The sequence below is a fragment of the Semicossyphus pulcher genome, unplaced genomic scaffold (genome assembly GCF_022749685.1).
Source record: "Semicossyphus pulcher isolate SPU_LCO1_2020_fin unplaced genomic scaffold, fSemPul1.0.p SCAF_3, whole genome shotgun sequence".
NCBI lineage: Eukaryota > Metazoa > Chordata > Actinopteri > Labriformes > Labridae > Semicossyphus > Semicossyphus pulcher.
The window spans coordinates 13,849,932-13,993,312 of NW_027211704.1; the positions used below are offsets into that span (position 1 = coordinate 13,849,932).

General features: G+C 41.0%; 8 protein-coding genes across 11 annotated transcripts; 2 read left to right on the forward strand and 6 right to left on the reverse strand.

The window, feature by feature from the left end:
- Positions 1-6,032: 6,032 nt before the first annotated feature.
- On the reverse strand, positions 6,033-9,271 carry LOC138606085 (somatomedin-B and thrombospondin type-1 domain-containing protein). Its single transcript, XM_069678543.1, has 5 exons — positions 9,040-9,271; positions 8,426-8,617; positions 7,891-7,969; positions 7,605-7,787; positions 6,033-6,150 (listed from the first exon to the last, which is right to left on the reverse strand). The coding sequence occupies exons 1-5, from the start codon at positions 9,269-9,271 to the stop codon at positions 6,033-6,035; spliced, it is 804 nt and encodes a 267-aa protein (XP_069534644.1).
- A 3,113-nt stretch (positions 9,272-12,384) lies between these two features.
- rdh20 (retinol dehydrogenase 20) lies at positions 12,385-14,964 on the forward strand. The gene is made up of 5 exons (XM_069678529.1): positions 12,385-12,837; positions 14,017-14,115; positions 14,283-14,428; positions 14,622-14,753; positions 14,844-14,964. The coding sequence occupies exons 1-5, from the start codon at positions 12,385-12,387 to the stop codon at positions 14,962-14,964; spliced, it is 951 nt and encodes a 316-aa protein (XP_069534630.1).
- Positions 14,965-17,049: 2,085 nt separating this feature from the next.
- On the reverse strand, positions 17,050-24,258 carry stau1 (staufen double-stranded RNA binding protein 1). Of its 2 annotated transcripts, none has more exons than XM_069678816.1 (15): positions 24,081-24,258; positions 22,224-22,538; positions 21,834-21,955; positions 21,577-21,721; positions 21,293-21,449; positions 21,017-21,188; positions 20,814-20,909; positions 20,504-20,716; positions 20,276-20,419; positions 20,025-20,171; positions 19,836-19,911; positions 19,428-19,747; positions 19,202-19,324; positions 18,269-18,348; positions 17,050-17,815 (listed from the first exon to the last, which is right to left on the reverse strand). In XM_069678816.1, exons 2-15 carry the CDS (start codon positions 22,414-22,416, stop codon positions 17,728-17,730), a joined length of 2,076 nt encoding a protein of 691 aa, XP_069534917.1. In that variant the 5' UTR covers positions 22,417-22,538; positions 24,081-24,258; the 3' UTR covers positions 17,050-17,727. The 2 variants fall into 2 exon arrangements, with proteins under 2 accessions (XP_069534917.1, XP_069534916.1); XM_069678815.1 differs by having other exon boundaries at positions 21,565-21,721.
- A 212-nt stretch (positions 24,259-24,470) lies between these two features.
- On the reverse strand, positions 24,471-34,678 carry pbrm1l (polybromo 1, like). Of its 3 annotated transcripts, XM_069677856.1 has the most exons (29): positions 34,538-34,678; positions 34,308-34,405; positions 34,000-34,147; positions 33,715-33,864; positions 33,483-33,599; positions 33,323-33,391; positions 33,143-33,241; positions 32,976-33,061; positions 32,778-32,869; positions 32,475-32,691; positions 32,200-32,341; positions 32,005-32,090; positions 31,632-31,911; positions 31,433-31,538; positions 30,686-31,325; positions 30,342-30,559; positions 30,062-30,253; positions 29,746-29,903; positions 29,407-29,649; positions 28,078-28,223; positions 27,830-27,987; positions 27,545-27,728; positions 27,248-27,455; positions 26,952-27,150; positions 26,717-26,872; positions 25,886-26,041; positions 25,506-25,570; positions 25,053-25,257; positions 24,471-24,880 (listed from the first exon to the last, which is right to left on the reverse strand). In XM_069677856.1, exons 1-29 carry the CDS (start codon positions 34,676-34,678, stop codon positions 24,717-24,719), a joined length of 4,923 nt encoding a protein of 1,640 aa, XP_069533957.1. In that variant the 3' UTR covers positions 24,471-24,716. The 3 variants fall into 3 exon arrangements, with proteins under 3 accessions (XP_069533957.1, XP_069533958.1, XP_069533959.1); XM_069677857.1 differs by lacking the exon at positions 34,538-34,678 and having other exon boundaries at positions 26,801-26,872; positions 34,308-34,384; XM_069677858.1 differs by lacking the exons at positions 25,886-26,041; positions 34,538-34,678 and having other exon boundaries at positions 26,801-26,872; positions 34,308-34,384.
- A 2,020-nt stretch (positions 34,679-36,698) lies between these two features.
- On the forward strand, positions 36,699-57,412 carry camk1a (calcium/calmodulin-dependent protein kinase Ia). The gene is made up of 12 exons (XM_069677859.1): positions 36,699-36,781; positions 38,183-38,301; positions 47,539-47,670; positions 48,632-48,706; positions 49,930-50,068; positions 50,151-50,277; positions 50,578-50,653; positions 50,738-50,850; positions 50,925-51,003; positions 52,653-52,740; positions 52,915-53,089; positions 55,056-57,412. Exons 2-12 carry the CDS (start codon positions 38,216-38,218, stop codon positions 55,157-55,159), a joined length of 1,194 nt encoding a protein of 397 aa, XP_069533960.1. The 5' UTR covers positions 36,699-36,781; positions 38,183-38,215; the 3' UTR covers positions 55,160-57,412.
- A 1,316-nt stretch (positions 57,413-58,728) lies between these two features.
- On the reverse strand, positions 58,729-63,339 carry LOC138606091 (protein FAM107B). Its single transcript, XM_069678549.1, has 5 exons — positions 63,316-63,339; positions 62,119-62,167; positions 59,373-59,553; positions 59,127-59,283; positions 58,729-58,833 (listed from the first exon to the last, which is right to left on the reverse strand). The coding sequence occupies exons 1-5, from the start codon at positions 63,337-63,339 to the stop codon at positions 58,729-58,731; spliced, it is 516 nt and encodes a 171-aa protein (XP_069534650.1).
- Positions 63,340-64,183: 844 nt separating this feature from the next.
- On the reverse strand, positions 64,184-66,642 carry LOC138606421 (protein FAM3C). Its single transcript, XM_069678889.1, has 9 exons — positions 66,516-66,642; positions 66,324-66,422; positions 66,191-66,232; positions 65,993-66,104; positions 65,847-65,905; positions 65,550-65,600; positions 65,349-65,433; positions 65,137-65,263; positions 64,184-65,027 (listed from the first exon to the last, which is right to left on the reverse strand). Exons 1-9 carry the CDS (start codon positions 66,526-66,528, stop codon positions 64,902-64,904), a joined length of 714 nt encoding a protein of 237 aa, XP_069534990.1. The 5' UTR covers positions 66,529-66,642; the 3' UTR covers positions 64,184-64,901.
- Positions 66,643-76,863: 10,221 nt separating this feature from the next.
- Positions 76,864-110,674, reverse strand: cfap20dc (CFAP20 domain containing). The gene is made up of 18 exons (XM_069678552.1): positions 110,654-110,674; positions 110,395-110,484; positions 109,634-109,727; positions 109,465-109,537; positions 108,387-108,501; positions 108,094-108,241; positions 107,585-107,731; positions 104,658-104,830; positions 104,443-104,554; positions 103,268-103,378; positions 103,023-103,180; positions 100,910-101,099; positions 99,382-99,701; positions 90,131-90,493; positions 88,166-88,405; positions 83,221-83,282; positions 77,810-77,904; positions 76,864-76,982 (listed from the first exon to the last, which is right to left on the reverse strand). Exons 1-18 carry the CDS (start codon positions 110,672-110,674, stop codon positions 76,864-76,866), a joined length of 2,631 nt encoding a protein of 876 aa, XP_069534653.1.
- Positions 110,675-143,381: the final 32,707 nt, after the last annotated feature.

Here is a 143,381-nt window from a genome sequence, read left to right on the forward strand (position 1 = left end):
GTCTGATGTTAGTTTGTTGCATATATATCTTTATTATATAAAAAGTCAAGGCCAATATATGCCAAGCATTTCAAAATCCTTTACCCTGTTAAATCTTAATGTCCATGGAGATCTCTTAATGTTTTCTGAAGTTATGATGAAACAAATTTCAGTCAGACTTGCATGAAGTTATTTTTAAAAAATTGATAATTAAGTTTAATCTTTCAACACCTAAGAAAGAGGCTCACGCAACCTCATGAAGCATCCTTTAGGTTAACTGTATTCTGGTAGTCAGGGACCATTTTTCACTGAAATATCTCTCAGCAAGATGACAATCAATATTCCATGAATAGGCAGCAAGCATTGTTGTAAAACACTAATATTTACTATGGACAAATATTACACAAATGCATTCAAACACAAGTACTAAAATCCTTCTACCAGTAATGATACTCTTAAGCTTTTAGACGATAACGTTGAGATTTGATACCTAGACTGTGATACTGTGACATGATAACACCATAATACAAAAAAACAATTTATTTACTCATAAATCATCCTTGTGTTTATTTCATTTTGTACTCACCTCCATCTCCAAGTGAGCCATTTAAATTGACAATATATGATCGTATAAAAGAGCTTTTCCTTTCACCTAGTGTTTTGATGTTAATCAAAGGACTAAAACGTGATGCTTTATGAAGAAAAAGCAATCAGGTGGCTTGTTTTATTTCTCTTTTATTAGTACAAAATAAGATGAAGAGCACAGATTCTTAAAAGTTTCCTTCACAAGACTCTGAATTGTACAGTTAATGCATTTAGTTTAAACCTAATATAGAATTTGGTTGCTATGCTGGCTGCTAAAGTCATCTGGAAAGAGGTTCAAGTCTTTTAGTTTTGGTTATAACCCCACAGGACGCCCTTTAAACACATGTGGTTATGCCTGTAGCCCCACGCCACATACTCTGAATCTAATACTGTATTACAGGGTTGGGGTCCATTCAGGATGCCTTGATGGAGTAAACACACGTCACACTATAACAGGAAGCAGTATTATAGCATGAGATAAATTGAAACCTAGTACCAATTAAAAACAAACTATATTTTTTCTACGTTTTAAGCTCTCAGTGGAATCGACCCCAACCTTGCCTAAGCCATCAGTCTTTGTAAAGAAAAAAACACTGTTTCCAGGGAATTGAAAAAACGATATTTGAACGACCTTAGCCAGCTCTTATACAATGTTGTTTGTAGGTCCCGAGGCTGTCTGTTTTGTAAAAAAAACAACACATTTTTACCTGTTGACTTTCTATGCTGTTGTTTCTGTATAAATGTTCTGTTGTTCAGTGCATGTTGTAACTTTGGCGTTGTGACTGGTTGTGATTCACACCAGTAGAGCCAGTACTTGTCATGTAAAAAAAAAAAGTGTCTCTATGTCCCAAGATATTTCTATTTCTTATGAAAAGCAACATTTCCCTTGGATGACTCAAAATTAAATAAATCAGATCACTTTACATTTTGATTAGGAATTGCTGACTTTCATTTTACTGTTTTATTATTTAAGGTTTTTTTGTTCTGCAGTAAAATTAATTTGGTCGTATCCTGACTCACTTTCTTTAGCATACTTACAGCCGCATTAAACTGAAAATGTTCCTAGTTCTGGCTGGTTTGCCATCATGCCTGCTGTTTGTTCTTGGTACACGTGTCTGAGTCAATATGTGCAGCAGGGAGGCTTACAGCAGGAAGGAGGAGGTTATATGAAGAGGAAGCTGTGGGCTGTTGGGCAGGAGCACGCCTCCAGCCTCCCCACACGCCTCCACGCACCCCTGCATCGAGGGTTTCCCACCGCCTGCCACTGGAGAGACCGTCTCCTGCAGGAAGGAGAGGAGGGAAGGAGTTAGTGATCACAAGAGTTCTCTTTGAATGCAAAGTGGTAAACAATGTTGCCATCTAGTGGTGGTCCTTGCTGTTACAACTAACACTAAGAAGCAAGGTGTAGATAATTATATACTGAAAAAACAGGCCCCCTGAGTTTATGGTAAGGGTCAAACTATATGATGAGCTTGTCTTTGGATTAAAGGTTCCCTGTGGAGATTTTGACCTCAAGTAGCGCGCTATGCTAACAGCTTGCTGGTTAACATGGATGTAAACAATTGGCATTTTAACCTTCAGAGCACTGCAGGTGTTTTATGAGGAACAACATGCATTTTTAGCTTGTTAGACCTCGTGGATACACTGAATGCATTCTGATTAGAGACACTGCATGTTAACAGCAAAAAAAACCTGGGGCACCTTTAAGGGAGGCCTGCAAATAGACTGCTTTGAAAGAATGTAATAAGGTGTAATGGTTAGCGCTGTAGCCTCACAGCTAGAAGGTTCCTAGTTCAGACGAAGGGGGCCTTTCTGTGAGGAGTTTGCATGTTCTCCCCCTGCATGTGTGGGTTCTCTCCGGGTACTCCGGCTTCCTCCCACAGTCAAAAGACATGCTCGTTAGGTTCATTGGGGACTCTAAATTGCCCGTAGTGTGAATGTAAGCATGTCTGTCTCTATGAGTCAGCCCTAAGATTGACTGGCGATCAGTCCAGGATCTAACTCCGCCTCTCACCCAATGACAGCTGGGAAAGGCTCCTGAGCAGGATAAGCAGTATAGATAATGAATGGATGGATGGATGTTCTGGTTAGCTTAGCTTAGCACAAGATGAAAACAGACAGTTTACCTGGTTCTGTCCAAAATGTAAAAAATGCAACAGCTTAAGCACATACATTAGAGTGGTATTTTTCTTCCCATCTTACTCAGGAAGAAGTTGGAAAAACAGTTATTCCCAAACTATTTCTTCAAATTAGATTACTCCAGAAAAGGAAAAACAATTTAATAAGCCTTTGTCTACCTGATTCTTTCCCTTTCACACTTAAAAACCCTACTGCAATATTTTTAAATGACTCCTCCATAAATGAAAAAAGGGAATTTTCTGCTCTGCAGAAGGGAGTTGACAAAGGTACAATAAGCCCAGAATACGCGATGATCGCATTTGTCTGTGCATAGAGCACCAAACAAACAAGTAATTACATAATACTTGAGGCTGATGCAGAGGAGTCACATTTATTTGTGTAGTGAGTTTATGTTCAACCCTGAGTTTTTTTTACTTATGAGCAATAAGTGCTCCTCCAACAGTCCCTTCTAATTGTATTATTAACCTGAAGGTACACCATGTTTGTACTGCCTTTTTAACAGCAACTTTCTTAAATATTAATGAGATGAGAGAAGAAAAACCTCACTGCCAACTCAAACAAAAAAAAGGACAAAACTGTAAAAGCTTCCTGACACCCAAAAAGAAGGTGATCGGAACACATTTGTTCATGTTGTGGTTGAGAGTCAAATCACAAACCCTGATTTCATTTCCTGTTTTAATCACAGAGTTGAACCAATTTCATATTGCTCTTCCATAGTGAGAGGAGCAGAGGTGTGAAAGGAATAGCAATGACTGTGAGAGGCAGAGGGAGCCATGTGTGCGCCTGTATGTGTGTGCTGTAAATCCAGGGCATTAGAGCAGTGTGGCTGCCGCTTAATGGAGAAAAAAGTGAACAGTTTCCGATATGAATGTATGCATGTCGGGGGAATCCTGCTTTTGTTTTCTCCGTATTCTATCTGTTGTTCTAATTTTACCATGCAGCAGAAGCACAGACTAATACCGAGGGAACTCTAATCAGATGAGAAAACATGATTACTTTCGCACACATTTAATGTTTGAAATGCAGCTGCGTTTACAGCTGTGAAGAGAGGGATGGAAGGAGCATCTTATGAACGTTATTCAGCACACAATTAGGAAAGGATGGATGGTTCAAGCTGGTGTCAGATTCATTTAAACACAGCCCCTTAATACATTATGTATAACAGCATTCCTTTTTATTTTGTATTCAAGTGAAATTTCTTATCATTGTCCGCTGTTGCACATTTACTGCACAAAAAGAAAAAGATTACGCTCATTTTAAAACGTAAACCTAGGTATCATCTGCAAAGAGGTGTTCCCAAAAGCAAACGCCCTATAGGAAGACATATGACTGCAGCTTTTTAACATTTTCCAGAAGGTCTTTGGCTGAATTTAGAATAAATTACTTTCTTGTTATTGAAGCCTTATTTTAGTCTCCTCCTTAACCTGCTTTAAACTGCAACTCCTTTGGTTATACTCATTAATTTATTCTTTCCTCAATAAACTTTTATAAATCTTAAAGCATTAAGAGGTTAAAGTAACACAGTCTCACATCAACTGTGGTCCATTTTATGTAATTTTGTTCAGACAGTATCAGTCTCAAGAATTTGGGTCACAGACCAGCAGTCTGATGTTAGTTTGTTGCATATATATCTTTATTATATAAAAAGTCAAGGCCAATATATGCCAAGCATTTCAAAATCCTTTACCCTGTTAAATCTTAATGTCCATGGAGATCTCTTAATGTTTTCTGAAGTTATGATGAAACAAATTTCAGTCAGACTTGCATGAAGTTATTTTTAAAAAATTGATAATTAAGTTTAATCTTTCAACACCTAAGAAAGAGGCTCACGCAACCTCATGAAGCATCCTTTAGGTTAACTGTATTCTGGTAGTCAGGGACCATTTTTCACTGAAATATCTCTCAGCAAGATGACAATCAATATTCCATGAATAGGCAGCAAGCATTGTTGTAAAACACTAATATTTACTATGGACAAATATTACACAAATGCATTCAAACACAAGTACTAAAATCCTTCTACCAGTAATGATACTCTTAAGCTTTTAGACGATAACGTTGAGATTTGATACCTAGACTGTGATACTGTGACATGATAACACCATAATACAAAAAAACAATTTATTTACTCATAAATCATCCTTGTGTTTATTTCATTTTGTACTCACCTCCATCTCCAAGTGAGCCATTTAAATTGACAATATATGATCGTATAAAAGAGCTTTTCCTTTCACCTAGTGTTTTGATGTTAATCAAAGGACTAAAACGTGATGCTTTATGAAGAAAAAGCAATCAGGTGGCTTGTTTTATTTCTCTTTTATTAGTACAAAATAAGATGAAGAGCACAGATTCTTAAAAGTTTCCTTCACAAGACTCTGAATTGTACAGTTAATGCATTTAGTTTAAACCTAATATAGAATTTGGTTGCTATGCTGGCTGCTAAAGTCATCTGGAAAGAGGTTCAAGTCTTTTAGTTTTGGTTATAACCCCACAGGACGCCCTTTAAACACATGTGGTTATGCCTGTAGCCCCACGCCACATACTCTGAATCTAATACTGTATTACAGGGTTGGGGTCCATTCAGGATGCCTTGATGGAGTAAACACACGTCACACTATAACAGGAAGCAGTATTATAGCATGAGATAAATTGAAACCTAGTACCAATTAAAAACAAACTATATTTTTTCTACGTTTTAAGCTCTCAGTGGAATCGACCCCAACCTTGCCTAAGCCATCAGTCTTTGTAAAGAAAAAAACACTGTTTCCAGGGAATTGAAAAAACGATATTTGAACGACCTTAGCCAGCTCTTATACAATGTTGTTTGTAGGTCCCGAGGCTGTCTGTTTTGTAAAAAAAACAACACATTTTTACCTGTTGACTTTCTATGCTGTTGTTTCTGTATAAATGTTCTGTTGTTCAGTGCATGTTGTAACTTTGGCGTTGTGACTGGTTGTGATTCACACCAGTAGAGCCAGTACTTGTCATGTAAAAAAAAAAAGTGTCTCTATGTCCCAAGATATTTCTATTTCTTATGAAAAGCAACATTTCCCTTGGATGACTCAAAATTAAATAAATCAGATCACTTTACATTTTGATTAGGAATTGCTGACTTTCATTTTACTGTTTTATTATTTAAGGTTTTTTTGTTCTGCAGTAAAATTAATTTGGTCGTATCCTGACTCACTTTCTTTAGCATACTTACAGCCGCATTAAACTGAAAATGTTCCTAGTTCTGGCTGGTTTGCCATCATGCCTGCTGTTTGTTCTTGGTACACGTGTCTGAGTCAATATGTGCAGCAGGGAGGCTTACAGCAGGAAGGAGGAGGTTATATGAAGAGGAAGCTGTGGGCTGTTGGGCAGGAGCACGCCTCCAGCCTCCCCACACGCCTCCACGCACCCCTGCATCGAGGGTTTCCCACCGCCTGCCACTGGAGAGACCGTCTCCTGCAGGAAGGAGAGGAGGGAAGGAGTTAGTGATCACAAGAGTTCTCTTTGAATGCAAAGTGGTAAACAATGTTGCCATCTAGTGGTGGTCCTTGCTGTTACAACTAACACTAAGAAGCAAGGTGTAGATAATTATATACTGAAAAAACAGGCCCCCTGAGTTTATGGTAAGGGTCAAACTATATGATGAGCTTGTCTTTGGATTAAAGGTTCCCTGTGGAGATTTTGACCTCAAGTAGCGCGCTATGCTAACAGCTTGCTGGTTAACATGGATGTAAACAATTGGCATTTTAACCTTCAGAGCACTGCAGGTGTTTTATGAGGAACAACATGCATTTTTAGCTTGTTAGACCTCGTGGATACACTGAATGCATTCTGATTAGAGACACTGCATGTTAACAGCAAAAAAAACCTGGGGCACCTTTAAGGGAGGCCTGCAAATAGACTGCTTTGAAAGAATGTAATAAGGTGTAATGGTTAGCGCTGTAGCCTCACAGCTAGAAGGTTCCTAGTTCAGACGAAGGGGGCCTTTCTGTGAGGAGTTTGCATGTTCTCCCCCTGCATGTGTGGGTTCTCTCCGGGTACTCCGGCTTCCTCCCACAGTCAAAAGACATGCTCGTTAGGTTCATTGGGGACTCTAAATTGCCCGTAGTGTGAATGTAAGCATGTCTGTCTCTATGAGTCAGCCCTAAGATTGACTGGCGATCAGTCCAGGATCTAACTCCGCCTCTCACCCAATGACAGCTGGGAAAGGCTCCTGAGCAGGATAAGCAGTATAGATAATGAATGGATGGATGGATGTTCTGGTTAGCTTAGCTTAGCACAAGATGAAAACAGACAGTTTACCTGGTTCTGTCCAAAATGTAAAAAATGCAACAGCTTAAGCACATACATTAGAGTGGTATTTTTCTTCCCATCTTACTCAGGAAGAAGTTGGAAAAACAGTTATTCCCAAACTATTTCTTCAAATTAGATTACTCCAGAAAAGGAAAAACAATTTAATAAGCCTTTGTCTACCTGATTCTTTCCCTTTCACACTTAAAAACCCTACTGCAATATTTTTAAATGACTCCTCCATAAATGAAAAAAGGGAATTTTCTGCTCTGCAGAAGGGAGTTGACAAAGGTACAATAAGCCCAGAATACGCGATGATCGCATTTGTCTGTGCATAGAGCACCAAACAAACAAGTAATTACATAATACTTGAGGCTGATGCAGAGGAGTCACATTTATTTGTGTAGTGAGTTTATGTTCAACCCTGAGTTTTTTTTACTTATGAGCAATTAAACTTAAAGCTAATTTCATGGCTGAATAAACTATTGGCTAGGCTTATTAAAACAAATACCTGATCTATTTCTTATGGTCAGTAAGACTTCTAAAATTCAAAGAATGATAACGCCTCCAACTCAGGGTGGAAAAAGGCAAGCAGTGAGTTGTGACAAATCCATTCTCACCTGTCCTCCTCCTCTCCGTCTCCGTCTCCCGCGCAGTGCGTCTGTCCAGTGGCGAGAGCAGGCGGCTGGCACTCGACACACACGCGGTGCCCCTCCCTCAGGTTCTGCATCCACTGCGTGTGCGGGTCTGCACTCTGCTGGCACCCTTTTGTCAAGGAGGTCAGCTGGAACTGTACACAATACCTGCACACGCACACGGACACACACAAAGCTCAGACTAAAGACAGAATGTCAAAGGGAAAAAGATTGTCATGTCACATTTTTCTGCACTCTCTAAACGTGTTACCCTATAATGTCACTGCTGTCAGGGATGTCTCTTTTCTTCCTGGCATTGCCATAGCCACCGCTGATGATAAGAGCTGGGACTGCAGAGGGAACAACCGTGATAAGAACGTTATATGTGACCATATGTTGCAATACATTAAATATGAGTGTGTGCAGGGAAATGTGGAGGATTTTCACGACCATTTTAAATTGAAAAAGTCGAGATAAAAGCAGTTAATCCTATTTTTTTTAGTAATGAGACTTGGTCACAAGCTGTTTAGATAAAGATAAAAGTATATCAGATGTGGGTGTATGTAGGTTTATTATAATGTGTTTTTTGACATTGCTCTGGACCAGGAAATAGAAGACTGCCCCACCTTTAAACTTCGATGTAACCTGGTCTCATAACACCTTTAATGCAAATTGTGCTATACTGCTTGACTCAACAGGTGAGCTGTCTTCATGCTGATGACAGCAAACCTATTTTTTAAAGCATGTGAGATAATAAAGTGATGATCACATGGTCCTGTGGAAGACTCCAGGTAGGTATTTCTCACCCAGTGAGTTGTTACAGTGTCCTTGGTGAGTCCAGTACTCTGCACAGCCGGCGTGCTCCTCCAGGTGGGGACAGGGTTTGCCTGAATTCTGCAGCTCCTGCAGGATGGTCCTGCTCCGCCTGCGGACAGTGGCCTTGCAGGGCTCTGCACAGCCTGACCACGCCGTCCACTCGCTCACCACGCAGGACACGGCTGAGGGGGAAAGAGACAGAGAAGAAAAAGCACAAAATTGCATCGTAGAGATCCCTTTAAAGTCTACAGATCTCGATGCAATGTTGATTTCAGGAAATCACAACATCAACATTAAACTGGATATTATAAACACATGCAGAATCCTGCATTGCTTGTCATGTGACTAAGGCTTCACTGGATTTGTTTTGGGGATTAGTTGAAGTAGACTCAGTACAACAATAAATATGGGGCCTCCTGTTATTAGGGTGGTCTCACCTAGGCCAATTTTGGAAGAATGTTCCAGCCACACAGCTTTTAAATGATAAAAATGTGCCTTTTAATACAAAATAAAACAATAGAATTCTATTTAAACTAAAATAACAGAGAGAACAGAGATTTATTATGTGACAAAATAAAAGTTTTTTTCGTCGGCTCAAACCCACCTGGGCAGGCTGTCTCATAGTCGTGGCAGCAGTCCAGGGTGGACACGCAGGCTTGGTCGCAGTAGCAGGAGCCGTAGGAGCCGTCAGACCTCCATCCTCTGCTGACGCAGGACGCGTCCCGGCCGGTGCAGCACAGACCCGCGTCCCGACAGCCCGACTGACCCGGAGCGACCAGGGATAAAAACACCCCGAGAGAAAGCAGGGTGACGGAGCTGCACCTGCGACCTGTCATCACGGAGGACCGGGCAGCATGCAGTCCAACAAGTACAGGAAGTTTAAGAGTTTAAGCTAATGAGCAGTAATTCCAGTCTGAGAGTTAAAAAAAAGTAAAGACTGTGTAAAAAGTGATAAAATAAACTCCTAGCTGTGGTCAGTGAGGTCAACCTGCTCGGTGGGTCGGAACTTATCCATGTGTCAACGCTGCATCTCTTAAAGGAACAGTCCCCCACTATAGGTAAAGACTTTTACATAGTCACCATTCAATTATCTGTTGTTTACTGTTTTTTAATGATAATTTGGTAATTATTTTATCATATCCATCAAATTAATATATATTTTATATTTAACGACGTACTTTTTCACAAAAAAGTTTGTTTTTTTTAAAAATGTGGATGTACTCCAAGCATTAAAATCATTAAAGAGACTGAAAAGAAAATGTTTTCACAAAGTTTGTCCTCAGTAACAAGCCAGTAAGCATTAGTCTGCCCTGCTGTGTTTTTCGATATGGTGTGTAGCCACAATAACAGAATAAAAAGTTTGAGTTTTTACCCCTGCTGATCTGCATTTGTGTGGTATTTTACATTTTCTGAAATAAGTAAAATATTAAGAAAATGTGAAAAAACTTAATATGTCAAAGGCTGCTTTGAGTTGTAAAACAGTGCAGAAAAAGTCTGTTTGCATAAATTCTTGCACTCTCTCTCTCTCTCTCTCCCCCCTCTCTCTCTCCCTCTCTGTTGGTGGAGCAGCCGGCTTCCCAGGCCCATGTGTGCCTCAACATGTGAAAAGAATGGATTAATGGAACTCCTATGGCCTCCTATCTGTATGGTTATTCATGCAAAAAGAACAACAACAGTGTGGACAGTGCAGGCCTCTGCTCAAACTAAGAATCCCAGTGTCCCTCTAGTGTGTGTGTGTGTAGGGAGAAGATAGGAACAGAGAGAGGGGGAGCAGAACGACTGATCAAAATACTACGAGTAGGAGAAATGTGTATCGACAAAGCAAAAATGAGCAAGCAAAAGTTGTGGTTGATTCCCTGATGTGTGGCCCTACCTTGTGGTCCCCATGAGTATCTATAGAAGTAGAGAGAGAGGACATTTACTGCTCTGGTGAACAGTCACAGCTAACAACAGTCAGTCCATACACAACGCTCGCACCAGTTCTTATAACACATTTATAATCTTATTAAATCTTTAAGTAGGTGAAAGAATGGCAATTTGGGAGCAACAGCAGGTCTGGACCTTTGTACTAACAGCAAGATAGTTTTAGAAAACATCAGAAATAGCAGTGGGTTTCTGGCTTTCCACCAGTAAACTCTACAATCAAACACTGATCATTTTTATAGCATATCCAACAGGGAAACTTGCTGGAAAACAATCAGACACTGCCCTTCCCTGCGTGCCAATGTTCAGGTATTACAACAAGATTCAAGGCGCTCACTTTGATCACTGTTTCCAAGTGTTACACAACATCTCGCAGTAGGGAGAAATTCTTGGCAGCATTTAAACTACCCTCCTTCTCACAGCTCTGACCCATTTCTGTAAAGGTAAAGTGGGTATTTTGGGAAAAGAAATATTTACCTGAACATCACATCATGCTGTTGTGAGATTTTAAACTCCACCAGCTTAAAAAGTTGTTTAGTAAAAGTATGTGATTTTCTAATAGATCCTCTTTACAGTTTTAATTGTGCTTTTAACTAAATATCAACAGTGACATAACTGACAAGAAGTGCAGATGTTCATTGTGGAAGATCAGGCTGAGTGTATTTCTATAGATAAAAATAAAAATACTGACTGCCTGGAAGGTAGAAAAACGCTATAAAATGGTCTAAGAAGACATAAACAGCAAATTTAAATATACATGATATATAATAAAAAGGTTAAACCCCTCAAATTGGCCAATATGATTGTCTGTATATGGCTCACATGCAAGTGTATAAGAGAATAACAAGGCCTGCAGTGTTCACCTAAACAAGAACAGCTTTCTTGCAACGTAACTACCAACGCAGAGATTTACAGTTCACACAGACATAATCTCCTTATGGTCCAGTTTCATATGATTGTGGCTGCTCTATAGGGTACAACTGGGACCTAAACTTCTCCTTGAACAGCGTCCGTTTCATGAATTATTGCTTAAATACAACTACAACTGCCCTACAGTCACAACACTGTCCTAATGTACAAGATGTGTTGGGATGTACAAAGTTATTAGGACTGAGGTGAAGTCTAGTTAGGAAAACATGTTATTGTAATATCTCTACTATTGCTGTTCATTATTCTGGTGTGACTGACACTGGCCAACTACGAGCTACTAGCATTTGGATCATGTAAACAGCTGTGCACAGTTATGGGGCCTTGATGTTATACATTTTAGATATGTTACATACATTAAAAAAATAAACTATGCGGCTGTGGCTCAGTGGTAGAGTCGGTCGTCTTTCAATCAGAAGGTCGGAGGTTCGATCCCCAGTTCCCTCAGGCTACATGTCGAAGGGTCCTTGGGCAAGACACTGAACCCCAAATTGCTCCCAGTGGCATAGCCAACAGGTATGAATGTGATAACTGATTGACAGTTGGTGACATGTAGTGTAAAAGCAGCTTTGATTGGTTGCAAAGACTAGAAAAGCGCTTTATAAGTACAGTCCATTCTATTCCATAGAGTATAAGTATTCTATATAGTTATTCTATAAAGTTATATGTATGAATAGTACTTAAAGTTAGCCTATGTTTGATGTGCATCTGTGTTAATGCTATGCTACATTTTCACGTGTACAGTATCCTCAAGCTTTAACCTTTAAATATGTCCCACTAAGACCCTGTCACTTTAACCCAGCGTAATGCCGCACGTTATTCTCCTCAGTTATGGTGAAAATGCAGACATTCACTGTGTGTGACAAAAGTGGGTTTATGAGGGGCTCAGGGTATTTCCTTTAATCCGGGGGGAGAGTGTTTAAATAAACCAAGGATGGAGTCTGAGAGTCACAGAGGGAGGGGAAACCAGCTTGGCTGTCTGCATCCTCACACAGTCTAACAGGTAGTTAGGTAGTAAGAATCACACCTCTACAGGTAACAGGTGTGAGGTCAGCTCCACTGCAGATATTTATACTTAATACTTAGCAAATAGATCAACATGATCTTTCTAATGGACCTGCAGATGATGCTGCTGGATGTGATTTACTTCATCCTGCGTAACTCAATGCGCGTCGTCCTGCGCCCCCGCACCAAACCCATCGATGGCGAGCTGGTGCTGATCACCGGGTCGGGCGGAGGCCTGGGTCGTCTCTTTGCTCAGGAATTCACCAAACACGGGGCAGAGGTGGTGCTGTGGGACATCAACACCGGCGCCAACGAGCAGACAGCCAAGCTGGTGCGAGAGATGGGGGGTAAAGCGTACACCTACACGGTGGACGTGACCGACAGGCAGGACGTGTATAAAAAGGCAGACCAGGTGAGGAAGGAGCTGGGACGGGATGTCACGATACTGGTGAACAATGCAGGAGTGGTGGCAGGGGAGCGCATGTTAGACTGTCCTGATGAGCTGATGGAGAGGACCATGAAGGTCAACTGCCACGCCCTGTTCTGGGTGAGAACTCTTCGATCACATCTGAAGTATAGAAGCCTCTGTAATGAGTAGAAAACAGACAGGAAGTCCAGCTTCCCTCTACTTTTAATAGTACTACATTTCCATGCATAAAAATAATATTTTAAAATTAAAGCTCCTGCGAGGAGTTTTTCGCTGGTTATGAAACAGACTGAAATTAATTCTGATTATGACCTACAAAAGCAAACCAGACCATCAGCAACAAGATTGATCATTTCTATATAGTTATTTTGCCTGCCGGGGGGTAGCTGTCAGGCAAAGCGATTTACTGCACGCTGCCTTTGTTTACATTTTCCAGAGCAAAACTTTAAAGTGAGTGATACATATGACTGTTAAAGAAAGCAGGATGAGATTTTTTTTAAAACCACCACTTAAGCATGTACAGGACAAAATCAGCAAAGAGAGAAGAGGTAGGCTTTGTCCACAGGGGGCGCCAACATCAACACAAACAGAAAGTTCCTCGCAGCAGCTTTAAGCTCAGGAAGAAAATCATGTTCATTATTTCTGAGCAGTAACCAAATATTAATTATAATACCAAATATTGAAGATATTTTGTAAGATAAACATACATGAACAAAATATGAGAAAAACTTTCAAAGGTAGGTTAGTCTTCAAAATAAAAAGAGTCTTAAAAGTCATTAAAAACTGTCTCTGCAGAAAAGCTTCCGCAATGAGATTATGATAATATATTTAAATATGCACAGACAGCTGCTTTAGTAGTGACCTTGTTCCATTTTGTTCACTAATAAGTAAACCATTTTTATATATTTTTAAAACCCAGTCTGCCCTGCTTTGTTTGTGGTCCACTTTGTGCACAAACAATGATTCAGCACTGACTGTATTCACAGGGCGAGCATGACGCTTTTGAATTCCACAATCTCTCAGCGTCAGCCCTTATACAGAGCATGTTATTGTGCACACGCTGACACATGACGTGTAAAATGTATAGTGTTAATAGCTTTATCCGCTTCACACTATGGACTGAACGATCCCCACTGAAATCCTCTTAATGCGAGGCTGCTCGTGCAGCATAAGCTCCCTTCACATTGAGCAACATTTAAGTCACTGCGAGTCATATGAACACTGCACAATTTGTTGCCTCATAATAACCTGCTTCAACATAACGCACGTGTGTGTATGTGTGTGTGTGTGTAACCTCAGACAGTGAAGGCCTTCCTCCCTCAGATGAAGGCCCAGAATCACGGACACGTCGTCACCATCGCCAGCGTCCTGGGTCTCTTCAGCACCGCTTGTGTGGAGGTGAAGCAGGGAGGGAGAAACTTGCAACACTAAGATATGGCAGCTTTATAGTCTAGCCAATTAAATTATCTAATTGAACTGCATATCACATAAACAGCAGTCTGAGCAGGCCTGATGAATTGCAAATATTTTTGCAGATTACAAGTGTTGATGTTTGTTTGAGACAGGATTACTGTGCCAGTAAGTTTGCTGCAGTGGGCTTCCATGAGTCCATGGCCCACGAGCTGCTGGCTGAGGAGATTGAAGGAGTGAAGACGACTCTGGTGTGTCCCTACATCGTGGACACGGGCATGTTTGAAGGCTGCAAGATTCGGTATGTCGACAAAATATTCACAAACGATCATCCCTTGCTTTCCCTAGAATCTGGAGTGGAGTAAGCCAAACAAAATCTGGAAAAAGTATGGTTTAACAACTGCTCAGAATTTGATCATTTCCTGTTTACACACCTCAGAAAGCATAGACAACTCTTACATGACAGCCCACTTGTCCTCTGGTGCCACTAACAGGGAGGAAGTGGAACTGCTCCTCCCCCCTCTGGAGCCCCAGTACTGTGTTGAGCAGGCCATGAACGCCATCCTGATAGACCAACCTTTGGTGTGCATCCCCCGCCTCACCTACCTGCCTTTCCTCAGCAGAGCGTAAGTACACACCTGCACCGTGAATAATAATCATGTTTTTATAACACCAATAACAGCATTTTAAGCTCTATTTCATATGTTCTCTTTCAGATTGTTGCCATGGGAATCCAATGTGGTTACGTATCGCTTCATGGGGTCGGACAAGTGCATGTACCCCTTCATTGACTCTAAGAAGAAACAAGTGTCCAATGGCGCCATTTTGGTTTCATAATCTTATCAAAGTACAGTCAAGATAGCTTTATAAAATATCAGGTGATGCAAAAAAATTATGATAAAAAACCATCCAGGATTCAATAACACATGAAAGATAGCAGGAATAGAGATGAGGACACAAAGAGGGGTTTAGAGTCAGAGGCTGAACGTGCAGAAAGGTGTACTAGATGACGACTCAGCCAAGTGGTCATCAGCATCTTGAAAACATTTCTGTATGTTCAGCTGAAGTTTAAAGTCTCTTTAAACTGTTTTCATCACAAACCTGTGAAATGAAAAATAATTAACAGATTGAATCCTGGACAGCCTGAAGGGGAAATGGGGGAGTCTTTAGGTTTGTTAACTGTGAAGTGTACCAGAATATTGTGTTGTTTTATGTTTACATGGAATAAAATGATTTTAACACACTTCTGTTAAAACATTGTCTGATGAGAGCAAGTGATTTGTGTGCAATTGTGCAAATGCTCAACAATTGGAAGTGGAGAGGCTTTATAAAGGCCACTATGTCATGACGCTAGCACCGAGAACCGCGTCTGAGTCAGAGCAGGATTTCAAAAGTATAAAAATCATGAAATCTTTTAGAAACAAGCTGTTTCATTTTTCACTGATTCATTAAAACAGGCCCACTGCCCCTCCCCTCTCTATCTGCACTGATTATAATGCACACAGTGTCTACAGTATTGTGGACGATCTGCTTACAGTCTGGCTATTGACAGCAGTAACAAAGTAGAAAGCAATCGCTGCAAAAAATGGGGGCAATAATGATTAATGATGAAGCATTTTCTACAGTGTAATGTTAGAATGAACTGTTTGTAAATGTCTCCATTCATAGTGTCCCTGAATGAGCTTGTATGGACACTTTTACACCGCAAACTATTGTACAAACAGATCAACACTTTTGTTGATTTTAGGTTTTTACCAAACAAATCGCTTGCTATCATAGGATGAATGTGTTTCACAGCAAGATTCTGCTGGGAAATTCAGGTTGTGTTTTCACTTCTTGTTTTTCTTTCCAGGTTAAATAAAACCATACTCATAATATAATTTGATTGAATTAAAATATGAGGAAAGTTAAATGATACCCAAGCTGGGATTGGACTTAAGGGGTAAGCAATATCAAAATGATATTTTTTACTAAATTAATATTTATATCAAATGAATACAAAGCAGGGTTGCAGTGGTTAGCGCTGTCGCCTCACAGCTAGAAGGTTCCTAGTTCAAATCCCAGTTCGGACGAAGTGGGCCTGTGTGATCAAGCTTGTTAGATTCATTGGTGACTCTAAATTTGCCCGTAGGTGCGAGTGTGAAAGGTTGTCGGTCTCTATGTGCCAGCCCTATAATTGACTGGCGATCAGTCCAGGGTGTAACCCCGCCTCTCGCCCAATGACAGCTGGGATAGGCTCCTGCCCCCATGACCCTGAACAGGATTAGCGGTGTAGTTAATGGATGGATAAATGGAATACAAAATGAAATGTTAAATAACCAAATATTTGTTCAGTGCAATCAACATTGCTCAGCTGTTATACAAAAGTGTGTAATGGTTATAATTATTATGATTAAAGCTTCCTATACAAATTTTTGTATTTTTTTATTTATACTCTGCATTTTTCAGCAATAGGCATTAAACATATTTATGTTGTGTAATTGCCTCTCTATAGTTTTCATTGCGAACGTCTGCAACTCCAGAGCTGGACTCAAACTGCCTACCTAAGCACAAGGGACTTAAATCCAGTGTCACTGTTTATCAGTGTTATTGATTGAAGCTATAATTAAACAAACTGTTGATAGTGATGGAAACAGATGCACAAGCTGCTGAACGAGTGCGTACAGCAATGTTACGTGCACGTGCTGTTTTCTTACTGGAATATAAAGAATTACAATTTCATTAATAACTGCTATGTTACTGTGTTTTAATTTGTTTTTTAAATATTAAAATTATGAACACACAAATAAAATTACACTGATATGTTAGCATTGAAAATGTACAATTAATACTATTGATTATGACATAAAACCTAAATGCTTTCAGTGATACATTAATCTACAGGATGGGTAAGAAAAAGAAAAGATACCAGAAGTGTTTGTTTTGTGCAAGTAAGCACGGAAGTTTAATTACCATGGGGAGCAGAGAGGGAAGGGACGTTGACATAAGGGAGGGAGAGGGGGTACTCAGGGAAACTGACGTAACAGGGAAACGTCCCCGCGACTCACAGCAGAGACAACGTCACATTACATCACACGCTACATTTAGTCAGAGATTCTTCCCGGCCCTACATGGTAATGTCGTTAACACTGGTTGTTGATATAAAGCACTGTAGGAAAATCAACAGAGGTTCGCCAGCTGCACCCTAGACAAAGATTCAAACCTTTACGAGATGTGTCGTGAACTACCTCGGCGGGGAATAAAAGACTTAAAAACAACAGCTAGAAGGTCGAACAGAGAGAGAACGCGTTCGGAAAACAAAACAGTTCACAGTTAGTCGCTTCATTTTTTTCACCTGGTAAATCTCATTGACTAGGATGCAGCTTCTTTTTCTACAACGCAACAAAATAAATAACGTGTACAATTAAACAACATCAAGGGGAAGAACCTGTTCGTTTCCTATCAATCTTGTTTAACTGTGAACATTTTGGTACAATGAATATGAACAGTGATGGTTCAGAGCCTACAGTGCCCAACGCTTCCTGCAGCCATCTAAATCTGACTAAGAACACAGTGTCGGAGTTTTCTCTAGTGCTTTTACAGACAACCGAACCTGATCATCTAAACAGTGCCGTCCAGGGTCTGTGCCAATGTGCTTGAGTTAGCCTGTTTGAGGTGCAAGTCACCTTCCACTTCCTGTTTGCCACACCTGTGGAAGATAAGACACATGTAGGGAACAATTTATCAGCATGAAAACATTCCTGAATTATTAAAAGTGTGCTTTATATAATGTTCTCTTCAAGTGTCCTGTGTACATAGTTAACAAACTTAAATTTTGCAGGATATTGAAAGAAAGCGAAGCCTTCTGAGTGTTTAAAACTTACACTTTATCGGAGTGTACCATTACAGAGTGATTAAGAATATTTCGAACAAACAAACAAGCTGAGTTTTTGCTTAAATATTCTCCTTATTTCATGAGGAAAATGCATCTCTTGGACAGCAGGTAATAACTACCAATGAGAAGTAATCCACGAGGCAGTTGTATTTACAAAATATTTTTCCTATTAGCACTGATTAATCCTTCTGTTGACTAATCAAATTAAAGGTGCAAGTTGACTCAGCTATAAATGAGCAAAGAGATTCAGCTGTAGTCAAAGCTCACCTTGAGACTGGTCCATTTCCTGTCCTTTCATTTGACTGCTGGTCCAACTCGGAGAGCAACTTCAATATATTCAGTGCAGCCTGCGGACGTGAACAACAGTACACGTTAGTGCAGTGACCATTCACCAGAGGCAACTCCGTGGACTATAACCACGTAAAGTAAAGCAGCATTTCATTTGCAGGTATTCTTCAGGAAAAAAAAATTGTGGGTGTCTGGGAAGCAGCCAATGTATAGCTTTTTATTTTGGTCATAAATGTGTGTGTCTTTGTCATTGTAACGGTGTAAGGGCATCACACATTAGCCTGCCTGTAATCTCGGATCCCATTGGTTATAGTCTGATGACGATATAGCCTCTGAGGACAACGGTGAACATGCCGGGCCGTGTAGCCAGCGGTTAGCATAAACGATAGAGATTAGCCTGCTATCACACTTCATGGTATGTTCCTAAAATACAGTTAGGGAACGTGCCTAAATGTGTGTGAAATAAAACACGATTGTCCGGCACAAAAGCTGCACTAACAGGACCAAACTGAGGAGTAAATTGTTTGACCTTTTTGCATTTTATAGAAACAAAAAGAAGAAATCAGACACCCGGTCAAAAAAGGCGTGTGCTGTATAAACTGTAGTGTATGAAACACTACATAGGCTTCTGTTTTTACATTTCATTAAGCACATTAAGCTTAACATGGTGATGCAAGGATAAATGTGTTTGACTCTCTGATTGCTGCTTGTTTACAGCACTGTGACTGTGGGTTAGCCTTTATCAACAATGGCCTGGTGCTTCCTGAGACATCCAAATACTCCTTTTGGTTATAATGTTGTCTCTTCTCTTACGGCTGATGTGATTCCTCACATGGCAAGTTTGATGATGCTGTCCCGACCAAAGGCTGTTAAAAGTATTTATGGGGATAAATGTGGTTAAAAAAAACTCACCATGTCATGACAGGATTCTACATCTTTCCCAATCCCGTGACTGATGAGTGGCGGCTGGGAGGAGCAGTTAATCAGTGACACAAACTCGTTCTTATTGTTTTTGGGAAAATCTTTGTATTCCACCTGCAGGGGGACAAACCCAAACCACATATCTTTAGTCTAAATCAAATGAATGCACACTAACAGCCTTAAGAAGTTCACCAAAGCAGTAAAGGTCCGTGGGTACCTGCAGGCTCTGCACGGATGCGAGATAGCCGAGCTGCTCTGACGGCCTGGTGAGGGGTCCGTGGGGCAGTTGGTTCATGTTGTTTTTGTTCTTCAGGATAGTCTCAGCAGTCAGGGACGCCCCCGCGTAAAGCAGCTCGTTGGCAATCATGGCAGTGATTGTGGCCTTGCCTGGGTTGGGCATAGCTCGGTTGTAGTCCTTTGCCTGGGATCCTGGACAGACCCCGACTGCTTGAGCCACCTCGGGGACCATGGGCAGGATCCCTGCAGGCAGCTGCTGGTGGCTCAGGTAAGGCAGCCGGTAGTCCTCCTCCTTGGAAACTTCAGAGGAGGACGTATTTGTTAGAGTCGCAACAGCTATAAGACAACAAATTATTCAATATGAAGCCAAATATACAAGATCACATACCCAAGGCCACCTCCTCTGCAGAGCCCGGTTCAAAGAAGGTCACTTTGCGCCCATCACCAGGTTTCTTCACTGGGGTCTGCATATGACAGAAGAACATAAATTCATAAAGGATCAAAGGTTCATCAAAAATATCAAAACTTTATCGTCTGCCATGTTTAAAAGACTTTCTTGATAAAGGCCTAGAAGTACCTTTTCATCTGTTTTGAGTGCCGGTTTGGGGGGCTGAGGCTGAGGCACTTTATATCCCAAGAGGTCCAGCATTTTCTCTGCTGCGTTCCTCTTGGCCACCTTCTTACTGGGTCCCATTCCCTCCGCAGACTGGCCACACACAGTCACCTGTGCAAGAAGAGATGCAGCAAACATGGGTCAGAGAACTAAACGGGTGAGAAATTCACAAGCCAGAGATTACCACCAGCATGCCTTAGTTGCTGTCAAATCACCTGCATGACGAACTCCCTGCGCCGAGGCAGCCCTCTCTCCGTCACCATGCTGTACTCCGGTTCCTTCTCCTTCTTGGCCTGCTGGATCTGAGCCAGGCGGCTGATGGGATTCATTCCCTGACCGTATTCTGGACTTGTCTGGAGCTGTTGGCATGATAGGGTTACTCAGCACTTCATGAAGAGTCTTAAGGTCTGTGCTGTTTATTGATATTCCAGCTCACCGGTTACCTTGATGATGGATTTGGTTTTCTTTTTGATGCGTGGCAGCGTCTTTTCAACACTGGGTATGTGGGGTAGTCTCTTTAACTCCCCGAGCACCGCCGCCGCTGCCAGCTTCTTGGCAATCTTTTTACTCTTTCCTTCGCCTTCTCCGGTGAACTCCCCGACTGTAACACACACTACAAAACTCTTCATGTGGGGAGGGCCTTCTTCCTTTAAAACCTGGAAAACAACAGAGACAAATCATGATGCAGAAGAGAATTATCTGACTTATTGTATCGTGATATATGTGATATTATCACAGAAATGTATAAATCACCTCAAAGTTGACGGGTAAGTTGCGTTTAAGTGCAATTTCAAACACTTGACTTATTTCTGATTTGTTGAGGTTCTCCTCCTCGGGCTCTCCGTTCACCTGCCAGCACCAGAACAAATATTACAGAAAGAAAAGCAATGACTTGAAGTAAATTGCACAAAAGGTTTCAGCTTTATTTCATGCTGAGTGTGCGCTTCTTTTCTCACCTCTGGCATCTGTTGTAATATTGGCTCCTTGTGCAGCACTTTCAGGGCCTTGGCAGCAGCTTCATGCTTGGCTAACTGCCGTGTGCGTCCCTTTCCAATAAACTGCTGGCCTCCGATGGAAAGTTCCATGTGGTATATCATTGGTCCCACTGGAGGAAAAGGGTAGTAGTACCTGGACGCAGAAAAGCAAATGCAGCTGTTTTTTCCATCTCAAAAACAGACTCTAGGAAATTATTCCACAGAGGAAATAAAGTCGATTTGTAAATGTAAACTCACTGTTGCATAGAGCGCTGGTAGGGTCCTGGAGGCCGGACGTTGTAGTTGAAGTTTGGTGGTCTCATCCCTGGGTACGGGTCGATGGGTTTATACATAGGCTTTTTACCAAGCTTCATACATAGTGCATTTAACTCCATGGTATGTGTAATGCCATCTGCTGTAAGGCCAAAACACAGAACGTTAACAAACCTAACCTGAAATTATATATGACCAAACTTTTTTTATGCACAGCATTTAAAAGCATTAGAAAGAGACCAGTGGGAGGAGCCCACCTGGGTGCTTGCCTATGTTGCGGGGAGTCCTCACGGTGGGCTTGGGAAGTGTTGTCTCAGCGAGGGCAGATGCAGCAGCGGTATGCTGGGCTTTCTTAATGCTGGTCCCCTCGGCCTCCCAGTGCTGATCTCCCAGTGTGAGCCTAACGGAGAAAATCTGACGGACACAGTACAATATATTCTCTGTCACGTAAAGCGTGAAATTGCAACAAAAGATGACAACAGCTTCGATTAAATGATTGTTTTAGTAAAAACGACTCTTAAAATACCTTGGAGTGAGCGGGTCCTTGCTCACACAGCAGCTTATACTCAGGTTGGATCTTGTTGAAACGGGCTAACTCATTCACCAAACACATGGGGGTCTTCTCTTTAGGGTTTGCCATGTTAGATACTGTGACAAGACAAAAATACTCACAACTTAGCAAAAAGACATGAACATGAGGAGAAAGAAACGATGCTGTTGTCCTCAAAGTCTGACAAAGATAGAGTATACACTTGATATACAAAGTGTGATTCGAACAAATTCAAAAGAAAAAACAGAGACAGCTTTTTAAATGCAAGCACAAATGTTAGTAGCTTAACAAAAGGTAGTTCTGTACTGTAGATGAAAAACGGGGGGGTTGTTTTGTTTTTTTACAAACATGTCAATTAAAACAAACCTGTGGTGGTATTGTAAGGAGTGGCTGAGCCTGCAGGGAGAGCCGAGCTCCTGATTGGCTGGCTGGCGCTCTCTGATGGTAGGGTACCCGAGGCACAGGGGATGCTGTAGCCCGGCTGTGGTGGCCCAAGCTGAAGCGGTGCAGGGGCAGCAGGCATGGGGCTCGCCGGACACTGAAACTGAATCTGGGACATCCTCGTTGGCGTAGTTTAGTCAGTCGTGGGCTCAGGTCAAGATAAGAAATTTGTAGTGCAGCAATGGTGAATGCCAAAGTGGTAGGAACTGCTTCTCGAGGAGGTTTGAATGTTAGCTCTGCCTGCAAAGTAAGGACATAAGATAAGTAACTTAGACACGCCCATTTTCACATGAGGAACAATTACATCATATTTAATTCGTCTGAAACATATAAATGTCAGAGAAACTTAGGCCTATGACAACCATATGAACATCTATGAATAATTCAGTGACTGATTCACTTAACCTTTGTGTGTTTGGATTACAGAAGGAAGTCAATGCAGTGAGCCCTGGCTCAGGTTTGAAATCAGCACCTTCCTGCTGTGCAGTAAAACTGATGCACAGCGTCACAGGTGGATACTATACATATATTCAACATTCAAATATAGTAACAGAAACATGTTAAACCTTTAAATCGTTATACTGAAATTAGCATCATGGCTTTAAAAACATTCTGCCTGTTAGGGTAAGACTAAAACTGTTTTCTAGATTAAAAATTGTGGCTATAGTTAAAGCATACCAGGAAAAAAAAGCCTAAAAAGCAGCAGGGTGTTTATGATCGACCATAGGAATGTTCCTGATCCTGAAAAACTGCACATTACGTCAGTGGGAACATTTCTTATGAAGCAATTAGCATCACTGCGACTTTTTCACACTTATTTTCCAACAAGAAAAATTCATTTGAATAATCTTTGAGCTGACTGCGTAGCTCACAATTCTGTATATTCTGCCGGGGAAAAATGCACAACAGAGGCAGTGATTTGTTTAGAGGCCGTAACACAACATGACACTTCACATGTCAACAAAAAGGAGGCAACTTTATTTAACTAGCCACAACGTGCAAGCCTGAGGAAGACGACCAAACAATGTGAGTGAAAAATCCTGCAGCTGACGTGTACACCATCACTTTGCTTTAACTGTTACCTTACCAACAATTTGCTCTACGTTGGTTGTTAATCAAGGAAGCTTCTGATTGAAGAACTATGTAATTACTGTCTTCTCAGAGAAAGTGCACTGTTGTAGGGCCCTTGCAGTCTTCGTTCACTGCTATATAAAACAGCTAAAATGTACATGCACTGTTTAAATATGTCGGCTTCAATAAATGAATTGCCTTGTTAAAATATGTCAATGAAAACCTTTGCTAGTTATGAAAGATTAACCGGTAAGCTACGAAAGGTATCTCTAACAAACACAGAGTTTAAACCTTTGGTAAAAATCTCATAATACTTGAGATTGTCTCTAAACACACAGGACTGTTATATTTCATATTTAATTGCATTTATATGTAGAAAATAAGACTCTTACTCTGATAACTACCTTGCTACATGAGATCAGGCCGCCGGGTAGCTGCAAAAGCTTTCCCAAAGGACCATGTTAGCATGCTAGCTTCTGGCAGGGATGGACATAATGGGACAGTCCCTCTAAAAAAGTCAAAATGCAATACCAATGCTGTCTTCAGGAAGATGCACTAATATCTCATTGGCAGCAGTAACTGACACTACTTTATGCTCACAAAAAGTCCCATTTAAAATATGTCTCAGCGAGTCTGGGAGCAGCCGGTGAATTTGCTAGCTAGCCAGCCAACCCCGACCCCCGACAAGTCACCGCACAAAATAAACCTCACCTCGTCGCTCCTTTTGTTCAGTTTTTAGTTACTCCATAGTACACGTTCAATTACTTTAGTTTTCTTTTGTTAGCGGTCAGTTTCGAGAGTTTGTCTTTGTTATTTTTGTATCAAAATGCGGGCGGTGAGGAGATGGACATTGGGAAAACAGGGCAAACACTAAAGAGAATGGCCCTATCTTGATTGTCTCCTCTGGAAGTGACGTCGACGGAGAGGAAGTACTTCCAAAATAATGCAGGAGAATAGAAAGTGAGAACTGAGTAGGCATCACGCTGTTCATATTATATTATTGTAAATTAACCGGGAATATACAAGCGTCAAAGTGAAGAGTTTTGAGTATAATATAATAAAAACAAAAACAAACAAACACGGTATAAACATGGTGTTCGGAATTTTATTTTGAAGTATCAATAAGCCAAAAAACTGGTTTTGCAGCACAATTAATCTGGTCTGTAAAAAAAAAGAGAAATGCACACACAAGTTACTAACAAGCTCATTATTTTAAGCTAATAAATATAAAATTGATCATGATTCACTATAAAATATTGCTTCTATGGTCTATGATCCTTCCTAAACTCCATAGCTTGAGGATAAGAGCAGTGAGTGAGCTGGTTATAGTGGTTAGTGTCCAACAGGTTACAGGTTGTGTGCCTGACAGATGTTCAGAGAGTCTCTCAGCATCAGGTCGCGCAGGCGCCACAGTGCGTCGGCCATGGTGGTGTGGGCTCCTTTACTCTTCAACCAGTGAGCTGGCAGCCGGCTCTCCTGCTCTTTGGTCAGGTGAGCGTCACGCCTTTGAGCTGTCATGGAAAAAAAGGTTTGATCTCATTAACTAAGACGATGGAAGGTAGCAAGTTCATTGAAGAAGAGAAAATTACGAGATACACAATCTATTCAGATCATGTAGGGGATATTTTGGGTTCAATATTTCCAACAGAAAATTACTACACATGCAGGAAATAAAAAGACCACCTCTGAGCGTTTGGTCCCACTTGCTGACGGTGCTGGACTCTGAATTCAAGCCCTCGATGTACTTAAGGTAGGCCTCAGAGTGCAGCACCCTCTGGGTCTTTGGTGGTGGAGCCACAAACATGGGAGTGGTGGGCTGCAGGTGTGACGGCTGGCCCTGTCCTGGATACGGTGGAGGAGCATGTGGTCCTGGGCTGAACATCCCAGGCTGAAAATAACAATAGTTTTTTTTAAGAAAGTAAACAGTATGTGGAAAGCTGAATTATAAAAACAACATGTTAAATATAATAAATATGTATATCTAATATTACGTCACATCGTAACTCTGCATAAGTTAAAACACAGTGGTTAAATGACAACCAGAATGGCACAGAAGAAAAATTACGTAGGGAATAAATGTATACAAATATTCATGGCCATAATTTCATGTATAGTGGTATAAAGTACACCTCTCACCTGTTGCATATAGTTTCCTTGTGCAGGACTTCCTGCCATGCCGTTCATCCCAGGTGCCATCATACCTGTTAAATAACAATATTTTGTTTCTGTAATGTGAAGATCTGTAAAACAATGTTTTAACATGACTTATGAAAATGTTAGTTTTTAAATTCAGTTGAATGTTAGTTGTTTTCACATGCACTATGTCTGTGAATGTGTATGTGGATGCAGTATGTTTAAGGTGTGGCTTGTGAAAACTTAAGAGAGGTTTTTGGAGACCAGAGAGCTTTGACTGCTCGGTGAATGCATCAGGCTGCGCGGGCCTGTGGACCAGGTAAACCCCTCCAGCAGGAGAGACATGACTGAGCAGGTGTGGCTGGGACAGTAGTGGCCCTTACCCTGATGAGGCATGCCAGGGTACCCGGGCATACCTTGCTGGAGATGGTGAGGAGACAGGTGGAGCCCCCCTACAGGGGGCATTGGGGCCACGCTCAACAAGCCCTCATGGGGGCCCTGCATGGGCATGTAAGGTGGGCCGTAAGCTCTCATCATGCCTTGGGGAAGAGGGCGAGGAGAGGACAACAACAAATCCATGCATAAGTGACATGCAGCTGACTCTAAAATAACATGCACTACTACTGCATACAGTGGCCCCTTTCACACATGCACCTGAAACAAGACGTGCTCTGGCAATTATATATATATAATTTAGGAATCCAGAATGGTTGTTTCTCTCTTTTTCCAATGCTTCATATTGAGTCAAGCAAAAAGAAAGTTGGAAAAATGTCAGGGACGGTCATGCAACGTGACAGTAGACTTTGATTTTGCTGTAAGAGACCAGTTTGTGAACATCTAAATCACTGCCTCACCGATAACCAGACAGCAGACAGTTCAGTGTGTGAAAGGGGCAGACATAACCAATGGGTCTGAGAATGTTAGCAGGCAAAACAAGCATAAAGTTAAATGAAATATTTAAAAAAAGTTATTCATGGTTTTAAAATGAATCATGCAGTCAATGTCATGCAGTTTTAAATGTGAAGCTAGTGATGATAAAATCTATAAAAAAACAAAAACAAAACGGCAGCAAAAGAAGAAAATAATGCTTTCAGATGTAGCTTTAAAAAATAGCCTGGTTAGAAAATTAAGAGGATTACTGTTTTTTAACAGTCCAGCCTGATTTCCCTGCTGCCTTGCTGTCAAACACTCGTGCTGCCTCTGAGAGGGGTTACCTGACACAGGTGTCATGGTCTGGTTTATCATTCCCATAGTGCTAGGCGAAGGCACCACCCCCATCAGTGCCCCTATGGGGGTACCTGCTCTAGGGGACGCTTGCTTCTGGGGTGGTCTCTCTCGATCTTGCTGCTCCACTATTTTGGCAGCACGTTCTGAAACAAACAAATAAAATCTGTTGTTACTTCAGTTCACGTCAGAGAACTTTACACTAAAGAATTTGCTTCTTCTCACCTTCGTATTCAGCTTTCTTGGAAGCCTCCAGGTTCCTCCACTCGGTGCCCACGAGTCGACTCAGCTCCCCGAAGGAGAAGTCTGGGTGTCGAGCTTTGATGACTGCTCGCATTTCACTGCTGAACAAGATGTAGCCGCTCATGTTCATCTTCCTCTTGGCCCCTTCCTTCTTTGATAAGCCCTTCACCTTAGGAGTGGACTTTAAAAAACAAAGACACAAGTTAAAAATAAGCATCAGGAGTTTGAAGACTTGGGAAATAGGATTTGGGCTTCTTGGCTTAAGGTCAATGGAGTACCTGAGAAGGTGTGTATGGCATGACGTCATTATCACTTGCATGTGGGGTTTGCATCTGAGGCATAGAAGGCGTCGCTGGAGCCTCCTCGTCGTCGTCTATATCTTCCATATCATCTTCTGCATCCTCCAGATCTGCCAGTTTCAGCTCAAGCTCATCAATCTTCTTGTTCAAGAAGGGAGATGCTTCCTTCTGTGGCACCATCAATTTTCTGCGCAAAGACACGGGCAAAATTTCAGACTGGGCACAAAGAAAAGGACAGCTTTGAATGGGAATCTTTATTCTGCTTGATTGACAAACCTGAAATAGTAGATTTCATCCTCCACCACTTTGGACGAGTAGGAGAAGCGTTTCAGACCCTTGAACTTTTTCATCTGCTTCTCTGTGTCGATGTAGCGGCTCTCGCAGAGCAGGATATCATCTTCTGAAACCTCGGTGGGTCTGCATGACAGGAAGTCCTTAAAGGAGGACACCATACATTTGCCTGGAGAGCAGACAGGAAGCAAAAAAAAAAGTTAATAATATAACCCAGGGCACAAAACCACATGTAAAAATACAAGTTCTGGGAAGTTATCAGAGCCGTACCTATGACACATGTCATGGGCAAAGTCTCCTCCAGGTGGCTCAGAAACACCTCTCTCTTGTAGAACATCTTCGTGGGTTCGTGCTCCGTTTCCTCAGGATGAATGAAGATGGGTCCAAAGAAGAAAGTAGTTCCATTCTGCACCCACAGCTTCTCAATCCTGCAGCCCAGCCAAAGGAGCCATGTTAATAACTCTTCAGTAACTATACAGTACAGATGTTATTTCACTGGCCAGAAAAAAATAACCCACCTGGCAACCCGGGGCTTGGACAGACCATGTGACTGGATGTAAACACAGTCTCCCACTTTGACCCACATGCTGTTGAAGCGTAACTGTTCGTAGTGCTGACAGTTGGGCTCAGCTCCGCTCATCTCCATGGGGACATCCTCTCTCTCCTACATGAATACAATGACACACAGAGGATTCAGGTGTTTGTTTATATTGTGACAAACAAACTTTCATACTTGGAACTAACTACTCCTCGCTACCCGGCTCCTTGTCAGGACATGTCTGCTGCTACTCTGTGTGTTAATGAGTCCCCTACAGTCCAGGCAAAATGACAGTGTTTTTGCTTACTAGATTTTTATGGTATGATTTATTGAGATGTAGACTCAAGCCTCGTCCTCTGAATCTAATGAAAGAGCCAGTGTCCTGATTCAGGAGACCTTTTCGGATCAAGTCCAGAGAAGGTTAATATTAGTTACACCCCGTTATCTGTTACTTTCATTTCACTTTGGTTTTTCCCTTTTACTGCTTTAACAATGACCCTATATAAAAAATGTTTGGGGGCTTTTATGCCTTTATCTATTAAGGCATTTTTTATTATTATAGAGGGGACAGTGGATAGCGTTCGAAACAGGGAAAGAGAGAATGAGGGATGACACGTGGCAAAGGCCCGGGGCCGCCGCATCGAGGACTATGGCCTCTGTACATGGGCCTCTGATTTAACCCCTGAGCTAAACCGTTTAAAGTGCAAACACAAAAGACATCTCGCGGCATTGTTTAGACCAGGGGTCTCCAAACTTTTTTCATCCGAGAGCTACTTTGAAACAATGAAAGTGTCAAAGAGTGTCCACTGCCTGTGGAAAACAGGGAGTGGGAAATAACAGGGAGTGGGAAATAAATCTGGCTAAACAGGCTAATAACGCAGAACTCCTCACTTTAGCTAAATTAGTGCACAGCAACCTGTCGATGGAGGTTACTGTGATTGGTTAGGTTCAGACGTTGACAAACTTGCCAGGAGCATCACTCTTTTTATTGACAGCTGATAGGCCTATCCTATTATTTTGTATTGGACAGGGTGAGACATCTGCGTATTTGATTGTATTGAAGTGCGAAGAGGCTGTCAAGGTGCATTTATTGTCGTCTGATTTTTTGTACAGAGTCTTTGAACCTCTTGGCGAGCTACTACAATCCAGGCCGCGAGCTACTTGTTGGAGACCCCTGTTTAGACCAAATTTCTCTTGTAAAGGACATCAAGTATTCCTTTATCTATGAATATCAAAAATGCAAGTATAAAAAACAAACCATACAATAACTTCTGTACGTCCATACCCTTGAATAAACATGTCAACTCACCTTGTCCACAAAACTGCCGCTGCCTGAATATGAAATGGTCGTTTTGTCGAGGTCAGGCTTTGCAAACATGGAAGCAACGCGGACGACAGGCAGCGGCACGTCCCGAGGGACCAACTTCACGGGGCTTGCTGGAATGGCCCAAATCTTGATCTTCTTGAACGACTTGGTCCGGGCAGTGTAGCGGGACTCGCAGATGTACACGTCCTCGGCTCTGTAGCCCTCAGGATGCATTTTGAAATAATCCTGCAGAAACCCAATAAATCACGATTCGATGAACAGAACTTTGAATCAAATAAAACAGTTTCCTCTTTGTGGTTCAGTTTCTGTACATGAGCTTACCTTCACAAACATGACCACACATTTGCCCAGAACTTTAGCGATGGACACTTTGTTATAGTAGTCGCTCTTGAAGACCTCTTTTTCCAGGAACTTGCGTGTTGCAAGGTGGAAGGTTTCACTCGGTCTGTAGAACCAGCAGCCGTAGAGCCACTTCTCACCTTCACACACAAGCCAAAAAACGGCCTGTTAGAAAACACTTAACCAACTCACTATCTACAGGCTATTTAAAGTTAATATTCCATAATCCTGCCAACAGATTACATTTGCTGTTATAACATATTAACACATAATAACGCTTCTGTTTTTAAAAGGTTACCTGCTTCATTCTCCCATAGACGTTCGATACAGACGATGTGTGGCTTCAGGTTGGGCTCTGATGGCTCCACATAGACAAATTCACCCACATGGTAGGTGTGGTTTTCAAAGCTGCAGTCCTGGCTGTACACACGCTCCGTCTCAGACTCCGGCTGCCACGCCTCTCCTGGCTGGTCCTCTGCTTTCTCACCCTCTAAACAGGAAAGAGGTAAAGTGATCTCCAATTAATACCACTTTAATGTTTAAATATTTTCATACATGTGTGATTATATCACACAAACCTTTGTCCCCCTCCTCCTCTTCCTCCTTCTTCCTGTCCTCCTCAATCTCTTTGGGAATTTTCTCCCTCTTCTCCTGCTCCACGTCGCTGTGCAGGTGTTTTAACGTGTAGTTGAGTGAAGCGGAGAGCAGGATCTCTCCGTTCTTGCATAGCTCATCCCTGATCTTAATGAAAAACTGTTGCAGCTCCACAGCATCCTCGAATATCTCTGAGTCAGTCCTGCAAATGCAAAGAAAAAAAACTGTAGATCAAATCATTTAATCACGGTTAAGCTAGTTATTTTTGCAGTTTGTTGTAAGCAGGAAGCTTAAATGCTATCATCTGATTTCCAAGTATTTGATTTACCTGTGTAGCCTCCTCGCCTTCTCCAGCACCTCGAACATGTGTTCCTGGAAGACGTCCAGTCTCCTGTAGCGGCCGCGGTCCACGTTCATCCTGATGACATCAAAGTTAAGCGGCGGTTTCTCAGGAGCGGCTGGATCCACAGCAGGAATCTCCGCCAGCGAGTCACTGTAGCATCGGCCCTCTTCATCCTGGTGGCCCAGGACGGACACAAACAGGTTCCTGATCAGCTCTCTCACCAGAGGCCCCGCGGCAAGGGCTCCCGAGTCCTCGCCTCCCTCCTGCTGCTTACGGGTCTCCAGCAGCACCCGGTGCAACACGAGAGCATCCCGGTAGATCAGAGACTCCGGCTCGTTGTACATGCAGGCGTTGTTGAACATGAGAGCGAAATCCTCCACCAGGGCTTCAACGTCTTGGTAGCGTCCGCCCACCATGTGGCTTCTCAGGCGCTCCATATCGATAGGTTTCTTGATGGTGGCGTAGTAGTCAGGCAGCTCGGCACGAGACGGCAGGCGGAGGAAGATCGTGCTAAGACGTCGGCCTCGGCGGTCGGTGAAGTTTCGGACAGCATCGTAGAGCTCGTTTAACCTCTGCTGGAGAGGGGTGAGGTATTTGGACTTCTTTGGAGAAACGCCGCTTTTTCCTGGAAACAAACAATCAAATTGAGGATGAATAATTTCACACCAAAATTAAAGACAGAAAAAGAAGTACATGAAAAAACACGCAAAACAGTATTTTGATTAAACGCACTTAGTTTCAGTTTGGGAGATCCCACATCCTCTTCTTCAGGCGGAGCTCCCAACTCCTTGCGCTTGTCCTTCAGAATCTTCTCCAGAATATCAGCATCATTATAAACCTACGCCCCCCCCACAGAAATCGGTAGCATCAGAAAAAGATAGCTCATAAAAATAGCAAAGATTGACGTTGCAACACATTCTGCACTGCCTACCTGAGATCCCTCCTCATTGTAATGCCGGGCGTTACGGAACATCAGCTTCATCTCATCCATCAGGGCGTCCTCGGTGGTGTAGCGTTCGATGCGAATGTTGTGCTCGATGGTCTTCAGGTCCATCGGTTCGAGGATGACCTTGTAGTAGTCGGGGTAGTCCTTCTTGGACGGTTTGACCATGAACAGATCGCAAAGGCGGCGACTGGTGCCCGCCTCCCGAGCCTCAGTCACTGCGGCGTATAAGCTCTTCATTCTGTTCTTTTTCACATTTTTCTTGTGGCTTATAAAGAATAAAAGTAGAATATGAATGAGCTTGGATGAACTAAATGTTACTCTTGTATAACAGAAAAACAACTTGAGAAAAAGTACATACCTTTTCCTCTTGACGCTCCCTGCATCTGATGACAGAATGCTGTCTCCGTCATCATCATCTCTCCTCAGAAGTTCTCGCTTTTTCGCCTACATGAGCAGGAAGATCAACATTGATCTACATCAGTTGGCAATTACTGTGATTTTTCTGCTCGAGTGAAAACATCCTCCGGTGTAAAAGAGGCGCAGATGTCCTTACCTGCATGATCTGCTGAAGCCTAAAGGCCCGTTTGTAAATACTTGAGTTAGGCATGTTGTAGCGCTTTGCATTCTCGAACATCAGATTGAGGTCAGTATCCATCTGTTCCACACTTTCATATTCGCCATTCTTCATCTTGGCCCTTTAAAAATAAAACAAAGGGCTCTTTGAATTTGCTGGTATAAAGTGAATTTATAACACACTAGATGTATAATATTAAACCACTAGAATCTATCTGTGACAATTCTGCCTCTCGCCAAATCTTCCTTTCTTACCTGATCTGCTGCAGAGCGATGGGCTGTTTGATCTGCTGAAAATAGTCGGGGTATTCCCTGCGGGAGGGCAGTTGCTGGAAAGGTTCAGAGAACACTTGACCCTGATTGTTCCTGGCCCCCCTCACAGCTTCATACAGCTGGAAGATCGGGTTACTCATCTCCATACTGGAGCTCTGACTCTCAGCCTCCGACTCCCCCTCGTCGTAGCACACAGATCCTGCAAACATTTGCCCGTTAATGTTTTATTATTTTCAACATAAAGACAAAAGGAATTTCTGTGCAGGCTAAAGCGCTGATACCTACCGGAGAGCACGGGGTCGTCCTCACTCTCTGAGCCGTACTGAAGAGCTACGCTGACGCCAGAGAGACGATCCCCCTGGCCAGACCTGCGATTTCTGAATATGAACAGTAAAGACAATCACGATGTAGATCTTTAACAAACACGTTTTCTGTCGGAGACAAACATAAAACATTTTAAATCATGCAATTGCCCTTAAATACCTGATGCGAAGACTAGATTTAGTGGGTTCAGCATGTTCAAGATCAGTCTTCCTCTGGATGAAGACTTTCTTTATGGTGTTAGCATCCTATACAATAAGAGAACAATGGATTAATAATTTGAATGCTATTTCTTAAAAAAAACAGAAAAATGTTAAAAAGGTGTTTACCTTGAAAACCTGAGATCCTGGTTCATTGTATGTTTTGGCATTTTTGGCCATCAGGTCGACATCCTTAGCCATAGCATTGACACTTTTGTAGAATCCAATCTGTGCAAATAACACAAATTAGTCATCATCGTGCAAATCTGATTTATTAGAAGAATTATGTACGATTAAGCAATAGATTACCTGTATTCTTTGAGCGATCGTCCTCAGATCTATTGGGTCCTTTATAATGGCATAGTAGTCTGGGTAATGCTGGGAAACAAAGACAGGCCAGTAAATGTCAAACACGTGTCACAATCTGAGGCAAACAAATTTGAAGTCAAAGGACTCTTCAAGGACTCACCACTTTGGAAGGCAGTTTCTGGAACAGTTCACTGACCATACGCCCTGAGGGATCAGCGTGTGACACCACGGCCTCCAAGAGTTGCTCCAACACCTCCTTCAAGCTGCCAGTTGAGGTCTAAAACATAAATATGCATAAATCATTCCTCCTGTATTTTTTTACTTTTTAACTAAGCAAATAAAACAAAAACACCAGCAACATTTTTAGAGACGTCGACGGTAACAAAATGTACCTCATCTTCAGTTGACATTCCCGGTGTATCCATCATGTCATCATTATCGTCATCATCCTCATCTCCGTCCCCAGGTTGAACAAAGTCGGTCCTTGTTTGTAAATAAACCTCCCACAGCTTGCATGCAGCTTGGTACTCCTCACTGTCACTCTGAGTAATTAAACATGAAAAGGAATATTAAATTGATATTTAAATATGGTCCCAACACTTACAGGTAATGGTTTTTAGAAAAAAGGAATATCTGTCAAGTATCAGAAATACTGTTCTGTACTGTATTCTCCATACCTTGTAGAATGATTTGGTATTGTTGAACATGAGCTGGAAATCTGCAGTAAACTGCTCCACATCACTGTAATCTTCTGACTTCAGTTTAGACTGAATTTTTGTCATGTCAATTGGCTGGGACACCACTTCATAATAATCAGGCAGATTCCTGAAAAAGAACAAGACCATCAGTCATCAATGATATATCCTTGTGTCTTTTGAGGCACAGCCATGAAACACCCACCCACCCACCCATCAGTCAAACCTCTATATGAGTTTATGTTGGTTGGTATCCATGATTATAGCCAGGGGTAGTAATTTTGCAATACCTTCTCTTTGGTACCCGCTGGAAAACTTCAGAAAGCTGCCTCCCTTGCTCATCCTTGTGGTCCCTGACAGCATTGAACAGCTCATGGCAGACAGCAATCTAGAGGGAACAAGTGATCAAAGTCCACAAAAGCTGTTGAAGTGTTTTCTAGAGTACACACATTATTTTAAGCTCGATAATAAACATGCAAACCCCGGCGCATAGAACCATACACTAAACAAGTGCATTTACCGTATCTACAGGAGGAACATTGGAGATTCTTCTTCTTTTCCTGCCACTTCCAGGAGTAGAGGAGGCATCGTCGAGGTCGCCTCCTCCACTGATGCTGCTGGAGGGTGAAGTGGCTCTTCTCCTCTTGGAGTTCGCTGACATCGCTGGTTGAATTAACGGCAGGCTAGCCCGCTAGCTACGAGAAACAAAAGGAGTAATTTAATGTGGGGTTTTGCCCGATTTAGACGAAAGTGGATTATGTTTAAAAACACATAATTTGTTAATTTCACCATTTAAAAGTCGAAAACTGAAGCGCAAACTCAACCGGTTAGCGTTAGCATCGCTTGGATGTATGTATGTATGAAACAAAGCAAACTGACGTTAGCATGTTATCCTAGCTTACTTGCCGCTTTCCCAATAACACAACAAAGCTAAATATTCTTAAGCCCAAAGAAAACACATGCGAGCTGAAACAAATAAATAAAAAATGACTTTAAAACAAATCTTACCCAAAAACACAGCAAAGTTTGCCGTAGTTCCCTGAGCAGAATGTGTAACGGCTAGCTGGCTAGCTACTGTTGTTTGAAAACTCCTGTCCGGAAGTTGAGGTCGTGTTGTGTTTGTGTGTAGATAAGGGAAGCGAAACCTGAGGCTGTGCTGCTCCCTTCAGCATAGGAATGGTGGTGCACCTAATAGTAAGTACCAGCGATTGACAATAATGTAATTCTATACTTACAAAAAACAATTTTACAGAGTCTTAAAGAAACACTGTCGTGGTAGAAGTACTAGCAGTTTCAAGATGCACATGTAGTTATAAAAAAAAGCGTTTTTTTTTAAAATTGTACGCCCGAAAAACAATTAGCAAAAGCTGTTACCCACTTATAGAACTACAGTCTCTATGAATGCTAACTTGTGGTTGAAACAGATACCCCTGTTAAAGATAAGCACAGTCAAATTAAACATCTGCTGCCTTTGACAAAGTTAAGGCCATTAAAAAGCCGTGGAAAAGGTCAAGTCAATTTACTTATAAAGCAAATTCAAGTTTAAGCGTTTAATTTTGCCATTTATCCAGACAGAAACACACCAGAAGTACTGTGCTGTTCTTTTATAAAAAAAAATATTTTGTTTTCTTTTTAAAGGAGACTCTCTAATGCAGCACAACCACATTGTATATTTGGTTTGTGTGATTGTTTTTGCAGTGTGATATTTGTAATATTTGTGTTTGAAGATATTTAAATTATTTGGATAATAATGTCAGCCAAATAAATGTAGGCTAATTTAATGTAATATAATTACTATGGCTATATTAGTGCATGCGTTCTGCATTCATAGATCCCCTGGTTGGTGGTGTTCTTGGGAAAATTTGGGGAGTAGGATGAGATAAATGGATGTTATATGATTTGCACATGAGGCAGAAATGATCTGCTACAGCATAATGTAACACAATCCTTTATACGGTATGCTCACGTTAACTCTCATGCTTGAATGCATGAATACTTTTGTATGCGAACAATTAAAACAAACACAAAGTCAAAATAAATATGATTCACAATAAAATAAGGAGCTCAGTCAGAATCCCCTGTTCAACAACACCTTGTTATTTGATTATTGTGAGCGAGATGACATTTATTTTTATTTCTTGGCGTTCTTATGCGTTCTTATCAAAATCCAAAAAGTTGCCATAGATTCACACACCTCTGGTGCGCGCGGACTTTGGGAAGGGTCCCGTGAGTGACAGATGTGGTGATGCTGCGAGAAAGTGCAGCAGGGCGTCGCCTCAAGAGAAAGTGGAAAGTCAGAGCTTTACTTCCCTTAAAGTATTGGTTTAAAATTCCCTCCTTCAGTCTGTGCAATATTTTCCCTTCATACCTCAAGTTTTTAATTTTATTCAGACCTCTTGTATGTGCTTTTGTTTGTACTGTGTGATAAATTATTCACAGTGACACGTTAAGCCTCCAAAATAGTCTGCACACTCTTCTAAAACAGGAGCAGCGCGTTATGAAGTGTTCTGCCGGAAGCTTTCACAGAATAACGCGCAGATGTACCAGAAAGCTGTTCACATATAACAGACGGTGGCTCGGCTAACATAAGGAGAATCGCAGATCACGTTGTGAAGAGAACAGTGAGTGATTTTATGCTGCACTACGTCCACAGACGTCTGCTCTTCTTGACGTCAGGAGGAGAAGTCTGAGCGCACGAGCACAGCAACCACATCGCTCCCAGCGGGAAGGAGAACGCACACCACAGCTACACATCGCCATTTAGGTACGTTTTATCTTTCCATTTGTTCACATGAATGCATCATCAATCTTCTTTCGCCGATAAAACTTGTGCAGCGTGTTCATGTCGCATGTCTGCAGCCTCCTCATTTAACCCAAAGATGCTGCCTCCCTTTGACTGTCGTACCCTTGAGCGCTGCAGCACGGCTCGCACACCCACACTGCCTTTCCCTTTCCTTTCTGAAGCCTTTGCTTGCATGATCACCAACACGAAAATCGAACTCGTTTTGGTATTGCAGACATATTGCACGGGCAAAAACGCTTTATTTCCCACTCAGCCTCCTGCTCGTCATTCACGCCCTGCAGCCTTCATGCAGAGCAGAGCAGCAAAGGTTTCTCAGTGGAATAGCTTCAGTTTTCTTTCACTACATTTCATTGTTAAATTCTGTTTCTTTAGGAGCCTGGTAATTGTTTAAAGCTTCAGATGTTAAATATAGAACAGGTCCCCCAGCTGTTTTTTTTTTTACCTCCACTGACCATGCGTGTGTTTTTATGAGATGGTTTCATATACGTCTCTGCTGCACTGTTTGCCCTACTTTCAAGCTGTTATTAGTTGCTATTTATCATTGCCTGGCCAGTTGTCAACATTTTCTAGTTGTTGTGGGTTGTGGGAACAGCACTTGTGTCTTTTTGTAAGCATGCAAGTTTGTTTTTGTCTTGATCTATTTGTGTTATATGTGTTTCTTCTTATTCTTTATAATCGTTCATAACATTTAGCTCGGCCTTAAAGAACTCTTTTGATCCTCTCTTATGAAAGAGAAAGTACACAAGAGCTTAGATCTTGAATTCAAGCCAGGCCTTCAGCCTCAGCGTTTTCATTTACTTTAAAATAATTGTAAATGATAATCAATGATCATTCATACAAAGACGATAAACTAACTTGTCATGTCATCTTGTCCAATCACACTTAGTGGTCCTAAAATTGCAAGCAAGCGCTGTAAAGCAGAACGCTTTATTCTGAAAATCAATGCTTTATTTAATGGCTGAAGGTTTTGTGCAACAATCACATCAGTCAGCCAAACTGTAATGGACGTATCGAACTTACGCTGAAGCAGAATACCTCTCTCAGTCGTTTAATGAATTGCATTAAGCGGTGCGTGAGTGCACATGGAGTATTGTGTAATACTTCAAGTAGAGTCTTATTTATTGTTTCTCCCCCACTGTGTGCTGTAACGATATCTTATAATAGAGACAGCATATGAAAGTGGTTAAAAACTCACTATAGTCATTTAAAAAAGACTTTTAAAAAAAGGCCACTGGTCTCATCAATAAATCTATTATGGGATTCATTTAGCTCAATCCTCTCTCTCTAGATTTGATCACAAAAGTACGGTGGGTTGAAACTTAATTGTGAGTCTATTTTAATTCTGCTCTCTCCGCCCCGCAGCTGTAGTGTGGCGAATCCGATCCGCATTGTAGGATGCCTCTTGGAGAGGATGGAAACGGATGGAAAAAGAAGACATCAGACATCAAAGAACATTATGACTTCAAAGAAGTGCTGGGAACGTAAGTTGCTCTGATAGATCGCGCTGGTTTCAGGGTGAGGCTGGATAACCCGAGGGGCAAGGGTTAGGGCCACTGCACTATAGGCTAATGTCCCTCTGGGCTCATGAACCCCTCAGCTTGTCTCAGTCCGTACACTGAATAATGGGGGCATTATAATCAGGGAAGGTGCTATGCTGTTGAATTGTAAATAGGTTGAATGTAACATAATTGGTTGCCCTATTTTACCACCTTGTTGTCTTGGCTGCAGTTGATGCCTGGAGGTGAAATTAGACACAAAACATAATCTGCATAACTAGATGTTCAAAGACACTTTGTCAAATCTTGTTGTTCTAATTTTATGCTTTATTTTCATTCTGAGTCTGCTGTGCGGACACTGTGAGTGTTGGGGACTTGCTGGTACATGCACATACTAGAGAAAGCTGTTGAGTTCGAAAGGTTAAAAAACTCTAATTCTTTCCCCTTCTGTCCATGCTGTCATGGCTGCAGTATTTCAGTCTGGACTCCCAAGAAACATGACTCACATTTTGGACGTGCCTGTCACTTTTTTTTTTTGTTTGACTCAGACTTGTCTTATTCTTGGACATTGTTGGATGCTGACTCAACTGTTTCCCATTTGCCCAGAAAAAATCCAAAACTGAATCTTTCCCTAGTTAATCTGACCTTTTGTCAAAATCAACTTTAAACCAACTAAAGCTTCACTTGTGAATGTTAAAACCATGCATATATGTCAATCCTGCCATCTCATATGCTGTGTGGTAATGTGCATAATGTGAAATGACTGATATCACAGAGGTGATGATATTCAGGCAGCCTGGCCTTCGCCTTAGCTCTGCTTTCTCCTCATGCGAGAAGAGTTCTGAATGGATGCAAAACTGCTGTTAGCGCACAAACATTTCTCTCTTTGTATGAAAGCAGTGAGAGCTCATGTTTCGTCCAAACACTGTCCCTGAAACTAAATGCAGTGGCTGTTTCGTACCGCACCATAAATAAGACATAAACAAAACAGGATGTCATTTTTAAGTATAAATCTGTCTATTTCTGAATGTGTCAGAATCGGCTGCACCTTCCTCCGCTCGTGTGATGATTGACTGGAGGGATGTGAGACACAGTGGAGCAAGAACACACGTATGCTTTGGGGCAAAAGGGAACTCACATAAACCTGTTCCTGCAGATGCTGCCGCAGATTTATGTGAACATGTTTCCAATCGCAAGCAGAACTCATCTACGCCTGCGTGTGGTTGTTTGTTGTGGCAGCCTATATTTCCTATATTTACTGTTTTGCTGCTGGAATCCAAAAGAGATTATATTTTCATTTACACTTTGATTAAGTACACCTTCATTTTGCTATAAACTGCTAGATTAATCTTCATCCAGTGGGGTAAATGTTGCCTTGCAGTCATTAGTTGTGAGGGCTGGTCTCTCACCGACCTGTGACTGCACTCTCCAGGGGGACAGGGCTGAGCCCAGATGGCCGGGCGGCGCCCCTCCAACCCCCCCCAAACTCGGTACAAGTGACCTCGCGCACGTCCACCTGTGATGACACGAGTGTGCCATATGGAGTGTGGTTGTTTTCTTTCTTCCCTAAATCACACCTGCTTCCCCCGAGAGGCTGCACAGAATCAGATTTTAATGACTGCGCTACTCTGGTTCCCGTCCAACAGGAAAAAAAGAAGTGAAACAGCAGTGGGTAGATGACGAGGCTGTCTGGTCGTGTCGAGTGCTGTAGGAGGACATCAAAAAGTCTCCATCAGTCTGCGTCTCTGTGCATCCTGTATGAAACACACTGTCATGACTGCTGCTAAACGCTGCTAAATTCTGTTATTACTCCCGGGAACTTAAAACAGTGATTGTAATTTGAAGTATGATATTAAAGGTTACGTAACAAGGATTGAAAGAGTGAGTTGCCAGGATTGTTTGTTCTCATATACCAAGGAAACAAATGGGGGGTAAAAAAGCTGTAGTAATATTCTCTCCCTCCTCCTGTCACTACAGCCGGACCTGGCAGAGGGCAGAATTAATGCGTTGACGGAAAGCTCCTTATGCTCACAGAGAAGATTACAGAGGAGCTTTATCCAGGAATTCAGCGTGTGAAGTTAATTGATTTATGTTGAAATATCATATTGAGATCCGGCTAATCCTCACAGTTCTACTTCTGTGTGGAGTCCACTTCAGGACGAGCTGTCCTCAAGGTAAAAAGAATCCCCCCTCTAACAGCCACCATGTCTGTCGCCCTTTGGTCGCAAATGTTTCGACCACTTTTCTGCTCTTAAAAGTCAGTTCACTAAAGATGAATAAACAAGACTGACAGAGTATATAGGTATTAAATAAGTCTGTGTTTGTGAGGCCTTTAAGGGCTGTGATACTGTTTATGAGTGGTGTCTTTTTGAGTCAATAAGGAGCCATATCTCTGTTGTTTTTTGGCAAATAAGAGCTACACTACAAACACTTGATGGAATTCTAGTTTATTCAGGTGTTTTTAAACTGTCATCTTGAGGAGGCCGTCTTTACCCAGAGTGTTTGTTAAAGATGTGGCGAGAGAGAACAGCATCTTACTTATCTCTCAAGTTGTTGTGGGTTGTTGTTAAAATCATCCTTAATAAAAGAAGGGTTGACTTCTGTAACAACTTCATGGATGTCTTTTTCTTTATCAGATTGATTAAGCATCCATTAAATTAACTGTAGTTTAGTAGTTTAGTTTATGAGTCAGTTTGAAACATCCAGAGGCAGCTTTCCAAAACCAAATAGTTACTTGATACGTACCACACCTGAATCATGTGTATCATGTGACATGATACAAACCTGCAAAGAGCTGTAGAATTTGGTGTTGATTCTCAGCTGGAGCAGCACTATAAGCATTGCTTTAAAATATGCTTTTGAATACAATATCCAAGTCCGACTTTATTTATAAAGCACATTCAAAAACAACAGAAGTTGACCAAAGTGTGGTACAATCAAAAAACACCATATTTAAACTTTAAGACCAATTTCAAGTTGTAATCTTGAAGATCGCAGTTTCGTTCTCTTTGGCGGCACCTGTGGCGATAAACGGTAATTGCGGGAGCACACTCCTCAGATATCCAGACAGTGTCGCATGTATGACGTCCAAGGTTGTAACTCTTGATTTTCCTCGCTGACGGTCGCTTTCCTTTTTAGACTGTTTGCCTTCATCTGAGTGTCGAATTTGTTTCTTTTTTTTTTATTTTCACTTATTTTTGAAGTTGTATCTGTAGTCATCCATCTTTTCTTTGTTTGCTCAGCCATAGTAGATTACTGTTTACTCGCAACACTTGCAGAGACCGGAAAAGCAGCCGCTTAGCTCCGCCTACCCTCTCTGGCAGACCAACCACTGCTTGGTGATGGAAAACGCCTCACTAACTGGGCCCCGCTTGTGATTCTTTCCACGAATCGACACCAACAACAACATGAAAGGGACAATAAAAAAAAAAATTAAAAAGCTTTGAGACCAATAGGAAAAGAAAAGGAATGTAAAAAAAAAAGGCAACACTCATGCAGAGCCAAAGGCCAAGGAATAAAAGTGCGCTTTGAGGTTTGATTTAAAAACAGGCAGTGTGGGGGACGGCCGAACATGTGGAGGCTGAGCGTTTAAGAGCTGCGACTGAAAAGGCTCGGTCACCCCTGAGCTTCAACTATGACCTTGGGACAGCCAGTAGCAACTAGTCTGTAGATCTGAGTGTCCCTTTTAAATATTACCCTCTACGCCATATTATTTAATTAAGCTTTTATATGACAAAGGACCTTGTTTAAAATGTAAAGACTTGTTTATGGATATTGATAGAAACAAAGGATCACTGGAAAATGGAACTTGAACCATGATTGTCGCAGCTGTATGTTTAGTCGCACCACACCATTCACTTTGCAGTAGACACCAGCCCAATATATTATTGCTTGTTCATGAGTCCTTTCCAAGTTCTTTCTTGGCTCATGCTACATCCTTCCACCAAGTTTCAGGAAAATCAGGCCAGCAGTTTTTCCATAATCCTGCTGACATGCAGTCAAATCGCATTAAAACGTAACCTTCTTTGCGCAGGTCAAAAGTAAGAAATGGGGGAGGTCAGTTTTAAGAAGCACTTGTGCAGTCCCTGTGTGTGTAATGTGTAGGAGCATAAACATTGTGACTGTGCAGCTCTACGAGTGTTTATAGTAAAAGAGTAGAGGAGTTAAGAGGTTTGACCGACACATGACTTTAGTGGAGTAGATGGAAACATACAGTGGTGCATTTGTTAGTGAATGGTCCAGTTATTTTTCATAATGACACTGATGTAAGAATGAATCTGGAGATTGTTTGGAGTGGGATTATTTAGTTGCCCACATCCACTCTTCTCTCTCTGTTCCTATCTTAAACACACACACACACACACACACACAAAAGCACACACACAAAATGGATTAGGCTAAAAAGAGAAAGCTTTTTTGGGACTTGGAGGCATGTAGGGCTTGAAGGGAGTGCTTACATCAGATGGGATCGATTGACTGATAGATGCTTGTAGCTGTCTGAAACAGGTCCAAGGGGCCTGACTCTGTTTGATTGATGGGGCATCTTTTTATTAAAAAAAGAACATTACGATTAATACCGGTATTCCCCATTGCAGCAAACATCAATCATTTTAAGTGCCTTAATTGTATCACACTCTTGATCATTTAGTTATGGTTCAACCAGCAAAGGAGCCTGTTGCACCAGCTGCTCATAAGTACAAACATGGCTTATTAGAACGGCAATGTTTAATAACATAACACAGTATTTTTTTTTAGATAATACATCACTCACTGGATGATGTGGATATTTATGGTCATTACTGATTCAGACATGAGCTGACCTTGAGCATCAAATGGATCCCAGGGATGCATTTTCACCAAATATGCATTGAACTGAAGTGTCTTGCAACTACCATTAATTTCTGATAAAGTGCTGACATTTATGTTACTTAAAAACTGATATAGGCTACACATTACTTTATTAATTTGCTGTTGCAACACAGCTATGGGCTCGTTTTACCTTGTCTTCATAGATTCAAACTTGTCCCAGTTTTAATGTTTTATATTTTAAGAATTATACATTAATAAATAAAAATTGCACCGCATGAAATAGTTTGTAAAGATTAGTTGGAATGAAAAATGTACACCCAGTAAAAGCCAGGTGTGACTGTTTTGTAGCTAACCGCGCCAACTGACAAAGCTAATGTTAGCTTGCTAATATATGACCTGACTAAAGTGAAGAGTTAGCAAACAGTATGGAATATGGTTGACACATCTGACCCAACTTTGCTATAGCCAAATAAGGGAAGATTTTAAAGTACATTTCACAAACCGAACAAAGTTTATCTCAAATTGCAAAATGTTATGCTAATGATGTTTTGACAACCTTAGCTAGGCTAGGCTAGCTGGATATATCTCCCCTTTCTCTAAATTGCAGAACCCTGAAAAACAAAACACATAAGTCAAACTGACACAGGATTGACATTTTTCACAGTCAGTAACTCAAGTTTTAGGATTTACAGGATTTAATTTTAACAGCTTGGGATGCTAATGTGACTTCCTGCCTAGTTAATCACTTTTAATTGGTCTCCGGTGAAGATGTTAACAATTTCTTAGGATCACTTAATTTAGTAAATTTCAGCTTTGAATGCAGCTAGTAGCTACTAAGATATAAAGAAGAAGTAATTTAAAAAAAAAAAGCATAACTGTATAGCCTAGCTAGTGCAGGTCAATCCTGGACTTCTCGTGTATGTCTGCACCTCTGCACCTTACAGTTTAGCTTTATTTTCATGTAGCCTACTCTTCTAACAGCCCGTCATGTTAAAATTCATAATGATATACTGTCCGGTGAAGCCTGGAAGACATTGAAGATGGCAATAGGAGCACACTTGTCAAAATGAAAGCTCTGAGAGACACTGACAGCGATATGAGAATGTGTGAATCAATATTTTCCCATAAGGACAGCTGGGTTTTCAGTGTGTCCAACAACTAGTATCTGTATGCGTGTGTGCGTGTGTGTGTGTGTTGTGTGTCATGCTGTGGTGTCCATGTTGTGATGTTGTGCTGATGGCTTTGGGGCAGACACCATCGCGCTGTTACAGATGCATGAATAACAGACATAGGACTGTTATGTAATTTCTATCTATCTATCTATCTATCTATCTATCTATCTATCTATCGATCTATGCAGTTTGTTTATGCACACTAAAACAAACTGAGCATCAGCTATGAGTCTTGAGACCAGTGACTCATATAAATCTTAATTATTTCAATTTGTCAACAGCGAGTTAATGTGCATGCCAGGATTATTTATTGGCATTCAGATTGATAAAATGATTTCAGCGGTCTGTAGCCAACTGCTGGTGGTTACATCTTGCATCTTACATCTTTTTTTACTCCTTTCTGATGCTAAAACATGTCCCTCTCCAACACTTCTCCATCTCACCAGCTCAGTACAGTTACAGTAGCTTCCTCTTCTCTTCTCTCTCTCCCTAACCCCCCTGGGAGCACCACCCCTACTGCGTCTAGAAGAAATTAGCAACTGGATGGTTAATTACAATATGTCTCACAGCAACAGCAGCAAACTCTGTGTGCAAGCATTTTTTTCTTCTTCTAAAGAGCAGCATAATTAAAGCGCGGATCAGGACACAGGGAAAATAAACTTGAGTCAGAATTTGTGATGAGATATTTACTGTCATACAAGCAGGCCACACATTGCTCTAAATTACATTTTTATACTCTTTGATGCTTTTTTTTTTTAGGAGAAACTTGTTTGAATCAGTGACCAACTAGTTTGACATCAGGAGATGTCACAATGTATAAAATCACTTTTACGTTACTGATATTTTTGTCACTGTCATCTTTGGTTCTTGTAAACTGAACATAACATTGTTACCTTGTGTTAGAAAGAGTTTGTGACATGAAAAAGTTCAGGTTAGCTAGATTATGAGCATAGCATAGCTCTTATTGCCCCTCTATTGCACTGCTTACCACTATTTCAGAAATAGCCGTGGTTGAAGACGGCTAACATGACTATTCCTTGTCTCAGATTGATTAAGCTAACTAGCTTAAGCCTGCTAGCGAAAGCAAAAATGATTCGTAGATCAACAAAACTAAAGGCAGAATGAGTAGGAGTATGTGTAGGTAGGAAGTAGGTGTGTAGCTCTCAGCTAATAAATGCAGTTTGTTATGCCAAACCATAGTCAAGACAAGAGAAAGCCTTATTTCATTCAGTCAGTCATCTCCCAGAGAAACACAAAATGGTACGTCAGAGTGTGAGGAAGTATGTCAACAAATGTTAGCTAACGTAACTTGTGGCTATTTCATTAGAATGACACAGCATAACGTGATTAAAACTATGTACTGTAGCGTTGTGGGGTAGCTAGATGGATGGAGGAAGAACGAGGAAGAGGCGATGTGCGTTGCTAGCTCAACGGAGCCCAGATTTATTTCCTGTCGCAGCAACAGCTAACGCGAGGTTGAGGTGTCCCTGGAAAAACAACAAACAGGTTAGCTAACTGCTTTCGTCCTTAGCTCTCGCTCGCTCAACATGCGTCTTCTTCTCCTCAACATTAACTACCTCTTCCCTCCCCAGGAACTACTTCTTAGCCAATTACCCACCACGGTGAACATCTCCCTCAATAAACAACTGCAAAACAACAGCAAACATAAACATGAACGTATACCAAGCGTTACAATATATAACCTCGCCCGTGAGCGGGAATTCTTCCTGTGTCTCTTCAAATAGATTTTCAATCCCAATAGTTGTGGTTTAACAATGAAGACAACAACTCCCATGATCCCATGCTACCTCAAAGAGTCATCAAACTACATCTTTTGTTATTGTTTTGACTGAGAGACCCCTGGCGGCAGAAAGTACATACTGTGCCTTTAATTAAGAAAATAATGTGCAGAGTAATGAAGAATAAAACAGGAACAGTGTTTTCAGCATTATGAAATTCGCCCCAGATTCCCACTATAGACTCACATGTTATTTATGCTCCTACCCTTCTGCCCTCCTGTCTCAGACCGTCACAACTCCCATTTTAAACATCCAGTAAGACTCAATAGATTTTCCTCACCAATAATAGAAGTTTGGTGCTCCTGACCCTCTGAGGAAATCTTGTCCGTAAATGCTGCAGACTTAAACACATTAGAATGCTTTTAAGGGTCGATGAGAATCGGAGCTTTACGCAATTTGGCTTTGAGATTATTTTAAGAACTTTTTAGAGACTGAAACCAGAGACGTGAGTGAGAATCGTGTCTCCTCGTGTGCATCGGCTTCACTATGCAAACGCTTCTGCTGCGCTGGTTCGTTGAGCACAAGATGGCCACGGTACAAAGCCATCTCAAGGATTACCACAGATCCACACTGAGCACAATGACAACAGCTCCGTGCACCCATCCTTTTATTTAACGTTTCAGACTTAGAGTGAGAACTCCTCACTTGCTCCTCGGTGTGATAGATGTACAAGAAGAGGAAATATCTTGCCAGAGCATGAACATTGAACTTCCACTGTGCATTGCATGACAGCGCTGTTTCCCTCACATGTAAAGGATCCCTGCGGTTGCTAACAATGTGCGTGTGTGTGTGTGTTCAGGCCTCCTCCTGAGCTCCCTCCCACGCTCCTGTAGGGAGACTGTGTAAATACACACTATTCTCCCTCTCGCCATCACCACAATCCATAATGCAGTCTAGTCTCCCTCAGAAACTACATTTACTGTATCTATTATTCAATGGATTAAAAATAGTTCCTCTTTTTAAAGCAGCTGATATTACTATAAATGTCTGGATGTGACTGTTGCTTCACCTGCCGAGCCTTTTTCCAAACCCCAAAACCTCCCTGTAATGTCACCATTTTTAATTATTCATGTAAACACCGCTCACACACACACAATTCAAGCACACACACACACACACATCATTTTAACACACTCACACATCATTTTAACACACACAGATGGCTGAATGGAGGTCTTTTTTAAAAGCTGTTGCATTGTGGGTAGCTGAGAGACGAAATCAAACTTTGTTGAGCGTGGGAATCAAACAAAAACATGCTCTGAAAAGATAAACAAGAATAATCAATCTTGTTAGCTGAATCTTTTCTGTCGTTTAAATCCATCATGGCCTGCAGCCTGAGAAGAATAAATCCTACTCTGTCCATCTCACCCCGCACTCCCACACGTTTCTTTTGCTTCTCTTATGTGTGCATAATGTGTGTGTGTGTGCTGCCTCTGTTTTAGGGGAGCTTTCTCGGAGGTGGTTCTAGCAGAGGAGCGGGGGACCCAGAGGCTGGTGGCCATCAAGTGCATCCCCAAGAAAGCGCTGGAAGGCAAAGAGAACAACATCGAAAATGAGATCGCCGTGCTGCACAGGTGAGCTCGCTGGAGCTCCTCGCCGCGTGTGTCCAGCGGGGAGGAATCAGTCGGTCCGCGTGCAAACAGATGCAGAATGTAACGCAAGGGGTCAATTGAATGGGCGACTAAATGCATGGTGTCAGAAACAGTAGGATTGTGCACCGGAAATGTCAGGAGTAAAGAAGATAGTCCTATTTTTAGTGTCCCTGTTGCCAGGGCAACAGCACACAGAGGCGGAGATGGTGTGGAGTTCCCCGCAGCAGTGTAGTGAAGAAAGAGAAAGAGACATAGAGGGTGGAGGAGAGGAGGAGGAGAAGGAGGGGGGGAGGATGATAGAAGGAGAATGATATGGAGGAATGGGAGGAGTGGAGTTTGGCCAAATTCTTCATCAGAGAGAAAAAAAAAGAGCGAGAGAAAGTCAGATAAACGATCCTCTCTCTGTTTCTACCAAAAGTCGCATTAGCCCCTCTCAGCTGCTGTTGTGTTACACTGATGGTGCTTTCATATGCTCTCCACTTGACTGGCGAGCCAGGAGAGATGCTCGACTGTCTGTTGGCTGATTCACAACAATAAGCGATCCAGCTCCATTTCACCGAGTGTGAGAGCAGCGTTTGTTACAGTCATTCTGTCTCGCCCTATAGCTCTAACCTCTAAAGCTGCTCTCTGTTGAAGCTCCCATCTGCTCACACTGGCCGTTGTTATTCCCTCTAAGAGCTACGACTGGACCTAAAGCTCTTCTGTGTTTGATCTGGGAGGCGTTCCTGTTTAGATTTTGGGAGATCAGGGCGAACTCATAGGTGTGATCCCAATTTAGTGTAGGGCTTTCCACAGAGAGGAGAGAGCAGAGCACTCTAAATCTGAATTATGCAGCAAGAATGCCATCTGGTGTCCAACTGAAAGTAAGCGTTAGAGAAATGTGGCTCAATTAAAAATGCAACATGTCTTATCTAATTTTTTTTCTCCATTTTGTCTTCCTCAGAATCCAACACCCCAACATTGTTTCACTGGAGGACATCTTTGAAAGTACTTCTCATCTATATCTCGTCATGCAGCTGTGAGTTCTGCCTCCTACAGTTACATATTGACTAATAATACATTAAAACAAATTATTTTTTACTGTAAAATAGAGCTGAAACAATGATTTGATGAACCTCAGAAAAATGAATGAACAATTTATGAAGCAAAACACTCCCTGGATTTGTGTCTCACATGAAACAATTGACTGCTTTTCTCCACATGAATGTAAATTAAATATCTTTCTCCAGGAACTAGGAACCTTTTGCGGAAACTGCGTTTTGATAGCAGGAACCAGGGTCTAAATTTAGTTCCGGGGTTATTGATTTACCCCCTGAAAAGTCCCTGCTCAGGGGGTAGTACTTTCCAAAGGTCAAGGAACTCTCAGGGTGGGGCCTGCAGTGCTAATCGTTTCTGATTGGTCGAGTACGTGCCGCGTTTTATTTTACCCACCAAGTTTAAAAGACAACAGCTGCAAGCTCACTGTTCTCATCGTTATCAATCAACTGTTATCAGTGCAATAAAGCACGATCAAAAACAGCACAAGTTGATCCCCTCCATGCTAACAGGCTAACTGTGGTGTCACACAAATGATGGTACCGGCCTGTTCGTCGCCTTTTATGGCGTCGTCTATGTTGTATGGCCTTCATCTTCTTCACACGTCATTGGCCCGATTTGCATAATCTTCCTGGCACTTTAGGCCGCTGTGGAAATGCAGCCAACAATGGGCCACAGGAACCAGTTAGTTCCTTAAAGGGAAGTTCCTGGAGCTAAAAGTTTCTGGTACTTTTGCTTAAAAAGCACCTTATGTGTCAGCCCTGTGGCTGACTGGTGATCAGTCCAGGGTATACCCCGCCTCTCGCCCAATGACAGCTGGGATTGGCTCCAGCCCCCCGTGACCCTGAACAGGATAAGCGGTATAGATAATGGATGGATGGACAATAAAGTGTATTTATTTCCCTTATGACACACGCGCGTTTCCCCCTGTTTTACCCCATCAAGTATCTGTAACTTAATTTCACATTCTAGCTTCACATGTCGTCTTACTCAACATCTTGTATAAAAACAATTCAGCCCTACATATTTGGTAACTAATTCATGTCGAATTTAAAACAGTCCTAACAATATTCAGCAGCACAGCGTGAGTTTTTAGTGATTGGCACATCTGAAAGTAACTGCTTGTTGAGGGTTTTTAACTACAGGATTACATGATGAATGAAAACAGAACTATTTAGCTGTTATTCCCTGATTTCTGCCTGGCAGGGTGTCTGGAGGCGAGTTGTTTGACAGGATCGTGGAGAAAGGTTTCTACACAGAGAGAGATGCCAGCCAACTCATCCACCAGATCTTAGACGCAGTCAAATATCTCCACGATATGGGGATCGTCCACAGAGACTTAAAGGTATCATTGATGCAGCTCACTCTGACCCTTCGTCTTATGATTGCAAACCTTCTTTCTTGAATCGTTCTTCGTGTGTTCGCAGCCGGAGAATCTGCTGTACTACAGTATGGACGAAGACTCCAAAATAATGATCAGTGACTTTGGGCTGTCAAAGATCGAGGGAGCAGGAAGTGTCATGTCCACAGCCTGCGGTACTCCTGGATACGTGGGTAAGTCAGCCTCCCCTCCTCCCCCCCCTCCTCTCTTTCATGTGAGCTCAGCACTTCTGTCTGAGCTGATATCCCCTCTTTATTCACGGCGTTGTGAGAGGCTCTTTCATCCACTACTGAGGCAATTGTAAGTGTTTCAGAAGTGCTCTCCACCTGTTTAACGTGACCTACGAGATCATGAGGTATCACTGAGAGGTTAAGATTACTTGAATTCACCCTCACTGCTGATCCGTGTCGCATTATTTACACGTTTACTTAATGTCTGCTGCGTGTGTGTGTGTGTGTGTGTGTGTCTCACAGCTCCCGAGGTGCTCGCTCAGAAGCCGTACAGCAAAGCGGTGGACTGCTGGTCCATAGGAGTTATTTCTTATATCCTGTGAGTCTCCGCTCATCAATCTCTGAGAAGTACATAACGTGATCATTTTCTGGTGCTGAATATTTTATGACATCAATCCCTCAGGTTGTGCGGGTATCCTCCATTTTACGATGAAAACGACGCCAAGTTATTCGAGCAGATTCTGAAAGCGGAGTACGAGTTTGACTCTCCGTACTGGGACGACATCTCAGATTCAGGTACCACAAGTCACAATAAATATCTACAGCAGTGTAAACAGAGCGGACTAATACAGCTTCATGTCTGTCTGCAGCCAAAGACTTCATCTGTCACCTGATGGAGAAAGAGTCCATGAAGAGATACACGTGTGAGCAGGCCCTCCAGCATCCATGGTGAGAAAGTCAAAGTACTTCATGTCTTTATACCTTAGGAAATTATTTAGACTGATGATTGTTTTAACTGATAACAAAATACCATGTCATTTTCTTGATTGAAATTAATCAACAACTTTGACCTGAAAAATCCCATAAGGCTTTATCTAAAAATAATGAATAATTACCCAGCCCCATGTGAGGATGTGCATTTAGGTTTTATTTCTTCGCACACTGATAGTATTTGATAAAATTATTAAACTAATAATGGCCATTTTTTAAATATACTCTTATTATACGCACTGAAAAATAAAAAAAATAACAAAGAAATATCTGGAAATTTCTAACTTCAGCGCTGTAGCAACAATTCTTTCACTCTTTGAATAATCTGTAGATTATTTTCTCGATTAAAGGATCAATCTATTTGTGTCCAAAGACACCGTTTTTTGCCGCCTCTCACCGGCGCTTACGCTAGATTATGAAAGTTTTCTCGTGGCACTTCTGTTTCCTTTGGTAGTGACTGTTAAGTCTGTTTTAAAGATATAATCTGAAAGATCTCAGTTTTGTTCTATTTGGCGGGACCTAACGGCGATAAAAAGGAATCATGGGTGCATACGTCCCAATTTAACCAAACATCCACAGTTTGCTCCCTTTGTCACGGTTGTAACTCTTGATTTTCCTCGCTGATGGTCGCTTTCCTTTTTAGACTGTTTGCCTTCATCTGAGCGTCGAGTTTGTTTCTTTTTCTTTGGATTTTCACTTATTGTTGAAGTTGTATCTGTAGTCATCCATCTTTTCTTTGTTTGTTCAGCCATAGTAGATTACTGTTTACTCGCAACACTTGCAGAGACCAGAAAAGCAGCCGCTTAGCTCCGCCTACCCTCTTTGGCAGACCAACCACTGCTCGGTGATGGAAAATGCATCACTAACTGGGCACCGCTTGAGATTTTTTCCGCAAATATCGCAACAGACACCCAGTCTGTAAAAATATGATATACTGCAAATGCAAAGGCTTTCATCAGTGGGCCATAGGCTCACTCACCATTGTTTTACCTCATTGGGTGATAGATGTGACCTAACAGACATTTATTTACATGAACATTTTCGAGATTATTACTTAAACTTGCTCTGTACGCTTAATATTTGCTTTTATTCAAGGAAATATTACAAGAAAACATAAAAACAATTTAAAGGAATCATGTCCTGGTATTAGCAGCAGCTCTAGACAGGAAATTGTACCCTTAAAAAAACTAAAGCCATAGCTTCTTCTCGGCCATTGTTGTTGACAAAGATTTCAGAAGTCCCGCCCCCTTCTTGATTTTGATAGTGACATTCATGAGCACGGGGTTGTTCCAAAAGTTGAACTATTTTCAGCTGGCAGCACTGTGAGCGCAGTGTCAAAAAACAGCTGACGCAGAGGGTATGTTTGCACTGAGGACGCTGTTTTCTATAGGCGCTGCCAGGGCGAAAAACACAAATGCACAAACCTCAGAATTCCCAGAGGTCACCCATTCAAATGTTTTTTATCTAAACACTAAGTTTAAGTTCATATTTGACAAAGAAAAGCATCAGATCTTCATGTCTGAGAAGCTGGAACCAGCTAATGTTGGGTATTTTAATAATAAGCCCCCATCACTGTGAAATTTTCTTAATTCTTGTTGACTTTTCAGGATCTGTGGAGACACAGCTCTGGACAAGAACATCCACGAATCTGTCAGCGCTCAGATCAAGAAGAACTTTGCCAAAAGTAAATGGAAGGTCAGTGTCTCAGACAACAACAACCTGCTGATAGAGCAGGAAGAAGATTGGCAGGAGCTTCAGCACATTCTGTATGCTGCTGCTGTTTTTCTCTCTCAGTAGCTGTCAGACATGAAAGGTTTTTCCCTCTCTCTCTCTCTCTCTCCCCCTCTCTCCTTCTCTCTCTCCATGTAGCAAGCATTTAATGCCACAGCGGTGGTGCGCCACATGCGGAGGTTGCAGCTGGGCACTAGTCTCGAGGGACCCAGCCAGATTACTCCCACCAGTCCCTGCCATGGACTTCTGCTCCCAGAGGAAGAGGAGGAGGAGGAGGAGGAAGATGATCTGGGGAATGGGGAGGAGGAGAGCTGTAAGTCCACAGTTAACCTACAAAAAATAATGCCACACAGTATGCGGTTAAATGTTTGGTTGTCAAAGATGTGGAGGCTGGAAGGATAGGCGCTATGGACTTATTAATGCTCATGTGATATCAGAGGAAATGTTATCACTATTTATCAACCAGTAAAAGGCGTTCATGTCAGCAGCCGGGTTAATTAGGACTTTATAAGCTCTGATGAATCCGACTTGGCGCCTTTTTGTCCCTGAAAACCAAACAAACTGGGAACATTTACATCTGCCAAAAACTGCAGTTCAAAGAGTTCAAAGAAATCCAACCAAATTGAATGAATAAAGCACTACATTTTAAATTCACAGTAGTTTTAAGCAAGTTTAACCTCAACTCAGATAAAATAACGTATAACGGAAAGCAAACCTCCAAAAGCCTTTCGATATAAACACACACGTTTGACCTAAATCATCTCAATCACTCTCCGAGTCTGAGAGGAAACATAAGTTAGGACCATGTTAGCCATATCTGCAGTCTCATACTGATTAACTTAATTGGGAACCAGCTTGCTAACCGAGCTAGCTGTATAATTAGCCATCATGCAAATTAATATTTAAAGAAATCACGTTTTTTTAATTTATCACTTCATACATAGCAGGCAGCAGGCTTCAGTCTTTTTGCGGTTGTTTTCGGGGAGTCTCTCGTGCAGCAAAGTTTATCAGAGCTGTGAATGTGTGGGGAGGCTGTGGCTCAGAGGTAGAGCGGGTAGTCCTTCAGTCGGAAAATCAGCGGCTTCATCCCCTGCTCCACCTGTCAACATGTCTAAAGCCCTTTTCTCACCAGTCACAATAAACACTAACACCCGGCTGTTTTGCTTAAGGGGAAAGGCTTCAATCGGCATTCAGACCCGGGTCAAATGACTCAGCAGTAGACCCGGGTAATTATCGCCTCGGCTCCGTTTGGCATTGATGGTGACACAAAACCCGGGTCGACGCGCTAATCTCCGCTATCATCTCAGCAACAAATTCCGCCTGTCTCCGTCTGAGCAGCACTCGAACATCGTTCCAAACTTGATAAACAGACTGAATGAATAATAGATACAATAAAGACCTAACCACCGCAACATCTTCACTGGCCTCCATGCTGCTGAGTATAATGTAAGTTCTTTGTGCGTACTTTTGTTTACTCACCCTGTTTCTGGCGCGTGTGTGACGTCAGGCGGTGACGCAGCAGAAAGAGACCGAAAGGAGTATACTTCACTGACAATGGGAAAAGAGACAATCGGCAGTTATTAGTGGGTCTTCCTGGGTCTGAAAAACCTGCTTCAACATGCTAAAGTGTCCTTGGGCAAGATACTCAATCCCTAATTTCTTTTGTATACATATGTGTCAATGATGAGCTGTTTAGGGGCCTTGCATGACACCGAATAAGTGTGTGAATGTGAGTATGAAAGGGTGAATGCTGACATACGTATAAAGCGCTTCGACTGGTAGGAAGACTAGAAAGGCGTTGTATAAATGCAATCCATTTACAATTTCTCCATTTGTAGTTACTCCGTTTGTAGACACCAACAGCTAAACTCATAGTTGTCTGCTTTGTTACCAACATTTCCTTTGAATTCCCCGAGAAGATGTAATCGTTAACAGATCTCTTGTTTGCTACTTAACCTCTGCCATGCACACACTCAATTTCCAGCAACACACTCGTGAACAAACGGGCGCGTGCAGATGAATAAGCAGCGGTTTTGGTTTTCTGGCTGGTTGATCAAGAAAATAGATCCCTATGCTGCGAGAAACAATACAACCCAGGGGCTGTTTCAGTTTTGTTCAGACTCAGACACAAGAGAAGGAAATGACTTTGCTGGTATCAAATTTCCTGTATCTTCACAAAGGAGGTGATGGGTGCAAACTTATTATACTTGTTTGTCAAATATCAAAAGAGTTCCAATACTTTCCCTGTAATCCCTTGTGTTTTTTGCTCTGATCTCCAGTGTCCCACTACGAGGACGGACGCCGCGGAAGCAACGAGGGCAGCACGGACCGGGACAGCCTGAGAAGCTGCACCTACTGCTGCAGGCCGGCCAGTCGCGTCTGAGCACAACCTCCCGTTATCATGGTGACATTGTATCCCTGGAGCGCACCCAGAGCCCGCCCCGCCCAGTCTGGCCAGGAATGCAGAGTAGTTATCAGGCAGGGTCCACAGCAAGCAGGTCACTGTCACAGAGTGGAGAAACATCCTGTAAGAAAAAAAAATTAAAAACACATCCTGACTTCACGGAACGCACGGCTGCTCCGAGTCACAGCGATTTAAAAAAAAAAAGAAAGGGCCTCTCTGCATGATTATCCTAAAATAAAACCCCCTCGCAAACAAACATGTCGTTGTGCTTTGTGCAGCTGTAGCAGACAGGGTGCACATTACAGGAAGTGGTTCTGGATGTTACTTCAGGAAGGATAGACGCCTCGCTTGACGACGAGGCAGTGGCCTAAAGGCAGTTCTTCTCCTTTGTTTCGGTTCTCACATTATTTGTCACATCTACCTCTTACCACAAACATACCGTCCGTCTACATCCATCCGGCTCACACCCTCTACATTACTGGCAGCTTTTCGCTAGAAATCTAGCCAGACAGGGCACAAAGAGGGAAACTGAAAGCTACTCCTGCATGTCTTGTTACTCAGTCCAGTCACAGAAGAAGTAGCTGTTCATCCAAAGTCTTCACTGCAGATGCCACTCTTCCTTTTCTTTCCTCACATAAAGTGTTTCTGTCCTTTAAAATAAGTGTTGACTGCTTTTGTTCAGAAAGAGGAGGGCGATTCAGGGGGGGTTTTGGACTCTATATTCTGGCTCAGACTGGGTTTGTGAAGGGTGGTTCTGACCTGGAGTGTCTGCATGCTTTTTTGTGGGTGGGGGGACATGGAAATGTATGAATATCAAAAGGACACTTTTATTTTTTAAGTTTTATGGCTGTTCTGTTATCAGAGGCTCAGACTGAGATCCCCGCATGAGCCTGTACATAACAGGATCGTGACCTCGTGTTAGGCGGAGTTATTTTGATGGTACAGGGAACGAAAAAAGCGTCTGCCTTCGGGCCTCCTGTCAGTCTCCGGGTGTGACGCAGAGCGTCGGGGATCTCAGTCTGGGCGCTCCGCCTGCTCTGTGCTGTGCACCTCTAGTGGAAGAAGTTTTGGTCTACTGTTTGCATGACCTGGTTAAATATGTTTACATGAATGATGATCAATTAGTATAAACACACATGATTATTATTACTCTGTTGTATTGAAAAAAAAAAAAGATGTAATAGTGTAATTTTGAGCTATATAATGTGAAGTGAGTAACACCAGAAGTAATGTTGTTGACAAAGTACAACACAGCACAGTGGACTTATCGTTTGCATTGACTATGAAGGTCAAGTCTCTGCCTGAGTGACTTTTATTCTCTTTATTCACAACTGAATATGTTTTTCTGTTCAGTCAGTTTTCTTGCTGTTTCTTATGTCGGATCTTTTAAATGTTTCATCCCCGTCTGAAAACCCAGGCACAAGCAGGAACAACACACATATCTTTAGGTGCCATCCACAGCATGAGACATGAAAACGGTGCTGGAAGCGATCAGCTGTCAGCCGTGGGAGTAGCCTTCAGTGTGGATTCGTCCTCTTCCTGAGTCGATGCACTAAAGCCATAAGGAGAAGTGGGGATGTTCGAGTCGAGACACGTTGTCGGCAACATGTTTAATGTAGAACAGAACAATAAGGTAAAATCTCCCCACTACACCTGGCTTAAATCCTGATATTTATCACACCATTATTGATTTCAGGTATGTGATGACGTGATATTGTATTATTTCTTAGCCGTAGAGAAAGCCCACCAACTCATATAAAAGATGTGTTGCCCACTTAAACCTCGATTAACCATTGAGACGTACAGGTCTGTAGTTTAGTCAAATACGGCCATCACTCTGGATTCACATGACTGTAATCGTGGAAAATATGCAAACTGTGTGTGAAGGGCTTCATGTTAACCGTAAGATAGCCGACGTTGACGATTTTGATCACCTGGCTATTGTTACCTTATGTTGACCTGGGATTTGTTTCCACTTGGCTGTGTTTAGTTTTTTTAAAGAAGCTTATTTTACCCATTTCAAACACATCTAAATGCATAAAGAAACACGTGTATATTATATATATAAATATAAGTATATATTGTATATCCTTTTTTGTAACAGCTGTTTTGAGCTACAAATGTATGGATGCAATGCATCATGGGTTATTGAACAAGACATACGAAAAATACAATGATTTGTACCCACAGAGATACGATTGCAGGAAATGAAATAAAACTTCCTTGTCTATGCATTGTGTGTTCTGTCGTCATACAACAGAGTCAGTGGGTTTTAAAGGAGAGTCAAACATGTAATCTGTTAGTTTCACAAGTGACATGCACAAAACAATGCAAGCTGATGACGTATATATGTTCTGATGTTTTTAATTCTTCAAAGGTTCCAGTGAACACACGTACAATGTAATGCAAATATTACAAAGAACTACGGCTGTCGATTGCTCTACGATACTGAGGTGTCGTCTATATTAGATAAATATCAGCTTGGTTCTTCTGGTGTGTGTGTGTGTACTGCTAATAATCTCTCATAAGAAGATTTATTTGTTGATTTTTTTCTAGAAGAAGTCTGCTTAATGCAGTAAATAACGCAGTATTCTGTGGTTTTCTTTCTCTAGTGTTGTCCTTACTTTGCCTTCATGTTTCATCACGGTGGTAACGTGTTCCCAGCTGGAAATGTTTTGTTCTGAGAACGCTCTGAGAATGTTTTGAGCAAGAAGTTTTTTATTTGGTTCCCAGAATGTGCCTTTTAATATTAGGAGAAAGTTGCAGTGAGAATGTTCTTTTGTTAATAAATCACGTTTCAGGAACGTTTTATAAATCACGTTCAGGCCGTACTAACATCCTGAAAAGATCCTCAGGATGTTGGAGTCAGCATGTTCTACCTTTGTTTTTATGCAACATTGAGCAAATGTTTTATAAAAGGCGTTCTGACATCCCAGGCCTCAATAACATCCTGAAAATATCGTCAGAATGTTGCAGGTAAAACGTTTTGTCTTAGTTTAAACTTTACAAGAACTTTATTTGAAATGATAAACATCCTTAAAACGTTCTTTGAATATTAGATTAAAACGTTTTCTTTCAAACGTAATGAGAACTTGTCGATAACGTTAGCCAATGTTATGGGAACGTTCCCTGCTAGCTGGGCGCAAAGAAACCCTTCTGTGAGGCTGTTCTGAGTGTGACCGAGCCAGAAGCTAGACATACTGTAAACATAAAATAACATTTAAAAAATAGAAAAACAAACACACATAATGTGGTGTGTTTAATGACTCACGTATAGCTACTTCACAGCTGTCATCACACCCCACAGCTCAACGACAACTCAGCAGTCTAAATCAAAATCAGTCTAACTGATTCATCTTTGCTCACTTTGATTTCTAACTTATCAAAGCATAGAACAGATCAGGATGATGTCGTACCTCTTGCCATATATGTTTGTTTTGTTGACCGTTTTAGGCAAAAGCCGCCTATGCTGCAGTAGTGGAGCTCAATCTCTCCACCCCATCACTTATTCCAAACCCGTCAACAGAAAAAACCTCAGATCACAACTCTCACACGTCCTTTTCTCCTGCATCCAACACTGCAGTTCTCCTCAGTCTCTCTTTGACTTGGAGGAACTCCGGACCCTCTTGCTGTCGCTCTTTGTCTCTCTCCAGCTGTGGGAAAAATAAAAACAGACTCAAAATTGCAGCCACTGTAAAAAAAACGCAAGCAGCATTTTTACTTATGATTGTCAAAATCTAAAGGCCTGAAAAATCCACTCAATCCATAGCTGTTAATTATATTTGATAAGCAGGATATCAATGTCTACACTGCCCTCTAGTGGCCGACTGCAGAACAGCCTCAAGCTCAAAAAGACCAAGTAATCAGTGACCATGAATGTCAACCTTCCTTATATGATGCATGGCATTCAGATGTGATGTGAAGATATTTTGTGTCCAATGCAAACCTTTTCCAGCCTCTGGTGTCTCTTCAACAGTTCTCGCTGAAGCGGTGATCCGCTCTTCTGTGCCTCTTCCTGATCCCTGCTCGCCTTCATCCTCTGTTCCCATTTCCTCTTCTCCAAAGCCCTCTGGAGTTCAGTCTTCCCCTCGTGCAGCACTCTCCTGTCAGACACACAGAGGGATTTTATGATCTGTACAAACAATGAGACTGAAGTGTGAGTGTTTACGACGTGTCTGCGAGTCTCTCCGACCTGTTGTGGCTCAGCCGCAGTTCTTTGTGGAGCTCCTTGTGGCTCTTAGAGGCCGTTACAGGATTGAGAGGTTTCTGGGGTCTGATGAGATTACTGCTCTCCTCCTCACTCTGTAGGAGAGGAGCCTGAAAGTCTGAGCACAGGTCACGCTGTTCGGTGTGGTGTGTCTGCATTTCTGAGGCTGTGGAGAAAAGCACAAATATATGTTTTGTGTACAGCTTTTCTTTGCGATACATCATGTTTAAAGGTCGGTACAGCTGGTTACGTTAAGAGCTACTGCGAGGAACAGTTTGTGGCGAACTTGGTGACCCTTGTTGGTGCGTCCTATCTCTTTGCTGATCCTGTCTATGTATGCCTAAGTTGTGGCCTATGATGACAGACCTCATCCTGTTGTCTGCTAAAAGTCAAACAGTCAATATTTATCTTTTCCTTGGACACAGTTTACAAAGTCGCGTCAGGTCATCATCTTCCTGATGTTCTGGTTTGCTTTGCAAGGTCATATAGAGGCACTAGTATTCATTTCAGTCTGTTTCATAACCAGTTAAAACTCCTCATGGAACATTTAAGTTACAAACAACCACTGCAGCTTTAAGTGACACGGACAAGAAAGAAAACGCCACATTTACATTGACCAACAGAAATACTATATACTGCTGAAGTCATGCTGAAGCAGCATTTTTCAACAGTACAAAAGTAAGAGCGTTATAATACATTTAATTAATACGTTCATGTAATGTCGGGCAGCTGTGGCTCAGTGGCAGAGTGGGTCGTCTCTTAATCGGAAGGTTGAGGGTTCGATCTCTGACTGCTATACATTGTACATGTCAGTGCAGCCTTGGGAAAGAATCAGAATCAGGTAAGTAAAAGACTTAAATTGAATTGATAAAAAAATTGGCATTTAGAATAAAAATCTAAAAAAAACCAATATGTATAATACAAAATATGTAAAACAGGTGTGATTAAAAACTGTACAGATGTGCAGGATATTAGTGCGTGCAAAAAGCTGACAGTATCAAATTAAAACAACCCAAATTGCTCCAGTTGGCATAGCCATCGCTGTGTGTGACTAGTACTGATTTACAGTTGGGCACTTTACGTAGCAGCCTCTCTAAGTGTGTGAATGTGTGTGTGAAAGGGTGAATGTGACATGCTGTAAAAACGATCGCAAGACTAGAAAAGCGCCACATAAGTGCAGTCTATTTACATTCCATTTAAATCAATTTAACGTTGTTATGTGGCTCATTTATTTACTTCATTAATCACTGAGATTTCAGGGGTGGCCTGGGCCTGGTGCCACCCCAAAAATCCTAAATTAGGATTGGCTGTTTGCCTTGTCAGAGGCGGGACTTGTAACAGGCTGCTCGTAGCTTTCTTTCCTATCCAATGTGGCACATTTCCTTTAGTACTTTAATATTGTTACTCTGACCACACGTCTTCTGTTTGAGTCCTTAAAGAATTAACATAGAGGGAAGGGTTGATTGAATGCTATTCTTTTACGTGTGTGTGTGTGTGTGTGTGTGTGTGTGTGTGTGTGTGTACACATACTTCATGCCACCCCTGCGTAAGTCAGCACCCCAGTTGGGCCACCAAAAAAAGTCTGGATTTGCCCCCTGGCTGTGGCTCAGTGGTAGAGTCGGTCGTCTCTCAATCGGAAGGTTGGGGGTTCGAATTCCTGGCTGCTACAGTCACATGTGGAAGTGTCCTTGGCATAGCCATCGGGTATAAATGCATAGATCTGGTTGGAGATTGGAACTTAGGCCTTAACCAGCAGTGTGTGAATGTGACACGTAGAGTAAAAGCAGCTTTGAGTGGTCGGAAAACTAGAGAAGTGCTATTTAGTATAAGTGCAGTCCATTTACCATTTACCTACAAAATGTAGCGGACTACTCACATAAAGTAAAGTAGCCTAGAAGTGCCCCAAAATGTGCTTTAATATAGATCTGGTTGAATGTATTTAGTATCCCTCCACCATTAGATAATATTTCACCATTATAAACCTTTTGTATAGCACAGTGGCTCATATAGGTCAGTACTGTGCTGCCTTACAATAAGCAGGAATAATTGAACAACAAAGACATTATTCCTGTATTGAAAACACATGTAGCTGCTTCTTTTATGCCCCTGATTGACAACAGTGAGGTTTTATATATGCATGCACCTTCTCAATGCCTGGGTACTGTATACTGTGGAGCATTGAGGTTCCTTACACATCTTAAGGCCCTCGCTCATCATTGCTCCCTGTATGCTCGAGTTGACTGGCCTTCATCGTCCACCAGTAGACTAAATCAGTGGCATGTGCTTATTTATAAGGCAATTCTTAACTTGCTTCCATTGGCAAGACAAACTCCGTCTTGAAATGAGAAAAGGGGGTTTCAGGTACGCTGCTCCTGCGGATTTGGGTCTGGGGGGAGCTGATCGCTTTAAGTCGCTTTACAAGTAGATTGAAGGCGTTGGAGGAAGATGCCTCAGGTTGTAGATGCTTTGACTTAGGACTTTCCACTATGCGACCAAGGATGTTTTATGTCTGAAACTTAAATGTGCTGCTGCCTGTCTTGGCTAGGACACAGATTTTTAATCTCAATGAGAGTTTTCCTGGTTAAATCACATTTAAATAAAAATAAAACTTGTAATATAAGATCTACAATGTGTGTTTTTCTCTTTGGTGTTGTTGACAGTGGATTGAAGATAGTACGGATGGGAGGCAATGCAAGAATCAACATCATTACGGATAATTAAGATTCCTCACCTGAGTTCAGGGGTGTCCCACTTCCACATGGCAAATGTTGGAGATCCCTCTGTCAACAGACAAGTGTCAAACAGAATGTAATGTTAAGATACACAGCTCTCTTTCAAAATAAAAGTCTGTAACATAAAAAACAAACATTCGATAGCACTTTAAATACATAGAAATCTCACAGTCAGGTCAACAACACACTTTCATGTAATTGGCAGTGAACACTGTGAGCCACACAAAGCAGCATTATGATGCTGACAGTCAAATGAAGTGTCTAGTTCCACATGTCCAGTGAAGCGAGCGAGCGGCCTGACTGTTGAGGTGGAGGGCTGCCACCTCATTAATGACGGCATCAAACAAAACACGGTTTGATCCCCGTTGAGACTCCTATTTGCTGGAGTTTGAGCAGAATTAATAACCTCCGCAGGAATTGCTCCCCTGTGGGATTCACAGTAGACTGTTGAATCAAATGACTCTTTTTGCTTTTGTTGTTTGATGAAATGTTTCAGTAATATTTGAATGTAAAAACAAGGCAGACTTTAAATCTTGCACATGATCTATAGTTAAAGTGACATAATCAATCCATGCACGTTACATAATGTTTGTTGTAGCCTCGGAAATCCAGACGGAGAAAAGCTACGTCATGTGTCCACAAACTCGAAAAGAAAGTAAAGTTTAAACAAGATGACAGTAGATTGTCAGAATGAGGAGAAAGTAGAATCTAAATGAGGCATTTTAATGACAACTCGGCTCCTGGCTGCTGTTTGCCTGATGAGGGGAGAGTCATGCTGTTTGGCTAAATCTCCGACGGTGGATATTGTGTGGAGAAGAATTAATAGGACGTGACGGGATAAACACTCTCCGAGGCCCGCTCTCCAAGGCTGGAAAGGCTCTTTTTTTCCCATCGGTTTAAGACGTGTGTCAGTGTCTTTAGGAAATAAAACGTAGAGGCACCAGTAACTGACAGGCGACTATAAAGTCCTGCAAAGAATGTGATTAAATGTGATATAAAAAAACACAATTAAGACTGATTTATCACGACACACAAGCAAGGCCAGAACATGTAACACTGGTCTTTTTAATCTTTTTAAACTCACATGTGAGGAATTTATTTTTGCCACATGGATGCTTCTGCCGGATTATGTTGACATGACAGGAGTAAAGAAACACGTTTTACAGAGAAAGTAAATAAAAAATCTACAAGCTTACCTTCTTTCCATGGGTGACTCCCATGTCCTCAAGTGAGATGCATTCACAGACACATCCTCGGCTCACAGTGGACAAAGTTTTAATAATTATTTGGGGTTTTTCTCTCCCTCTCTCTCTCTCTCTCTTGTCCTGCAGCCAAGAATGCCCGAGAGAGGAAACTGTGTTTGGTCAATGATGATGCGCCCAGAGAGGCAGCAATCAAGTGGAAGACAAACCCCGGGGCTGGAGGAGAGGCCAAAAGTGCTGGAGGTACATTTACTACAAGTCAAGTAGAATACCTAAACTGTACTTGAGTAGAGTAGCACTAATTAATGCTACCTTATACTTTTCTATACTGTAGTTATTAGGTACTATTTAGACTGAGATATAACATTTGAATAATAATAATGCTTTCAAACATTTTCAGTGTGTGAAACTGTCGAGGTTTGAGGGCACAATTCCAAACAAATTTCCTCTCTGAAATTTTCACACCGAGCGGTTTCATTTGAATAACAGCTCAAGGCCCAGAGAGGTTAAACGAGAGAAGAAAAGAAAAGTGCTAATGCTAAAAGTAAAAAACAGAAAGTAAAGAAAATTTGATCCACATGAAATAAAACAGGGCCCTGCAGATCAGAAAAAGTTCTGTCTGGTTTTCTTTGACAGTTAAATGATAAATGATAATCAATTTCCAGGAATCGGAACAAATATTGTTTATTTATCCCAGAGGGACAAAACTGTCAGCATATTAAAGTCCACCAGTAACAGATATTTGCATAGTATTCAGTCTCATCTGTCAATGTGTCAAATCGTCTTTAATTTGTTACTTTGATATTTTTTAATATATTAACAGCACAAGTCGAGTTTTGTCACTTTTATTGATAAGGCCAAGAATCACAAAAATGACAAACTTCAGATGACTTTACAATCCTAAATGTAGATAGTTAGTAACAAATATTTGCTTTGTGCAGTTTAGTAATCAATTGTTCGCCAAAAATATACAACATTTGCTACAATGTTATAAGTTAAATTTGGCAAGCTAGCTAATTAACATATCCACTCATTTAGTATTTTGCTTGAGATAAATTAGCGAGTAGCAAGTCAATGTTAGCCAGCTAGCTGTAACTAATTGTGCGTCGTAACATTCGCTTATAAAGCCATTTTTTAAAGGGCAAGCTAGCCATTGTACTAGCCAGATCAGCTCCTGGAGTCTGGTTGAATTGGCTTAATCCACTCAGACAGTATTTGGTTAGCTAGTTAGCAATGTTAGCAAGATGCTACTTCTTCCACCACTCCAATCTCATTCACGTTTAGCCAAAATGGCTTCACATGATGTGTTTTCCTGTGGTTTGTATTGGACTAGCAAACAGCATTTAAAGCTAACTGTAACTACTATTGCGCACCGTTGGGAAGATGAAAAGAGGCAAGGGTTCAGGAGCATGCTTAAACTTCACATTCTTCACATTTCTCCAGGCAAAAGTGTCCCGCGTGTCCCATTTACATAGAAATCAGACCACAGTCTGTAATAGACAACCGAGAAAGACAGTATCAGGAAGAGTTGTTCTGAGTGGGTTAATATTTACAAGAAGTCTCGAAACTTCCCTCAAATGTTATTCCGTCTTAGGAGCCTCTGTAGATCCATCTTCACCACTTCGGGGCTTAAGGATACAGCCGCCCACCCTTGTCATACTCGGCCAGTCTTCATAAACGTTGGTTTTTGGATCATTTACAGAAATCTGACGAATGAGCAGGAAGAAGACATTTGTATTGTCATTATTCTTTTTTAAACTTCAAGGGTATTTTAAAATTGATGAAAAATATAAGCGCATTTACAGGCTCACTAACCTTCTCATGGTGGCTAGCTGCTTTTGCTCCCGTTTTGCCAGCAAACACCCAGCTGTCTCTGCTTTTTAGATCGCTGATCATAGTGCTTCCCATTTTCTCAAATGCCTCCCTTATTTCATTGGTCATTCTGCCACAAAATAGAAGGGGAAAAAAAGGCTCATTGCGTGACTTGAAATCCTATTCGCAGTTGCATCATTAAGATTCACACTTACTGCGGAATTGCGTCGTCATATGTGGCCACCAAAACGAGCCTTCCAGGTTGTATATTTTTCAGGTATTCCAGGATTTGTTGTGAGTCTTTTGTTAAAGTTTTGGGAGGGGGGAGACAGCGACATCATTTATGATTTAAGTTAACGGACTTTAAAAACAGGACGGAAATATATACTGTATATATATATATATAAAATACTTACTTCCGTTTATCATATTTAAAAAGTCAAATTTTTCCACAACTCCACGTTTCTCTAAGAAAGGCAAAAAGCATATTATGAACAGCTGACAAATTTGGATCACGTGACCCTGTTTAGATTGATGAAGCTCATTTAATGTGATTAAAAGCTCTAGAGCAGCTTCATCAACTACTGTTTCCAAGATCAATAATGAACTTTAAACTATTTAAATCTTTTAAATAAAGTACATTTCAAGGTAAAATTACTCATAGGTCTCATAGGTAACGTTCCTACAATATACTAGTATTTAAAATCACTTACCATCTATTACCACAACGTTTAGTCCCGGGCCAATATTATTCAGCACGTGACTCATAACACTGTTGAGATACCAACAAGGTTGAGTTTCAGTCAAAGGGAATTTTTATATCTTAAGTTAATCCAGTGGAGTCACATTAAACACGTACATTTTACCATCAAAGCAGATCTTCGGTCCGACAACATTAGCTGCTCCGCTCCAGATATGGAAAGAATAAGTTTCAGGTGGGCAGGGTTTGGGGGGGCTACACGCGTTTGATTCTGAAAATGCACATAGAAAAGTGCTTAAATGCACTCAAACATAGAGTTAATGTTATTGAGATGAGCTGTAACAGTTTGCAGTTTACCCTTTTCATCTTCAGTCTGCAATGTTTTAATGTTACTGAGCCCTGAAACAGAAGAATAGGAGACATCAATGAGGTGTAAATGAAAAGAGGTAGCTGTGGATTTTTAAGATGCTATAAGAAGAAATTAGCTCACCAAGTTTTTTAATGCTGCTAATCTGTACATTATGTGTAATGGACAGCCCCCATGCTATCACGAGGATAATGCCAACAACACCAACCAGTTCCAAAACACCTTGCAACCACAGAAAGTAACAACACATGAAGATCTGCAAATAACAACCAAAACTACCTGTGTTTTTTTTTTTTTTATAAAGTAAAGTCTCACCTCGATTTCTCATATCTGCTGCGGATCATGGAGCTTTCCGTCGCTGAAGCTTAGAGCCGTGGCCTTTGAAATGCACTTCAAGTATTTCCTGTCAACAAGAAATACTGTAGGTATGGCAGAGCTTTGGTGTCACATCATCTGTGAACACGCTCCATGACTCCTACAACCAGGCCTTGTGAGAGCAGGTGTTTGGATATGCAAAGATAATGTGTCAGACCTCCTCCCCCTTTTGCTACATTAAAACCAGGATGTGGCATTACTCTCTCACACACACACACACACACACAGACACACACACACACACACACACACACACACACACAGTGCAGTGAACTAGATGATCAAGTTACCTCTCCTAAGTTGTCAAATAAGGAAAGTATCCACCTGTAATTGATACTGTTTGCAGAAAACAATGCAGATTTGACAGAAGAACATTGTGTTTAACTGTTGGGCAAACATACCTAGATACCTGGAGAGAGACGGACACAAAGAGGAGAGGAAAAGACACATGCTTCGTGTTACACATTAAGAATAGCAGGTCATTTATCAGTTTTCTGTCTGTGGAGTGGGTGTGCAGGGTGGTGCCGTGGTTGCCGTAGCGAGAAGGTTCATGGTACCGGATGCAGTTGGCCTTTCTGTGTTCTCCCCCGCGCATGCGTGGGTTCTCTCCGGGTACTCCGGCTTCCTCCCACAGCCCAAAGACCAAATGTATAATATTTGGAAATCGAGCAACAAACTCCCACAGGAAAATTAGAGTAAATGAAGTGGAAATTGATACAGTACTTGAGTACTTTAGGAGTAATAATTGACAATAAATTAAGTTGGAAATCACACATAAACCATGTCAAAGACAAAATGTCTAAATCTATCTCAATACTGTACAAAGCTCAATATACCCTTAATCAGAAATCATTGCACACTGTTCTACTCACTCATAGTCCCATACATGACTTACTGTGTAGGTATGGGGAAACACATACAACAAATACAAACTCTATTTTTTTACTGCAAAAGAGAGCCATATGAATTCTAAGCAAGAAACCGTATCGTGAGCCAACCAATCCATTATTTATCCAGCTAAACGCATTAAAATTTAAAGACTTAGTAGATTACCATACGATACAAATTATGTACGAAGCCAAAAGTGGACAATTACCATTAAGTATCCAGAGGTTGTTTAAAATGAGGGTCAGTAAATACAATTTGAGAGGAACATTTTTATTTGAAAAACTTAAAGACAAGAACAAACGTTAAAAATCATTGTCTGTCAGTCAGGGGGGTGAACCTGTGGAATACTTGTTCTGAAAACATTAAAACATGCAGCACACTGATCAGGATCAAAGGACTTTATAAGAACAATTGCATTATTCAATACACTTTGGAAAATGTAAATTAATTTAAGTATGTTAATGCCAGTAAATGGCCAAAAATGAAAATACTAATGTATCTGCTTTGCTGCTGCCATTCCTTATTTCTGTGATGATTATGATTTTGTAAGGTAAGAGGGGTAGGTGTTAATAAGCTTCTACCTACACCCTTTCAGTTCATTACTAAATATTTTGATGGTGCTTTTATTTTCTATGTTTGCATTTTGTTTTGTCTATTGAAAATGAACTGAAATAAAAATTGAAATTGAATTGACATGCTCGTTAGGTTCATTGGTGACTCTACAATTGCCCGTAGGTGTGAATGTGAGTTGTCAGCCCTGTGATTGACAGGCGGTCAGTCAAGGGTGTACCCCACCTGGGATTGCGACCCTGAACAGGATAAGCGGTATAGCTGATGGATGTCTGTGGAGGTGACTATGTTAAACTGCTGATATACTAAATAATGATTCTATACTATAACAATAAGAAACAAGTCACTTGGTTTTACTACAATAAAGACGACATAGGCCAATACACAGAAATAAGTCATTACTGATGTTGAAATAGTGAAAGGCATGCTAATCCCCTTTTAAAGCAGAGTTAAGCCCTCATGTCAGTAAGCATCAGCCCTGCTGAGCTCCAGCTTTCACCTGCCTGTCCAAACAAAAATAGCACTTCCCCACAGGCAGTAATGAGTTATGACTGTTATTAAAGTCACACAGGCCAGATCGTAATAAGGTCATAATTTATCCATCAGGACACTGCTGAGTGAGGAGTTAAAGCTCCTGCACGGCTGTGTGTGGAGAAATAAACTACACGTATAAAGACGGGGGACAAATTACAGGAAATCAAGCAAAAAAACGCCTTAAATAATTGCCGTGCTGCCAGAGCGGCTTCAGTGCTGTATGATTTAAGTGTCCTCTGAACTCGAGGAACGAACGTGTTCTTTTAAAAGATGTTCCCTCATTTGGCGTTTTGATGATGCTGCTGGAGAATGCCTCCATTATTTCCTGTAGGTGTGCAGCAGGGTTTAGATGTGTAGTGGAGTATAGTGTGTGTTTCATCATCAGACTTAATACAACAAGATTATGTAAGAATAAATGTTTTAAATAAATAATATTTATTTGCAATGCTTCGATACTAGACCTTCATCAGGCAAACAATTGGTCAAAAAGGGCAGGACAACACAAACATGTAATAATGTAATAATGAATCCTCATCATTGCTGAGTGTAAAGATATCACACAAAATATATTGTATATGAATACATTCAAATTAAAGGGACGTTAAGTGTCCTCAAGGGAAATACAGTATAAGTAGAAAACAAACAGTAATGTGCAAACAGCCTATACTTTACAGTCAGAAAACGGTCAATTATTATTTAGGCTGAAAAAAAAGACTTGTGTATTAGTATACATGTTATTTATAGGGATGCACGATATTATCGGCACGTTATCGGTATCGGCCGTGTGGAAGTTTTTCAAAGTGTCCGAAATAGACAGCAGAACTGCTATTTGCAATGACTGCTTCAGTGATGCGAGGAGGAGCCAAGGCAAAGTCTTTCAACACTACAAACTTGATTAACCATCTCAAGACCCGTCACCCCAACCGTTGTAACAAATGTGATAAGAGTATCACCATTATACTGTACGCTAATTCCAATACAGAAGAGAGTTGATGATCTATGAAATTAGGTGTGCGGGAAAAAAATATCGGTATCGGTAATCGGCTAAATGAGTTCTTAAATATCGGCATATCGGATATCGGCAAAAAATCTGATATCGTGCATCCCTAGTTATTTATATTTTATTAAAAAAATTTCAAACTACTACCACAAGCTAATTGCTAGTGAGGAAACTGCCTCTACATATCTGGGTCTCTCGAACAGCTGCCTGCTTCTGCAAGTCTGTTAATCACGCGCAGAGCCAAATGAATTAAATATTACAGTGAAACTATATTTACAGAAGGTGCGTCTACTATCATTAGATGTTATTACAGAGATACACAAAGTGCCATGAAGTATGTCTCTGTCTGACTCCTGAAAACTCTTGCAATGATGCATAATAGCCACGCTCAAGGGGTGCATTTCCATCTTTCCCCAAACCTGACCTCATGTTTTTATCAGTCTTTTTGTTGATTCGTCTCTGTGGCCCCTGATTTGAGTGTCCTGGTTTTTTTTAAGTAATGAATATTTTAGGCTGAAAGTGCTACATATGAAAGGCTTTATAATATAGCAGCATATTTTACAGCCTAAGTGTAATACCAAAGCCGACCAGCAGAGGGTCCTTGTGTGTTACTTTTGAACATAATGCATTAAGAGAAACAAAAGGACTGGTTACATTATAGGAATAAAATATGATGTTTTATTTTTGTCCTATTAGAGAACAATTTGCTATTTCACTTATACAGAGATAATGAAACACACTTAGCTTCAAACAGGTTCAAAACAATCTGTTCCAGTCAGGCAGAGATGCTCTTTAGATAAGAGTCAGACAGAATAAATTATGCAGCGCGGACAGTCTCAGCCAGTCCACACACAGCCTGGTGAGATTTCATGTACATATTGCTCATAAAAGCACCAGAATATACAGTGATAACACAGAATTGATCATTAACATCATTCACACCATCAGTAACAACAACAAGGCTTTCTTTGGATGTTTGCGAACTTGTAATAACACTTGAACTTTAAACTCACAGAACGCACAGGCCGCTCTAAAGACAGGATGTTGATTCTTCAGTTATCTAAACTGTTGATTTTAGCAACACCAATCAAAAGAGAAAACGTATCCATCAGCTGATGTCGCAGCATCCTTGAACAATAATGATTACTCAATGATTTCCACTTAAAGGTAGACTTCCTGGTCTTCGTTTCCTTTGTAGGTTTCAAAAGACATCATGCGGGATCGCTCAGCCTAGAAGTCCATTAAAGCGAGTCGAGTCTGAACTCGACAGCAAATTTACTTTAAGTGGGTTAATGTTAGCATGAAAGGGGGAAATCTATTTCAAAGGGAGCTGGCCAACTGGTGGATAGCTGCAGTCTTAGTGCGGCTATTTTTAGCTGCACGTCTATTAGAGTGTTTGAAACATTCGAAATGTCAAATCTCCATGTGATGCTCTGTAGCAACTGCTTATTTCATAACTGCTGGTAATGATAGTGAGCTTTGTGACATATACAGGTGGATACTGGGTGACTTTAAATGTGGACAGTCTCTGGAAGGCTGCATTTACTGTGTGGTTAGGAAAATACAGTTAGGCTACAATACAGAGTTTGATTTATTTTGAGGTATTCTTTGTAAGTTTTTACTTCTGTTTCCACAGCTTTTACGCCCCATTTATTTATTATTATTTTTGGCTTTTTACCTTTATTTATAAGACAGCTAAAAAGACACAGGTGGGGAGTAGAGAGTGGGGGGGTGACATGCACCAAATGATCGGCAGGCCAGGAGTCGAACCTGCGATCAGTGCGTCGAGGACTGTAGCCTCTGTACATGGGGCGCCTGCTCTACCAACTGAGCTACACCAGCGCCCCCTGATTTATGTTTTTAACAAGATTATGAGCATTTAATCATGCCAGCATTAATCACATATGTTTAGGTTCTATTTAAAAGAAGAAGCACTTCATACAAACTGAAATAATTGCAAATCTGACTAGTGGAGTGTTGATTCTCAGTGGGATGTGCAGCACCTTTCACCTGACCTGAAGTAATTTGATGAAGAGTGTGGGTTTGGTTTCAGCTGTGTGTATGTGTGTGTGAAAATAGAAAAATATGACATATATCACATTATACTTTCCCCTTTAAATGTTGTTCTAATAAACAATGTAGAAATGCTATGTCCTTACCGTCCTGAAACACCACATTTGGTTCTTCTTATATTGTTTAATAGATTAATATTATGTGTGCATCTTCACTTTACAGGCTACTTTCCTTCTCTAACATTGAATATTAATTGAATTCAATTGTAGCACTTTTTTTTTACACTGTCAAAAAGGAAAGATTAAATGTTTTTATTTTTACCCAAAAAACATGCAAGGCGAGTTCACCCTGTTCCTTCAGCCCTGAACAGTGCCTGCAGGCACAACCGCCACATATCAGAGGGTTCAGCGAGTAGCACGTATGTAGCCTGAGATGTGAAAACAAAGGCAAAGGATGCTGTGAGCGCAGCATTTCAACATCTTAATCAACTCCTCTTCTCTCACATCTGGGATTTTTGACAGCTCGACAGTGAGAGGACTCTTTTTTAGCGAGTATCTTTAACGGAAAACGGAAAAGGTCTGGATCACAGTTACATCAGGGTTACAATGTCAGGCTTAAGAAGCTCCTCCACTTCCACAGAGGAAAGACAAATGTTTTCACAGGCTGTGTGAGACCTTGATGTGTGAAAATGATGCTTTTAAGGAGCTGGTTAAACCATGAGGGCTAGTTATATATAACAGATTAAGAAACATAGTGAATTATTCAGTTCATCTTTTGATAGTTGAATAATCATTAGGTGATTTTTAAAGGCAAAATTGGAAAGAATGTGATGCTTCAGCTTCCAGAACGTGTTGCTTATACTGTGTCGTCGTGTGTAAGCTACGTTGTGTGGATCGATTAATCAAAATAATGTTCCAAAAAAATTAATCAATAATGGAAATAATTATTACTTGCAGCCTTAAACCACACAATCCATCCTCTCCTCTTCAGTCGCTCGAGCAGCGTCCCGGCCTGAGATTTATTCCAGCAGATCCTGTCACAGGGAGAAAAAAAAGGAAGTTACAAATGACATGTGAAGTGATGAGGAAGGTTACAGCTGTGTCGACTTGTTCTGTGGGACGGATGACAGTGAAAGCTACAATCAGGGAAGCCATGATGCACTGACCTCGTCTGACTCCTCTCCCACTGTGCCGGGCCCCCTGTCGCCTTCTGTCACTGCTGAACCCTGCTCCTCCATGCGCCTGAGCACTGAGTATCTGTACGTCGCATTGCTGAAAAAAAACAGAAGCGACACAGAGGGTAGTGGGCGGTGTTTTTACAGCACAAGGACTTTTAAATAAACTCATTAAGGCTCATTAATAATGCTTGCTTACTTGACCGGGAAGCAGTATTTTCGGATGATCAATACAGCAGCAACAATCGCTGCCACGGAGACGAAGAGCACGGATGCAATAATCCCGGGGTGAAGCCTTAACCCGGCCTAAAAAGACAAATGAATCCAATAAGATCTAACAGTGGGGTAGTTAAAGAGCCCATAAAGCTAACGGCTCGGTTCATGATGTGTGGCTCAGATAAAAAGGAAATACGGACGGGGGATATGACAGCTGAACAGCGGTGTGTTATGGATCACGACCGGAAAGCTGAACAGCAGGGGGGTGAATCATTGGGCCAAGCAGGGGAATTGATGCATTCCTGACAAAGACTGATCACCGGACTATATCTTTAAAGTCAGAGCTGTGCATAAGATCACAGGTAATGTTAGGGCCAGACTGTTTGAAGTGATAATTAGGACTCACATGGAGGGCGGCCAAATAAAAAAATGAAAATCCAAAAGGGACAATTCATCACACAGGTGAGGAGGTGTCAGATATGGAAAACAATGGCACTGTGATTAGATTTGACTGCAGTGACAAAGGTTAAATCTCTACACGGATAACATTCAACATTAGTTAGCCTTTGATTGAGCAACCTGGGATTTGGAAAAATGAACTTTTCTTTATGCTAATGTTCAAATTTGTCCAAATTTTCAGGAAATGTGGACAAAATGATTAAATAGGCACGTTTTGAGCGCTAATTTTTACATGCAGAATCTCCCCTTCTTATGTCTTAGTCTGGGTCAACTCATTATAATACTTGTTGTGAGGGGAGGAATTACAAAGAGTTCTGCAATTAAAAGGTATCTTTAAATGCCCGGTAAGTGAAGATTTAGGCTTCCTATACATTTGACAAGCAAATGCAGTGACATACTAAAGTCAGCTACACTTTACATTACATCTTTATAAATGTTTCCACTTACTTAGCTGCTTTTTAACTGCTCATAGGGAAGTGAATTTGGGAACCTGTTTGATTCCAGTTAGTTCTGTAAACTTGTTAGTATTGTGCTATAAATAGATGACAGAGCCGAGTAACATCAAGTGTATTTAATGTGAAAATGTTTGAACATTTTCCCTCTGAAGTAGATGTGATGCTTTGAAGGCAAACTACATCAATCTTAACAATCCCATCATATGATGTAACCGTGTGTAGGATTCTCTCAAGAAGCAAATACCGAAAACAGCCCTGTCTTTCTACTTCCACATATCGTGTCAACAAGTTTCAACAGGTTCACGTTTAACATAATCGACACAGTTACATAACATTACTCTGATCATAACAGTGGCGTGTTTGTATGTTCAAGATTACGTCTGCAAATGCGCGACAATATCATCAGGAGTGAAATGGATCTTCGTACCATATGTTTACATATTTACCTGTTGTGCTGACATCGTTGTAACCCTCAGAGCCTGGTTAACCTACTTTCACTTTGGAACGACAACACGAAGTACATTATTTCCCTCTTTAATTAAAGTTACACCCCGAATTAGTGGGGAAATTTCTAATTATTTACATATTTCCTCCGTCTGACTGTAACCGCACTTGGGGAAACATCAACTTCCTGGTGGCTCTCACCTGTTGCGATTGCGAAAAGCAGCATTTCCACGCCCCCTTTCAGAAAACGTCATGTGATATTTAGTGGTGTATCACGTGGTCTTATGAAGGGGCATATTTATAACCGTATTCGGACTCGTAATATTTAAAACGGAACTTACTATGGCCATAAAGCACTATTTTGTCTGTGATAAAATGCTGTAGTTTGACCATTTGTTCAGAAAAGCAGCCATTGTTATTGTATCAAATTATTTGAGTGTCTTTTTGGCCAAAATATACGCTTTTAAAAGTTAATCACACATCACAGTATAGGGCATCTTGTAGTCATTATAATCACGTTTTAACCCTCCTGTCGTGTTCGGGTCAAATCCGACCGCTTTACCGCTTTATCATAAATACTGTGTTTTAAATTTGATTGCCTCAAGGTCTTATGATATCCACCACACTAGGCATTTGGTAAATGGTAAATGGACTGTGCTTATATAGAGCTTTTCTAGTCTTTGTGACCACTCGAAGCTGCTTTTACACTACATATCACATTCACACACATTTATACACTCATGGCAGAGGCTGATAGGTAAAGTGCCCAGCAGTCAATCAGATATCACATTCATACCAGTGTCTTGCCCAAGGACACTTCGACATGTAGCCCGAGGGAGCTGGGGATCGAACCTCAGACCTTCCCATTGAAAGACGACTGAGTCTACCACTGAGCCACAGCCGTATTTGAACATATAAAATTGCTGATGACCATTTTCATTGATATTTCAGTGGTTTAGTCAACTTTGTAACACCTGTGGTGTTTCCGGACAAAAATGACCGCCATATAGGAAATGAATGGGTAACACTAAATTATGTTCATCCATCAGATGGAAAACATCCCCATACATACCCACACATCTCCCTCATGAACAACACATTTCAGATTGAACAACTGGACCGATTTTTTTGAACCAAATGAAGAGGAGATTGAAGTTGAACCAGAGATAGAGGAGGATGTCTCAGAAATGGAAGACAACATCGATGGATTTTGGAACACATTTTCAGTGTCTATTCTTTGTATATTCACTGCATTTATTGGGGCAACCACTAATCTGAGACATTGTTTACAGCCTAAAAAGGTGTTTGGTGATGATTAATGGTTTTTGTGTGAATGTAAGAGCAGTTAAAACAGACCTGTCAGATTTGATCGGGAACATCAAAGTAAGGGGGGAGAAACGAACACGACAGAACGGTTAGAAATCTGTAGTTTTTGGTGTCATCTAAGTATAATCAAATATATATAAAATAGGCTATAACTGTCATGTCGTTTGCGATGCTCTAGATCTTCTGCTCTAAATCTGTTTATAAGTTATTACTGTTTGTTGAATACTGCATAAAAAAAGCTTGAAAGGTGTTTATTCCCATATTATGTGTCCCATATATCAGTAACCTGACAAAGAGATTAACCTGGGCTGACCTGGGCTCAGTATGCAGCCTGTGTCAGTTAAACGCTCAGTGACTGATGGGTTTGGTTTGATTAAAACTGCTGTGAATCCCGATGTGATGAATGAATATTAGCTTCTCCCTTCCTTTGTTTCATTTTTTTTTTTTTACCCATCAGTGTGAAGCAACAATTCATCTCAGGCTGAAAATGATGAATCAATCTGGCATCAGCCGCTCATCAGGTGTGATCAGTGTTTTGGCAAGACTGATGAAAGGAGCTGTCATCCCTGTGAGCCGCTCGTCTGTTGTTACAACTGGTTACACTTACAGGCCCTAAAACATAAATAAAAAATCTACAAGGAACCATAGTATGTTTGAAACATTCATCATTCAAAATCAATCACCTTCTCCTATCATATCAATGAGTTAATTAATGAGGGCAAGAAGAGCTTTGTTTTTTATTAAAATGCACACATTTAAATCAGATTCTATTTAAACAATATACACACACATCGTGTTAGCTTCCTTTTTTACACAAATGACGATAAATAACAAAGAAAATCTAATCCGGGCTAAATTTCAACCTCAAAAGAAGCTCCAGGAAGTTCTTTCAAAAGGCTACATATTAATTTGCTCGCCAAGACTTCTGAAAAGACTTTCTCTACCATCAGATGTGCCACTGAATGAGCAACAACTCAACTTCTAGCATAAAGCATGTATCTGACTTATTGAGCGCCACACTAACATGACACTGCTTGGAAGTGGAAGTGGAAAAACAAAGGTCTTCATAGTCGGTCAAAAACAAAAGGTTTTTGTGAATGGAATATTCATTTCTCATCAATGAACTACGCCAGAAGAAAGAATCCCAAAGTTATTCATCCTCTATCAATGACTTCTGATTTATTTATTGGGATTCTCTCGAGCTTTGAGTCAAGCTAGTTCATAGTACTTCCCCGTCTTTGGATCGAAATAGCAGTTCAGGCAAGGATCATAGAGCAGATTCAGATACTCTTCCTCGTTCTCCTCTTCATTCAGCGACTCATCCCCTCCTGTAATAAAGCGAGAAAAGCACCCTGCAACACTTAGAAGACACTGTGAAAAACATTCAAAGACAGCAGTGCAAAAGTTACTCAAATTAATTAAGTTTGCACAGATAAAAAAGTTAAGATGGAATTTTTTTATGTTTCACAGCCACGCCAGGCGTGAACAAGAGCCGACTCTATCAGCTGCAGCTGGAATAAAAAGAGAAGCGCGGATGGAGAAGTGACCTTCAGACTCAGGTGGATTTAAAAGTTTTCTGCCGCTGCCATTTTTTTCTCTCATCAATCAAGACCTCAGACACCCCGACGCAGTCCCACATTATGAAGCTGTAAAGAGATTCCCTGTAATCCCCACTACTTTAAAGCACGAGAATTTAGCTGTTAAATTGACAGGCAGTTAAATGCTTAAAAAGGTTACGGGATGCTCCAGGAGGAACATTTTATCTTATCAGAACTTGGGCGACGATAATGAAAACTAATTATAAGACACATTGTGTGAGAGGTTTAAAAATGATGTTGTAAACTGCAAAGGTTTCGTCAATTAACCTTGTCGACGTGTCTGGGGGGTACAGACCTGTAATGAGCCTGTCTCTTTTGACCTATGGAGTTATGTGGAGGACAGAGAGCTCCGCTCTCATGGGTTTTCACCCTTAATTAGATACCGTTTCACATGCTTTCCCTCCATGCTGAGTGCAGACTTTTGGTGGGAGAATGTAAGCTTTGACACCAGTGAATGTTTCCTTTGGTTCTCTGCATTTGCACAATTAGTGTGGTCAGTGTTAAGCATTGTATTGTTTGCTGGCTGAGGGGAAAAACTGAAATTAAGGGTACTGTACCTGCGCTTGAGTTTCCTCGATTGTTCCTCGTGTCGACTGACCTTCTCTGCAGGCCGGGAGGCATAATAGGAGGGCTGAGCACATCCATCCACTCCCTAGGGCGAGGACCATAAAGACACAGTCATGACAACACATGCCATTACACTCACCATCCCACTACCGTACCCCGCACATCAAATTGCCTCTATATGACATTTTAACAATAAGGTCCCATCACTGTGTGCTCTCAGAAGCCCATCTAAGCTTCCATCGTCCTTGAGCCAATTCTGCCGTACACTTAGCCTCTCCGCCTCGCACTTCTACCTGAAGGATCGTTTATTAGATTCTGAGTCAAGCTGTGACTTCCAAGTGTCCACGCTCTGGCCCGGAGTAGAGGTCTTAACCTTGTCGGTGCTTGTGAAAGCAGGACTTCCTTTCACTCCTAAATGAGTTTATCTTTCCAGGCGGACGAGCGCAGAAGCTTCAGCCGTACATCAATCACTCTCAAGCAAAGTCAAACACTGCTCTTGGAGTATGGAGCCGCAGATGAGACGCAGAGAAATGAAGATGAATTATTACTTGGATCACTGCAAGATTCATTTGTGAAGCAGATTTCATTTCAGGCGATACATTAGTCGCATGATTGCAATTATCCATTTACATCTTTTGCCTTTGGACATAACATCAGAGCACATCATAGCATATTTAATGAGGAACTCTAATCTTCTTCTGTGCATCATTCAGCAGACAGCCGGTGATTTAAACATTCATTTAAGAGCTATCCATCTGAACATCAAGGAACACAATGATTTTCGATGTCAGGATCTCTAGAAAGTGCATTTGCTAAGCGTTGTATAGGATGCTTAAAAGGCACGACTGCTCTTTAAAATATCCCCACATGTTAAGCAGGCCTCATTCAAAACATTCACAATTCTAGTAGCTTCTCTAATTAACTTCTCTGAGTACTATTTTAGAGGATGTGAAAGAGTAACAATGAATCTTCTTTATAAATATTAGTTATTACTAAAAGATGTAAGTATATCTTTTTTAGTGATGTGCTATCATAAGCCCTTCAGCGCTGTTGAATATGACAATATATAACATTAAAACAATATGAAAATGTCTATCGTTTGTGTTTTTCTATATCGTCTCCATCGTGATGTCTCAAAACTGCTGAACTGCTTTACGACAACGCTTCACGTTCCGATCCTTGCACGTGGGAGTGTACCTGGAGCGAACCATAGAGGGAGGCGCTGTTTATTAACATGGACATTAACGTGCAGAAAAGGACTTGAAAACGGAAACACTTTTTTTTTTGTCAAGTATTTAATTCACTGAGGATTATCCAAAAATATGCTTTAGCATGTGGTTATTTCATATGGACTAATCATTTGTTAAATTACCAGAAAACATGATAGCCCTTTCTACATTGCAGTTCCATCACAGCACCGTAATGAAACACCTGCCTTTTTTTACATTGAACCAAGCAACACTGGCATAAAGCTGCCCCTGTGTGCCTTTCAGAAGCAAAAAGGCGCGCACCATGTAAACAAAAAGCATATACACACGGAGCTGTTCCGTCCTGCCGGCTCGCCGTTTCCACTGATGCCGTTTCGGCTCTGTTACGCCTCTGTTACTACCTGATGCTCAGGAGCCTCAGAGGCGGAATGACTTCGCCCCACCATTCTGCCTCTGTGCGTTTCACATTGAAGATGAGGCCTAACAGAGGCGCAATAATCCCACCCTGAACTGGCAGTGTAACAGGGGTTATAAAATAAATGCACCAGTGAAGTAAGAATATCAAACATGCCAACACCTTTCTGAATTAGAAATATAAATTAAACAGCTTTTAATTGAATAACAGCTGAAATAGGTCAAAATGTTAATATTAAAGGGGGGTATTATGCTCATTTCAAACTTCATATTTCACTCTGTGATACCTGTGGAGTAGCTTAGCATAATTTACTCATCATTTCTCTCACACTGGTGCTCTGTGCAGGCCCTCACTCAGCCTCTGCCTGAAACGACTCAGTCAGCTCTTTCCCTTTAAGAAACCCCGCCCCTACAAGCCCACTTTCTTCTGAGGCTACCCTTTGTTACATCACAAAGTGCAGCGTGTAGAGAAAACTGTGTAAAAGCTGTCATTCACAGCAGCCTGCAGACTGAGCTGAGAAGCCTGGGGATTACTCCAACATAGTTTTAGCTACAGATTTGAAACTTAACCCACGTTCCGTATGGACATGCAGCATTGTAAAATTATATATGCCTTTAAATGTGAAACAACATAATACCCCGTCTTTAAGGCACTATGGTTACTACAGATTAAATTCATCACTGTGAAAATAAAGAGAGCAAAGTGAAAATCTTTCAAACGGCCGATTCTTTTTTATCAGATCATCCCAGGTGTTTAGCATTAATTAGAAGTTTATTCATTTCTAGCCTTATGCCTCTAAAGTGTTCAAGTTCGTTATCTGTATTGAGGCTCTGATTTTTCTTTCTAACAAAGGCATTTAGCCTTCTCTAACACCACTCTGACTACGTGATAAGCAAGTGCGCAGTAAAAAAGTTAATGGAAGCAATTTTGGAGGACAAAGGCCTCGGCTACAGAGCTCCAAATTGGACTTCAGATTGTTAAGTGGGACTTGGTAAGAGTGATTTCATTCTAAAGTCATTATAATGCAGATACAGACAAACCTGTGATGAAGAGGCTGAATTAGTTTGATTTAATTTGAGCGAGTACACTGTTTTTGCACCGCGCTGAAGTATATTGAAATTAAGCTTTCCAAATATCTCCAAATGAAACCGTATCAAGGCGACTCTGTTTGTCTGACACCCCGGCAATTTTGGTGAATTTCGCAGTCGTCTTTATTGTAAAACAATTGAATTGCTACTCCGGGTTTCTCTGACAGCCTGATTTGCGGTTTCACATTCGCTTTGCCAGCCAAAGGCACACAGAAGTATCACACACGCAAAGGAACATGTTAAAAATGCACGAAGAAGCCCTGGCAACATTAAGCACAGCAACAAGAGCATTTTAGCTGTCAAGAAAACTGTAGCTCTCGACGGCGAGGAAGCCTCGCAGTGATGCCAGGGCGGTGGAGAAAAAAAAAAACATAGCATGATAGAATTCAGTGTATGGGTGTCTCAGAATGCAGCGCCTGGAAGAAAAGGAGAGAAAACAACTACAAATCCTGTGCAGCTGCTCTTCAATATGTAAATCAAGGCTTGCTTGGAAGTCTAATTTCAGTAGTACAGCTGTGCATGCTGTAGTATCGTGTGAGACGAGTTAGGGGGTTTGTTTGAGGTGACTGTCACGAGTAATATTCATTTCAGAGGACCTTCAATCAAACTGCATTACCTCAGTGGATATTTAAACCGCCCCTAAACATGAAATATGACCACAAAAAAAATGCAGTGTGTTCCCCCTGCCTCCACTGCGCATCAAATGTAAGAAATTAACCCTTTTATAATCGCTTTTAAACAAAACTACAAGCACAATATTTCAATAAATTGGAGTTAACACATGTTCACAGTGGGATACTTTGCTTTTCATCAATAAATCAGACATGTAAGAGAGGAGGTGGTTGCATAATTTGGGGAGCGGAACTATGATGCAAGCCCTTTGTCTTGTTTTGTAACACGCAGCGTGGTTGTGTACACGCACAAAGAGATGGAGATGCGCAGAGACAGGGCTCTGTATTAGCGAGCAGTCGGGCGTTAAAGGGGAGCCAGAACCCTCCGAGGGGGAACTACGGGATCCATTCATTTACTGCTATCGTGGGGTCTTGAGTTAGATATATACAGTGCATATAAGTCAGCCTTAGATACAGCACATTATTCAGTCAGTGAGATTGTATTTTATACTATAAAGTGCTCCCATTGTTAATTTTTGAGCTGCTTTCCCAGTTAGATACATCATAAAAATCTGATCTGACTGACTTTATATTTTGCCATGAAAACTACAAAGTTTTTTTTTATGATGTATTCACTTTCTTTCATTTCACTTGGTGGTTTTCTTGTTTTTGTGGCTGCATAAATCTAAGTGTTGTGTATGCCTGAAGTTGATCTTGGATACACTTTCCCCAATAAAAAGTCATTCTGTCTCCTCCAGTAATGTATGCCCATTCATCAATGTGTTTCCTTTTGAGGTAAGAGCTTTAACTTTACTCTGGTTTAAACCCGTAGGCAGGTGAAACAAGGTGGAACGTGTCTCGTAGCTGCTGTGCATTATGAACCGACGAAGCTCCCACCGTGCAGCAGTCGGCCCCTGACTTCATCAATGATTGATTTCACCTTGTATGGCTGCTGAAAGTCAGGGCTAAATGTTGAGTCTAACTGATGCTGTTCTCTAACATTAATCATCTTGTATATAAAAAGTTCTGTGAAAAAGAAAAAAAAGTCTTACAAGCACAGCTCTAAATAAAAAAAAATGCCAACAGCAGTTAAGGGAAAGAAAGCTACAGTACCTGGCGCACACTCAATTTATTTTTACTCATCAGTGAGGAAGATAAGCCCCCGTCTGCATCTCTATCTGACAGTTGACATTTAGCCTTAATTCTGCAGTCACTCGTTACCATCTGATTGAGGAAGGCTTTCATGTACATGCAGCCAAATTCAAATATGGGCAACATAAGGACATTTTTTTTTTGAGGCAAGACATGAAACAAATCAGTGTGGCTTACGTTTTCTCAACTATTATCACCTCTACTTGCCAAGACCTGGTTACTAACAGCGTGATATTTCAGAACTCTACGCTAACCCCGCTGCAGTTTGTAGCCTGGGAATCAGACCAATCTACAAACTCTGCTTCATATCAGACATTTGTATACGGCCTGATTCAGGTCAGGTTAATCCCCAAATATGGGGAGGAGCAATTGAGACCTTTTTGTAAAGAACAAAGATGACTGCCACTGACAAGGAACAGTGTCCTCCTCGATGGTAGTTTTACCAGGTAAAACTGATGAGTGTTGGCTACTGAGTCATATTGTGCCAATCACTGAGGTTACACTGAGATGCAGGACTGAACGATATAGGAAGTCCTTTCTGTTGGCTGCCAAGTTATAAATACTCATGTTCAGTTGCATACACTTATATTATGCATACATTTGTACATACATTTATGCACTATATATATTTATTTATATTGATATTTGTACACTTTATATTTTTATTACATTCCTTATTTTTCTTTTACTGTGTCATTTGTAAGTTGAAGTTTGGTTTATACACTGATTTCTGGTATTTTTATGTTTAGTAAGCTGCTGTGACAGTGTAATTTTTCTGTAAAGGATCAATAAAGTATTTATCAAATCAGTGAATAATGAGCCATAACAGTTAAAAGTGTGAATTAGCTACCTTGTCTACTGCTAGCTTATTTTTTGTTAATGAATGTAGAAATTTGCGACAAATGTCTGTGACGCGAGCTCACTTACCTGGGGTTTGATTGCAGGAGGGGGTTCATTTCCTTCTGATAATGGTGACCCTGATTAGCCGGCTGGATCAGTAACAAGGAGAAAAAATAACAGGTCAGAGATGTCAGCAAATATTTATGATCTAAGAAGCAACTAATTATACATATTTAGTTATCTCCATTAAGTTAAATGTAGGTTTAATGTGACTATTATATTCAATAAAGCTCAGTAATAAAGGCCATCGTATCCACCATCAGACTGCTTTTATTTTATTTCTTTTTTTTCTCTCCTTTATTTCGAACAATTTTAATAAAATTAAAACAATTTAAAACAAAAAAAGTTAAGCTCCATTGCTTGACATAATGGTTGCCTCAAGAGAAATTGTGCATGTCTTGACAGAGAAACTGTCACAGGCCATTTTGTGACTGTTATGCACACGGCAAATTCTATAATGTGTAGGGCAATTGTTGCAATGTACTTGGATTTTATCACCATTGGAATATGTGTCGCAACCGTGGACACAAAGACATAATATTTTCCTATTCCTATATGTCTATCTTGGGACTTATCTACGAATACATTAACTGCAGCTTAGCCAGAGAAGCCAACTAAATCATCATGCAACTCAATAATTTATGCCCTAACTGCTGCTTTGCTTTAAAAGCAGGCTGAGGAGAAACATGTCTTTGTGGAGGAACTACTGCCCAGAACATCAACTCAGTTGGCAAATTTCACATACAATGCCTCATCAGAATCTACTTCAACAGCAATGCCGACCAAGCTCGAGCTAGAGAAAACTTTCACAAACTTTAGCACAACTTGCCCAACAAATTGGGCTTAAGGCTTTCAGAGTTTATGGAAATATTTGTGCAGAGAAAAATATTTTTTTTTTGCCTTTCTGGCAAACAAGAGAAAAACAGAAAAAAAAGGGAGACACAAAAAACATGGGTGAACAAACAAAGATAAATGGATCCTTAAAATGTATAATCTGTCAGAAATGTAGATGTACTCCGACAATTAAAGGGTAACAAAAGATGGAATCTGGGTTGTATTTGTGATTCGGCCTTTTAAAACACTTGCGGCTAAATTCTTTGTTGGCCTTGTGAAGAGACTTTTAACTGAGCTGGAAGATTAGAACGGTTTCATTTCAATATGTATTAATATTCAGCTGCAAGAAACACAAGTGTGTTAGCCTCTCTGTCTTGGCGAAGCTAAAGACCATGTTATCGCCTCAGGAGGCTCTTTAAGTCTCGTGCCTGCTTAAAGACTATTACATTGCATGACATTGATGAAGAAGCAGACATGTGGAAACCGCAGCCCTTGCATTGCTTAAGTAAATTTAAGCGATCTATCTGCTGCAGTGCCTACATATGTAATCCTCCATAAATACGAAGGGGCCTAAAATTGTACCCTGTGGAATTCTGCAGGTAATATGTACTGATGATGATAAGTTACCTGTGGGGTAGGAGCTGGAACACTTCTGTACTCTATATGTAATATTAAACACAGTGCCTCAAATGGTCATTTAAACTTACATGAACTACAGAATCAAAGCGAGCGCTAAGGTGTAAAAGAACTACAAATGTATCTGCTTCCTCTAGTTGGCTCTTTGAACTGCCAACTCCATTGTTTGACTACTCTCCTTGAATGATGCTACTCTGGGGCTCAAGCTTCACTATGACACGCCTTCTACATCCCCACACCTGTTCATCATCTTGTTATGACATCAGAGCAGTCAGAAAACCTCAAAGAGCTCAATATGTTGCTGATCAACATTGCTGTAGGCTCGATCATCTCTGGCCCTCAGCCTGCCCCTCCTGTCACGAAGACAAAAGCACTTCAGTTCAAACCACTTGGCTGTAACACTTTGCTGTACAGCATTTCTGGGCTGCACAGACCAGTTTGGCAACCGTGTTCAGCAGAACAGTTCTACTGCCAGACTATTACTTTTTAACGTCCATCTTACTGCCTTATTTATCCAGGCAGCTCCCAGGTGATGGCTGTTCGATCAGCTGCAGTCGGGTGGATTTTTGCCTTGCTTTTTTTCTATAGGTGCTATTTGTTGTGTGTGAGTTGTTTCACAAAACAGTTACTTAACTCTTATTCAGAACATTGACTATGTCAATCTAAATGTTTATGGAAGAGGAATTACTCACACCATATCCATATTGTACCCATTTGGGAACTTATAGTCAACCCAACTCCACAAAGGCATCTACTAAATGAGACTTTTTCTACCAAACGTACTGTCATCGCTGCCAACCATGCTACAGACAAAACATTTAGATTAAAAAAATATTTAAACTTCATGGTTTTCAACCCGTAACTTGCTCTTACTGTTTGAAATAATGATGTAATGCAACTGTCTGTCAGAATTTTAGACAGCAGAAGAAATTTCTTAAACTCTTTTATTGAAAGCTTAATCTAATAACCATCTTCTGACTGAGAAGAGATGATGAGATCACATCACACCATTATCGGCTTCTCTTCACTGGCTTCCTGTCAGCTTCAGCATCCAGTTCAAGATTTTATTACTTGTTTTTAATGTTTAAATGGGCTGGCAACGTTGCTGCAATGATCATGCTCCAGTCAGAGCCCTGAAGTCATCAAATCGGATGCTCTTGGATGTTCAAAGATCCAGGCTGAAAACCAGAGGAGACAGAGCCGTTGCGGTGGCTGCTCCTGACCTGTGGAACAGTCTACCTGTCAACATCAGAACTGCCTCAATCTCTATTTACAGATTCTACATAGAAATGTAGCCGTGTGGAGAGCAAGAGCAGGCGGAACGTTATAATGACATCTCCCATCAGCATTTAACGTTCAGCATTTAGATTTCTCAACTTTCCCGAATGCATCATGATCTGACCTACGTTCAAGAAACGAGCATTTTAAACGTTTTGTTGACAAAGCTTCATTTTAACTTTATACAAATCTGCATCATGATGTTGAGATTTCGGCAAAGGTGAGACCCGTTAATTAAAGTAAATCACAAGAAAACATGTTTCTTTTTGTGTAAACAATGCAGCACGTGGAAAAGGAAGTCTTGACTGGAAGTCGTTTATCGCTAACCGCAGGCTACACGCCCGGCATGTTCACCGTTGTCCCCAGAGGCTACAAAGTCGTAAAGCTGTAGCTGATGGGATCCAAGATGGGAACTGCCCAGACCCGCCTCTTTGCATTGGCTTTTAATTCCAGTTGAGCTTTACATTTTATAATGCAAATATATTTTACTCTTATTTATTGTGTTTTTATTGTTCATTTTACTCATATTTGTTCTTTAATATAATATCATGTTTTAAGCCCGTACAGCACTTTGGTCAACTGTGGTTGTTTTAAATGAGCTGTGTAAATAAACTTTGACTTATTTTGAAGGTGCAACAGCAGATTCTGTTTGGCTCAAAAGAACATTTAAGATTAGAGTCTTTCACGATGCTCTCGTCAGTGATTAATTGTGAAAAGCACCCTTCTATTAATAAAAGTGATTTGTTTGTTAAAAACGTTATAACATCTAGATTTGATTGTAACTGACACACATCAATGTGGTGGATGTAACATCCCCCTTTTCTTTATATCTGTCAACTGTAGCTGCGGTCAGACATCCTGGTCACACAGAAAAAACACTACATAACACTTCATATGACAGCCGTGTGCCCAGAGAGGTAATATGTCCAGTATCAAGTCTCGACCACATATTAAGGTGTCTGAAATCTAGATTCAATCATTCCTACAATCTGCAAGGTGATTCTTTTGTGTTCAACCAAATAACAGACGCACAGCACACAATCGTCAGGGGATTGAGGCAACGTCTGGACCGGTACGGCAGCTGCAGCGGCAGACACAGAAGCAGGCGCAGCATGGATTTACAGCAGGGCCGCGTGAATCACAGCATCCAGGGACAAGAGATGGTTTGTCGGTTCTACAGAAGGAGTTCAAAGCCCAAACAGCGACTGTTCTCCTTCTGGATCCCCAAACCCTCTTTTGTTTTTATCTTTCATCGCAATTATTGGTGCCTTTTTAATGAAAGTGATAAATGCTAGAATGTGATTTGTATGTCATGGTTTGTAACGTCTTTCTTTATCCATCTACCTCTCTGTTCCTTTTGCAAGCGTTTCTTGATATGCTGATGGTGGTGCTGTTGCCATATGTATTTAGAATTGTAAAGCACTGCAGCTGAATCTGAAAACATCACTTCAGGGTTAGATCAAGTCAGATGTAAATCTCATCCTGTCCCTGTGGAAAAGTGTACCTACCGCAAGGTCTAAAGATACATGTTTTTATTAGTGACCGCATCCCTGTGTCCTCAAAAAGGAGCCACGCGATGATAATCCCTTGTGGTAATTCCTCTTTTCATTGTGTTCTGCTTGAATCTCAGTATATTAATGGCTACCTGCGTGTAAGGAAATGCTAACAGGCCTATAACAGGACCATCTGTAATGATTGCACTCACAGGGGATCCTACAGAGGACCCAGTAGGGCCGGGAAGGGCACTGTTCTCTCCTCATAAGTGTGATGTGCTTATGCTAATGGACCACAGATCTAAGTGACCTTCAATAGCCAAGAGCAAACTATACCATCTTTGAATTCTTAAAAGACTTGTGGGGATAATTTCAAATGACCTAAATAATTCTGAGTCACTGGGGGAAGTCACTGGTGGATATTACGCCAGTGTACTTTTAAAAGCTGAAAGAGGCCAATTAATGTGTTTCTATCTCCATAATCGTTTGTAATGCAGAAAACATGCAGGAGAAAGAGGTGCATTAGCACTTTATGGCGGCATACGTCGGGGGCTTGAAATGGAAATCAGCGAGCGTGAGGATCAGCCGGGGTCAAAAAAATTATTCCAGACGGGAGATTGAAAGAAGGACAACCTGCTAATGATTGTAAATAGTGGATGAGCTGCACACGAGTGTTGCTTTTTTTAGCGTGGAATAAAAGATCAAGAGCAGCAGAGTGTGATAGTGCACACCGTGGAGATGTGGGTCCAGGTTGAAGTGTCGTCACTGCTCATGCTGATGCTGACATTGCACTGGTGGATCTGAGATGCACTGAGGCCCGAGGCTCTGCATTCATCTTCCTCCTGCTCCCTTTTCAGACTTGCCAGCATTCGAAGCTCCTCATCATCATCCCCGTGTATTCGCAGACTGCTAAGCAGGTGTAAGTTGTGATCGCTGGGATCAACAGACTTCACTGTGTTGTCTTCTTCTTCCTAGAAAACCATCGACCATAAAACAGAAATTACTTATTTTACACCCAATTCGCGAGGTTGACTTGCACTAACAAAGTATAGTCATGTTAAAACAGAACAAAAATAGTCCCAGACAATGCCTAAGGCAGTGCTGGACATAATTCATTGTTTGGACCCTCTGAGGAAACGCCTTTTAAAAGTATATCTATTAATTCAAGAGAGTAGTATGCCGACTCGATTTGTGACAGGCCTGGTGTTGCCCTGGTGTTGGATCAATGGCAGTCAATAAACCAGGTCTGCAGGGAGCAAAACAAACTCCTTGTCATATTTCTCTGACAACCTTTCAGTCAAAGCCCTCACTGCATGCTGCCTTCTGGAGTTGGCACAAATCAGCAGTCTGGAGCTGCACTGATCAAGGATGCTGGGATATGTCCCAGCAGTGAGTTGTGTAAATGCAGAAAGCAACAGCCAAGTGACAGATCTCCCTTCAGGCCTTGTGATCGCTCCAGTTGACTATTCTCTGATCCTGGATCTTTTCAACTGGAGCAGCGGCCTACCTCAATTTGTAACAGACCCATAGTTTGATCCCTTTCAGCACAGCATTGCAAACCTTTTACACAAGTCGTGCGTCGCTGGGAAAATCAGCGCTGACCACACATAACTACGGGGCAAAGACAAGCTAACAGAATACAGTCAGAGCTTTTGATAATGCCTCCAAAATCCACTCTGGACACCCCCAGCTAACGAGGAAAATATTTGTAACAGAGAATCATTGAGCCAAGCCCATTTACTGAAGGCTTTGGCAATGACAGTCACTGTAAACAAACATTTTCCAGCAGATTTTAATCACGCTAATGTTCATTTATCCGGGCTGCATTAACCAACCCTGGGGAGAGAAAACATAAAAACATTCACTTTCTGTTTCATTTTGTTGTGATCTCCGGCAGCTCCTGACAGAAATATCGGGATCTTTGGTCGAGTCTACAACTGAATATGTTCAATATATCTTTTTACTCTAGCCACATGATAACATTGTCTGTATGTTTGGTGTACAGTTGATTTATCAAAGCCTTTTTGGTGGAAACAGTCATCAGGGATCCTTGAGAGGCTAAGAATCAGACTATAAAGTATATTTGCGGACCATAAAAGGAAAGTATGCTTCAAGAAGCTTAAAGATCTGTGTAAGAGTTACTTCTCCTTGATTTTAGGACTTCAAACACCCCCTTCATTCTACACAGTCATTTGATTCATTAATGATAATTTGCTACGTTTTAGTTTTAACCAGGATATAAAACTTACGGTTACGCAAAGTTCTTGTGACATATTTAGATATGTTTCTTCTCCTCTTCGCTGATGTTTTAATCTAAACATGTGAACGCTACAAATTGATAAGCTCAGCTTGCCATGGCAAACATACGAGGTGTTTGTTTGCGTGTCAATCTTATTTCTGCAGATGAGTGTGACTGTGTGATAAACAACGAGCTTGTTTGTTCCGTGATGTTGACACAGCGAGAGGTTATCCAAATTGGCAATGTCTTTTGTGGCAATATAGCATCAAACGTGGGCATCTCACAGCGGAGGTAATTAGGGGTGACGGCCAATAAACAGATATTTGGATGATAACGAGGTGGAACTTCAAAATAAGAGGCATTTAAATGTTTGTGTATATTTCAGGATAAAATCCTATAGAGCCATAGCATTCTGGATGAGGCCAGGTGTTTGTTCAAATGAAGATGTAAGCATTACCTTCGGCTCTGTGGAGTCCCAAACTTTGACTTCTTGCAGGAGTCTCCGAGAGAGCGACACACTGCTGTTACCGACCAGAACCTGGCTCACTCCCTCTGATCCCTGTGGGTGACACTTCTGTTCCTGTCTGCTAGGTGAGAGGCAGCGTGTGGGGAGGAACCCAGCAGGCTCTGCTCTTCCTCTGAATAGAGACTGTATACTGGCGGTAGGTGGACTGAGCCCTCTTTGTGTTGTTTGGTCCATGTTATGAGATTCAGGATGGACTTCAAGTTGCACATCCAAAGTTGGACTGGGAGATCTGGGAGTAGAAGGGCTGGACTCAGCGCTGGCTCTTTGATGTTGGAATGCCGTGTAGGTGTTATCCTGAGAGAAATACAGGAAAATGCACAAATATAGATTTCAAATAATTGCAAAAACGACCATAAAAAGGATGATTAGTCATGACCTACAAGTCTGTTTCGAATGTTTCCGATGTCAGCTCGACAACTTTGATGTTGTGTTCTGCCCTTTAGATAGATGTCTGCTTAATGAACCGTGATAATGAGATGGCAAACAGTCAAAGGGATTGAATAGGTGTTGGTGGCTTAGCTTTAAATTAACCTCACATTAAAGAAGGCTAATGGCATTCTCTTTCAGTCTGCTAACGTTTCCCACCTCCAGATTTAAAGTTAACACTCAGTGATGTAGTTCAAAAGTTGTCGCCTACCAATCAGGTTACATAACACACAGCACACAGAGACACAGAGCGTGCTTCTTTTCAACATTAAAGGAATACTCAGCTGAAAACCAAACTTTTGAATATCAAACACTCTTCCCTGTAGGCTTGAAAGATACGTGATTCTGAAAAGTTTGTAACTGGCTTCTTCACCGAGGACAGCAGCTGGATTCACAACAGTGTATTCCAATTGTGACCCAGTTTCAGAGCGGAGAAAAAAGAAAAACAACCATGGAAACTTTTCAAAAATCCTGCAGCAAAAAAACACTTTTGTCTCCAAAACAGCTAAACCAAATGACCAAGTGTAGTATGTACATACATAAACACAGGCTGGCGGCAAACAAAGCTGAGCAATTAGCGGAACAGGAGAAGGTATGATTGTGTTATAGCAAGCGGAGCATTAGTGAGGACACAGCATGATGATGCTGAGGGAATATTGATACGTTTACAAGCTGCTTGATACATTTTCTTTTAAAGTGAAGGTGGGTTGCAGTTGGAATCGATTGACCACATTCATACAGCTGTGATTTTCTTTTGATGTCACGTTCAGGGTGGAAAGCTGCTGTTATAATGGCATACAGCTGTGCTTCAGGGTGTGAATCCAATTGTTATCATTTCACCGCTTCTCAATTGCTTGAAAAGATAATAGATTGTGAAAATCCTGAGAGAAATATTTACATATTTCTAGTTAAAATAAATGATGTAATAACCCTATAGCTACAATTTGACAGCTAAAGTATGTATTCAATAAGCTAACATTATCGCCTGATCGTGTAGTGTTACAAGATATAATACAAAAGTTGTACATCTTAGCTAATGAGACATTAGCTAAAAATTAGGTAAAAGCTAATGTTAGCAGTTTTGACAAAGCTTTTGGCTCCTAATGAGTTATCAATTTTGTTGTTTTACTTAAAAGTATAAGCAACTGAAATGACAAAGGATAGTGAAAATGATACTATAAATATATCAGTTTGACAGCTCAAGTTAGCATTTAGCCACTTACTAGCTAATATTACTGTAAGGTAGGACATGGCTGCTATTACACACTTCAATAAGAAAGACATGAATTCCTAGCTCAAGTAATGTTACTAAATATTTGCTTCCTAGCAACCGAAGTGTTTGCTAGGAAGTGGTTGAATGCTAATATTAGCTGTTGTCTCCTGGATTCTGATGGGTTATCAAATAGGTTATTTTATTTTGAAATATGAGCTAATTTCTCTCCAGATTTTCACTATCCATTGTCTTTTATTATTTGCTGATCAACCGAGAAGCAGTGAAATTCTAATGATTCTTTTTGTGATTCCCTTCATTAATACGACTTACAAACTGAAACACGGCAGCACGACATTATAACAGCATTTGAGCTTCCCACCCTGAGCGTGACGTCAGAGGAAGATGGCTGTTTTACGAGTTAAGTTGACATTAACAAGACCAATAATTAATTATTGGAATAAATATATATACAGTATATATATATATTTATTTATTCCAATAATATATATATATATACTGTATATATATATATATAAATATATATATATTAGCTTGACTTGATTGACCTGGCTTGATTTATCTTTGATAAACCCTGTTTTAAGTGATACATTCACAACACAACATAACACAAGATACTGTAATACTGTGCATTCCCACCAATTCTCCATGAAATACATAGAATCACATTAGTGGATAATACAGCGAGCGAACCTATATTTCTTAGTTCTATAATATCGACATTGTTTGTCATGAAGTAAATGAAAGACTGTTTCTGTCTGCTGTCTCTCTTTGATGTGTTATCATTCATCTCTGAGTGTTTTTTTTAGGGGTGAAAGGTTACCATAAGCCCCTTAGGGTTTGTAGCTCATCTGCTCCGTATGTTATTTGTTTTCTTCTTCTTTTCAGTGCTTTATCATTTTCGTAAGTGCAAGTGAATAAACAATGAACCGCATGTATTATTGAAAGGCCTTATATCGGTGTAGCTGTGGGCAAGTGTCTATAAGAGAGTTTGTCAGCCTGTGTGTTGAGGGCATGCACTGCTGCACTGGTTTTCTGGCATTTGATCATGAGTGTCATGAAAGCAGTGTACTGTACTACTGCATAGTGCATTCTTTCAGTTATAAACACATCAAAACAACTCCCTGAAAATCAAAGTTTGAAAAAAGTTTTTGCCTTGCTCTATACTGCTTGTCAAACATTTCAAAATAGTTCATCAACTAAGAATCATTGCTTTGTTTTCCTTTTAATATATCCCTGTGTTTGAGAACAAACGGGAGCTCAAAGAATTGCTTGAACCTGATGCAACACCTTGAAAGACGATATTGCCTCAAGTTGAGAAATGAGCGACCTGATACAAATGACTGAAAATCAAAATCTGGCCAAACTTGGGGCTACTATCAACAGTCTGATGTACCACAATGTTGTGGACGATGGTGGTTTAGGTGATAGTTACCAATTGTTTCATAGCTTCTATTAATGAAAAGCTGGCATCCATACCTTAATTATTAACCCTGTGACGCTGTTGAGTTTTACAAGTATGGTCAGCCTGTCTCTTAAGTCAGTTTATGCTATTGAGAATACCTTTAAAGAGGGGGTATTATGCTGTTTCACATTTTAAGATATAAACTGTATATAATTTTGCAATGTTGGATGTTCATACTAAACGTGGGTCAAGTTTCAAATCTGTAGGTTAAAGTATGTTGGAGTAATCTCCAGGCTTCTCAGCTCAGTCTGCTGTGAACGCCAGGTTTCAGACAGACTTCTCCAGATGCTTCACTTTGTGATGTCACAAAGTGGAGGAACTCTATATTTGGGCATCTGCCCGAGACACAGCAAAACTTCCTGGCACAGTTCAAGGACATGCCCGCCCAGCAGCTCAGTCTGTTGAATTTATTTTTTTGCTTTGCTTGTCAAGTTGGTTAAAATGATCTTTTAGAAAGTGTTTCTTTGGCTGTGAAGGAAAGACATCAGTGTTTACTTTTCCAAAGGACAAGAGCACCAGACATTGATTTCAAATAGAAAAGTGAAGTTTACTCTCTGCCGACAACTCTGTAACACAGCCAAAGGGTAAGAGGTGTGCCTCAAACACTGAGTTCTGCCCCTCGGCAGGATTCGGAGAGATGGCCAATCATAGGAAAGTGGGCTTGTCGGGGCGGGGTTTCTTAAGGAGACAGAGCTGACTAAGTCGTTTCAGGCAGAGGCTGTATGAGGACCTGCACAGAGCATCAGTGTGAGAAAAATGAGGATTTTTTTTAAACTGTAAATTATGCTAAGCTACTCCACAGGTATCACAGAGTGAAATATGAAGCTTGAAATTAGCATAATACCCCAACTTTAAGATTACAATGCCATTTTCGCCATGTACAAACCTGCTTTATGTTCACAACGTCTGACACATTTAACAGATAAATGTCTCAATACTTTGCTTTCTTTTATGCATCTGCAGATAATGACTTTCATTTTTCTTTCAGCATAGATGCTTTGCTGCTTGGTCTCTGCTCAGTTTACATTCTGTTGCTGATATTAATTATTTTTCTATGAAAAGAGAATCACTTGTAGAAACACTTTCATTACTTCTTCAGTTCTATAGAAGCATGTCCTTCAGACAAACAGCACAAGCCTTTCGCTTTGTCACTCCACTGAACTGCAGTGACTTGAGACCAGGGATTAGCTGCACACATTAGCAGCAAGATGCCCTCTTGCATTGCAGTGCTTCAAACTAAGATCCAGCGATTACAAGTTAAAGTGGAAGTGTCTGCACTGTGTGGGAGTCATACCATGTTACCATGGATTCAATACAATGGACAACAAGAGAATGTTAACACACAGCTAACGTACACCACTAAGGCTTAGAGAAATAGGAGGGTTTGCTAGTAGAAGTAATCTCTGGGACTCTTTTAGTGTGCAGCCTAGAATGAATCACTTCCCTGGGACATAAAGAGACAGATGACAGTTAGATCCCAGAGATCTGAAATGCATGTACCTTCCATAAACGCACTATATTGATAGATTTTTTTCTGGGGCCACAGACATCTTTTTAGAGCAGATGGAACTTGCCTCAAACTGTTCATCTCTAATCTGTTTTACTCCCTGAGTCCCCCATCTGCTCCCTCTGCCAAGGACAGGAGGAATCAGTGTCCACCCACATGCCAAATGCTTCCTGTGAGAATTCACTTTCTTCACCTTCCCGAACCCCCATTCAGTACCCACCGCCGCCCCCACCCCCCGTCTTTGCTACTTAAGTTCACTAACCCCTCTATTCCCACCTCTGACTTTAAATCTCCATTGTGCCAGTAGCTCTCTTTATTCCTGTCTTGATAGGTAATAGAAGGAGACTGATGATGCCCTCTGCTCAGTCATCAAATCAGGCTAATGTGTTACCAGTTCTTTGCAATGTTCAGTCAGGGCCACACCAACACTTTTACAAAAGGTAACTCTGCTGAATATTCGATTGCTTACCAACAAGTCCTTTGTAATTTTAACTTTTGACCTGGTTTTCATACTTTGGTTGAAACTTGGCTAAACAATAATGGCAGTGCACTACGAGTCAGCCACATCAAACTTTTGCTTAATGAATGTTTCTTAACCTTACTTACAAGGTGATGAAGGTGTTGCTGCTATATTGAAAGACACATTTCAATGCAATCAGTTATCATAGGGTGATTATACTGCCTTTGAATATTCATTCACTGTGATGAAAGGCACACTGAAAATAAATAATGTAATTGACAGTAAATTTCAGACCTTCAAGGTCCTCTGTCAATGTTGGCTATAACTTCATTGAGCTTCCTGTTATCTCATGTCAGGGACGTAGGGAACTGGTTTTAGTGAAGCTATGTCCATGTCAATAAGCTTAACATCAGACCCTATTGATTCACATCTTAACAATGCTGACCGAAAAACTCCGGTCTTTGACACTCTTGCAGGTAGAAATCACCATAGAGAAACAACCCAGATGTCTTTAGTGAGAAAAGACGATGTAGGAAAGTTGGGCACAGAAGGGGGAAAAGTAATATTCAGATTCACTACAACTTTTTTAGAGGGAGACGTATTTGTAATTCTGAAATTATTAAACCTATATTAATCTCTATTTACAGATTCTACATAGAAATGTACAATCTGTAGGCAGGGACGTGGATTTTAATTACGGCAAGTGTTCTGTTTGAACTACACTTGTAGTCCGAGTAATATTGACCAATCACGTATCAGCAGGCTGCGGCATATGCAGGAAAAACTGTCCAAGAGGAGAGCAAAAGGAGGCGGAACATAATCCGCCGTAAACGACGATTTAGCTTTTTATTAATCTCTATAAACAGACATCTGCATGTAAGTTCAGCTAACAATCTGTTCTAGATCTAAAATTTTACTTGAGATAAATTCCCTTGACGTTGTGTCACGAAAGCCGTTCAGCCTTCAGATTTCCTGACTTCTTCGAATGCATCAGATCGAACCGACCTCCGTTCAACAAACAAGCATTTTAAAAGTTTTCTTCTCCTCTTGAGGACAGACTTGACAAAGCTTCATTTTTACTTTTTACAAATCAGCATCATGATGTTGAAATTTCGTTATATTGTCTCAGACTATAGCCAATGGGATCCAAGATTAAGCCTAGATGAGCCTCTCTCTGTAACATCAACATTGGTGTCACCATTTTTGGGCCTTATTACAGCTGTTAAGAAGCGATCTAACCCTCCAACACGAGGATCATACAAACAAGTGTGCATGTTTTTTTTCCTGTGAATAAATGTCCTGAAACCACACAGAAACCATTTGGCTAGACTTTCAACACTCAATGCTAACAATACTAACTGTGGAGGATTTATTGAAGCATCTTGCTTCGTCTATCTGCTGTTTTCACACCTTGCCAAACAGCTTCTCCAAAAATGTTTTCAGTTTCTTGTAAATGGCTGTGCTGTCAATGGCTCACTCCTGTCAGGCACTTTTCCAAAAACACTGAAATCTGCAGTTGTTCAGGCCCTTCTTAAGAAGAGATACCTGCGCCCTTCAATATCCAATAACTACTGACCCAACTCCAAACATCCCCTTGCTGGAAAAAGATTTCAAGGAAGCTGTTTTGATTCAATATAATAAGACATTTTTCAACAAACCTCCCTGTGCCTCGGTCACAGCCGATCTGATCAATGGTCCTGTCCAGTGATGCTCATTTTACCGCACAAACTAGGTTTGCAGATTAAGTGAAATCTCTGAAAATCTCATGTTTAATCATCACTGAAATGTTTATACCAATGGTATTCTATTACTTTTAAACAGGTGTTGTGTGTTTCTGTTGTTGGCAGCAGAACTGAGGCAGGAGACGCAGCATTGGGAAACTTTCAGAGAGCAGTAGTCTGCTAAATACTGTAAACAGCCTAACTGAACATTTGAGGAAAACAGTGAGAAAGTTAAAAGTGCCCTGTGGTGTTTTCTGGTAAACAAAACAAAACAAAAACTTATTGACCAAAACATTGTATGTATCCTTGAGGTCTTGTACTGCATTTCTTCCTCAAAACTTTTGCAAAGCAGTATTTGGAATCCAGCATTGTTTAAAGTGGTGTTTACTAGCTTTGTTTACATCTAATCTCTCGCCGTGTTCTTCTCCCCTGCCCTTTCTGGCATTTTCCTCTGTATCTTGGCTCCTGTATCAGTGGAATATTATCAAACCTCTGACAGCACAGTGTATTGTGTATAATTTTGTTTCCCTGTCTGCGTGCGTGAGAAAACAAAACTCAGAGAAAGACTGGCAGCGTTCTTTGAGTCTGCAGGTTCCTGCGTCTAGAGGTCAAAAACTCAACAAGGAGCCTCTAAATGAACTTTCTCAACTGATGTCTGTCAACTTTTGCCCTTTCAGAACATGCCACATTACCTCTAGGCATCCCACCGCAGGTTTCCGGCATATCTGGGGCAATACATAGTTTGCAGCGTTGTGCTCCACCATCTATAGGCTTGCTCCATAAAATCCTTCACAGAAAAACATTTCATAGCCCGGCCTATTACAGTGCAATTTAGACTTGAAAAAGCTGTAGTTATTCAATTTATGATCTTTGTGGATCTCTCACGGAGTAGCAATTTTGTGCTGTGTTTTCTTTGGATTAAAGATTCGTCTCTCTTTTCTCCTCTGAAGAATAGTGATTTCCAAAATGACCATCTCACAGAAAAGTTTGAGCTGGGAAGCCAGAAAACATAAAAATCCGTCTTTACACTGATGGTTTCAAAATAAAGTGCATTGCACTGAATCACATTTCTAACTCGTTCCACACAGAATGCTTTTTTTGTTTACTCTCTAACCCGGGTTCATACCATGTGGAGGTTTTAATCTGAAGAAGTGAGCCTTTGGGTTGTTTCATTGTGAAATGCTATGAATCATGTTTTTTGTGGATACACTTTCTCTCAATCATAGATTTTAATACAGTTGCTTTCAGTTGATTTCACATAATGCCAACGGATATTCTCCAAAACATTGCATTTGTGATTTATCATGTGAAGGTGGGCTCTATAAGCGACAAACTGGGGGGAAGGCAATAATATTGTTAAGTATCCAATCTAAACATTTTAGATATGCATGTGGTAATCAGAGGGTCATGGCTGCACATTATATTATACTTTTCAAATGCCTTGGCAACACTGTCCTCATAAGCTATCTTCAGTTTGAAAATAATGTAATATTAAAGCCAAGGAAATTGGAAATGTTTTGCACATTCTGCATTCTACAAACAGAAAGGTAAATCAGAATCTAAAGAAAAACTCTGGATAAAGAAGACGAAGACCGAACCTGCAGTTTGCAAAGGTCACAAAAAGAAGATTCTATTTCTCTCGAACAGAAGCTATTAAATGTTTTTTCTAATAGATAACTCTGCTTTGATTTCTATTTCTATACATGTACATCACCACATGCACACAATGTAGATGGGTCAGCATTGAGAGACACTGATACCAAAACCTGACATTTACTATTTAAGCAGTTTTTCGCCTGCTTGACTCGATCTTGACGGATCAGGAAATACACTGACACAGTCGCATATTGTCTGTGTTCGATACCTCTTCCACATCACACATGAATGCCGTCTCATATCTGACAAATGCATGCAATATAAATTGGCTATAACTGTTTCTTTAGGTTTTTGTTTTAAGTGGATTTTGTCATTATTGGGTGCATAGAATACATCACTGTGATGCTAATGTTAAAGCTAACTAATCAGCTGAGCAATAAAATGGGGCTATTAAATCTGAATTATGAGTCTTATTATAAAGTTTTAAATAAGTAAAAGCAATTAGCATTTCTTTGAAGATTTTTTCTTGTAGTTCAACAGTTTATTTCCCCGGCTCAGCATAAAGAAACTACAATTCTTTGTTAAAAGTCTCGGAACCATGAATATGTTATAAAATAATTAAAAAGATGTTTAAAGTGTACCGCATATATACCCTGCATTTTGACACTTAATGAAAATGAAACCCAAGACTAAATAAGTCAACACAAACAAAAGCACGTCTTTAGTTGACGTATCATACTTCTGAAATACTGCTTGTGTAGGTAAATATGAAATACCTCATCACTTTCACTGCCGATGAAGTCGTCTTCAGGCTGGGCCTCACACCGCCTCCCTCTGCTGCTCTGAACCTGCTCATCTCCCGTCTCCCCCTTCTCCTGGTCACCCTGGCCTTGCCCTCGTTTGGGTGAGTGTGGCTGGGATAGGAAGGTGAACACCTCTTGCAGAGTGAGCTGGGGCTCGGACCCCTCGTTATTCTCCCAGCTGCTACAGACCTGGAGGTCACCTGACAAACCCGGCCGGACGGAACAGGAGGGAGACTCTGGTGGTGCGGGAGCAGCTCCTGAACTTTCCATGTTAGGACTGGAGCTGTGCTCATCTAATATAGAAGCAAAAACAAAACACAGAGTCTCTTAAAATATAGTTTTAAGTGTGAAACACCATAACATGTGAGACTAAGTAGATAATCATGAATCTATTTAGATTGACAAATTCATTTGTTCATCATAAGGCTAATGTGATTCAAGTTCATGGATGATTAAATACATACACATAAAAATTCACAATGACAATATGCAAAATTGAAATGAAGTCAATCGCTTGCCAAACATCATCATGAATTTCTCCTGCACTGACATTTACGAGAACATAACAATATAAACAACATAATCAGTAGTAACAACATCAGTTAACTGCAAAATTATCACTCATAAAATGAAAGCTCTCCATAAAAAGGATAATTACAGCCCCGTAGTTGTATGCCTCCGCCAAAAGAGCTAAGTTGCAGATGTGCAAGTTCATTAAAAGAAACAAAAAAACAGAGCTACATTTCTAGAGTGTTCACATACTTGGCAAGTGCAGATTTATCTGATTGAACACAAACTTGTAGCAGAAAATAGACACTGCTTCAAATGAGGATGTTGCTCCAAATTCTAAATTGCAGCGGGGTCAACTGGTCTAGCCTCAGGACCCACCACCACCTCCTTCATGACAAATCGCAACCCAAATTTCTGAAATTTCTCAACCATCCATTCATCCATTGTCTTCCACTTATCCGGGGCTAGGTCGCAGTGGCAGCAGGCTAAGCAAGGTGACCCAGGCGTCCCTCTCCTCAGCAACATTTTCCAGTTCCTCCTGGGGGACCCAAAGCGTTCCCAGGCCAGACAGGATATATAGTCCCTCCAGCGAGCTCTGGGTTGGCCCCGGGGTCTCCTCCCAGTTGGACGTGCCTGGAAAACCTCCAAAGGGAGAGGCGCCCAGGAGGCATCCTAATCACCTGCCCGAACCACCTGAACTGGCTCCTTTCGATGCAAAGAAGCAGCAGCTCTACACCGAGCTCCCCCTGGATATCCAAGCTCCTTCTCCTATCCCTAAGGCTGAGCCCAGACACCCTTATTTCGGCCACTTGTATCCGCTTTCTCATTTTTTTGGTCACTACCATAAGCTCATGACCATAAGTGAGGGTTGCAACGTAGATCGACTGGTAAATTGAAAGCTTTGCCTTCAGGCTCAGCTCCCTCCTTACCACGGTCCGGTACAACGCCAGCATTACTGCCAATGCTGCAACGATCTGCCTGTCAATCTCACGATCCGTTTTACCCTCACTCGTGAACAAGACCTCGAGATATCTTAACTCCTTCACTTGAGGCAGAGACTCACTCCCAGCACAGAGGGGGCAATCCACCGTTTTCCGGCAGAGAACCATGGCCTCAGACTTGGAGATGCTGACTCTCATCCCAACCGCGTCACACTCGGCTGCAAACCACCCCAATGCCTTCTGGAGGTCCCAGGTTGAAGGAGGACAAAATCATCTGCAAAAAGCAGAGATGAAATTCTGAGGTCCTCAAACTGGAAACCCTCCTCCCCCCGGGTGCGCCTTAAGATCATGTCCATGAAAATCACAAACAGAATTGGTGACAAGGGACAACCCCGGCGGAGGCCAACACGCACCGGGAACGTGTCTGACTTTGACTGGAAGTCAAAGTCAAGTCAAGTCATTTCTCAACCACTATAATTCATTTAACAAAAAATGATGCAGTGTGGACCTGAGACAGAACAAAACACCACACTATGTCAACATCACGAAACACAACAGTGTAATATTCAATCAAAATGACCAGCTGGTGGCAGTGCACTCGAGGAAAATCTTCCCTCTACCATTAATCTAATTAACAGCTTCTTTCAACAGAAATAAACCAAAACAACATAAATGCAACCACTGTAGGTCTCATCAAGTTTCAAGAATGTAAATGTAACTGTAGCTGGGATTACCCAATCAGTGGAGACATGGAGCGTGAAGAAACTACACTACTACTGCATGCATGACATAGGACACCCATGTCCTTCAAAATAAAATCGCAGCATAGACTTTTTGACACTTTTTTTTTCAAGCACACATCAGCGACCCACCGAAAACAGCTCTGCGACACACTATTGGGTCCTGACCCAACAGTTGAGAACCGTGGCCCTTGACGCAGTGTTTCTTCATACTAAGAAAAGACAAATTGCTACAATCTCACCTGCTGCTCCTGAGTTATGGCAATGAAAAGGGCTTTGATGGACAGGACATGATGATGTTACAGTCACCTTTCAGGTAAAAAATGTCATCACTTTTTATCCCAGACGACAATTGTGTGAAATATTGTACGAATTTACAGAGGAATTAAAGTGTAAAGAGATTCTCTCCAGGTTTACCTGAGACAACAGGTTCACAAGAATGGAACAGATGGATGCACAGACGGACGGACAAATAGCGGATGGACAAAACGCAAACACAATTCCTCCAGCCATGGCGATCGCTGGCTCAGACGCCAAAAAATAACTGGCTTGGAAACCTTTTCCAAACACGTATTGCTTCCACCCCGCTTCAGTCGTTTGGCTTTCAGATGTGTTTAAATTAGAAAGAGAAGATCCTTCAGCAGTGTTATATTACAGTATATGGCAGGGGGTCTAATCTTATTCATCTCCAATGAAAGTTTCATCCATTCATGTGTACTTGCAAGGAACACTGAAACCTGCGATGGGCCTGAGCTCAAAGAAAGAGGCACCTCTATCTGAATGAGTGAGCACATTTGAACCTCTCGACAGTATAATCACTTTCTCTAATTGCCCACTGTGTGACAGACCCCGGGCCCGGGAGATGTCCCTCTGACTTTTATTTAATGTGCCACATTACCATTAATGAACTGACTACTTTCCGTCTGTGGGCAGGGCTGCAGCCAAAGAGCTTATTGCTATGGAGAAACATTCATAAATGAGCTTTCAGAGCACGAGCACTCGTTTTGGGAGGACAAAGCTGGATCAGGTGTGTGTGTGTGTGTGTAAAGGTATGTGTGTAAAGGTGTGTGTTAGCGGTGTTGGCAGAAGACTTTGTGGATTTAAGTCGGGAGGGTACTCCAGCAAAAACTCTGCGAATGGCCTTGACGTAGGTTATGCAAAATACAAAAAGAGGAACAAAAGCGGTGGCGTATGCTGCATGGAATGAGGCTCATTATAATGAATGCATGTGTTTGAAATGATCTGATTTATGAATTACAAATAAGTACTTTTCTCAAGTATAAAGGAGCTTCTTGGTAAAAATCAGAACATGCCAAGTAGACGTCAACAGCACTCAACACGCATATTATTCTCTTTTGTCCCACTGCTGTTTTTTTCCAACTCTTTACACATCATCGCTCAGTCAGAAAGCGCTCCTGTCTACCTGCTGCTGCTTCCTGCTGTCCTGCTCAGCCTCACCTGCTGTTAGGTCCTCAGGCTTTTCTGCTGGTGTCAGAGGTCGCCGGCTACTGGAGGGAGGGGTGCACATTTGTCTGGTTTTACCTCCCTTTTTGTGGCCACTATGTACAGCATCTGGAGGGGCTGTTAACAAGAATTAAACACCTTACCATATAAAACAGTCCACCAAACCACAATCTCTGTATATAAGATGAAGTGCACACAGCTTACCTGCCGATGCTGGCCTCTCTTTTCCAGCACTGAACACCCTCACCTTTTTGGATCCCACCTTATCAAACACTTTGTCCTTTGGGGGATGTGGCAGCAAACTGCCAGGTGTTCCTGCGTGCAGTACTTTCAACATTAAAGACGCTTTTTAACACAAAACAACAATGTCACAAAAGCTCGCCAGAAGCATATCTGCGAACTGATTATGCACAGTGAACATCCCTATTAATGAAGGCATTTTACAAATCCAGCTTCTTACATTCATTCAGTGCGGAGAGAATACATCCAGAGACATTATGTTCGGCTGAATTAAGGAATTTTTAATCATCCGTTTTTGCATTCAGCCATGCTCAAAAGGATGGTGTATTACCAATGGTGTAAAAGCTGTTATTAGGTGCTTGGGAGGATATAAGAGCTCTTGTTTTGTTGGTTTGTTGATTCGTATGTGATGCTTTTACCAATGGGCAGCTCTTAGAAAAATAATCATGTGCACTCTTCAGGCCAGAAAGAGCTCTAATAAAAGGAATATAGTGTGTACTTGTACTTTTACATGCGGAACACTTTGAGTCATGTCAGACAAAAACGTTGTTCCTTCCAAAATAACATTTTCTAGCTACAGGACTATTTCGGATTTTTCCCAAAGCTTTTTCAAATACTTGTTAGTCACATTTCTGTCCTGGATTTCAGCACCTTTTGAGTTCATGTTCTGCTCCTTATTGCCATCATTTTCTCAATATGGATTAGTCCAAATCCCTCTCTTTGCCAAATGATCTTACATGAGTTATATATGTCTCCTGCTTGCCCTCTTTTTTAGCCTTCACTGTTGGCTAACCTATAATTGACCCTACTTTTGAACAGACGAGCATACTGCCAGTGTTACGATAACTGCTCTACTTCTGCAACTGCTTCTAAGTTACAACTCGGACTGTGAATATAAATGTGTTCCTTTCTTTCTACACCTATTAGCTGCTTCCATATTTGCCAATCAGAAAAGGATGGCACGGTCAGTCCATGCATCCAAACAATTTGGACACAGATATGTGCAGTATGTTGTTCCAAAAGACACTGTATATAAGCAGTTTCAAAACAATATATAATGATATGATATCTAGATGACCAGGGCATGTTTATGCGTAGAAAAGCATGCAGACTTGATAAAACAACACTAGCAAAATTACCCTCAAGCAGACTGTGGGAACTTGTTTCTCCGTGAGATAAATTCTCACTCTGGTTGGCGATGCTCCGACTTTCTGCTGTAACTTTATGGTTCATTTTGCTGGACGAGGGTCCCTGCAGGGCACAAAAAAAGAATAACATTTGTACTTACAGATATTTTATGACATGATGGACCAAATCAATCAGAGGAATACATTGTATTATAGGATGTGTTTACCATATTCGAGATTAAGAGGAAACTTCTTTCCATTCCGTCTGAGGCGGCGCTGCTTTTTCTACCGGTTTGAGAGGGTGGCCCTGTAACCCTGGAGGCTGAGGCTGTGTTTGAAGCACCCTGAGGTCTGGTTCTTCCATGACTGGGGGCTCTGGCAGTTGCAGGCTGAGCAGGAACTGCAAAAAATTCCCATGATGATATTTGTTGTTTAGATAATTTTTAGATAATACTAGTTATTTTCTTACATATTTTCTTGATACATATCTTGTTAAAAAAATACTTAAAGATATATTCTTGAAGATTTCAGTTTCATTCTCTTTGGCGCACCTACTGGCGATAAAAGGTAATTGCGGGAGCACACTTCCAACATATCCAGACATCCATGATTGGCTCCCTTTGTTACAGTTGTAACTCTTGATTTTCCTCACTGACAATCGCTTTCCTTTTTAGACAGTTTGCCATCTGAGCGTCAAATTTGTTTCTTTTTCTTTGAATTTTCACTTTGTTGTATCTGTAGTCATCGATCTTTTCTTTGTTTGTTCAGCCATAGTAGATTACTGTTTACTCGCAACACTTGTAGAGACCGGAAAAGCAGCCGCTTAGCTCCGCCTACCCTCTCTGGCAGACCAACCACTGCTGGGTGATGGAAAACACGTCACTAACTTGGTGCGTGACTATAGCCACGGACACCTGGTCCATTATAATACTATATAGTGCAAATGCAAAGGCTTTCATCAGTGTGCTTACGGTTCAATCACCATTGTGTTACCTCATTTGGTGATAGATAGTGACTTAACAGACATTTCGAGATTATCACTTTAAGACTTAATCCTTCATTAAACCATAGAGCAAAGTGAACCAATCAGAGACTACTTTTACTGTCTTATTATCCTCAATTCAGCTACTATACAACTTAACTGAGCACAAATCACAAGACGCAGAATTCACATTGTGTTTCTTAATCTCTCAACCTGCTCTGTATCATCGTATAATAAATAACGGGCTTTGGTGGGTGTTGCGATAAGGCCCCGACCTGACCCTGCTGTATCTGTGCCAGGGCTCCTCAGCACTACCTCCGCTGATGCTAAAAGCAAAACACACTCTCTGCATAATCCTCATCAGAGCAAAGAGCAGACACTTCCACTTTCCAAAACACGCGGGATTGTCAGGATGAAACAGAGAGAGCTTAGAGTGAGGGAAAAGTCGCATTACTTTGATGCAGGAGTTTCTTCACTCGGAATATGACCGGAGTTTGGAGGTGAGCAAATTTCAGTGATTTAAATCTGCTTCAGAGAATGTGGAAACAATAAGGCATAATATGATAAACTTGTATGAAAGTTTATAGAGGGAAAAATATTTTGAGGAGTGATTCTGATCCGTGAAAACGCACTGACCTTGAGAAAAACAGAACTTCTTTGGAGAAGGAGATAACGACAGTTTGTTTGTTGCTGCGTGACAAAAACTACCTGCTTACTTTTAACAGTTTCTGACAGATTGGGCACTGAAGCCACAATAATCACCAAGCATCTTTGTCACAGTGAAATTGTATGCCCACTTTAATAGCAATCGTTTTAATTATGATTAGGAATGTTATGCTAATAATGCAGATGCTAATTATGAAAAGCTATTTCTTGTGCGTGGTTGCTGCTCCCTTCTTTGGGCATTGCTGGGTGACTCAACATGACTTCGACAGCTGTCAGAACAAATAAATAAGCGCTGATAAAAAAGGCCACAGAGGCGGCGGAACTGGATTACTGGTGCATGTCTTTTTATATGAGGAGATAATTGCAGCTCACAGAGAACAGGTGAGGTGTAAATGAACACAAAAATGAGAACCACAGCAATTTCATACGGGGAAAACAAATCGATTATCATCCCAGTCTATTCTTATAAAAGCAATTTCTCGATGTGACACCATTTTGATGCTTCTCTATGCATATTAACTGTTTCATTGGTAGATTGTGGCTGATACGGTGCCGTGAATATATAAATTAGCGTAAGATACTCGCAGATAAACAACTTTTATGAAGATGCTGTTTCCCGTGAGAGAAGACATACAATAAGAGGACAAACTTATGGCCACCTGGATTTTACACTTATATTTAATTGTTAAACCTTTTATTCCAACACCAGAGATATAAAGATAATATTCTAATGTGCCGGTTAAGCTCAGTCGGTAGAGCAGGCGCGCCATGGTCCTCGATGCATCGGTTGTGGGTTCAACTCTGACTCATGGTCCTTGGGTGCATGTCATCCCCCCTCTCTTCTCTTATTTCCTGTCACTCTTCACTGTACTATCTAATAAAAGCAAAAGGCAGAAAAATTATATATATATATAAAAAAAAAAGATGATATAATGAGCTTTCAAAAAGATTTGGGACTGGGAAACAGGGCCAGTTTAACTCTAAAGACCAGTAGAGAAGTTGGGCATTCTGCATTCTTCCAATTCACACTAAGGTGTTGAATGAAGGGGTGTAAATCACTACTTTTATCCCGATACAATATTGTCTGATATCATCAAATCCGCCACAATATGATTTTCATTTGATTCAATTCAGTAGCCTGCAATATTTTGCATCGAGCAGCAGAGATGTACTGACAAACGCAGCAGATCAGCTGTAGGGATCTTGAACCCTGCCTTCAGCAGAAAGACACTAGTCACTTATAACAACCATTCACATCACTGCTCGTGCACCCGAACACACTCATGGTTAACCCCTTCCAAAAGGAAGTAACTGCATGTTAAATAAATATTTGCCAGCAAAATGTAGTGGAGTATAAGTATGAAGTAGCAGGAAAAGGAAATACTATGTTACTAAGTACAAGTACCTCAAAATTATAGTTACATACATTTCTGGAATCAGTGTGCAAAGTTTCTTTTCAACAATGTTTGGCAATCAATTCACAATCACTGATTTTCTCTTACCTACCACAGTCAGAGCTCAACAGTCCAGCCTTCTCATCAGCCTTCTGTAAACTCTGCATGTTCAGCACCTGAGTGACGTGGCTGACACCTGGTGGGAACTGGCAACTGCGAGGGATCGACTCCATGACACCGACTCCACTGACAAACAGATCTAGATTAAAATAAAAACAACCTTAGATTCATCCTGATTATGAAATGAACCAAAACACATCATCAGTATGACAAAAACATCACACAACAAATGTAACACTATTATCAACAGAAAACTACAAAATGAGAAGCTGTCTTTACTGGCAAGTGTTGTAGGTGTGTACCAAGCAGCCAGCACGGAGTGCAGCTGTTAGAGCCATATCTCGCTTTAACAAAAAACATCACTGAGCTCGAAGCCAACAAACACTGAAAACAGCCAACTGTTTGTTTCTCTCTCCTAACACATGCACACAGTTTCACACACCCAAAGTGATATTATACCTCCGCTCATTGAGGGGACTTAAGGTAAGCTGACCACATTACCTTCAGCCGACATTCCTGAAGGCTCAGGTTTGATGGTGAGGATTCTGCGGACTTTACAGGTCGCGAACAAAGTGATGCCATCCAGCATCAAAAATCCCTTGAACAGTTCATCGGAGAATGATACAAGGTCGATGCACACGGTGGACCACTGAGAAAATACAAACAATATCAGTTTGTGGTTACAATGATCCCTTAAAGACACAGCTCAATACCTTCTATTAGACACTGATAAAGAAGCACACAGCTTCAGTTTAATACAACAATAATGCGTCAAATATTAGCTGCTTACTCACAGTATTGCGTTTCAATCCTACCAGAGGTATCTTTGCATGCAGAAGAGTGGCAGATAGCTCTTTGTGCACAGTCGATAAGTGAAGTCTTCTTTTCAGGTGCTGTGAATCTGTTATTCTGTGAGCAACAAACAAAAGAGCAGAAGTTCAAAGCATCAATGGTGTCACTAAGAAGTCATGACCAGAGAAAGCCACGAGCTACTGTTTGAGTTTCAAAGGTAGTTTCTTAAAGGTGTTTTTACTTTAATCTGTGAAATCAGCAGTCAGGACACACTGCATCAGAAGAAACTATATTTCCCCACATTCTTAAAAAGATGTGTAAGTAAATAAATGTAACTTTATAATAAAAAGAATATTTCAACTTTTATGACGGTATATCTTTCTAGCTTTGTTTTCAGGAGTTAACAAAATCTAGCCAGCAGCATCTTCACTTGATTAATTCAGTAATTTGAAGTTGTATGACGCGTACTCACTCATGACGAGATCTGAGCCTTTAAAAATGCAGAAACTGTGTTTTATTGAACATAAGAATGTTGATTACAAGCAGAGTTCAATGATTTTTTGTTCAGTGTTTAATGCCAGGCTATCAAGACATCTACACATTAAACTATGCATTACAAACGTTGTCCAATTTACCGTGGCTGGCAAGATAAAAGCCTCCTTTGTAACAACTTCTTTAACAATATCTTAATCTAAATTGATATTTAAGCAATCTTTGCTAATAAGATGCAATTTTGAGTTGGCTCAGGGGGCTTTTCTGCTTGATGTAAACAAGCTGTCTTTTACTGTTTTTTTCCCCCAGTGGTCTGAGGGGAATTCACTTTGATTCAGTAATTATCTTCTGAACACTGCGAATTCTAACGTTAAGTATTCACTTACGTAAGAGAATGTTAATTAACTCCATTAAATATTATTATGGCTACCACACCGTGCCGAATAACAGTAATAAATGTGCATTATCATCCACAGATTTATTGAGATTTACAACAGCGCACTCTCTCTCAAACACTGTTCAAGGAGAGTTGCCATGCACTGTATAAAGTATAATGAAAGCTTTAATAAACCTGACTGCAGTACTTACACGAGCTCAATGGAAAAATCTTTCAACTGAGGGATATTCACTTGAAGGACCAAGAATCTTTGGAGGAGCCCGACTGAGAAAAAACAAAGGCAAAGAAGTAAATTGCTGTGAACGTGTGACTATATCAAAGTGTCATTTACAAATGGGTGCAAGTATGGTTTTGACTTACGAGACATTTTCCCATTCTCTGGCATTTGCATCTTGACTGTCTGGCTGCTACCCCCCAGGCAGTAAACAAATCCCTTGACTTCTTTGTCATACTCCTAAAGAAAGATAAAATACAGAGGAAGCCTTGATAAGTTTGTCCAGTCTTTTGTAGTGCCTGTACCTGTAGTGAGGCTGCTTTCAATGACTGCAAATGTTTTTATGTGACAAAGTTCGGAAATGGAAAGTCAATATGTCAAGAACAGCTCTATTTATGACCTAAAAATGCATTGTCTGCAAAGGGAGGGAAAATATGAGAAGTTAGAGTAGCAGTGTACCCAAGCAGCTAAATGTATCACATAAAATTACGAGTCCTAGTGTTTCTCAGTTAATAGAATTCTATGATTATATAAGTTTGTATTTGCCCTCATTCTAATAATTTATCTTTTATACAGCTTGTAGACTGAATGTGATGTAAGGCTGGGAATATTGACTAATGTAAGTAACCCATTGGGACTTTTACAATGTAAACAATGTAGAACTGCTATAGATTAAGTGAAGGTTATATATTAATTCACCATTTAATCCGAGGGGGTTATTCAGCTCTATGTTTATCATTCAGAATTTGTCAGTTGCATGATATTTATTGGTCTCCGTTAATTAGACTGTATTGTTTGCTGACCAACAGTCTAGGCCGAGTACTAGCTTGACATAAAGACTATTTCAATTTGATATAGAGCGTGTTTGTCACCAAAACAATTGGCCAATGCAGCACTAAAAACTCACCTTATGTATGGCAGAGGGGCCTCCGCTAAGTTTCCATTTAGCTACAGGGTCTTTTCCCTGTCCACTGAAGATCTCCACCGCACCTCCACCCTGCGAGAAACACCATCATATTTTTTTTATTATTAGCTCACAGCTATTGTTACATCGAGCTACAACTCACAGCAGTCTAAAAAGACAATAGCTTCCATGTTATTAACGAGGACAATGACGTTTAAAGAACAGAATACAGGCTGGTTTAGTTGGGTTACGGTAAACTTACCTGATAATTATTCTTGAACATTTTACGTGATGTCAAGTTAAATTATTTGACGTCCACGTTTAGCCCACCTTGACAAAATGACGTTATTTTTGCTAACAAACCGTTAAGTGTTTCAAGCATCACCCTGAAAGCAGCGTATTATATCTTTTTTTAATGCTGCGGTCGTAGGACGCTTTAGCTTACATAGGATATGTAACCATGGACACCAGACGCTACTACTGCAAACAGCAACCTGACGGCCGACCGAGAGCGCTAATGTAACATAAACTGTAAAGAACGCCTAAACAAACGAATAAAACTAACGGTTGACAAAGTGGAACTTTCGTTGTGACTCGTATTTTGACGTTCAGGGGCTTCCGTTTGCGCCAGGTAGCGTATCCATGACAACAAAAATGAGAGCACACGGTGACCGAAACATTATGGATGGATACATTTAACAACAATGCCCCTAAACTCGCCTTCAAAGTCCGTACAAAATGTATTCTACATTGGGGCTTATTCACCATGTACCCATGAATCACTCATGGTCAGTGTTTCGGCACAAGTATCAATGCGTCGTGCCTACAATTCCCTTTAACACATTCTAAATTCATTTTTGGGCGAAGCGATGTGAGAGCGAAAATAATTATAAAGCCCATGACGTATCTATTTTCCAGTGAGATGGGTCCTTTATGTGTAGACAAAGCGTTCAATATAAAGCACATTGTAAAATAAAACAAATCATAAAAATGCAGAAAAATACTACAATAAAATCTTGAAAGGATTCAACAATTCTTGTTTTTCTCCTGCTGTCTGAGAGTTTATGAACGGTTATGTCTATTCCATCTCAGCAAGTTTACTTTCTAAATTCTGCTTATGTTACACAATTTAAAATTTCCCAATATCCAAGTACATTTCATATAATCAGTTTTTCAACGCAAAGGTTTTACCTGTGGGTCAGGGCAGTAGTCCTGTGGAAAGGATTTAAATTTTTTAAATAATGATGGCAAATTCAAATCTAGACTAAAATAGAACAAAACAATAGTTTCTCATACCAAACAATCACTTATAAGGGTTCAAGCAGTGTGGGATAGGGTGTTTAATAAACATTATAAAGATGTTGCTAAACAAAGCAGTTAAAAATAGATCTGTATTAAAGTTGTATATTCTCTTGAAATGCAAAAAAAAATCCACTACTGTGTCATTGTCACTTGCTTTGTTTACCCTGGCAGCAGTGCTATTATGAGATCAAAAAGATGTCTTTTAATTAGCTACTCAGGGAGACCAGATCCGGAAGTACGACTGTATGGCTTACAGCTTATTAACATGTTTTGCATGTATCTGACTTCAAACACGCGATGGCCTCAGTTATTTATGGATATAGAACAAAAGACAGCACAAAAAATAAATCTGTCCAGTCACACCTGCAGTGAGTTTTATTGTTTGTGAACAAACGGCACCGCACACTTTCATATCACTGTCCCCATTTCCATCGTCTTGGATGTCTTGTGTTCAGGCTCGCTGTCGTGATTCTAGAAAGGCGCTTGTGATGTTGTAGCAAAGCCTAAGCTTTTCTTACCTGAAAACATTCTCAGAATAACTAATGAGAATGCATTAGAGACGAAATGAAGACCATAAATACAGTGTGTGACTGTAGTGAGGAGGCCAAATCTGCCATAGCCTTGCCACGTTAATGAGGCCTGTCTTAACCCCTGCTGCTGTGTCATACAACAGATCTTAAGGACAAATACTGTAGCTGTAGATGAGACAGTTAATTCTCTAGGCCTTGTGAGTGCTTATTCCGCTTCTCCTATAGTTCAGATTTGCTTGCAAGGCATTTGATCATTTGGAATATAGACATTAACTTCTCTGTCCCTTGAACAGTAGTTTTACTTTTCTACAAGACGTCACTATTTCCAGATGGTGCCAACTTTGCAAAGTTTTAATTGAGATCTATATATGTGATGTATGTGCTTCTATCTGCCTCTCCTATGGCGCCAGTTGTACACTTACAGTATAGTGTTATATTTAAACCCATAATTACATTAAAGCAGTTAAATTAACTTCTGCTTTATAACACGTTATGCTCTCTTGGTTCATAATTAACCTACACGTAAATATAGTTCCTGAACATCAGGTGATATGCCACCTCTTGCCATTCTGTCTGAGAAAAAAACAAAATCCACATTGGCACACGTTTAACATAACAAGTATGAGCTCATGATCCTCTCATCTCTACCATGAAGAGCACTTGAAGTGTTGAAGCACTACTTCAGCTGTAACTAATTCTTATCGCTGCATCACCTCTGGACCTGGAATCACAGTAAAGAGTGCCCTCTGTATCACTGCTGTGTTATGACTCTCCATGCAGAGCGGTGTAAGACAGAAAAAGCATCAACAGAGCATGGCACAGGGAAAGTTTCATAATTGACTTTTTTGTTCTCTCTACAGGAATGGCTTGACACTGATTGGGACAGACAGGCTCATTAAAAGAAAGCCTGGCATGCAGTGAGCACTGACGAAGCCGGTATGGAGAAATCAGTTAATAAATCAGTGCCTGTTAGCATACTTAATTATGACTAATTATTCACTCATTATTTTGAAAAGAATCTATTCATTTGCATCAGTCAAAACACATCAATTAGTGTAGACAATGTTAGTTTTGATATTCTGCGGAGTGACAGCAAGACAAGATGTGTTTTCACTGTCATAATGGCTGCATTCATGGCGCATTTGTTTAATGACAAAACTAACCACTGACCATTTCCTACAATCTGTGTTGCACTTACACAACATTTAACTTCAGTTTTCCTTACATATGCTTGTTTTAGATGGAAGGAGGCTTAAGCACGTGCAGGAAGTGACCCGTTCAGATGAGAAGCCTGACCGGAGTGCATCTCCGAGTATATCATACATACTGTACAGCAGCTGATTTCTGATGTAAACCTATTTGTATCGATCCAGTCTGTGCTTTTCTTTCTAATGCTTATCATCACTGAAGCATGAGCTTCTTTCAAAGTAAAAAATGTAATCATTTACGAGAAGTCATCCGAGAAAAGGGCTTCCCAGAAAGCCAAATGTACTGTACAGCATATTACTCTTATATACAAAGCTGATCTTACATTTTCTTTACAAGGTAATGTTAAGTAATTTTTACCTGAATAATTATGACTGACAGGGGATATTGTGAAGAGATGCATTTGTACTGAATAACCTATTTAGTGTAACAAAATGTTAAGGTAGGTCAGAGATTCACCTAAAGGAGAAAGAAATCTGTAAGAAAATAACATTTAGCTTTTTTTGATATCCATTTTTGCTGATATGAGTGATCATTCATTGGTGCGAGTAGATTTTTTGAGACCAATGAATGTATGTAAAGATGGACGACGCATCTCCACCTCCTCTCATTGTACAAAAGTGAAGCCAAAATAACCCCCAAAAGCGAACACTGCCATCTTGCCCATTTGGTATTTAAGTCCCGCCCCTTCTGCTAGCCAAAACACACATTTAACTTTAGATCACATTGTTCACAGAACAGCAGAGCAGCTTCTTTTGTTGGTCAAGCAGATATTCATGGATATGGAAACGTCAATGACCGTAGTGTTTGTGTTAGTTACGCTCCCTCTCGCCGCTCCTCCTCTGCTCTGCTAATCCGGAACAGATCGCCTGCAGGAGCCGTATTGGTCAACACAGCTGTCAATCATGGTGTTAGAGCCCTTTTTTACAGCATCAAATAACTAATTAAAACTAAACGTCTCAAAAAATTAATACTTGGATGTAAATCAGCATGATAAGAATGAACTATAATGACAGAAACCATGTATTTGTATTTTATAGTTTGACTGGTGTCCCATCTGTTTACATGGAGGAGGCAGGCTTTATGACCCATACTGCAGCCAGTCAGCAGGGGGCGCTGGAAATGTTTTAGCTTCACTTTTAGGGAGCTGTTACGTCATCCATTTTTTTCTAGTCTACGATGTTACCATTTTAGGTTTTAGTGGCATTTGCCTGTCAAATCCGTGATGGTTAATTCCAACCTTACTTTTCTGGGCCATGAAAATTTAAATAAATGTGTCAAAAGTTACAGGCTAGTTTTACTTTTTATGTCTGCCCTACTTTTTATAAAATTAAAAAGTGGAACAACAACTGCTCAAGTCACCTTAACGCTATCTGGACACAGTAAATGTGCAACCTTGAATATGAATCGTGTATTTATAGAAATTGGCCCTCACACAGGTTCACAAAGACCAACTAATCAAAGGGAGAAGTCAGCAATCAGGGTCATTGTCCTCCATGTTCTCACTTCTTGTTCTACCGGGTGGCAAGAGGGACAAGTTCTCAACTACTATGACCTCTTTTAAGTATTCCACAAAGCCACGGCCCTAACCTTAATTGGGAAAATCTTAAAGCTTCTCATACCTTGTGCATGCTCATATTCCCAAACAAGTGCTAATTTACTCCAGTCCAGTAATCCCCCAATTCTCTGACCCACACCTCTGAACCAATCACATTTTGGTTGGCACACGACTTAAATCATTCCTGTCAGAGGTTATTGTGGTTAATTGTTAAAAACTTTTAAAAACTGTGTCAGAATTAAAAGTGAGTCATTTAACATAGCACTGGGAGCCTGAGTGAAATAGGCTCAGCCTCTGGCCCAATAATCTGCATCACCTTGAAGGCCTCTTCTTTGATATCTGCAGACATATTTGGGTCACTCCATTCTTTGTTATGTTCTTCATAGGACTGTATTCAGCTAGTACAATGTGAAATTGTGGAGCACGAGCAACACACTGATTCTTTTGGAAATTTCACAGCTTTATTTTGAGGGAGATGAGTTGACAATGGCCCAATACAAACTGCATGTGTATGAATCAGGATCTGTGAGGTCTTAAGCAGCCAGTTACTCATTTCATTGTCCTGATGCTGTGCGTGTTGGCTGCACAGTGTGGAAAAGAAGTCGATGTTGCCAATGGAAATGAAAAGTGGCACCTATGCTGAGGGGCCTTAAGCCTGCATTCTTTCCAATTGCCTGCAGGGAGCAGTTTTATCCATCCATCATCTATACCTTTTATTCTGTTCAGTCGTGTGGGGGCTGGAGCCTAACCCAGCTGTCATTGTGCGAGAGGTGGGGCACACCCTGCACTGGTCAATCACAGGGCTGATAGATAGAGACAGACGAAAATTGCACGTTGGTATGAATGAGAGTGTGATTTGTTAACATGCTAATGAGCATGTCTTCGATGTTGGAAGTCGCTACAATGGCAACTTGTTAACAGAATAGGGACAAAACAATGCATTGCCACCCTCTTGTCCAAATATGGTTACTTCTGGTTCCAAAAATCCAAGATGGCGGTCAACATAACAAACTTGAGGCTGCAAAACAGTAGCCAAATAACCAGTGGGAACATCAAGGTGCCCAATTTTTAAGGGTGGGCCTTTCTGTGCAGAGTTTGCATGTTCTCGTCGTGCATGCGTGGGTTCCCTCCGGGGTCACCGGCTTCCTCCCACAGTCCAAAGACATGCTTGTAAGGTTAACTGGTGACTCTAAATTGCCCATAGGTGTGGGTGTGAGTGCGAAAGGTTATGTGTCTCCGTGTGTCAGCCCTGTGATTGACTGGCGACCAGTCCAGGGTGTACCTCGCCCTTCGCCCAATGACAGCTGGGATAGGCTCCAGCCCCCCGCGACCGCTGGATAATGGATAATGGATGGATGTTGGTTCACTGTTACACAATTATGACTTATGACTGGGGCAGTTGAATAGAACTCAGCCATTGTTAATGTTATTAGTAACTTTAACTACTACGAATTTCAATGTTTTGGAAAACGGCCTGTGGACATTTAGTCACTAAAGCTGAAAGGTAAGGACTAAGGAGGGTAAAGTTTCTCGCTATTGTGATTGTCAGGCGGCTGTGGCTCAGTAAGTTGTCAAGCAAGTTGTCCACTAGTCGGAAGATTGTGGTTCAATTCTTTGCTCCCCATGTCCACATGTGGTATTGTCCTGGGGCAAGATGCTGAACCCCAAGTTGCTCACAAAAGGCATATAGATCGGTGTGTGCTTCTGTGTGAATGACATTACATCCTGATGGGCAGGTGAGCATCTTGCTCCGCAGCCTCTGTCATCAGTGTATGAATGTTTGAAAGGGTGAGTGCTGCATGATGCTTAAAGAACTTGGAGTGGTGGAAAGACTAGAAAGGTCAGTTACAAGACCAATTTACCACAAAACCAATATTTTATTGAAAGAAGACGTTTGGGATAACCTTGGCTTTGCTCACTTTCTGAATTTAAATACCGACATTTTAATAAAGAGTTGATCACTTGAGGTTTTTATGAGTACATTTTGCCCTTCAAAATAAAGAATTTCAATTTATTTTGCCTTCACTGTTAGTTATTTAGCATAAAATGTATTAACATTGATGTTATGCATAGTCAAGGGACATGAACCTTTTTTTCAAATCTTTTAAGGATGTTAGATATTGGATACTGGAGTTTTTTTAAATGAATCAGGAGTGACGTTCCCTCTTCTGACTCCGAATGTCCTTAAATAACCGTATTACACAGTACGCAAAGTAATTTGATTAAAAAATGAAAGCCATCATGTCCTTAATCCCTATAGTATTTAAGACAAGATGTAAAAGGATATGTCTATGTGAGCTTTAACTCATAACAGTGAATATAATTTTCCCAGAATTCCTTCCGAGTGTTACATTTTTTTCTCTATCTTCTGTCTTTTGATTGTCATTTTGTATCAAGTTGTGCTGTGATCCTACCAGGTCTCTACCAGGAGGAGAAAACCTGCACTACAGCGAGAGCTGGAAGCAGATAATGAGCGAGGGAAAGTCATTCAGTAAAATTAGCCTGAGGCCTACGCCAAAGTCAGTCATGTCTCCGTCATGATGGAAGTGTTGATTAATTTGTCACAGAATGCAGTTTCCAAATTATATTTCATAGCTGCTCTGAAAGAACGGGTCAACCTCTCTGACAGGTGATAATTCACACGCATGGTCGCAGACGGACTGCTTTCGGAATTTAAGGATTTGCAGAGCTGGAATTTGGATAATCACGTCTGTCATGAGAGGGGAGTCTGTTGCTCAGGCTGCAGGGAAGCAGATAAATGGCTGGAACTCACAGAGTACTACCTCTAAAAAACTGCCCTTCTGTGTGTTTCATCTTTAACTCAAACGTGGCCTGAGACGTGGCTTTGGAGCCGCAGAGATTGATGACTGTGTCTGTGAAACGCAGACACTAAGCTGGTGATCTTTGAATTGGCTGGGACTGCGAGGCACATGATGAAAATACATAGCCTTTGTGATCTTTTTGAAGAAAACCGAGGAGGTCTGCAGCAGGTTACAGTAGCTTAGCTCCAAAAGGGTAATGATGAAAAATGGAATATTTCACATTAAGTCACCCATGCTCTACTTCCCACCCCCTGAATTTAAGAGCGGTACTTAAGTAATGCTTCTTCTGATTCTGTCTCTTAGTGACCTTGACAAGGTGAAAGTTTCTTTTGGTAGCAAGTAGGACCTGAACAATGCCTCCTCTCTTGGCCTGTACAAGATGTGTAAGGAAAAATGCACAAGGACGTGTTAAACATAAGGAATTTATTTGTAGCCATTAATTATTACACCAAGGTCACTTAGCAAAAAACACAACCATTGTGTATGTTTGAATGCGTTTTGCAATCAATATACAAAGTATGCTTACTGTGTCCTAATTCATGGGCTGCAGCCTTTGAAAGACGTATATGAAGGCTGATTGCATCACAGCGGTGCGTCGAAGGCGGTCCCATTTCGAAGGCTCCTTCAGATGCGGCCGACAAATGTGTCCTTCCTTTTCCCTGGCGACGAAGCATCTATAGTCTGTGTCCTTCATTGTCCAACATATTCCAAAATGTATTGCGCGCCAGTTCAAATGGGTTGGCGGGCTCTTTAGCGTCCTAGGAACACTCTTTTAAATGTTAACGTTTTTGGTTTCAATTCAATCAAACAGCTTGCGATACTACTGTTGAAAAAACCAAAAGGGGCTTAAAACAAATTAGGTTAGGTTAGGTTAGATGATATTAGTTATGATAGCTAGTTAGCCGGCTAGCCTGTTTCTAGGCGACAGGAGTGGTGTTTGGTGACGCAAGGCTAAGGGCGGGAACAGCTGGTGACGCAAACAGGAAATCCTTCGTAAACAACACCGTCAAATTTAAGTTTGGCCTCAGGGGTCTACGAATGACACATCCTTCTTAGGTCGCATCCTTCTAAGGATGCAGCCCCTGAACTGATCATTGCTTTAGCTCAGTTATTAGCAAGAAAGATAACAGTATGCTAGGAGGATTCAAAGTAAATAACAATGGGTACGGTTGTACATAATATTGTACATAAGTAAATAATATTAGATAGTATGTTTAACAACAAGACAAGCTAGCTAACCATCCATGTTATCGTCCTCAAATATATCATATTATTGAATATTATGTTCTCCTAAAGGCTTGTTGTTGTAATGTGATGTTAGCTTGTTAACAAGATGAGTCCCTGTTGCATACATTGAAATGTTCTGCCAATCAGAGTTGAGTATTCACCCAGACCATGGTAAAAACATAGTATCAACTTCTCCATGTTAACCAATATTCATACATAAACAGAAAAGTATTGGTTCTTTGTTGGTGTTACAACGTTATCTCGGGTATTGTCCATCCTTAAAAAGCATGTTTGAATAGGTTTGGGCTTCTTGTTCAAATGATGAAAGTCAGTTGTAATAGGACAGGCACATACTGTAGCCTGTTAAAAAATATCCCACCTAAAGCAGTCGAGACAGGGAGCACAGACTGTGTTAGCTTGGATTGAAAATGATATATCCTGTCTCATTACATTTACAGGTCCAAAAAACGTGCATAGAGCTGGAGGAAATTTTATGGCAAAAAGCAATTACTGCAAAAACTCCCTCTGCCACGTGGCTAGAGTTGGCACCACCAAACGGGTGGGTTGGCAGGGCTGGAAGCTCATCAGGTTCTAATAATGCTTTGGCAAGGTAGGCGAATGGTGAGGCAGACGAATGGGAGATTTACAGGCCTCATTAATTTCATCTCGGATTTGACTTTGTGGTTGTTTTTTGCTGAAATTCTTAAATCTGATCATTTAAGTGGTTCCTCTTTGTACGGAGTAATTTAAAAATTACGTGGAGTTGGCATGCACTCGATCAAATATTACACTTTCATCGACTGATATTTAGCTTAATTATTGTTGTTTAACCCTCTGTCAGGTTGTGCTCAACAAAACACTGCAGTAACAATGAAACACTGCCATTTATGCTGAACCGAACAATGGACAAACAGAACAGTTGTTGCTGAGCGGCTGCTGATTGAAGGCAGCAGGTCTAAGGCAGCAGCTCCCACATGCTAATGTATGCTAATGCTGCACAGTGCTGCAGTGAAAGTTTAAAAGGGTGCAGTTGCACATGATTAAAGCTCTGCCCATCTCTTTATTATTGATGACACGTTTGAGTGCAATTTTGAATCCACCTTTACAGCAAGACAAGACACCATGCCATTACAATAACTGCCTCAATCTTGTCTTGCTTTTGTTCGGCCTTTTTGTTTGACGTTCCCGTTGTTGTATTGCATTCTGAGTATCCTGCTATCGCTGTGTTTTTTCAATTTCTGTATAAATAATATAATATAAAATGATTAGACTTATTTATAAGTTGCTATTAGGATTTATAGCACATTTTACACGTGTACTAAATCACGCACACTTACTGGATTCACAGCTTCAGTCTTGCAGCCTGTTATTGGTCATTAAAAAGAAGTCTCCCTCTCAGTGTGTGTTTGTTTTGTCCTCTGTGACGACTTTTTTCACTCCTAACAAATATGGCTGCCAAAGCCAAACGCACATCACAGACTTATCCGACCTGAACAAGTTTCAAGCTTAAAAATTCAACACAAGAGCTCAACATCATGTCCAGACAGCAGCCCTGTAGTCTACACACACTTTAAAAAAAAAAAGGAAAAAGACGAGCTGTTCACGTTATCGATGTTATTGATATTTTATTAATTGAGCAAGTCAAGCACACAGGCTGTTTCAAACTGCAACAGGCTGTGTGCTCATTTATTGAGAGGTACGCTGCTGCCGGACCGTCGAGACAACCGAGAAGCTGTGAAGGGAAGACCAATTTTTTATAACCAGCTCCGTTCTTTTCATGTTTTTGGACAGCAGTGAATAGATTCAAGTCTGGTTCATTCCACCATCCTTTGTTTAAAAAAAAAAAATACAGTTTTGCAGCTGTATGTGTGTGTATTGTGTGTGTGTGTGTGTGTGTGTGTGTGTGTGTGTGACAGACAGAATTGGTGATTTTCTGTGGTTGTTGGCAGAGCCTCATTGAGAGCTCAGTGGTGGTTTTGTTTAACCCGACAGCTGCACATTATTGGCACCCCAGTACACACCTACAGCACCCGCCAGTAAAGACCGCTCTCTGTCAGTTCTTACATGTGAAGTGATCACAGAGACGCATTCGCCCTGTGGGGTTTGTTTTCGGTCTCTTCATAGGTTTCAGGCGTCATTTGGGAGATTGTCCCTTTTAATTTAGGCGTACTTCTCAGTGGAGCTGTATGGTCTCGTTGACTTGATCCCTCATACAGTACATGTCGGTTCTTGTGTGTGTTTGAGTGCCTCACACTGGAGGTGGGCCTGGCAGTGTGTTTGTTAATGGCTTCTGTAGGTTGAGATGGCTAATATGTGCAGACATATATATATATATATATATGAAGGTTTTTTTATTCACATGTAACAATAGAGGCTTTAAAAGCTTGTATTCAGCAGATTAGGAGAAGGAGGAACTAGCTATGTTGTCTGAAGCATAAAAGAAGCCCAAAGTGTATTCAGAGTGAGGTCATCCTGGTTGGAAGAAAAGTTTTATATCGCAATATTTTATGCAAAATGTGTCCTTGTAGTAAGGTGCAGCAGCTGCAGTCAGCTTGAATTCATGTACCTTACCATGTACTCGCTTTTCATTTGGGAAAAACATACCTATCTTTTCTGCAGCATCGTCCTCTTCTCTGCTGTTTGAGATCTGCTGAAGACTCACTCCAAGGTTTTTTAACATTATTAACATGTATAATGTTTTTCATGCTACTAAACTTACCGGGAGATAGATACATTCAGACAGGCATGGCTTGAGGCCTCACATATCTAACTTAAAGAGAAGAGACACAGTAAAATGAGCTGTTTCATATGTCAAGCCAGTTGTCTTGGATCAACTTGTTTTGGGATCAAGTTTGATCATTCGCAACACATCATCAGGTTTATCCACATATCAAAACAAATAAAAAATATACATTATGCTAACATTGTGGCCAGCAAGAAGAAATAAAATACAGAACACTTGTAATATGTTGACTGGACTCAAACAGGCAAGTTAAGGACATTTATGGCTGGGCCACAACGCCTAAGAGCAGTGCCTGAACATTGCGAAACCTCTTGTGTTAAGAGGACAGAGCTGAACAGAAATGAGTTCCTTTGGTATAAAATCATTTCAGGAGAATAATCTCTTTTCTCCTAAAAAATTGCTAAAAACTAGTTTGTTTAAAAAGCCCTCATGCTCAATTCTCTCACACAAGGACTTAAGCTTGTTTGATGCCATATGTCCCGATCTGTCAGTTATGATTAGAATTTATATTTCAAGAACATAACCCTTAAAAAAGGTAATCGCATCATCAATAATTGACGCACAGGATAAGAGCTTTTCCTTTTTTTTTTTAGTCTGTGAGAGTGACTGAGAGCCAGTCTGCGTTAACACCTACATTTTATCACACATTTTCTGTGTTAGCAAATACAGAGTCGATACACTGCGAACAATACAAGAGACCTCGAAAAATTAATGAACAACAAAATAATGACTAATAGAGATAAATGAAGAATGTCTGCAATGTGATGAAATGGCTGCTGAGTGTTTCTGCCACTTTTGCTTTCACTCGCCTTTAATGAGGAGCTGCCAGAACGCACAACACACCTTTGTTTTAACCCCTTCATGAGAGCGTAACTGCAGTTACGTTTCCCTGATCTCTGTGTCACTGAATGCAAATGACGATTAATCAAAACATGACACGCTTTGTTCTCATTAGTGCCAGAAACAAAAAAATGCTTAACTAACTCACTGCTATTCTGTAATCCCTGTTGGTCATTTTAATTTAATATGCTACCGAGTATGAGGCATTTGCTGAAGCAAGCTATATCTCCAACACATGCCTGCACATAATAATGTCCGGTCCACTGGGGAAATTTGTTCACCTAATATGCTTGCATTGCCACAAGCTAAGATTATCTAATGTAATATGGTTATTCCTAAGTGGTATAAAGTTGTGCAAGTAAGGAATAATCCATGACACACAACATGGTGGGGGTCTGCTGCCTGCTTTAAAACATATTTTTTATACCACAGATCAAGTAATTGGATTGGACAAGAGGCGCTTCATGAGTGCTGATATGGAGTATAACAGCACTGGGACTTTTAACTGACGTATTACTCTACCTCAAGTATTCTGAAGACTGTTAGTAACATTTTCCTATTTTACTGGTTTTACGATAAATGAAAATAAATAAAAATAAAACAAATAATTGTACATCTGCTGGTCTGCAGTGATATGTAGATACATACACAGTAGCAAGAGTGCAGAAAAATGTTTTATGCGTTTCTTGTCCAGTTCCAGTCAAGTTGTGAAACTTATTGTGTTGGCAGATCCAAATTAATGATAAAATAAACAAAAAATAATCTATAGTTGCTTATTACTTTTTACTACTATATGTTGCATGTAGAACTGTTGTATTAAAAAAAACAATAATAGGCGCCTGTTTGGCTTAGCGGTTAAATTGACGACCATATACAGAGGCTATAGTCGTCAGTCCCGGGTTCAACTCCCGCCCTCGGCCACTTGACGCGTGCCCCATTCCCTCTTCTCCCGTTTCTGGCTCTATCCACTGTCCCCTCTTCAAATAAAGACAAAGCCAAATAAATAATAAGAAAAAAAAAACAATATCACATTCAAGGCCATACTGTTATACTGAATATCAGCATGCTGTGTTTATTTATGGCACCGTGCTGATATTCAGTACAACAGCACTCCCCCTAGTGTCATATTGCTTAATTATTCTTTTTAACCTCCTTTTCTGGTTTAAGACTACTTGTGAGCAGTGAAGGATTTTTTCTTCAGACAATTAAATTTCCAAATAATAAATCCTTCCCTGGACTTCGCCTCTGCCGTGTGATTGACAGGTCAGTGATCTGCTTGTTAGAGTTGAGAGAATTGCATTTAGTGGACCGCCAAGTTCTCTTCCTGATAATGAAATTCCAGAGAAAACAGACCATTTGTCTGGATTTTTCAATATAATACATACAAGAAAAGTAAAATGGATATTTATATGCAGTGTGTATTTCTGCTGGGACTCCATTAAAATCAAACTGGGCTTTTTGAACTGCATTTCAAACAGAACACAATGGCTCCATTGTTGGCATTTTGTAGAGCTCAGCATACGGTGTTGGGGCAGACTTGTTATATTAAAGGGCATGTTGACATCACTGAATTAAGAGGTCCTGCTCCCTGCCTGAGATACACAACCACACAGACCTCCTTTCACTGTGTTTGTCTTGTATCTCACTCAGATATCCACTTTGTCTCTGCTATCTGTCTTGCCGTAGCATGTTGCCATAGTAACCCCCACCTCCTGGATGTGTTTTTGTGTGGCGTTTGTTTGGATTATTAATGTGGCCTTCATTTTATTGTTAAAAAAACATGTGATTCTAAGTCAAGTTTGCCGCTTTAAAACATGACGGCAAGAAAAAACAGACATTGTAGTTTCAGGTTGTGAGTCTTTGCATGCAATAGGCAATGGGATTATTTTTTATCAAATGGATTGAATGAAAACATGAAGCATCTCAGAGGGCTTGACCTCAAACTGGGGTTGTTTCAAACGCACCGCTGACTGAAAAAAAAAAACCCCAAACAGGATCTCAGGGGAGATCAGGCACCTGCAAGGAGGATTTTTATTTATTTTTTACTTTTAACCAAGGCTTCAGTTTCCATCTGCTCCCAATTTTGGGAAGGATTTGTGGTATACGGACATAAAGGAACGGTGAAGAAAGGGAATTTGAAATAGAAACACTACAAATGTATTCTTTTGACCTGTATTTGACTTAAAATATGAGATAAATGGACGTTAAACACAGAAACGCATGATTAGAAGTTAGAAAATATGTTTTACATTTCATTGTGTCAGGAGTTTTAATGAACTTATAAGTTTCTTCTGTTGTCCAAACTCTATAACTATCTTTTAAGAACTGTTAATGACCAAAAAACAGACAATGTTTTGCCGTGACCAGTCACTCTTTGAAGGCGCAGTGGGTTGGATTTAGTCTAGCTGAAAAACCGTGGAAGGCCTGTGTTACGGCCAGCATCTTGTATGTCCTTTCTGGACTGCTGTACATGGCTGTGCAACATGTGGGCTGGCTACTGCAGTAGATATAACGATCACATTCAGAGGTTACTAAAAAACATCGACTATTGCTTTAAGGGGATTTTTTATTACAGATAACATACTTAAAGTTCCCATGTAAAGGCTAGCAGAGTGCTATTTGATCCCACATTTTTACCTTTGTTCTGTATAATTGAAATGCAAAGAAGGGACTTGATGTGAATACTGATCGACATTTACCTACCTACCCCAACATGTCATAAGGAAAAAGACAGACGACCCATGGCGCTCACAGAGAACTGTGGGCAGATTTGTACTTTTGTCATTTGGAGAGAAAAACTCTGGAACTCGAGGCCAGATACTGACACGCCTTGCCGACACGCCATCATGCTCACTGTGCCTTGGGAGAGGTTCCCTGGAGCATATCCTAAGCTGCTGCCCGAAAGCACAGGCAGAGGGGGAGGTCAGGTGGCGGCATGACCAGGCGGTGAAGGCAGGAGCTGAGACCATCTGCACGAGTATGTAGCTCAGAAAGGCGCAGCTGCCCGTCAGGCACACCTTCCTCAGATAGGGAGAAAGACCACAGGTGGCGCACAGGGCCTCAACTGGGCTGTTAGTCACAGCCCGCGACTGGCAGCTGATGGCGGGTCTGAGCAACTGAGAATCTGGACCACATTGCAAGGACAACACTAAGACCAGATCTGGTCCTAACATCTGAGTCATCCAGACAGGTGGTCATGATGGAACTCACTGTCCCATGGGAAGACCGGATAGAGGAGGCTCACGAGTGCAACAGGCCCAATGTCTTCTGGTCTGGTTGAGGAGTGCAGACGCCATGGGTGGAGAGCCCACTGTGTACCCATTGAGGTGGGCTCCAGGGGCTTCGCAGGCCCGTCTCTACATTGAACACAGTCTCCTGGGCATCAGAGCGTTGCAGGAGAGAAGAGCCAACAGGAACATCAGGAGGGGGGAACCATGGCACAGCGAGCTACTTGGATACAAGCGGGGGATTGATCACCCCCTGGCTGGGTCGCCCAGGTGAGGGTGTGTGATCAAAGACCTGAAACACCCTATGACCCTGGGTTCATCACTGAAGATGTGTCCAAGCTGCACCAGCTGGTGTTTCAAGGATTAAAGTAGTTGAAAATACATGCACTGGTTGTGTAGGGTTATGTTCTTGAAGATTTCTATTTCATGGGAACTTGAATGAATAAGAATATTCTATTGCAATTCTGCAAATAGATTCCAAGATATTACAGGCTGGACCTTCGATGCGTCGTATAAGCTGCCTCCCTACAAGTGTATAAATCCTCCATCACATAAATAGATACCACATGGTTTCCATTGTATTGTAGCTGACTAACAGGACCAAGATAGAACGAGGACGCTTTACGAATGCAAATATCCACCCAGCAAGGAGGACAGAATTCACGTCACAGCTCTCATTTCTTTGGGAGAAGAAAAAGGGAATTCTTGAAAAACAAAAATCAAATATATTTGACGAACTCATTTCCTGAGTGTCGAGTCATTTCTGTAAAACATTCCTGAGTAATCCCCCTGTCCGCCTGCATGACACCTTTTGGCCACAGACAGCGGCCCTCCTTTCATCATTAACCTTTACCTCCCTTTCAAATTACTGTATAATAGAGTGAGGTAATCTTTTGCTCTGCTTAGAGGGGACCTTATGCACTGCATTTAGCTCATCGCTTTCTGCGGCCTTCTTAAGATAAAAAAGTAATTTCTAATACGTAGACAGATAAGACCCTTCGGAAGCGCTTTCATTTTCTGCTCTGTGGCATTTTGAACTTAAGGCAGAATCTTTACTTCACTATCTGGGAGTCTGGAGACGATTATTCCCTGTGTATTGTCATTAGCACGGTTAGAAACATACCTTATGTTTGCCGTGAGAAAAGCGCCCAATCCTCCGCCATGCATCACGCTAGGTGTGAAAGTATGGCAACAATTCAATAACGTATGTAACGTGAAATTCGTTTGTCATTTAATATTAGCAAGGCAGCGAGGGGGAGACTACTTCCTGCACCTCTTCAGGTTTAAGAACGTGTGGTTGACAGTCCTCCAGCCCCCTGCAGCCATAGCTGGTTTTCTCATATCTGCCTCAAAGTGACTCATCGGCCCCGCAGGCCCCTACAAAGCTCCTCTTCCCAAAGCAGGTCTGCCTCTGCCAGCGTCTCGTCTGGGGATGGAGAGTTTCTCCCAAACCCCAGAGCATCGCGCTTGTTTTACTTCAAGGATGTTTTTCTCTTAGAGAAGGTGAGGCCTGCTCGAGACACCCAATACACTTTGTGCTCGACACCTTTTTAAGTGATCCCACGGGCCTTTTTTTCGATTCATAAAAACAGTGTAGTGGAGCTTTTTGAGAGGAAAAAGTCTTAGCAAAACTGAGAAATATCCAATTCTAATCTAATATATGTAATTGTCTGTGAATAAATAAAAGGAAATTAACAATAAGAACACTTATCTTCTCATGCTCATGTTGCCTCTTTTGTTGTTTGACGGTAAGACTGCATTTCCAACGTCCTTAATTCTTCTGAAGTGAATTGCTCATTGAATTGTTTGATTACCGTCATTCACTCCTTTCTTCAAGTTCTCTTCACTTCTTTTAGTTGGAGTGCACCCACTTAAAAAGTAAGAAAAGAAATTAGATGTGGGTCTTTACACTCTTTCTACGTCCCTGAGGTTAAGTCCGTGGCGAGGGAAAGCGAGGTTGTTGAGCGCCATCCAAGTAAATAGACAATGACGTTTAATCGTTCGCTTGCCAGACAAGGGAGGTAAAAAAAAAAACGTCCACATCTAGAAGACTGTTAGTGTCGAGCCAAGGCCACTGTGAATCAAGACAACAGGAAACTGGAATGATATGAATGATAAAATATTGAAATAAATGTTAAGCTTATTATGTCTCTCTTTCAGAAGGTTTAAGTCAGAATCAGATGTCAAATTGCATTTCACATACTTTATAATAAAAGTAGCTTTTATAGCTTTGTGTTACCAAAAGGTCAAAATGTCGGACAAAATAATTACTGAATACCTGTGAATCATAGCTGCGGTGATGAATGCTAGAATAACATTACTTGCAAGACAATGTACTAACATAAAGAAGCTTAGCATATTACCACTAAGTTAGACTTATGTGAGTGTTTCACAGAGTTGAATGTGTGGAAGCACAACAGCAAGGCCAATGTGCGCTTTTGTGGGCAATGTGTTGCATGGACTGTCCTTATGAGGCCGATGGCAATGTGTTTGAAAGCAGGTGCGCGCTGCGGATGTAGGTGAGGACAGCAGACAAGCAGCGGAATGAAGTATCCAGAGCAGTATAGACAGAGAGTCGCGTCAGTGGAGGTCCAATATGCTCCATGATCCGCCATTGTCTCTCTACGTCTCTCAAAGTACTGTCACTCACTCAGTCACAATGCATGGAATGACACATACAATGATTAACTTTTTTTGACCTGACGCCACTTTTTAACCGCTACATAGTAGGGATGCACAATATTGGATTTTTTGCCGATATCCGATACGCCAATATTTTACAACTCATTTAGCCGATTCCCGTTACCGATATTTTTTCCCCGCACACCTAATTGCAGAGATCATCAACTCTCTTCTGTATTGGAATTAGCGTACAGTATAATGGTGATACTCTTATCACATTTGTTACAACGGTCGGGGTGACGGGTCTTGAGATGGTTAATCAAGTTTGTAGTGTTGAAAGACTTTGCCTTGGCTCCTCCTCGCATCACCGAAGCTGAGCAGTCATTGCAAATAGCAGTTTTGCTGTCTATTTCGGACACTTTGAAAAACTTCCACACCGCGGACATTTTGGCTTCTAACTCTCTCACGCTGCAGGTAGACACACGTGACGTCATCACGCTGCGCCGCGCAGGTCTTCTTCGCACCGGGGACATTGCGCCGAGGTCGGGCATTTAATCAAGTATGCAGCAGCCCATTATTTTATCAGTTAATTATATCGGCAGATATCGGCGTGTTGGCCAATACCGATAACGTGCCGATAATATCGTGCATCCCTACTACATCGTTAAAGTTTGGCAAGTTGTAAGCACCTTAACAACGAGTAAGGGAGGGGGGGTAAACATTTATACTTGATATCTAACTGTTAGGAGATTTCTGTCATGGTTGCAACAGTGTCAGGACTGCCTGTACGGATATAGACTTCTGGGTCTTCTTGATCTGTATCTTGAAAGCGATTTTCAACATAACAGTAATGAGATGTGCTTATGTCCGTGCTGTTTTTCATTACTGTGCTGTTATGTTCAACATGTCCTGACACCTAGATCCTGACTAATCACTTATTCCTTTCAATTAAAAACACTGATATCCAGGGGCGACAGTTTAGCTCAGTCTGTAAAGCAGACACCTCATATGCAGAGGCAAAATCCTTACTGCACTGGCCCCAGGTTCGACTCCTAACACCATCCCTACACTCTCTTCCCTTTTCCTGTCAGTCTTCACTGTCAATAAAAGACAAAAGGCTAAAAAGTATTCTTTAAAAAAACAATATTGACATCCATAAGTCTGTATTAAGACATGATTAAAACAAATTCTTGGGATTCAGTGCAAACATTTAAACAAACAAACAAACCTCCTTAGCCAAGGACATTATAAAAGGTGTAATCATCCCCGCTGCTTCAAAGTTCTTTTCATAAAGCCACAGTGGACGGACGAGCTAAGAACAAAAGAAAACACATAAAGAAGTGATTACCATCGAAGTGGCGAGGTGGATTATGCATTATCGATTCAGCGTGATGACTTATGCTAATGGAAACTAACACCAGACGTGTTTACGGAAAAAACAGGATGATCTTCTCAACAGGATATTACAATGACAGGAATGAATAAAAGGCTCACGAAAAAATCGTTATCTTGAACTCATTCAACACTCCATTCTCTGCACAGATGAGAATTCAAAGAGCAAATCTCAAAACTATTAGAAGCGATCTACTCGAAAGTAGTTTAAAGTACGTTTTAATACAGTCTCTTAGCTCCATTCTTTCTCGACTCCTAATCCCATTTGTGTTGGACTGGTGGATGAGCTGCGTCTCTGTTGAAAGCCACCAAAGAGACCGTGATTGCATTCTCCATATGTTCAGCAAAATGAGTTAAAGCATTACGCAGTCACTTGAGTGATGACAGACGCCATCACTGGTGAATGCTATCAAAGCTTCATTACCACAGAAAACACTCGTAGGCACCACTCTCATTACAGATTACCCAGTTTTAAGAGTAAGACACTGAATGTACCAAGAAATCATTTTTTAGAGAGATTGATACCAAAAAGGGTGCTCAGTGGTGCAGTGGTAAGCGATCGCCTCAGTATAGAAGATTCCTGGTTCGAATTAGAGATAGACCGATATGGTTTTTTCAGGGCCGATACCGATACCAATTATTAGTAGTCAAGGAGGCCGATAACCGATATTTGGAGCCGATATTCATTTGCAGTAAAAGTGAAAATATTGGCGTCAAAACTTTGAATAATACAAACTCCAACACTTAACTTTGTTTAAATTGTTTTAAAAGTTAACTGAAAATTTAAATAACTTCCTGAAGTTTTATAAAGTAAATAAAACAAAGTTAAATAAAATTTTCAAAGAAATTAACTCTTATCGGCCGTCGGACAAAAAAAACAAAACAAAACAAAAAAAGGCCGATGCCCATATGCGTCAAAATGCCGAATATCGGCGCCAATAATCGGCCCGGCCGATAATCGGTCTATCCCTAGTTCGAATCCCGATTCTGACGTAGAGGGCCTTTCTGTGTGGATGTTCTCTCCGTGCGTGCGTGGATTTCCTCCGGGTACTCCGGCTTACTCCCACAATCCAAAGACATGCTCGTTAGGTTCATTGGTGACTCTAAAATTGTCCATCTCTATGTGTCTACCCTGTGATTGACAGGCGATCAGTTCAGAATGTACCCACCCAATGACAGCTGGGATCGGCTCCAGCCCCCCACGGCCCCAAACAGGATAAGCAGTATAGATAACAGATGGATGGATTGATACCAAAAATGGAAAATACTCTGCATTTTTTAATCTTTTTTTTTGCCTCTGATTTTTAAACAGACGGTAGATGAAAAGGCTGATTGATCAATCAATTTAAAGGGGACCTATTGTGATAATTACCAGCTACATTTTTTTATTCTGATACTCCACTGTAATAGCTAGGCATGATTCGCAGTTAAAAAAAACCTTGTTTATCCTCAAAAGTCCCTTATTACAGCCCCTCAGTTCAGCCCTCAAGCTGTTTTTTGTCACCTGCCTCTTTAAGGCCCCCTCCCTGCAAGCCCACTAATGTCTGAGTAACAATATTTCTCATTCTTGATTGGAAATGGCAACATCTCAAATCAATGTGGTCATATTTAAATCTGAATCCAATCAGTTTCATTAGGGTTGAAAGCACGAGCCAACATCTACATTAACAAAGACTACAGAAGTAGTCTCTGATTGGTAACTATTGCACTGATTATCTACCAGTGTATTTCTACTTTCAATCACATTTTTACCATAAAGCTCCATTTGATAGCTGTATGAGGGGGAAATGTGCATAAGTGCTGACTGAAGTGCAAAACTGCTGTCAGGAAATAACAGACGTAACATAACTACTAAAAATAGTTACTGGACGTAACCCCAGTTCTATGAATATTTACACCAAATGAGTGTATTGTATGTCCCTGCCCTATCACCTGTTATTTGTATGGAGTACATTGAATGCTTATTACTACACAGGTAGATTGTCTTACCAGTGCTTATACAGTTACCAAGAAGCAAGTAGTTTTACAGGCTTTAGGCTCAGAAATAGAACGTCCCTTTTAAAGACATTTGGGTGCCATGTCAATGCTTTGTGAGCTTTTTATATGTTCACGTTCACTGATAGACTAATTCCCCCAAGATGCACCACTGAACTCCACATGACATCATTCCTGCCTGTGGCCATCAAACTTTTCAACTCCTCCCTCTGACTGTCTGACACTCAGACACTTCTTTTAAACTGTGCACTGAACACTGAATATAAACTGGATACTGCAATACTCTGACATTAACACTGCATTTATACTCTTCTTTTAACAATGTTGCGTAACAATTGTATGTGTAATGCACATATTCGACATATTTCTTAGCTCTATATTTCCCATATTTCTTTATTCCTATATTCCTCATTCTTCTCTCTGTATCACAGCAACCGAATTTACCCCGGGGATAAATAAAGTATTTCTACTTTGATTTTAAAACCATTGCATTGTATGAGTTTTGGAAAGAAGGTTGAATGGTTATCTTTATCTCCATGGTTACAAATATCAGATTAACTTACTTGTCGTAGTCATTTGACCTTCTTAATCATGGGGGGCATTCTGAATGGATCGCCAGTCAATCACGGGGCTGACATATATACCCCTTTCCCACGGAACATTGACGCAGGTTTTTCAGACCTGCTTATAGATGCCGATTGTCTCTTTTCCCATTGCCAGTGGAGTATACTCCTGTCGGTCTCTTTTTGCTGCGTCACCGTCTGACATCACAAACGCGCCGGAGACAGGGTTAGTAAACAGTGAAGATGTTACGGTGGTTAGGTCTTCATTGTATCCGTTACTCATTCAGTCTGTGTATCAAACTCGGCGCTGTCAAATTTGGAACGATGTTCGAGTGCTGCTCGGACGGAGAGGGGCAGAAATTGTAGCTGAGATGACAAGGAGTTGCAAAAGTTACCGACGGAGCATAGCATCGTGCCGGAAAGGGGGCGGAGATTAAAGCGTAGACACAGGTTTTGTGTTTCCATCAATGCCGAATCCGGATCTCATATCCGAATCCGGATCTACTGCAGAGTCATTTGACCCGCGTCTGAATGCCGATTGTAGCCTTCCCACTTAGCGAAAAAGCCGGGTGTTAGCTGTTTTTTGCCCAGTGGGAAAAAGGGCTATAGAGACAGGCAACCTTTCGCGCCTACGAGCAATTTTAGAGTCACCTAACCTTTGGACTGTGGGAGGAAGCAGGAGAGAACCCATTCAAACACGGGGAAAACATGCAAACTCTGTGCAAACACACAGAAAGGATCATAGGTAACAGACATAAAGATAGGTAAATAAGTCACCATTGACATTCAGTCTTATAGGCACCCTTTAAATCCATGGTATCTTTACACTCTGGTGCAATTAGTACTCCACACATGCTTGTTTCTCTCATCCAGATTTACAGAGTATGCACTCAACAGATTTCACTTTTGACTTCTCATTACTGTGTGGTCTATTTTTTGTTGATGCAACTTTTCTAACAGATTTCAGGGAAACTTTAGAAGACTTGAGCAACAAACTGTGCCAACTTCTGTTTGTTTGAATAATGAACATGACCTGATAAGCTTCACAAAGATGTAACTCTCACTATAGTTTATGAAGCTTCACCCTCGAGGTAGAGAATATAATATTTCTCAAATGAGTTACTGTAAAACAACAGGGAAGCAATGTGACGTGTGTGTGTGTGTGTACTTTACTTGCTGAGGTGGTGTAAAATGTAGTAATTGAGTAGCTGCCTTTTAACATCGTGGCAGCGTTTTTGAAGGACACGCAACACTGAAAAAACAAAGTGAAACACATTTCAGTCTGTGATGTGTGCGCGCTGTAAGAAATAATTAAGAACATTATGAATGGTATATGTAAGCACTGTTTACTCAGCTGTTAATTCACCTACTTAAGCTGTGCAGCCTGCTCATTTGAGTCACTAATCACTCTCCAGTCACACATGAAGCCTGAAAGAGCTCCCTGCTGCCACATCACCCCACTAAACTACATGCTGGGGAGTCATCCAGCAAGCGACCGGCTCCCACTGAGCTGGGGGGGAAAATCTGCAACCGACAAGTGCAACCAGATGCCAAAACCTTCTACTACTTCAGGTACTAAACTTCAAGATAACAGCGGACGCTCATCCAGCAACAAGCCACCGGAGTGGTCCACATCGTCGTTAAATGATAGCAGAAGTGGGTGCCACTCACCTAAGGTAGAGTATAATGAATATGTCGCTTGACCTTAAATTCTGCTCATGTCCAAGGACAAATCTTACGAATGAGAGGTTAGAAAAATGAAGTATTATTAAACAGCCCAAACAAAACTCACACTGATACAGTCAAACAGAATTTAAGATATTTTTGCTTTGGCTTGAATCAGCAAAACCACCGGTTATGAAGTTATATTTATCGGACAGGCCTCTCAGCGGCTCTGTGAGGGAGCTCTTACACAATTAGAGTAGGCATGAGGACTCTGCTGAGAGAGCTAAACCATCTTAATAGACACATGAATGAATATAAATCTCTACAACATGAAATTGCGCATAAGGAGGAGGTTGGGGTGGTAGCTTCTCAGTGTGGCATGAGCATAATCGACAGATAAACAATGAAAAATCTCTGGGGTGGGGGGGATAAAATTGGAATTAGTCGGACAGTTTGTGAGAAGAAAGCGTTCGCAATATGACTGAGCCAGCAAGAGCATCAACACGAACACGCCGACCATCGATCAGCAAGTTTTATGGAAGGCTGCTAAAGAACTAATCAAATGCAATTACATTATTCACATTAGCTGTTACACTAATTTTATTCCCATCTCTTGGACTATCTTTAATTCTGCCTCAACTTTTTAAAGCCCCCCTCCAGTGAAAATCAAGTGTTTAACCTGGGTGGCGTTCTTCATGTGCTACAAGACATATCAGGGACTACATGAGCAGTCATCTCCATGGCTGGGCCTGTCTGCTTTTAAACTGCAGTGCACCAAGCACAGGCTGAACAACACGTTTTCAGATTGGCAGGTTTGAGACGTCACAAAGCTAAGGAGCCAATCCTGTTAATGGACGGGGTGACGCTATGCATATGCAACCTATGGCAACCACTTCGGCGATGTGCGAGCCAGTTGTAACTGTCATTGTAATTTTTGCAATCTCACTACTGAATACTAACGTTAATGTTACTACTACTAATTACTACATTTCAAGCCAGCTAAGTTTCAACAAGTTGCCACTAAGCGATGGCAGAGACGTGTTTTGTTTTCACGACAGAGGGGCGGTTGTACATTTGCACAGTGGGCGGGGACTATGCAGATTCTGGAATTTATTGATGTGGGAGAAGGAGGAGAAGCTTTGGGAGGATTTTTACAACTTAATCAAACATATTTTGCAGAAAAAACATATCAGAAACAATTTATTTCAAGCAGATCATTTTATGTCTTAAAAAATGACTGGAGCTGGTATTTTAAAACATTTGTGGCAACTGATGCACCGTGACTGCACTGTAAAGGCTAGAGAAGGGTTCAGTTAGCGTGTATTTCTTGCTTTTTCTCTAATGGGTACAAGTGCAACAGCCAAACACTGTTGCAATGCCGGTGATATCGCCCTACTGGTTGCTACCCTAACTGGTTTCCGTTAGCCAGCTGTTTCTGTGTTTACTTAAAAGCAGCAGTAACTTTCTGCCTCAGTCGCCGGATTCGCCACACATTCATAAACACATCACTGACTATGTTCAGCTCTCCTCTCATGTCAACTGCGGCAAAAATGATTGTTTAAGTAAGCAGTTCATCACAGCGGCCAACGAAAATAAATAAATGTCAGAAAATAAAGTATTTACAAGCACGTGTCAACCTGGTTTCGATATCACCTAAGCAATATTATAATGCAGGAGTTCACCGGTATTTCTGAAAGATCAGGATAGTTGGTTCATGCACCACTGAACCAAACTTACTTGAAATAAACAGCAGGTTAAAGTGGTCAGTAACCTGTACAACACCGACCCTATTGTAACGTCATAATCCAGTTGTCGTCCGTTGTGTAGGTAGTGTTGGTAGAGTAGAAAGTTCTCCAGTAATATATTGAGTGTCTCTCTAAGAGGGAACAATTGCACAATAACAGAGGCCAATAGATTGACTGATTTAATTACTTTAATTAGAGCCGTCTTCCACGAGGAACTTCCACCCCTGCAACATTCATTATGCTCAACTACATGGTGTCACTTCTAGATAAAAGGAAGCCTCAATAAAGCTGCCAGCTCTTGTTAGGAATTGCATTCAAAAGGCTTCATTACATTGTGCATTTAACTGGTTTTTCATCAACATATTGAATGCAACCTCTGAGGACTTAAGTAATTTCCCAATCACAGTCCTTGATATTCAAATCAAATCAAAACAACTTATCCTATTTTAGGTTGGCAGTGATGCAAGACTTTGAAATATGCTATTACTAATTCATGAAAGGCCGAGATGTAACTTAATACAGCAGATCGTTTAGGGCTGTTTGATATCTTTCTTTGAAATTGTTCAGAAATCTGAGGTCGTTTTTTCTGGGAAAGGGGATTGTAACTTGTCCACTTGACGACACTAACACGCACCATTTTCCACGTCATAAACCTGGCAACAAACTGGCTGACGTAACGGACTTATGGCATGTTTTCCTGTGTTTTCCTCTGCACTGACCAAACTCGGACAAATCCTGTGTTTTACATTTTCAGTTTGAATTTGTTTCATTTAAAGTTCTCTAACTTAATCTCTCTTTCTACTCACGTGTGTTTTAATGGGAAGATTGAAACAATCAATCAGGCAAGATGGTCTTTTTCCTCCCCTTTTTCTTCCTCTTGTACTCTGTGGACCTTTCTCACATTCCCTGTGGACCGTGCCTGTCTAAATGTAGAGCCTCTCACATGATTAAATGTGTCAGGTAGTAGTTGGTCTTCACATCAGCGCGGTGATGGCAGCTGCCTGGGGGCTTCCGGTGGGTGTAGTTTCCTGACAGCGTCTGGATTTGATCTTTGATCCCTGTGTTTTTTACAGACATGAGCACAACATTAGCAGTTATACCTCATGATTAAAGCTCTCTATCACGATTTCATTCAGCAGGCCCAGGTGTGGTGTTCACAGTGTGGATGTGTGTTCCTGCTAAAGATTAAGTGGAGGTTTGTAACCCAGCTACCTGCTAACTGGGTCTGTCTGCTCTTTGGTGCTGGGCAGGTAGAGTACAAATGCCTGCTGCAGCTCAAACACTAAGCTAGTTGCTTAGAGTTGAGAGCTGAGAGTTGCTCGCTGTCAAATCAAAACAATTACTTAAAAAGGTATAATAAGGAGCATTTTTCCTTGCATTTTGTCAACAACACATTCAAACTGGGCCCCTCCTCCTGAGCTCTCCGTCATCAGAAACTCACTCTCACTCTCTCGTGCGAGAACACGCCCACCCAACCGAGCTAAAACGGACAGCATCACGGTTACCTTTGCGCTAGTATGCTAACTGCCTGTTACCTTTGCGCTAGCATGCTAATTGCCAGTTACCTTTGCGCTAACAGAAAGAAGGCCAGCTCTGCATCGCTCTTTCGCCACGTTCGCTGGTCTGAATGGGGCCCAGGTGCTAATTTGAACCACTCCCACACTCACCTATACGCTGTGATTGGCTCAGGGAACCACGACAGCGCCCCTCCTGAAAATGTCCCGTGCAAAGCAAAGCAAAGCAACAGAATAGATGCAGAGGGAAGGGTCTCACAAGGGTCTGCACACACACTCAACAACGCACGTATATATTGATGATTATTTATATTATATTTGTAAAAGTCTATATTTTATATATATTATCTTATTATACCTTTAAAGACACTAAAATGCACCATGAAGCTGGAAGGAGCTGTAGAGTCAGGTTATTATCTGTAGGTCCATCACATCAAAGACATCTAATTCATTATTACTGGTCAAATATTAATAATTAAAGTGTGTTCTGAATTATTACTTTATATTGAGGCTCGGATTCAAAGAGAATCACTGTGTAACAGTTGTAAGAGGAAATGTGTCATTTTTATGAAGCTCTGACGTGAGACTTTATTTTGCATGCTGGTTCTATTGTTCGTATCTCACACCACTCCCCTCACGCATGCTCACTCTTATTTTCCTACAGTTGTCAGCTGCTGTTCTCATCACCTGGTCACATCTGTCCAATAGTATTGCATAGTATATATATATAGCAATAGTATATCTTGTCTCTCCCTGTATAGTCCAAGCGCCAAAGACTTCTGACCGTGATTCATTACCACATCATCATTGTAAACATTACACAGGCAGTTGCAGAAAGTGTAGAGTTAACAGGGGCCAAGTGACTAATTATTTGCCCATTGAGGCTTAATGCTGCCAATGATAAATCAAAAACAAATAACCTAACGAGGATGTCTTTGGAAGCTGGAGCGCCCAGAAAGAACCAACACACGCGCTGGGAGAACATGCAAACTCCACACAGAAAGGCCCCTGCTATCCAAACAAGGATTAGACAGAGCTAATCACCGCCCCACTGTGCCGCCTGTGTACAACGTTGGGATAAAGCAGACTAAACCTAAGTTGTTATAACTGTTAAAGTTCTGAAATGTAATTTAAAAGTCCTCAAAGCTCTTTGTTTCATCCAAAGACGTATCCAATACCTCGAGCTTAGAGAAGCGAGATTTGTAATTAACATGAAGGTGTTTGAAAGCTTTGATGTTGAAGATGATCAGAAAATTGTAATTTTTGCAACCAAACACGGCTCCGTTGGTTTTTACCCTTTTTTATAAATAGATGCGTTTCACGTTTTCTCATTACAGCCAGCAAACACGTCGACGCCTGTGTAGAATTCCTTAGTTGGTCCAGTGGTAACTCTCCAAAGAACCGGTTCTCTATTTATTGAGCCACAGGAGAAGTGTTTGTGATTATTAAAAGCATTCTTCTCTTTGGGTAAAACAAAGGCTGATTAGTGTACGTACATATCCGTGGTCACTGTCCCCAGGTGGAGTCAGTCGATGGGAACTGTCACCGGCTGATTTAATTTCCATATAGGCTCGTTCAAAGGGACTCTGGGAGAAGCCTGCACCCGGCTCTCTCTCTTCATTACACTCCCAGTGCACATTCCCTTCATTTCTACAGACAATCCATCTGCCGCTCTAAACCCTGTTTTGTCAAGAGTTGTTAGCTGCTCGGCCCCAGGGATGAGCACCGCGGGCTATTATTAATCTTGTTTGTTTCGTGTTCCTCCGTCTCCGTGCAGTAGCGGGATTGAATGCCCAGTGGACTTTCTCCTCCACCGACATAATCAGTGATGTAAGTAAGTGCAGATTATTATTGAGACTTGTGAAGGAGGGCCACCTCTGAGGCCTGAAGTGTCACCTTGTGAATTATTAGATATTTGTACAGAGGTAGTTTTGCTTTGTAGCTTTGACTTTCTAATTTGAGTAAAAATTCAAGGGCAAAGATGACAAAGAAAGAGAGACCTCTGAAGGTCTGAAATTGTTGTCATACTGTTTAACACAAAACCCCAAATGTAGCTCAATTTTTCTTATTTACGTCTCTGCTTTGTAATTAATTACTGGGGGAATAGTGCTGCAAATGGATTTGTAGCAATTAATTAAACACCTTCGGCAAGTGCGATTCTCATAACGTAATGCTGACCAGTTGCTAATGCCGTGAAGCCAGCGGTGGGAAGAGCTGACAGAGTCAGATCCCCGATAATCACGATCTCGTCAGAGAAGGACAGGGCAAAGGAGAAGGACACTGCTGATTCTGGCTGCAGCAGCTTTAATCCAGCCACAGGCAGTGAGGATTTCTGAGCACTCATAATCAATACGTTTACACCCATGTTTCTCATGTAAGTGAGACCTGATCCGGAATCAATCCCACTTTGGTGACTCTGATGCCTCGCTGACCTCATCTTTTTTCCATCACATTAGCATCGACGAAATGAGCCGCATCCCTCTCGCGCTGCCCGACACTCTCAAAGACGTCTCGAGGAATCACAAAAGATAACGTTTGCACTGAGGATGTTTTTTCTTTAACTACAGAGTATTTCCCTCAACTCATAAATCTGTTGTCACTGAAATTGAGTTTCAGCAAAAACAATGTACAGGGGGAAAAAAATCTATTTAAGAATTAAGTTTGAGTGCGAATAAATCATAACACTTTTACTCTAGACCAAATATGAACAAAACCTCTGTACAATAAGAGGCTGCTGATGCGATTATGGAAGAAAAATCTTTTGACTTTGGTGATTCCCTGACTTTTACTCGGCGCCATGCACCATGAGCTCGACATTAGAGACAATACCAGCCACTGATAGATTTAAGAAAAGTCCTTTAACATAAGTGCCTCAACACTCCCTGACACAAGAGCCCAATAAGGCAAAGTAACATACAAGTGCCAAGCAAAAGACTATTTTTTTGAGAGAAGAGCGAGTGGTAGGTCGATTCAGATACTGAGGGAGGGCACATTGGGTGAGCAGGCACTCTCAAAAAGGTCAAAATTTCACTATGACATTAGCCACAGCTGTACTTAATGTTTGTGCTAATTAGCAAGTGTTAGCGTGGTTTTTCCTTAACCCAAGAAAGCTGTTTTGTTGCCTAAACCAAGTGTTTGGACATAAACCGAACCCTAAGCAAGGTGATGTTAGCATTTAGCTCGAAGTGCTAGCATGCCTGTTGACTCTTAGTCCTCCAAAATAAAACAGTCTAGGCTATAACTATAGTCTAGAATATTTAGTAAGTTAGTTAGTTGTTGTACTATATCACACCTAATTAGGGATAGACCGATTATCGGCGCCGATATTCGGCATTTTGGCGCATATCGGCATCTGCCTTTTTTATTTATTTATTTATTTTTAAATCCGACGGCCCATAAGAGATCAATTCAAAACTGGGTTATTTTGGCTCTGATGCATATGCTTAAAGGCATTTAAACAAAGTTAAGTGTTGGAGTTTGTATTATTCAAAATTTTGACGCCAATATTTTCACTTTTACTGCAAATGAATATAGGCTTCAAATATCGGTTATCGGCCTCCTTGACTACTAATAATCGGTATCGGTATCGGCCCTGAAAAAACCATATTGGTCTATCTCTACACCTAATGATCAGATTTCTTTTTTATCAATTATCATGTCCTAGTTGACAGTTTAGTCCAAAGGTTTTATATAGTTTTCTCCCTGGACTCAAACAAAGTTGTTCGCCTAAAACATGTCGTTTAGAGGAACTTCTGCAAGTTATTATTCTCATTGTTTGGTTGTTGTGTTGTGTTAGCATGCTCCTACATGTAGGGTCATTTATGGGAAACCAAATGGCCTATTGTTCCCAGAGAGCACATAGAGGTTGCTCACTTTAGTATATTTTTTTCAATGGGAAAAGTAAGGCTAATGGTTGTGCTGCTCATTTAAAGACTATATCTTTTTTATCTATTTGTGCTATATCTCTGCTGCATCCATTTGCTGCTACTACAGCTCTGTCTGCTTCTCACATAACCCTTGTATCACGTAGCATTTGATAAGGGATTTTTTACCATCACCCTCCTGTCTCGGCTGTGTTGATCTTGGCGTATGTTTGCTCGGCATGAGGGCAGAGCTCGGATGTCAAGTATTAGCTCTGTACATACACTCCACGTGACTTGGCAGACAAACCGGTGCAACCTGCCAGTATTTTCACACCCTTGCAGCAAAATTAATCACTAATGTGCGGTTTAGAGCTTGTTTTTACCCAATTAGCCTATATTTTCACTTAGCATTTGTCGGATGGGTTTCCTGGGGAGAGAGATTCTTTGACTAAATACTTTTATGACAGATCAATAATTTGCAGACTTATTTGCAGTGATACAAAGTCACTCGCGAACCCCTGAGGAGATTTAAGCAGAATACCTCATTAAAACAGGTTTTTGTTCGTGAACCTGGTGTGATTGCTCACAGTAATTTCAGCTACACGCATGAAAAAGCCTTTAAAGACCAACATCTCCCAAAACAATAAATTATAATTCGTCTTCAGATCCGGAGAACAACAGGGGACCTTTATGCTGGAATGAACATGGTGGAAATGTTCATAAGATGTTGATACGGTGTTTAAATTGAAATGTATATTCTGTGAGGGATAAAGCCTTTTAGAGATTGTTATCAATTAGTGTTAAGGAATGGATTGGTCTTTAGCGGTTTAACCATTGTTAAGCTATTTTTAACCAACCATTTGGGACTATATGCTAACAGACGTCATACATTTCGTTTTGGTCAAGTGTTAAGAATTAGCTTGACAGTGTTTTTTCCCACCTGCAGTCTTGGGATAAATTAGCATTGCATCGGTAAACTCACATGCACTTTCAACTATAACAACACTGTTTCATCTGATTTTATTCCATCTCATTTCATTTATTTTAATGTTGTTTTTTCTAACTTTCTAGTTATTGTGTGTGTATATAACATTATGACCACTGACATGTGAAGTGAAACATATTCATTACATGTATCTTGTTATAATGGCACCTGTCTGTAGGTGGGATATGTTAGTCAAGTAAACTTATTGTGTGTTGGAAGCAAGTAAAATGGGCAAGTGTAAGGATGTGAGCGACTTTAACAAGGGCCAAATTGTGATGGCTAGACGACTGGGTCAGAGCGTCTCCAACTCTCGTGGGGTGTTCCCGGTCTGCAGTGGTCGGTGCCTACCGAGAGTGGTGCAAGGAAGGAAAACCATTGAACCGGCAACAGGGTCATGGGCGGCCAAGGCTCACTGATGCAAATGGGGAGTGAAGGCTGGCCCGTGTGGTCCGATCCAACAGAAGACCTACTGTAGCTCAAATTGCTGAAAGAGTTGATGCTGCTTCTGATAGAAAGGTGTCAGAACACACAGTGCATCGCAGTTTGTTACATATGGGGCTGCGTAGCCACAGACTGACCCCTGTTCACCAGCGAAATGGAACCGTAATGCACTATGGGAAGAAGGCAAACTGGCAGAGGAAGTGTGATGCTTTGGACAATGCTGGGAAACTTTAGGTCCTGTCATTCATGTGGATGTCACATTGACATGTACCACCTACCCTAACATTGTTGCAGACCAAGTACACCCCTTTATGGAAACAGTATTCCCTAACGGCAGTGGTCTATTTCAGCAGGATAATGCGTCCTGCCACACTGGAAAAATGGTTCAGGAATGGTTTGAGAAACACGACAACGAGATCAAGGTGTTGACCAAATTCCCCAGGTCTCAATCCAATCTATGGGATGTGCTGGACAAGCAAGTCCGTTCCATGGAGGCCCCACGTCACAACTCACAGGACTTAAAGGATCTGCTGCTAACGTCTTGGTGCCAAATACCTCAGCACACCTTCAGAGGTCTAGTGGAGTCCTTGCCTTAACGGGTCAGGGCTGTTTTAGCGGCAATTGTCCTACACAATATTAGGCAGGTGGTCATAATGTTATGGCTGTTTGAACGGCTTGAACTTAGTACTGCACAACAACTCCTATTATCCTCTTGACATTACTATAGTTGTAGATTCTTTAATCAAAGAC

Coding starts and splice junctions, on each gene's coding strand:
- LOC138606085 (XM_069678543.1), bottom strand. CDS start 9,271: ATGACAGGTCGCAGGTGCAGCTCCGTCACCCTGCTTTCTCTCGGGGTG. Junction 8,618..9,039: donor CTATGAGACAGCCTGCCCAG/GTGGGTTTGAGC, acceptor TTTCCCCCTCAG/CCGTGTCCTGCGTGGTGAGC. Junction 7,788..7,890: donor GACAGCAGTGACATTATAGG/GTAACACGTTTA, acceptor GTGCGTGTGCAG/GTATTGTGTACAGTTCCAGC.
- rdh20 (XM_069678529.1), top strand. CDS start 12,385: ATGATCTTTCTAATGGACCTGCAGATGATGCTGCTGGATGTGATTTAC. Junction 14,116..14,282: donor TCAGCACCGCTTGTGTGGAG/GTGAAGCAGGGA, acceptor TGTTTGAGACAG/GATTACTGTGCCAGTAAGTT. Junction 14,754..14,843: donor CTGCCTTTCCTCAGCAGAGC/GTAAGTACACAC, acceptor GTTCTCTTTCAG/ATTGTTGCCATGGGAATCCA.
- stau1 (XM_069678815.1), bottom strand. CDS start 22,416: ATGTCCCAGATTCAGTTTCAGTGTCCGGCGAGCCCCATGCCTGCTGCC. Junction 19,912..20,024: donor CACTCAAAACAGATGAAAAG/GTACTTCTAGGC, acceptor TGTCATATGCAG/ACCCCAGTGAAGAAACCTGG. Junction 18,349..19,201: donor TAGAATCCTGTCATGACATG/GTGAGTTTTTTT, acceptor TCACGTCCGCAG/GCTGCACTGAATATATTGAA.
- pbrm1l (XM_069677856.1), bottom strand. CDS start 34,678: ATGTCAGCGAACTCCAAGAGGAGAAGAGCCACTTCACCCTCCAGCAGC. Junction 33,062..33,142: donor CAGGATCTCAGGTTTTCAAG/GTAAACACCTTT, acceptor CTTATTGTATAG/GATGCTAACACCATAAAGAA. Junction 29,650..29,745: donor GTGTGGTCATGTTTGTGAAG/GTAAGCTCATGT, acceptor GGGTTTCTGCAG/GATTATTTCAAAATGCATCC.
- camk1a (XM_069677859.1), top strand. CDS start 38,216: ATGCCTCTTGGAGAGGATGGAAACGGATGGAAAAAGAAGACATCAGAC. Junction 38,302..47,538: donor TTCAAAGAAGTGCTGGGAAC/GTAAGTTGCTCT, acceptor CCTCTGTTTTAG/GGGAGCTTTCTCGGAGGTGG. Junction 47,671..48,631: donor GAGATCGCCGTGCTGCACAG/GTGAGCTCGCTG, acceptor TGTCTTCCTCAG/AATCCAACACCCCAACATTG.
- LOC138606091 (XM_069678549.1), bottom strand. CDS start 63,339: ATGGGAGTCACCCATGGAAAGAAG. Junction 62,168..63,315: donor GAGTCACCCATGGAAAGAAG/GTAAGCTTGTAG, acceptor GTCTGTTGACAG/AGGGATCTCCAACATTTGCC. Junction 59,284..59,372: donor CTGCGGCTGAGCCACAACAG/GTCGGAGAGACT, acceptor TGTGTCTGACAG/GAGAGTGCTGCACGAGGGGA.
- LOC138606421 (XM_069678889.1), bottom strand. Junction 65,601..65,846: donor AAACGTTGTGGTAATAGATG/GTAAGTGATTTT, acceptor TGCCTTTCTTAG/AGAAACGTGGAGTTGTGGAA. Junction 65,028..65,136: donor CAGCTAGCCACCATGAGAAG/GTTAGTGAGCCT, acceptor CTCATTCGTCAG/ATTTCTGTAAATGATCCAAA.
- cfap20dc (XM_069678552.1), bottom strand. CDS start 110,674: ATGTTCAAGAATAATTATCAG. Junction 110,485..110,653: donor TGTTCAAGAATAATTATCAG/GTAAGTTTACCG, acceptor TGTTTCTCGCAG/GGTGGAGGTGCGGTGGAGAT. Junction 109,728..110,394: donor GCCCCTCTGCCATACATAAG/GTGAGTTTTTAG, acceptor ATCTTTCTTTAG/GAGTATGACAAAGAAGTCAA.